Source organism: Rhodamnia argentea, chromosome 10 (genome assembly GCF_020921035.1).
Source record: "Rhodamnia argentea isolate NSW1041297 chromosome 10, ASM2092103v1, whole genome shotgun sequence".
NCBI classification, from domain to species: domain Eukaryota; kingdom Viridiplantae; phylum Streptophyta; class Magnoliopsida; order Myrtales; family Myrtaceae; genus Rhodamnia; species Rhodamnia argentea.
Genome location: NC_063159.1, coordinates 20,623,928 through 20,765,278, shown reverse-complemented (window position 1 = coordinate 20,765,278; position 141,351 = coordinate 20,623,928). Strand labels below are relative to the sequence as shown.

The 141,351-nt window shown below is 40.4% G+C and overlaps 11 protein-coding genes across 16 annotated transcripts; 6 read left to right on the top strand and 5 right to left on the bottom strand.

Annotated features, from left to right (window-relative positions):
- The first annotated feature begins 23,079 nt into the window (after window positions 1-23,079).
- On the top strand, window positions 23,080-26,954 carry LOC115742361 (probable purple acid phosphatase 20). Its single transcript, XM_030676598.2, has 5 exons — window positions 23,080-23,288; window positions 25,215-25,506; window positions 25,687-26,261; window positions 26,350-26,438; window positions 26,678-26,954. The coding sequence occupies exons 1-5, from the start codon at window positions 23,121-23,123 to the stop codon at window positions 26,859-26,861; spliced, it is 1,308 nt and encodes a 435-aa protein (XP_030532458.1). The 5' UTR covers window positions 23,080-23,120; the 3' UTR covers window positions 26,862-26,954.
- A 7,104-nt stretch (window positions 26,955-34,058) lies between these two features.
- On the bottom strand, window positions 34,059-38,809 carry LOC115742346 (CAAX prenyl protease 2). The gene is made up of 9 exons (XM_030676575.1): window positions 38,804-38,809; window positions 38,100-38,492; window positions 37,932-37,991; window positions 37,574-37,777; window positions 36,884-36,995; window positions 36,223-36,294; window positions 35,981-36,043; window positions 35,720-35,797; window positions 34,059-34,846 (listed from the first exon to the last, which is right to left on the bottom strand). The coding sequence occupies exons 2-9, from the start codon at window positions 38,484-38,486 to the stop codon at window positions 34,713-34,715; spliced, it is 1,110 nt and encodes a 369-aa protein (XP_030532435.1). The 5' UTR covers window positions 38,487-38,492; window positions 38,804-38,809; the 3' UTR covers window positions 34,059-34,712.
- Window positions 38,810-40,675: 1,866 nt separating this feature from the next.
- LOC115742336 (protein YIPF5 homolog) lies at window positions 40,676-41,798 on the top strand. The gene has a single exon (XM_030676562.2). The coding sequence runs from the start codon at window positions 40,868-40,870 to the stop codon at window positions 41,615-41,617; it is 750 nt and encodes a 249-aa protein (XP_030532422.1). The 5' UTR covers window positions 40,676-40,867; the 3' UTR covers window positions 41,618-41,798.
- Window positions 41,799-57,296: 15,498 nt separating this feature from the next.
- LOC115742260 (protein TERMINAL FLOWER 1-like) lies at window positions 57,297-70,068 on the bottom strand. 2 transcript variants are annotated; one of them, XM_048271522.1, is made up of 5 exons: window positions 69,948-70,068; window positions 58,351-58,586; window positions 58,194-58,255; window positions 57,998-58,038; window positions 57,297-57,634 (listed from the first exon to the last, which is right to left on the bottom strand). In XM_048271522.1, exons 2-5 carry the CDS (start codon window positions 58,546-58,548, stop codon window positions 57,417-57,419), a joined length of 519 nt encoding a protein of 172 aa, XP_048127479.1. In that variant the 5' UTR covers window positions 58,549-58,586; window positions 69,948-70,068; the 3' UTR covers window positions 57,297-57,416. The 2 variants fall into 2 exon arrangements, with proteins under 2 accessions (XP_048127479.1, XP_030532294.1); XM_030676434.2 differs by lacking the exon at window positions 69,948-70,068 and having other exon boundaries at window positions 58,351-58,658.
- LOC115742259 lies at window positions 70,033-73,509 on the top strand. 3 transcript variants are annotated; one of them, XM_048271521.1, is made up of 5 exons: window positions 70,033-70,156; window positions 71,093-71,331; window positions 71,446-71,657; window positions 71,839-72,106; window positions 72,971-73,509. In XM_048271521.1, the coding sequence occupies exons 1-5, from the start codon at window positions 70,060-70,062 to the stop codon at window positions 73,274-73,276; spliced, it is 1,122 nt and encodes a 373-aa protein (XP_048127478.1). In that variant the 5' UTR covers window positions 70,033-70,059; the 3' UTR covers window positions 73,277-73,509. The 3 variants fall into 3 exon arrangements, with proteins under 3 accessions (XP_048127478.1, XP_030532292.1, XP_030532293.1); XM_030676432.2 differs by having other exon boundaries at window positions 71,069-71,331; window positions 71,839-72,103; window positions 72,968-73,509; XM_030676433.2 differs by having other exon boundaries at window positions 71,069-71,331.
- Window positions 73,510-75,980: 2,471 nt separating this feature from the next.
- On the top strand, window positions 75,981-80,322 carry LOC115742257 (protein ABSCISIC ACID-INSENSITIVE 5). The gene is made up of 6 exons (XM_048271384.1): window positions 75,981-76,212; window positions 77,589-78,669; window positions 79,339-79,410; window positions 79,500-79,529; window positions 79,733-79,843; window positions 79,930-80,322. The coding sequence occupies exons 2-5, from the start codon at window positions 77,620-77,622 to the stop codon at window positions 79,832-79,834; spliced, it is 1,254 nt and encodes a 417-aa protein (XP_048127341.1). The 5' UTR covers window positions 75,981-76,212; window positions 77,589-77,619; the 3' UTR covers window positions 79,835-79,843; window positions 79,930-80,322.
- Window positions 80,323-80,731: 409 nt separating this feature from the next.
- LOC115742258 (F-box/LRR-repeat protein At1g67190-like) lies at window positions 80,732-83,939 on the bottom strand. The gene is made up of 2 exons (XM_030676430.2): window positions 83,470-83,939; window positions 80,732-83,279 (listed from the first exon to the last, which is right to left on the bottom strand). The coding sequence occupies exon 2, from the start codon at window positions 83,002-83,004 to the stop codon at window positions 81,745-81,747; it is 1,260 nt and encodes a 419-aa protein (XP_030532290.1). The 5' UTR covers window positions 83,005-83,279; window positions 83,470-83,939; the 3' UTR covers window positions 80,732-81,744.
- A 6,424-nt stretch (window positions 83,940-90,363) lies between these two features.
- LOC115742362 (bidirectional sugar transporter SWEET3b) lies at window positions 90,364-92,334 on the bottom strand. 2 transcript variants are annotated; one of them, XM_030676599.2, is made up of 6 exons: window positions 92,193-92,334; window positions 92,038-92,074; window positions 91,704-91,926; window positions 91,377-91,538; window positions 90,829-90,948; window positions 90,364-90,665 (listed from the first exon to the last, which is right to left on the bottom strand). In XM_030676599.2, the coding sequence occupies exons 1-6, from the start codon at window positions 92,227-92,229 to the stop codon at window positions 90,480-90,482; spliced, it is 765 nt and encodes a 254-aa protein (XP_030532459.1). In that variant the 5' UTR covers window positions 92,230-92,334; the 3' UTR covers window positions 90,364-90,479. The 2 variants fall into 2 exon arrangements, with proteins under 2 accessions (XP_030532459.1, XP_048127438.1); XM_048271481.1 differs by having other exon boundaries at window positions 92,038-92,331.
- Window positions 92,335-115,885: 23,551 nt separating this feature from the next.
- On the top strand, window positions 115,886-118,490 carry LOC115742191. Its single transcript, XM_030676328.2, has 3 exons — window positions 115,886-116,376; window positions 117,413-117,664; window positions 118,124-118,490. Exons 1-3 carry the CDS (start codon window positions 116,020-116,022, stop codon window positions 118,406-118,408), a joined length of 894 nt encoding a protein of 297 aa, XP_030532188.1. The 5' UTR covers window positions 115,886-116,019; the 3' UTR covers window positions 118,409-118,490.
- Window positions 118,491-123,279: 4,789 nt separating this feature from the next.
- Window positions 123,280-131,707, top strand: LOC115742319 (ATP-dependent zinc metalloprotease FTSH 11, chloroplastic/mitochondrial). Of its 2 annotated transcripts, XR_007196655.1 has the most exons (18): window positions 123,280-124,108; window positions 124,775-124,928; window positions 125,138-125,230; window positions 125,327-125,412; window positions 125,510-125,633; window positions 125,794-125,913; window positions 126,338-126,388; window positions 127,067-127,128; window positions 127,707-127,764; window positions 128,107-128,232; window positions 128,303-128,383; window positions 128,983-129,112; window positions 129,208-129,356; window positions 129,529-129,810; window positions 130,082-130,171; window positions 130,251-130,304; window positions 130,871-131,169; window positions 131,671-131,707. XR_007196655.1 is itself a non-coding variant. In XM_030676544.2 (17 exons), exons 1-17 carry the CDS (start codon window positions 123,405-123,407, stop codon window positions 131,021-131,023), a joined length of 2,517 nt encoding a protein of 838 aa, XP_030532404.1. In that variant the 5' UTR covers window positions 123,280-123,404; the 3' UTR covers window positions 131,024-131,475. The 2 variants fall into 2 exon arrangements, 1 of the variants encoding a protein (XP_030532404.1); XM_030676544.2 differs by lacking the exon at window positions 131,671-131,707 and having other exon boundaries at window positions 130,871-131,475.
- A 509-nt stretch (window positions 131,708-132,216) lies between these two features.
- LOC115742325 (abscisic acid receptor PYL8) lies at window positions 132,217-135,493 on the bottom strand. Its single transcript, XM_030676550.2, has 3 exons — window positions 135,079-135,493; window positions 134,008-134,223; window positions 132,217-132,862 (listed from the first exon to the last, which is right to left on the bottom strand). Exons 1-3 carry the CDS (start codon window positions 135,205-135,207, stop codon window positions 132,638-132,640), a joined length of 570 nt encoding a protein of 189 aa, XP_030532410.1. The 5' UTR covers window positions 135,208-135,493; the 3' UTR covers window positions 132,217-132,637.
- Between the last annotated feature and the right edge of the window lie 5,858 nt (window positions 135,494-141,351).

The window sequence follows — 141,351 nt, the reverse complement described above, 5'->3', positions numbered from 1 at the left end:
TAGGTATTAAGCTTTTTAATTTAATTTGTGACGTGTTCAATCTTCTGACATATAATATAACCGTTGTGCCGTGTTTTCTAAAGTTTGAACTTTTGACAGAATGGCGTGTTCATGATGGTACAAGAGCAGAATTCATCGGGTATGGATCTAAGTTTCTATCTTTATTTTTGTATGGTACTCACGCCTTGGGGTATGCTCTCTTAGTCAAACCTTAAATTTCATGTGCAAAGCTCGATCTATACACGAATTCCGCTTTCTCCCGACTAATTAAATTTTTGAGGGAACCCGTTCAAGATATCGATCAATTGGCGGCCTTCCGGACTCTATGCAAGAGTTCTACTCATATCATTTTTGTGGTGATAGGAAGAGTGTAAGCTAGAAAAAGGATATAAAACATACGTGCACATACATCTCCCGGAAACCGTTTTTTAATATATCTTGAAATAGCTTTCGGCTAAATGTGATTTAGGGATCATTTACAAATGTGACCGGACAATTGCAAACTTTCTTGGCCCACTTAGATTCCCAAAGTGGAAACATGGTTGCTTCCAAAAGATGATTACCAAGTGCTATTCGAACACTTCCTCTCGCCTAAACCCCAAGAATGCGTGAAGACAAGTGGGTCTCGGCACGAAAGGCTGAGAGAGAAATTCCGTGGGGAAAGATCCAAAAAGATGGGAAAGAGATTAGTTGAAAACGATACGAGTGATGTGAGCTTCAGAGGCTTCAAGTGTTTCTTTCCTTTTCACTTTCTTGCTTCTCACCAAATCTCTGTTTCGATCTAAGTCAAATATGGCACGTAAGTGAATTAGTAATTGTTCCAGGGTGTCGTATGATTCGTGGTAAATTATTATATGAAAAAAAAAAAAAGGCCATTAGGATCATGATTACCAAGAGTCAAAGAAAAAGCAAGCCAATGAACCTGGCGTAAACAGAAATTTACTGATGATTTGGCAAAGGATAATTCTAATTTTCAAAAGTATAGAGTCTTTTTGCACATTTGACACATTAAAATTTTCATCCGATTGCGCATTTTACTTGAGATTTAAGGTACGGAGTTGACAAGCTCTAGACTCCCTATAGCTTATGTGTATAACTCAGCTATAAAATAAAAGATATATGGAAGAAATGAAAATTTTCTTTCTAAATCCAAGAGCCGATAATTGTGGTTTGAAGTCTCATTTATGTGCAAAACAAAAGATAGAGCGGTCAAGAAAGCATCATAAATCAATTGGTAACTATTAAAGAAAATGACCGTTGAAGGTTTTATAAAGACAAAATCAAATATTATGAAGACGTTAAATGATTGTTGTTAAACTATTAGAAAACCGTTATATGATCGTTGAAAGTCGTTATATGGCCATTGTAAAACTATTACTTATTGATGACAGACAATAAATGTTGCGAATTGATGACGGTAAAAACCGTTACAATAATAATAACCTTAATATTTCAGAACTTATTGAAATATCCAACCATCCCTCACATATTTCAAAGGTTTTGAAAAGAAAAAAAATAATGATGGGTTGTTGGAGCGTAATGTATCGGAACTGGTGCTGATTAGGCTATGAACCAGCCCTAAAAAGAATGAAATATAATTCATGAAATCATTGATAAAGTTTAAAACTTCTATGAACCAAGAATTCTTTTTTGTGAATTATGATTTTCTCCAATCACATTACACTCCCACAAGGTTTGCTGTTCAACATGGTTTTGCGCTATAGGCCATGTGCATGCTTGGTTTATTCATAAGTACTCTACAGATTTTCACCAAAAATTCTCATAGGAGCGGCCCCACTCCACACTGATATAGGTGATTCTATTAAGGATATTATGTAGTGTAATACACTACTAATAATGGCTATGAAATTCATTAAGAGCTTGGTTCAACCTTTTTTTCCTTCTGGTCTTGCATTATTCTCACCTTAGGATGGACATAAATTTTAATAGTACAAAAATGAAGGTACTTCGACGGAGGATTGTCTATACAATAGGCACGAGTTTCCGGTAATTCGTCAAGTAGAAATGAGCTTAAGAAGGTAAAATTGCCTAACTACCTAGTAGATCGCTACAGAAACTTTTGGGCGATTTTTGGCTTGACTCTAATTCATATGAATAATAACTTGTTATCACCCATATGAACCTAATTCATGGGATCGCTAATCACATAGGTTGGGTTACCATCGCTGTTGATTTTTCTCAACAAGCTTAAGTCCCATTCCCCTTGATGAATAGTCGGAGGATTGGTCAAAAGCACCTATGACTTTACGTAATTAATGGACATAATTCCATTTTCAAGCAATTACTTTACAACATCACGTCTCAATCGGACATGTCTCTTTTTACCAATGATAGTTACATTATTGCCGCTTGGCTATCACAATGCTTAGACACGGAAAGTGTTGGTATCATTCCTTTCATAAGAACTTGAGTTGTTCTCGAATCACCAAGATAAATTGTTTTCTTCTCCTTCCTCTATTAGAGTGTAAGAGGATAAAGTATAATGTTTTCACATATATGCTTGGTAGCACCTAAGTCTACCACACTTTTTTTTTTCACATTGGCCACAATATTGGCTTGGGAAATGACTGTAGGAATTACGTTATCAAAAATCATCTGCTTCAACCAAGTAGACTTGTGGTTTAGTAGGGTTGTCATTTTCTCCATAAATTTGTTTGGCTGAGTTCCAAACTACATTATCTCCACCAAAGGTGAACACATATCAAATAGTGGATTTTGTCTCATTTGAATCTAAGTTCCAGTTGGCATCATAGTATCATTTTGATACAATAGAAAATCCACAACATAAAATTCCTTAATAATATCATAGCAAGGTATCCTAGAGAGTTGTAGTGATATTACCGTCACCATTGTTTCACGCAACATTAACATCGCTTCAAATATTTCGCTGGAAAATCAATTATGGGAATGATGTGTGATGCTTCAGACCGGTCTAATTGGCCAATATCTCTGTGAATAAAAAAAGGGATAATAGGTATAAAGTAGAAATATACACATATAAGGCTACGAAAAATTAAAAGAGCGAAATATTGGACTTAGCTTATCCGTGGGAGAAGATATCCTTTAAATGAGATGAGCACATTCCTACAATCCCTACTTGAGCACCATCAAATTCCATGTAGAGAACATCACTAATTTTTCTCTTAGACAATTCGAAGAATTGAAGTGGCTGCCTCGAACTCCATTCAGTAAGTCTTCAAAAATCTGTCACCCACGTATTGTTGCGCGATAATGTCCCACGACAAATCGTCCACAATATATGATACTTGTCCTTCACTATTTCTGATTCCTCGTTCAATTCCAACAACGGTGGTAGCAATGGCAGTTCCAGTTGAGAATCCATTAGGCAATTATCCTTAAGATTGTTGGAAAAATATTAGAAAATATGAAAAATAACTATAGGAAATATGTTGCAAAAAACAAGAAAAGTAATAATAATTGTCCGAGGGGTGCAAGCACTGTCCTTAAGGATAATTCTGCTCCTCGGAGTATGAAACTCGGTGCGTAAAGCTTCTAGCGGCTATCCTCTCAAGATACAACAGACCTTCTTCTATACTCCGCACCGAATATTAGAATGAACGTGAATAACGTTATGTGTATAACCCAGTTATAAAATAAAAGATATGTGGAGGAAATGAAAATTCTCTTTCTAAATCCAAGAGCCGATAATTGTGGTTTCAAGTCTAATTTATATGCAAAACAAAATATAGAGTGGTCAAGAAAACATCATAAATTAATTGGTAACTATTAAAGAAAATGACCTTAGAGGTTTTATGAAGACAAAATCAAATGTTATGAAGACGTTAAATGACCGTCGTTAAACCGTAAGAAAACCGTTATATGGCCGTTGAAAAGCCATTATATGAATGTTGTAAAACCATTATATATTAATGACAGACAAAAAACATTACGAACTAATGATAGTAGAAACCATTACAATAATAGTAGCCTTTAATATTTCAAAACTTATCAAAATATCCAACAATAGCTGGGCCCAGCATCCCAACAGAGGCCACTATAGAACCCGTGATTTGTAGCCGAAGAAAGAATAGAACAGATAATGCAGCAGATTGCATAAAAGTGAAACGTGTTTATGGAACTGAAAGCAGAGAAGGACGTGTTGGAAGATGGTAATTGTCGCGACCTAAAAAAAAAAAACAGGTTAATTTTCGGGCTAATGGATTATCGGGTTAATTAATTAACTAACCTAACTCGGACTCTCCCAAGTCCATACCAAATCGCAACTTATGGTTCATGTGATTATCTTGCAAAAGATTTTTCATTTTTTGGAGCCGCCACTAATCATTTTTGGTAGGTTGATTAGAAACCTAAATAAAATAGCGGGAGAAAACTATCTTATTTCCGCGAACCGGAGATTTTGAATTCGGGGATTTGGTTACGTCAGATTTCTCTAACGCCCTTTCGGTACCATTTTCATGAAAAATATTTGATTTGGCTATTTTGATGGATTTTGCTTGAAATTCAAAGATGCAATTTTTTTGGTTTTTTCTTCTTTTTTATGGGGATGTAAAACATTGAACTTTGTACGATATACACCATGGGTGATTTAGAAAGAAAGAAAACGCAGGCAATCACGAGTATTTATAAAAATAAATTAACATGTAATAATGCTAAAATTTGGAACACGTGGCATGTCTAAAATAAACAAACAAATGTTCAAACCAAACGATTACATTTTTGTAGATCGAGATGGAAAGGATTACCTTCTATTACACAAAATCTTACTCACATACACGTTATAGTTCCCTTCAAGATCTCGGAGCTGGAAGAACGCGGCTGTCGTCGAAAATGGCAAGCAATGGCGTTGTTGGGTTGCAAGGGGCGAAATATGTGTCGGGACTCGTCGAAGATGATGCTCGACTAAAACTCTTTTCTTCACTCTCGAATTTTCTCTTCTGATTTTTCTCAAGAACTCTCTTTTTCCTCTCTAAAAATTCATTTCAAAAACTTTCTCAAAACTCTCTCAATTCTCTTCCACCTCCTTAAAAAACTCTCTCAATTCTCTTCTACTCTCTCTCTCAATTCTCTTCCACTTCCCCCTTCTAAAACTCTTCTCAAGAGCTCTCTCTTTTATAGGCAAAGTTCTTCATCCTTCATTCTTCACCTTCATTTCTTCACCTTCCATTTTCATCTTCTCTTCTTCATCTTCATTTCTTCACCTTCCATTTTCATCTTCCCTTCTTCATCTTCATTTCTTCACCTTCCATTTTCATCTTCCCTTCATTATCTTCCCTTCATCATCTTCCCTTCTTCATCTTCTTTTCATTATCTTCCCTTCATCATCTTCCCTTCTTCATCTTCTTTTGGTATTTGCAATACAGTCCCCGAAGTTCCAAGTATTTGCAATACAGTCCCTGAAATTTTAAGTATTTGCAATACAGTCCTTGAAGTTTCAAATCTTCTCGGTGTATTTTTCCATCCCGTGCCTAGTCTAGACGCATGCTAAATTAAGTGTTCTGCTTGCTCAATTATATGCCAATGCAATGTACGCTAAAAATAAATATGTGAGATGATTTTTTATAATTTTTATGCAAAAAATAGATTAGTCAAAATTTAGGCGTCAACAGCTGCCCCTCTTTGAGTGGAGGCTCGTAGAGGTTCCGCTCAAAGACAAAATTGAATCCTAAATTTTGACAGTGCAAATTATGGATGAACTTTTTGGCGGGAGTTTTAATCCCATTTTTTATGTAATGAAGTGATGCATGATATGCAAGACTGTAAATAACATGTGCCAAAATTCCTCTTTTCCATGTTAGAGAAACTCGCACATGGATCGCATACAAGAATACCTGTTTTACCAAATTTCTCGTAAGCTAATGGTTCTCTTAATTTCCAAGCTTCTTTTTACGGATGCAAGGATTTTAAGGTATTGGTGCCTTATCTATTACCGGAGGTTTCTTTCAGGTGCGAGACAGCACAAAATATGTGTGTCGTTTGAGATCACAAGAGCTACGTCGTTGTGAGTCGAAAGAAGTGAAATCAAGTTCACAAGAGCTACGTCGTTGTGAGTTGATTAAATGTCGAAATCGCCAGTGCATATGTCTTCACGATTCGATAAAGGGGAACCAAAATCATAAGAGCTACGTCGTTATGATTTGGTTTGGATCAAAACCATGGGTGCTTATGTCTTCATGATTTGATAAAGGAGCTGAAAATCATAAGAGCTATGTCATTATGAGCCGACTAAAGGTCAAGATCACCAGTGCATATGTCTTCGTGATTCGAGACCGAAATCATAAGAGCTACGTCATTATGATTTGATAAGATGTCAAGATCGCCAGTGCATATGTCTTCACGTCCCGAGATTGAAACCATAACAGCTACGTCGTTATGATTTGATAAGATGTCAAGATCGCCGGTGCATATGTCTTCACGTCCCGAGATTGAAACCATAAGAGCTACGTCGTTATGATTTGATAAGATGTCAAGATCGCCGGTGCATATGTCTACACGACTTGACGTAAGAGGCATATTGCCCGAATTGAACAATATTTGATAGGAGCACCATCGAATGGAATCGATAAGTACAAAAGGGGCATATTGCCCGAATTGAATCATAACAACTATCATGAGAAGAGTTGTTAATTTGAAAATGGGTTCAGAAAACTTACCCGGGTTCTCCAAACGATTAATCAAGGAACGAAGCGATTGTCAGTATCGTACCTGGTAGGCATTTGCCAAAGAAACTTGCTCATTCAATAATCCTTGGATGAATTTCGAGACCTTGGGAGGGAACTCGAACATCGGGAATGTATTACCTATCATAGAATGTCATAGGTAACACACACAAACATATTCAACAATGAGTATAATGCAATCACTCATACTATGGTTCATGCATAACCATTCTGTCAAGTTTGCATTACCAATTTTGTCCAGGGAGGTTCTTACATTACGAATACCTCGAATGTGAGCTGAATGAGGGGACTACAGTCCGAAAGGGCTTTCTCTCACTCTCGAGAAAAGCTATTTATCCCGTCTGTAGGATTCAAGAGAAATCACTCAATCTTTCCATCATCGCATTCGATAAGGATCCAAGTAATCTCGCAATTGATACGACCGAGTCGATCCGGAGGTCTTGATTAGGACCGTAATGAGAGCTAGGTCAAAGGTTTACAAAGGGGACTCCAGTTGAGTCAAGGCTGCTGAAATGAATTTCTTCATCATTTGCTCCGGATTTACAAGTCAAGAATCCCGCAAAAATGAGAGAGAAATAATCTTGCTCGAACTTCTTCGAGTGATGCTTAAAATCATTTAACTCTACGTTAACTCAAGTGCCCTAATCGAAGAGACTTTGGAGGGTTATAACGTAGGCTAGGATTGGGGACCGAGGAACGAAAAGGCTCGTTTTGGCTCGGAAATTAAATGAAAAGGGGCTTGACGTTGGTGATCATCGCCGACTAGTCACCGATCTTGGTCTTCTGGAAATGTCTTCAGAAAGAATACCATCATTGAATGAGGGATGGTAGTTTTCTACTGAAAATTGCACTTTACAAACTGATTTCTTGGGGAGTCTTCTTCATAACAAGTGTCTGTCAAGGATTTGCAAGAGACACAATGCAAACATGTACATGGAATTTACAACTTAACATGCAAAAATGTACATTCAAAATTCAGAAGTACTTTACAAATGAATGTGTATTGGCCTTACTTTTGGTAGGCACTTTGCTTTTCCTATGCTTGAAATTTTCATATGAGATCGGCCTTTGCTTTTCTTACTCCCGACTCTCATTTTTCTTTTTTTTTCTTCTTTTTTTCGAGAAGAGATTTCTTTTCCTTTTTCTTTGAGAGCTCTTCGACATCTCTTTATTTTGCTTTTTTTTTTTTTTTTTGTTTTTTTCGAGAGCGGGCCTTTCTCCTTTAAGCTGAGTTTGCCTCTCCTTTTTTTTTTTTTTACAATCCCATGATTTTGAACCAGGAATTACAACAAACATAAACATTTACAAAGAAAAATTATGTTAACATAAAAAATCTAGCATACAAGAAATGAGTCCATTCGGGAATTCTCTGTTGACCCGACCATCTCCAATTCTAATCCTTGGGAAAATGCTATCTTCGTCTTTGGAATGAGCAAATGATCACCAACAGGGGTTTAAGAAATGAATTTGCAGGCTCAAGTGGGCTATGCAAAGAATGAAGTGTGTAGGATAGAGAAGTGAATGCTCTTCATCATCCTAAGGCACTTGAATTAAAATTCGAGTATAAATGCAAAGAAACACCCGAAGATTAATGTTAGTCCGAGCAAGAAAATTTCTAACCATTTGCCTCGTGTTGCTGCTGGAATTAACTCGTCTGGACCCCGATGTGGAGTGGTTCTTGATAGGGGTAAAGAAATGAAACCACCGCTCAAAAGGTGTAATCAATGGATCACCTGTAGTGTTTGGGATAGAGAACTGAATGCCTCTGTCATTTCGGCTATCGTACCTTTTGCGAGAAAACATTTTACCTTGTGAAATGCGAAACTTAGCCACCGTTCAACTCTCCCGAAAAAATGGGACGTGTTTGGGAAATGATTGCCTTTCATCATCATGCCCTGCCCCATTCCATACATTCGATGTATCTTATGTAGTTCATGTTCCTTATTCAGAGTTGGTAAATTAAACATGAGGAACAGTCATGCGCAAACTATGCAATGTATGAGTGTTTTTGAGCATATAAAATGCAGCAACTTTTTATCTTGGTGGACAGAATTCGCAAGCGGATAAGAAACTTCTTAGGGGCGTGGATTGGGAGTTGCCCCCGCTCATGCAAATGAGTTGCAAAACTTCATTATCCGGTTCGAGACATGAGATTGTCAAAGGCTCCAGGAATTTCTTATTTCATTAATTTTTTCAGGGAGAAGGGATACTTCCCTATCCGGAAAGGCAGTGACCCTCGTAAAAATCAAAAGGGAAAGCGTCAATGTACGTTCTCATGTTCTAAACGAGTTGAAACGATACCGCTTTACCCTTGTACGAATTTCTTGTGAACTTTGAATTGAAAAGATCAACTCATCTGGATCGGATTGTATGGCCGGGATGTTATCTCTCCGGTTTTGTAACCATCCGGGCTGAGCTTCAATCGGTCATTGAACTGCGAAGCAAAAAGGTTTTTATTAATCTTTGTACATTGATGCCAAATCCCGGGATCGAACCCGGAACGCCTCGGACCACTGTCATTCCCCCAACCACTAGGCTGTGGTGATGTTGGCGTCCACGGTTGGTTCGCTTTTTGCTATATTGTTCTCAAAACAGTTGGCAATCTCCCGTCGAGAATGAAATAAGCTTAAATCAGAGTTTGAAATGATTGAGAGCCAATTGGGACGATACGGAGTTACCCATCTTTGAGTCCGCGTGGCCTTTTACTCGTATTCTCCCAAGTAAGGCTATTCGGAATCTCTCTTTACGGGCGTTCAGGGGCGTCGTCCACAAATTGATTTTCTACAGGCCTAGCTTAACAAGGAACTCACGCATTTGATAAAGGAGGAGAAAATTCGCCCTTTAACTCTAGGCAAATTCTAGACAGCTAGAAAGTAAAAAAAATATCCCACGCAGGGGAACTATACATGGAATCAAAGAAGTATTCATGCGAGATTGGTTCCACCTCTCTTCTTGGCCATTCCAACGATCAACTGATTCTGTCTTGGACTAAACACCAACAATCGTTGTTTGAAGACCCATAATAACTTGCTTCGGATCACAGCTCTGGAGGTCCTTCATTTCCAAACAGGCTCATCAAGGTAGCAAGCTCATCATCAAAGTAATCTTCTGATTTTTCGAGCAATTGATACTCGAATTGGGCATTGTTACTTGCTAACACCGGTGACAGATTGCTGTGAGCGATCCGACTCCTTAAGCTTGAGCCTCCGTCGTTGCTCGGGAACTTGTAGGGATGATCAACCGGTCCGCTACTAGAACCACCAGCGGAATGTTGGTATAACCTGTATTCTTGATTGGGAAGTGGCCGGGTACCTTTTGCTCGGTAGGTTTTCCCGAATTGATCTTCCAACCAACTCGGTCCGGTCGCCTTGGTCCCAAGCTGCATCGTGCTTCCTCGCCTTATCTCTAACCCTTTGAAGGTGATTTGTGACACTTTGCATGGTGAGTCCGTCTATATTCATCATTTTATGTACAGCCGAGGGTCGTGCTTGAATTGATTCCTAGTCGTCGAACCGCCTCAATGAATATAGAATGAAGCTTGGCGGACCAAAGGGGCCTTTTCTTTTGGACAAAATCGTCGTCGTCGCCTTGGTCGTGGTTTTTTTGTACAAGTAATTGCTTCCTTACAAAGATGCTGCCAAATGTTTTGGAGCACTTGGACGCAGACCGGCTTCTGCAGGACGTCTCGAGCACCATGCGATATGGCCCTCGTTATGAACTGGCGATCATCACTTGCTGATGCTACGATGACCTGTATATTCAACTCAGAATCAATGATCTTTAAGAGATCGAGACCGTCCATGTCGATCCCTACCATGGCTGTGACGACGATGTCAAAATCATATTTGTACCGCCTCGGCACTTGTAAGGCTTCATTGCTTTCGCATAAGCTGAAACCTTGTACATGCACTTTTTCAGCATAGCAATGAGGATTGAGAGGGAAACGGGGTTGCCATCAATGGCCATGACTTGCGGATCCTCGGGATAGGAAGCTTCCCATATTTCCGCCTGGAATGAACGTGTACTTCTTCTAAAACCTTCCATATGTAGACCGAAATTGGTATTTCGACCGTAGACCGAGCTTTAGATGTTCTCGGACTTGCAAAACAATTTGCCCGAAAATCACAAAAGCGATGGTGGCCTTTCGTGACGAGTTATGGAGGTCATTAGGTGCATGGAGACTTCAAGTTTTTTATAAACTTTTTTCTGATCCGTTAGTCTCGCATATAGGTTCTCGCTTTCCCTACGAAAGAGGACAGCTTTTTCTCTCCTTTCCAGTCTTGGTGCCTTGGATCCATTTCGTAATAACTCTTATCTCTCACTCAATCTGTCATCTTTTTTCTTTTCTGATATGGAGGAGCCCTCAAATCTTTTCGCTTTCTCTACGAACGAGGCAGTTATTTCCCTCCTCAAATCTTTTCGCTTCTACCCGTGTGAAAGCTTTTAACGCTTTTCCTTTCGGCGTTCAATCAAATCTGACAAGGAATTCACGCATTTAAGCATGATAACATTCACGAATAGTACTGTTCTTTGCCCCTTGATTAACTCTAGGCGTAAAAAGAAGAATATCTCACATGGGGACTTTGTAACAAACAAGACATTCATTCACGCATGTCTCTACTCTTCTTGAGGATTCGTAAGGGCTGGCTAGTAATGCTCAAAAGAGCGACATTTTGAGAGCCCATAATAAAAAACTCAAGCTTCATGTAGGCTACTGATTCAGAGTTTCATCATCGTTGAATTGGCCGACCGTGATAAGCTCGTCATCAAGTAAACTCCCATCGTAGTGATGCATGTCCCCCCCGTCGAAGGGGTTTGTCTCCGTAAGATCGATTTTTTGGGATGAATCCCCAACAAAATCTGATTGTGCCAGAAATTGCTCTGAGGAGTGAGGTGATAAATGAGCATTTTCAACGCTCAAATGTGGCTCATCGAGGAACATTTCACCAAGGGCGATGGGACCGCTACGGTCAAGGCAAGCAGCGGTGTTAAGAGCATCTCTATACCTCTTGTTCTCTGCTCGAAGTTTTTCATTTTCCTCCTTTAGAAACGCGAGTTCATGACTTTTATGTTGATCCTTCAATTGGGTTTTCAATTGGGCCCGCTTGTTTTGAAACCAAAACTTGACCTTCAAGGGTTCCATTCCTAGCTTCCGGCTCAATTCATTTCTTTGTTTCTTGTCAAGGTAAGGGCACTCCTCGAAGGAAGCTTCGAGCTCTCTTATTTGCCTCTAAGCGTGGTGCTGTTTTCTTTTACGGGGTTGACTACGGCTGCTGTTGCTGTTGTTGTTGCTGTAGAGATCTTGAACTTCATCGCCAAGGGGATTGGGTTTTACGGCTTCAAGACCGGATTCGGCCTCGAAATCTTTAATGCCTCTCGCCAGTTCACTCTCGGAGATGTCTAAGTCGGTCGCCTCCAATAAGTGCTGGTAGCCTCTAAACATGTTGGATTGAAATACCTTTTACTGCCTTTTGTTCACTCTACTCTCCGCCGTATGCTTACTCTCTCCAAATTCTTTTGAGTAAACATGTATGTTCCAGAGCCTCCCTTTTAACGTGGATGAAAACCACTAAGCCGGTGCTTCTCCCAAGATTTCGTGTTTCCCGCTCTGTCTTCTTCATTTCCTTCTGACATGGTGGGACCCTCAAATCTTTTTTGCAGTATGCTTGTCCCTCTTTTAATATGGCAAGACCTTTAAGTCATTTCGCAACTTTTTCGAATTCGTGAGCCTCGAGATGGTAGATCCGTGATTCACGGACGAAACGTCTGTAGTTTTACCCGGATAATTAACTCGGCCCCCACAATAATTATTGCTATGACTTTTTCTGTCCTTTAAATTAGGATTTAACGCCGAGACGATTATCGCTTTCATATCTTCATCTCCAATCTTTTAAGCACTCTTTCGCATCCACTCTTTTTCAGCAACTTCAGCAACAATGGCCTCCCTCCCCGCACGCGTCTTCTCGGCTGAAGTTTTGGCCAAATGGGAGAAACTTTATAATCTCCTAGGCCAGGGCTACTCTTATATAGCCAACCATCCGGAGGTCGAAACCGAAATCCGTCTCATGTTTACAGATATGGACACCGTTTCTATTCAAGGTACCAAGTTAGAAGAGGAATATAGGATCTTCCCTACCCTCTTCACTAACTTCTTGGAGGCTTACAATCATGCTCATCAAGATGTTACTTTGGCCCATCTTGTGAGGGCACGTTATCGGGATCGGTCGGACAACTTGATGTTGGCCGGTCTTGTAGCCGACAATTATAAGAAGGCCCTTGACTACGATAATGATCAAGTCTCACCGCTGATTCGTGAGAGGGGGAACTTGGTGGAACGTTTGGCCATGTCTCGGACCATCTTTGAGCGCGATCCGCTCAATATTGTTTTGAAATTCCAATGCACATGGCTGGAAGAAAGGCTGGACGATCCGACCCTGGATATAGCCCGCGGGAGAATGCTGATCCATGACTTGAAATTTGCTGTCGAGTATCACGAGGACAAGGTAGCCAAGCTTAAAGAGAAATGTGAGCTCCTCCTCTTTAAGCTGGCGGATCTCGATTCTCGTAGCGATCGGTGTAAGCGGAGTATCAATTGTATGGAGAGTCGGTTGAACTCCTTTGTGATGCTCATTAGGGCTCGGTTTGGCTTTACGTTCCCACCCCGATGATCCGTTTGTAAGGTTTCCCGCTGAATGAAATAAATGCAAGTTTTTGCTTATTTGCGTTTTGCTTTCGCATTCTTCCTTCTTCCATATGCTGACAGATTTTATCTTGGTCGTCATATTTTTTTGCAAGATAACCCTTTTACTTTGTGGATATGTAAACTCACGCTCCCGATGGTCAATTCAATTGGGCCAGAGAAACCCCCATTTGAAACAATCTCTCAGCAAACGAATGCCCGAATGTGAACAACTCGTGAATCTGTCTTAATATTATAACTTGATTATGAAAACATGAGAGTAAATCAAGTATAATATTTTTTTACAGCATCAGAACCGATTGAGTTGGTAAGGACACGACCATCCATCTCGGCCATAATCAAAGCACCACCAGGGAGCACCTTCTTTACTATATATGGACCATCATAGTTTGGAGCGAATTTCCCTTCCGGGAGTGGGACTATTGGCAATAATTTTCTCAAGACCAGGTCATTGATCCGAAAATATCGAGGCCGAACTTTTTTGTTGAATGAATTAGCAACCCTCTGCTGATAACACCGGCCATGACATATAACCTTAAGTCTCTTTTCATCGATCAGATTCAATTGGCTCGCCCTCTGCTGGATCCATTCAACTTCCGTCAGCATAGCTTGAGACAAGATACGTAAGGAAGGAATTTCCACTTCAACTGGTAGAACAGCATCCATTCCATATACAAGAGAATACGGGGTTGCCCCCGTAGATGTCCGAATCGAGGTCCGATACGCCATAAGTGCAAATGGCAACCTCTCATGCCAATCGCGATAATTTTCAGCCGTCTTTGCTAAGATTTTCTTAATGTTCTTATTGGCGGCTTCTACTGCTCCATTCATCTGAGGACGATATGGGGAAGAGTTCGGATGTTTGATCTTGAATTCCTTGAACAATTCGTCCATTAGTTTGTTGTTCAAGTTTGAGCCATTGTCGGTGATTATGGCTTCGGGTGAACCATATCGAGCGATGATATCTCGATGGATAAATTTCACGATATTTCGTGCTGTGACCGCTAAATAAGATGCGGCTTCGATCCATTTAGAGAAATAGTCAATTGCTACCATGATGAATCGATGCCCATTGGATGCTTTAGGATTGATAGGGCCGATAACACCAATGCCCCACATAGAAAACGGCCATGGTTCGGATAACCGATGCAACTCGTTCGGAGAGACATTAATCTTGTCACCATGAATCTGACATTTGTGACAACTCCGGACATGCTGAACCGGGTTGGAAGTTCCATCATACTTTTCGAAGTCGGGCATCTTGAACTTTTCCGGCACAATGATCTTTGAAAAGACAGACAGTGTCGACCGGGGTATGTTGTGAGTCCCCTCGACCTCTCGGATCCTCTGTTCCATTTGGGCCAATAGCTTGGCCGTATCACCATTCAATCCGGGGGCCACGGGGCTGGCTTGAGGGATTGGGACTACGGGCGGCGTGCTCGAGCTCACGCCCGTGATGATCACATCCTCTACCGGCATTGTCGGATAGGGAGTAGCTTCCGGGGCTTTACCGAAGTTGTCCGTAGGAGGAACTAGAGCAGGAAGCGGCGGGATGGCGGCGGATGATTGAAGTTTGGCGGTGAAGGCGGCCATAATTTCTTCCATCTTTCGGGACATCATCCCTTCAAAGCGCTCGATCAAGGAGCCAAGTTTCTCGTCTAGGGCAAGACCGACGATAGCGTTGATGTCGGACATCCTCTTTGCGACCGATCGAGTAATGTGTAGAGGATCCGTGACAAATTACCTGTACGCAAGAACAAACCCAAAATGAGTATAGGGAGCAAGAATAGCGAGCCGGCCCATGACATCCCTCTAGACTCAAACGAACAAAGTGATTATGGCCAAAGGATTGAAACATGTAATTTTCAGTTTGTCCGTTTTTACGAAAAAATTCGTATTAATCCGTACGTTGATCAAAACATGTCCAAATTTTACGAGCTTATAGTTGAGAAGGTGATGAACAACTTTTATGTTGGCCAATCAGACTAGAAATGCACGGATCAAATCAGTTTAATGTGTCTCTCCAAAACAATCACGTTCAGAAAACTATTATAACCGCATGTTGTTGAAAAAACGAAGGGCCATCTTAAATTATGAATTTAATTCTGAAATTTTGCAAGATATTAGTTGAAACATAGGTCTACAACTTTCGTGTTTGGCACTTACTCAAAGCTCGATCGTAGAATTTAGTAAAAATCGCACAACAGGAATAAGCCAAATCAAAATTGAGGACAACCGATGAAATTGTAAAAGCTACGGAAGCAAAGTGCGAAATTGAAAATAAGACAATGAAACTTCTAAACAATCAACCTAAACCATGGACCGGCCCAAAATAAAAATGAGATAACAGGGTACAAGAGACAAGAAATTACCTCTCATACGAAGAAAATGCCAATCACAAAGACATGCGCATGAATTGTGAATTTAAATCTTATTCTATCTATCCAAAAGGCTTTTGCAAAGTGAAATGATGAACGAAATGACATGTCGCAGCCTCGCGCGCAATCATCATGACTAGTCGCAACCTCGCGTACAATAGTCATGACTAGTCGTCCCAATCACTTCGGCTTGGTTCGGTCGACAAGGGCAATTCTCATGCATCGTAGCCTCACGTGTATGAGAACGACCCTTGAGCCATTTTTTGGAAAAATTTTCGGGATCCAGGATGGGATAACCTTTAGCGAAACCTTACCGCCAAGGTTAAAGCACCATCTAAATACCATCTTAAAACTATTAGTGTGACCCAGGTCCGGTCACGGGTTGTGTGCAGTGTAGTGCAAATACGATAAATCATGCACAACAATTAAAGGCAAACACCGCTTCCATGATTCAAAAGTTAAATCACAATTCCAATTCACCAAGCCTGCAAAACAAAGGGTTAGCCGATCACTCCTCCCCTTATAACTCCCAATCTGCAAAAACATTTAACACCTAAGAATGAGAATTCAACCAAAGTTTACCAAATCAAGTGATTTCTTTTTCATGAAATTATCTGGCCTAAGTCCTCTTTGAGTCCCCAAATGAGTCGCCAAGCTGTCGCGACCTAAAAAAAATAAACAGGTTAATTTTCGGGCTAATGGATTATCGGGTTAATTAATTAACTAACCTAACTCGGACTCTCCCAAGTCCATACCAAATCGCAACTTATGGTTCATGTGATTATCTTGCAAAAGATTTTTCATTTTTTGGAGCCGCCACTAATCATTTTTGGTAGGTTGATTAGAAACCTAAATAAAATAGCGGGAGAAAACTATCTTATTTCCGCGAACCAGAGATTTTGAATTCGGGGATTTGGTTACGTCAGATTTCTCTAACGCCCTTTCGGTACCATTTTCATGAAAAATATTTGATTTGGCTATTTTGATGGATTTTGCTTGAAATTCAAAGATGCAATTTTTTTGGTTTTTTCTTCTTTTTATGGGGATGTAAAACATTGAACTTTGTACGATATACACCATGGGTGATTTAGAAAGAAAGAAAACGCAGGCAATCACGAGTATTTATAAAAATAAATTAACATGTAATAATGCTAAAATTTGGAACACGTGGCATGTCTAAAATAAACAAACAAATGTTCAAACCAAACGATTACATTTTTGTAGATCGAGATGGAAAGGATTACCTTCTATTACACAAAATCTTACTCACATACACGTTATAGTTCCCTTCAAGATCTCGGAGCTGGAAGAACGCGGCTGTCGTCGAAAATGGCAAGCAATGGCGTTGTTGGGTTGCAAGGGGCGAAATATGTGTCGGGACTCGTCGAAGATGATGCTCGACTAAAACTCTTTTCTTCACTCTCGAATTTTCTCTTCTGATTTTTCTCAAGAACTCTCTTTTTCCTCTCTAAAAATTCATTTCAAAAACTCTCTCAAAACTCTCTCAATTCTCTTCCACCTCCTTAAAAAACTCTCTCAATTCTCTTCTACTCTCTCTCTCAATTCTCTTCCACTTCCCCTTCTAAAACTCTTCTCAAGAGCTCTCTCTTTTATAGGCAAAGTTCTTCATCCTTCATTCTTCACATTCATTTCTTCACCTTCCATTTTCATCTTCTCTTCTTCATCTTCATTTCTTCACCTTCCATTTTCATCTTCCCTTCTTCATCTTCATTTCTTCACCTTCCATTTTCATCTTCCCTTCATTATCTTCCCTTCATCATCTTCCCTTCTTCATCTTCTTTTCATTATCTTCCCTTCATCATCTTCCCTTCTTCATCTTCTTTTGGTATTTGCAATACAGTCCCTGAAGTTCCAAGTATTTGCAATACAGTCCCCGAAATTTTAAGTATTTGCAATACAGTCCTTGAAGTTTCAAATCTTCTCGGTGTATTTTTCCATCCCGTGCCTAGTCTAGACGCATGCTAAATTAAGTGTTCCGCTTGCTCAATTATATGCCAATGCAATGTACGCTAAAAATAAATATGTGAGATGATTTTTTATAATTTTTATGCAAAAAATAGATTAGTCAAAATTTAGGCGTCAACAGTAATGGAGAACTTTACTTGGTAGGTTAGCATGAAGCGAAGATAAAGCTCACTTTTTTTCATTGTTATCTGTACGCATCGGGAGTGACGTGAACTTCCTAATGTCTGTTAGTATATGTCTTGCCACTTAAGATTTTATAAGCCTGAAAATCACCTCGGCTCTATGTATGCATAATAACATAGTCATGGGGGGAACTAAGCCACGTACCGGCCTAAATGTCATTGCCAAGAGGAAAAGTATGAAAAAAAAATCATGAACCTATTGTATTGGTATTAATTCAGCCATAAATAATCAATTTAGTCTTAAAAACATTTTGCATTTATGTCAATTCAGTTTACCCAGCTAATTTTGGCGAAAAACACTAATATGGATGTCAGTCAGCCCACATTGCAAAGCAAACTTTGACGTTGATAAATTTTGCAATTTTTAATATTTTATGAAATTTTTATTTTATTTTATTTTTCATTTTCGCTAGCGAAGGTCGCAGCCCTCGCCTAGGCCATTGCCGGCCACAAACAAGGGTCGCCAAGCCCTTGCCTAAGTGAGTCCTCACCAGATTTGGCAAGGACGATCAGCTACACATCAATCACACTCACATTCGACAGTCCCAAATCCGTTCACTAGGGTTTTAATTCTTCTTCGTCTTCATTCCCAATTTCCGAAAATGGAGGGATGTTGTACCACGAGGTGCAGGAGTTGAAGCGGTGCACGGTGCACTACATCAACACCGTCCTACTGGGCCCTTTCTTTTTTTAATTCAATTTGGTCACCTTCGCCTCCGATTTGCCGTAAGGAGTGCCATAGGATGATTCCAGAGGGCAGTGGTGATTCCCTCTCCTAGGAGTCCTACAACTTCTCTCCGGACGGCCCTTCTTGTATCCAAATTCGCTCTATTTTGCATTTTTCAACCCCACTTGAAATTGAGCTTCTTTGGACCTTTCTAAGAGGGCCCTATTTTGTTGCCAATAGGCATGTGGCGTAGCTGATAAAGAGATTGACGGGGTGGGGACACTAGTATTGAAGGTGAGGGGGAAGCAGAGCAAAAGTCAAATAAAGAAAAGTTAAAGATAGGATAGACCACAAAAAAAAAAAAAAGAGCTTTTAACATGATGTCATTAACTTTGTAAGGAGCTGTTGAGTTGTCTTGTTCATTAGAGCACTTGGCAAAGGCAAGCCACCCTCACCTAAGTGTGGGTTGCCTTCGTCGGGTCTAGTGAAGGCTCGCTTGGGCTGGCTTAGCAGCCCTTGCCACACCCGATAATAACCCGGGTGAGGACCGCCACCTTGCCGGCCCAAAAACAAAAGAAAAAAGAGAAAATAAAAATAAAAAATGTAGAAAAAATGTTAAGAAATTGTAAAATTTACCCATGTTAGCGTCGGTCATGCCACATAGGATGGCCGACATCCATATCGGTAATTTTCGACTAAAATCGGCTGGATAAATCGGCTTGGCACATATACAAAATGTTTTGGACTAAATTGGTTCAATTGAAAGGTTTAAGACTAAATTAGTATCAATACAATAAAATAGATCCAAAACATTTTTTTGTATTTTCCCGCATTGCCAAGATTAGCCCGAAATGAAAGTAGTATTGCCTAGGCCTACCTAACTTGTTCTTCGAGCTTTTGCCGGCTTGAGCAGGCGTAAAAGGCGGCCAAGCTTATGGTCAGGTCCGATGCATAGTACATATAATGATAGAAATAAAACAAAGCGGGAGAATTTCATGAATGAGCCATAGTATAGTGGATATTCTCACAATTGCTCTTTTTCATTACATATATTATATATATATATATATATATATATATATCTTTAATTTGTATTTTTAGTTTATAGGAGTCAATTATGTTCCTTCCACTCTTTTTTGAACTATGGGTTGTTGTCATCTTAGTGAAACTAAAATGAATGGTTGAAGTTAGGCTACTTTTATTTTATTCAACACAATCTATTGTGTTTCTCTTTAATGTAATATGTATTCACAATTTTATGTCATCTCCTTATAATTTCCTCTTTAGAATTATTATTTTTCTCTCACGACTCCCCCTCTCTCATTGTAATAGTCACAAGCAAATCTTACTATGAAAAAAAGAAAATTCACTTTAGTTTTATCTATAAGCTTATCCAACTATGACGGGTTAAAGGAAAATGGTTATTTTAAGCTTGTTGTTTTGAATACATGAAAAAAAAAATTCGTTAGATCGATTGATTTCCCATCATTCAAATACTGGAAAGTTGGAAAATAATATCTCGAAAACGGTTTTCCTTCGGGTAAACGGTCCCCGATTGAATGGTTAGATAGGACCTTTAAACCATATTTTTGCCCTTTTGATGTATGAAATTGCTCTTCACATTTCAGAATACATCAATTCATGCCTTACTCATCTACAAAAGTTTCGATGTCTCACCCAATTTAGGTTCAACTCATCATGATATTAAAATGATCACGAACTTCAAGCTTCGTTTTTTTTTTTTTTTTTTGCATAAAATAAGTGCTTTGAAAATATTTTTTAAGAAATGATACTTTTGTATCGACTTACATAATATAATGAACGAAAATTATATTCATCGTTCATGAAAAATATGAACTTATTACCACGGCCGCGAACAACAGCAACTTCTCGATGGAGATATTAATCACATCAAGCCCTTCGGACACGACTCCAATTTTGCTTGGTGGTCCAGTTAGGACCTGAGGGGAAGAGAGATTGACGGGCTTTGTCAGGGCTTTGTTTAGAAGCTAATAGCTGTTGTTTTTCTAGCTCTGCCACTAAATGAAAATGGTTCGTTTTGACATAAAAACGGCAAAAAGTCACCCTCTTGTATTATTGGCCAGCACCTGTGGGAGCTTAGCTGTCCCCGTTGTCGGAGGCACAACTTACAATAATCGAAATGGTGGGGTGACGCTATTTCGATCGCTTTTGACCGATTGAATAAAGTTGCAAGCGCGAGAACGTGACAAAGCATGGAATTTCACAAAAATAATCGCAATCCCGACAATTATGTGGATCTTGCTATTTTGTGCGAGCTTGTAGGATATACTCCCGTCGGATTCTAGATTCGTATATGGAAAGAGAAAGTCAAGAAGTATGTCATGGTAGGAATTTGATTATAGTGTAAAGACATTGGAGTTCGTAATTATAATTACTTCCGTGATTAGCATGTTTTAAGAACGTTGGCCCGACGAATGACTTGATAATTGGCACGAGTTAAACCTGAGAATAATTACCAAACAAAAGGAATATGAACCTAATATACGGATGTCAACTAATCCTCAACCTTTCAATCTTGCTAATTGAGTACTTAACCTTCTGACGATTGCCAATGTAGTCCTTCGGATCAATTTTGGCTAGAAAATACTGACATGAATAATTGTAAAATTTCTAAGTTTTTTTTTTGTTTTTTCCTTCTTTTTTCGTTTTCTTTCTTTCATTTCCTTTTTTCCTTACTAATGTTGATGATGGCCAGCCGACCCTTTGCCGGGACTCCTGCCGGTTTTAGAAGAAAAAAAGGAAAGAAAGACATAAAAAAATTAAAAATATAAAAAATTATTTAAAATTTTAAAAATTGTCAAGGTTAATGATTTCTAGTTAAAAATAGGTAGAATAACGACATTGGCAAATCGTCAAAAATTTTAGGACTCAATTGAAAAAATCAAAAGTTTTAGGATTGAATTAACATCTATACAGTAAGTTTAGGGCTTATTTGGTAGATTTTCACATTAAACTTGTCCGATCCGATCAAAGACCTAGAAATAGAAAATTGCAAAATCATAACAACCATTGATTGTTCTTTCACCCTCATTAGCTACCATGAATTGAAATTAATTATTTTGCATTGCCTTGCGGGAAGAACTATATACAAGGAGAGGCTAAGGTCATAGAAGAAAACCTAGTTTTTACATTCAAATGCGGTTTCAAATGACAAATGATAATCAATTATGCCAAACTTACCACGGGAGTAAAGTTTAAGTGTGTCCAGTATTTGGATGCCATCAATTTGATCGTGTATTATTTGTTAAAACAAACACCATATGGCCGACGTCATGTCCAAGCCCTCATTGTCCATCTCAAGAGAACGAAAATTAGGTTATGTCATCACTCTCAAGGGTAATTAGGGTTGTTTATTAAGGAAATAAATTCCCGGCTCCATCTACACTTCGAATAACGTAATCAACTTTGTCGGACAACGATTGATGGTAACCAAATCGAAATTGCTTATACACCGAGTATAAGACTATATGTACATACACACTAACTATATTTGAATTACATGTATATACAACTTATGCGAATATCTTGTCTTCATAGACCAGAACTACTAACATTCTTATCCTTAAACTATATTTAGATTAAGGACAATATAGCGAAACCGTGCCCGCAACTCAACGTCAAGGAAAACCAATGAAAGCCCCCAAACCGTGACGATAGCTTCCAACTGCGAAACGCCAAAGGAGCAGCCACCCCAAACAAAACAAGACAAAAATTATGGCAAAATTGGAAAATGAAAAATCCATTATTTAAAGCTCAGAAATTCCCAATAAACCATCCTCTTATGCTTCGGAATATGCCTCCATCGTCGCCCACCTGTCGCACGTGAACCCCAGGACTTTGTCTTAATCGCTTTCGTAAGGACACTACTCTCACACTCACGCCCAAATGGAGTAAATCCCAAAAATCTTGTCAAACATATTTTAAGGATATATACAAATGGGGTCTTTTAATTGCTTTCAACGACGGGAAAACCCATCTTAATGATGTTTAAATTGAAGATACATTCGAAAAATATCCGGGCAACATACTTAAAACCCGATACAATCCAACTAACGATACGAGAAAATGCAATAAATGGGAAATTCCGGTAAGGAGAAAGGAAAGTTGATTACTCCATCATTAGCTCCTGTCATTATCGTGGGCAAAATTTAATAAATTTATTTTTGGGCATTTTCATTTTCAGGGGTTAAGGCGACTAAATTGTCCCGAACGTTATTTCCCATGCCACGACACGATCCGCTAGCGGCTGCATGATTATATAGATGGAATATGAGAATCCACATGAGCACGAGAATAACTCACGAGGAGCCAAAGCCACACAGACAGTCTCTCCAATTTCAAACCTTCCTCGCCCCCACCATCGTCTCCAACCTCTCTTGATTCTTCCTCCCCCCACCCCCGTGCTCTTCCCTCCCTCCTTCTCCTCCTAAAAGGAAGAGCGACACCCAGAAAAAGGAAAAAAAAAAAAAAAAAGCGCACGCTCCGATGAGGCCGCTTCTCGCCCTTCTCGCTCTGATTGCCGCGGCCTTCGCCGGGGCCTGCTTCAACCCCGCGGCAGCAGCGGAGGGCACGTCGTCCTACAATCGACCGGAACCGCGGCCCGCCATGTTCGTCCGCGACTCCGACAACGAGGACTCGGCTTCTCCTCAACAGGTACGTCGAAACGGCTCTCGACTTATAGACGTTTAGAGCGGTCTGTTCGTTTTCATGGTGTTTTCGCCATTTTTGCTCTCTCTCTCTCTCTCTCCTCTCTCTGCAAGTTTGGGCTGCTGATTGTGCATGATTTTCCGGGGGTTAGTGTCGTGTGGAGATTGCAGAGAATGGCCGCTCGCTTTCCATATGCACGGACGCCAAATAGAGAAGATCGAATCGCTAGACGATTTTTTTCTGCTTTTCTTCATTTTCTTCGTTTGGTAATGCTTTGATAAATTTTCGCCGAAAACGGATGTTCTGATGAAGTTTCCTATGTGGGTTTACAAGTGGAACGAGGATGTTCTTCACGTCAATCCCAAAAAAAAACAAAAAAAATGGTGGGGAAACAAATAAACAAAATGAGGATATTTCAACTTTCTACCCACGGCGACCGAAGTACAGGAAGATAAAAACAACCTCGCATTTTCGTTTTTTCGTTCGAGTTATTTTTGCTGTTGTTGGTACTGTAAGAATCAGCGAGAAAAATGGAAGGTTATAATCCATATTCTAGAAAGAGAACTCTTCGTCACCTGCGCCGTCGGATCAGACGGGCCGACCAGTGGCTCATCAGATTTACCGACGCTTGTGAGTCGATCTTACGTGCATGCCGACCGCCCGTCGGATACGCATTTCTGGAAAAACTCGAGACCTTTCGGCCGCGACCTCTTAATTATGGCTACCCTTATCTTTTCCCTCTTTTAACTACCGGAGAGGTCTCCTGGATCTGATCCCATTGGAATTCACATTAACTTCATGGACATTTAAGGCGTGAGCAGAACTTCGGATGGATGGCTCAAACGCGACAAGTAGTTGCCTGACTTGATCCTAACATATGTTGATCGGAGTCGATCTTAATCTTTGGTTGTGTGAGTTATATATAGCTGCATGCGCGGCAGCACCAATTATGAGAAATCCGCCAATATCTAGACACGTACTCTCCGAAGTCCGGGATCGCACTTGATGGTGCGAAAATAATAACATAAATCGTGCATTCAATACATACATATATGTCAAATCGTTAATCATAAATCCCTTCGAATATCTATTAAACAAGTCAATCATATATCGAGAAAATGATGATCTAAAATGCCCCTTTTTTACCCCCACCTTGTTTTGGAAGGTCCAGTGGATTCCGCGGGAATAATTAGGTGAGGAGTATTAGGCGGTGTTTGACTTTGGACAGTGTCATTAGTAGTCCCCACCGATTAAATAGGGCAATTAGATTAATTAGATGAGCTAGACATGTCCATTTCGATCCAGTTTGGTGTGCTCATGTTTGCTGGTGCTGGCAAGAACCAACCACCTCGTTTTCACGTCTTGCGCAAGCAAATGAATGCAAAGTCACAGTCATTGTTAGGTCTATCATCATAATCAGACATTTTTGTGAACTTGTTGGATCAAATGATTTGAGGTTGAAGGCTGTCTCTCTCTCTCTCTCTCTCTCTCTCTAAAATTTCCAGATAAGGGTCTCTCTAAGTTTTAATTTTTTTGTGAGTAACTGGCGGGATTGATCGATGGACAAAGCCATGCGACCAGCTTTCGTTTCGATCATGGAACGATCGGACGCAACCTATGTGAACATTGTGCAGCCACAACACATATATCATTCCGTTTGGGGTTTAAACAATCCTTGAATTTAGTTGATTCGTAGTTCGATAATTGAATCTCGAATCTCATAATCGCGCATGCCATGTGCGAAGCATGATCTCCAACATTTCCATCAACTTCATGCGATGGACTTGATCAGTCCTGATTCAAAAGCTACTTCTTACAATGATTGACAAACTTGTCTTTTACTTGACGTTGAGGCTAAATTCCATGTTAGATGAGCGGGGGAACAGACACATTAGGAAGGTCTGGTAATATCCCACAGCTTTGTTTTCTCAGGTGCATACATCTCTGGTGGGTCAAGATAAAATGAGGATCTCATGGATCACCCAGGACTCGGCTCCTCCGACCGTGGAATACGGCAAGTCGCCGGGCGTATACCAGAATTCAGCAACAGGAAATACTACTTCATACAAGTACGCGCTGTACACGTCCGGGGAAATCCACGATGTAGTCATCGGTCCGCTGGAACCGGATACAGTATATTACTATCGATGTAGCTCAGACTCGACTGGGGAATTCAGTTTCAAGACACCTTCTGCGCAGTTACCAATCAAATTCGCAATAGCAGGTACGTGCAGGCATATATAATCATCAACTGGGATTGTGATTTAGGCGGAACACGATTGTGTAATAGTCAAGAAATCCAGAAGATGAATCACAGCATATAATGAGTTCTATTGGGACAATTTTTGGTTTCGTTTTAGTGTTTGATATGGTCCATTCCAAAGTTTGACATGGCATGATGCAGGCGACCTCGGACAGACAGGATGGACCAAATCAACCCTTCAACACATAGCGCAATCGAACTATGACGTCCTGCTGCTGCCCGGCGACCTGTCTTATGCCGACTTCTACCAGCCTAGGTGGGACTCGTTCGGCCGCCTGGTCGAGCCCCTGGCCAGCCAGAGGCCCTGGATGGTGACCCAAGGCAACCACGAAATTGAGAAGGTGCCGATCATCCATCCTGATCCCTTCACGTCCTACAACGCGAGGTGGCGGATGCCGTTCGAGGAGAGCGGCTCGGACAGCAACCTGTACTACTCGTTCGATGTCGCCGGGGTCCACATCATCATGCTGGGCTCATACACGGACTTCGACCCGAGCTCAGCCCAGTACAAGTGGTTGCAAGCTGACTTGGGGAAGGTGGACCGGACGAGGACCCCTTGGATCGTGGTGCTGATCCATGCTCCGTGGTACAATTCTAACACTGCTCATCAAGGCGAGAAGGAATCGGTCAGTATGAAGGCCTCCATGGAAGGTTTGCTGTATCAAGCACGAGTCGACATGGTTTTCGCGGGGCATGTGCATGCCTACGAGCGCTTCGTAAGCTTCCAATCCTTCTCCCCTCTAATTTTGGTGAGGCCATGCATTCCTCCTAATTTCTCATCTCTAATTCTATTTCTCTCCTTAGACCCGCGTCTACAACGGAAAAGCCGATGCTTGCGGTCCGGTGCACATCACCATTGGCGACGGCGGCAACCGTGAAGGACTTGCCAAAAGGTTTTTTCTCGTGTTCTCCTTTATCAGTCTTCAAAATCTCAGATCATCCCGGATTTAGCTCTGAAATATGATGTGATCCTTTATTACCCGTATGCCTAATGAATACATGTTGCTGGCTTGCACAATGAAACTGAAATCGCCGCAGAGCGGGAAAAAAAGTCGAACTTCGATTGGCATTTTGCTGCAGCCGACTAACCATAAACGGATTTAACTTCAAAAGCCGCTTCTTCCCTTTCCAGGTACATGAATCCGACACCGCTGATATCGGTTTTCCGGGAGGCGAGCTTTGGGCACGGGCAACTGGACGTGGTGAATGCAACTCATGCGCTTTGGACATGGCACAGGAATGACAACGATGAGGCTGTGGAAGCAGATTCGACTTGGTTGGCCAGCCTCTTGTCCGACCCTGCCTGTAAATTGTGAGAACCTCGATACGGAGAGGTATAGAAACACCCGAATGCACGAGTGGATATAGGCAAAGTTGGTTCAGGGATAGAATAAACATATTGTTCTTCAGCACAACCAAATTGTGTACTATGTAAATAGCTGGATCTCAATAGCAAATGGAAACTCTTCCCATACCCAAGGCTTCAAACCATCCATGAAAGCAATGAGAGCTCTTCCCATTCCCAAGGTCGGGGATCTCAGGCCTAAACTCGGTGAACTCCTTGACTTACTCCGAAACTGTTACCATTCGGCTGAGCCGACAAAGCATTCCGTTACGAAATCATCCCGAGTGTTGATGGGTATCGACACTAAGCTTCATCTTGCTGCCCCTACGACGCCACCATAGCATCGTAACAACAACAACAACGATCGAAAACATAGAAGCTATTCTTACCTCGGTGTTCTCGTCTTGCATTATGATGGTGCCAAAGTATTGCTCCATATGCTCTAAATAAATTTGTCCATATCCTTGGCAGAGCGGTTGCTCTTAAACTCCTTTACAATGCTAGCCTTGCACGAGACTAACTCGGTCTTGAGCTATTGGAACTAGCCCTCTTTGCCTCCCACGGTTGTCCTTCTCTTGAGGAAATGACGCAGTGAAAGAGACAACTGGAAATTCTTTCCTAAGAACAAACTCAATTTGATAGAATGATAACGTGTGGATTACATAGGGCGGATGTCCTTTATATAGATAGGACTCCTTTAGGCATTAGAATTACTCAAAAATAACATTAAACGAATCAAATCTAATCTAATCAAACGGAATCCAAATCAAATATTGCGATTATCTATATCGCTAAGTTTCCTAAAATTAAAAACTGCCATAAAACCTATCTAAACGACTTCGAACGTGAAATTACGACGCCAGTCGTTCTACATCAAGAAACCTCGACGAGCTTGACAGCATCGGAGTCGGAAGGCATGGCGAGAGACGATGACTACGTTGCTGTGTTCACTTGTCATGTTTAGATCGGGAACCAGGCGTCACTTAAATCTCAATTCGCCTTATTTTAGGCCTAAGTAACTTTTACTTGCTCTTACTCACGCTCTCACTCTCAATCAAGGAAAGAAATTCTAGAGTGAAACTCTCAAGGATGCTATTTCGCAAGTACTTGGATGGATACAATTGAGGATGAGGTTACGCCTACATTTATACGAGACACTCATTTTGCAACAATTGATTTACAATTCGATCTAACAGCAAGATCAACGGGATGCCTCTAGAATACATAGTGTTAGGGGTGAGCATGGTTCCATGGTAGAACCTAAAACCTAGAGAATTGGACCAATGGAAACCGGTCGGTTCTAAGTTCCAAGGTATGGAGGGTAGGTTTTAAGTTCTAAAAGTTAGGGAACCTATTCTAACGAATAAGTTTCATATTCCAAATAGGTGGAATCTAAACCGGAACCCGAAATCTGAAGCAAGTTTTTATATTTTTTATTGGTATATGTCTTCGCGTCATTTTACGGTATTCCATAGTGTTCGATGATAAGTGTGTAATCGGAAACGACTTTATCATTAAGACTTACTTTGTTAATGTTTTATATATTTTTTTTTTTTGTCTAAATATGAGTTGTGGACAGTAGATTTTAGCAGGAGGTGGTGGTTATTAAATGTGATTATTTATTGCAATCATTTAACTAAGAATACATGTGGAACCTTGGTGGAACTTGAGTGGAACCCGAAACTTGTGACATCTTAGGTTATAGATTCCAAGGCATGCAGATAGATTTCGGGTTCCAAAAAATGAGGAACTTGTATAGACGGGTTGATTCCAAGTTCCAGGTGGAACTTCTACGGAACCTAGAACCGCTCATCCCTACATAGTGCACTTGAAATGAAAATATTCAGCGACGACGTAGTTGTTCAACAATTTAGATTTGCTTCGTACATCCGTCGCTGCGTTAAGAGGAACCATCAACCACTTCGCTCGCGCCCACATTGGTCTCGTCCCTTACTTCAAGCTCAACACAACCTCCTCAGATACGGGCGCTTGCGCAATTAACTCGAAGGGCATCAATAGGCAGATCACCATTGACAGTCTCTAGACTTTTTATCCAACGTTTTAAATTGTTCGAAAACTGCATTATGATTCAATTAGGGACGCCAATTTTACTAAAAACTGTTCAACCTAGTCCTCATGATGCTTAACATCAGCAAACAGTATTAATGCAGGCACATACCACACGTTATATTCTCTTTCTCCATAAAGACACTCCACCTATTGAGTCGAGATTAATTTCGCATTCAAAATGTCTCTTCTAGGGGTGTGCAACCGGACCGGGTTTACCCGCAACCCGGATCGGCCCACCCGAAAAATAGGGTCGGGAATCGATTCCTACTTAAACCGGTCCGGAAATCGGTTCCAATTTTTGGGAACCGATTGAAACCGGTCCGGTTTCCGGTTTTAGATGAAGACCCACCCGAACCGATTTTAAAACCTGTTTTTAGTTTTTTTTTTTTTAAAGAAACTCTAGTGTCTAGTCCATCGTCGTTTGCCCTTTGATTGTCTCATATCGCTCACCTCCTCTCATCACTTTGTTTCTTCCCATCTTGTCATATTATCTATTATATTTTAGACTGTTACTTTTGGTGGATAGTAATTTTTATTGATTTTTTCATCTATTTTGATAAAAAAAAAAAAGAATAACAGGTTTTCGAGTCGACCCTGGTACCGGACCCAAAAATAGGGTCGGTTCCAAAACAAGTTCAAAGACAAACAAGGTTGGTCCTCGGTTCTAAAAACTGGGAACCGATTATAATAGGATCGGTTTCGGGGTCTAGATCCGAACCCGGCCCACTCGGCCCATGCTCACTCCTAGTCTCTTCTACGAGAGTTGAGGGACCAAATTCAGGATTTTCACTAGAAATCGTCTCAAAGATGGGTAGTTCCAAAAAAAGGTTTAAAGGTCCAATTGAACCAAGATAAACTTTAAGAGAAAACATCAATCGCCTACAATTTTTTTGCCTTTTGGTCTTCCATTACTTGAATCTAGGCTTCACCTAGATGTCTTTTGGGCTGCCAAAGTGCAACACTAGGCACGTCCGTGCAAAAGTCATGATTGGCGAACGCAATCCAATCCCCTTAAAAAAAGAAAGCATAGCTCACATTGATATTTAAATCGGAGTTAGCTCCAGCAAATGCCGAATTAAAAGGCGGATAAGTTAGACGAGGCTTAATACAAGTGAGCTAGTGAAGTGCTCTTGCACTGTGCAAAGGGGTGTCCACGGAAACCTGACCGGATTGAACCGTTCAGTTCTAAGCGGTATTCGGTTCCAAATTTTTCAAACCGGGAATATTTAGTCCGGTTTTTAATTCCATGTACGAAACTAAACTAACCGGACCGGCCAAACCAGATTAGTCCAACATGTTTGTGTTGAAATTTCTCATTTTTTTTATAAAAAAAAAAAGGTAAAGAAGAGAAAATGTTCACGACCCTAAATCGGACCGATTCAGCTCGAGATCGAAAACTCAAGAACCGGATTGGTAACCGATCATTCGTAGCTTACGTCTACCTCTACGAAGCCTCCAATTTACAACAAGTTAAAAAGAGACGTTACGGCGAGAAGCGATGATTGCGAACTCTTCCCGACGTCCAAACAACATGATGACCCGAAAATAAGGATGTGGGTAACCGGATACACTACCCACAATTTCTCACATGCAGACAAAAAAAAAGGGTGGGATGGTCATTGATGGGGGAGGGAGAGAAGTCATGATGGTTCGAACTTCGAACCGATCCCATGCCCATCATTGCGTATCTTTTGGGGACGGCCTCAGCCCATTTTCTTTTCTTATCCGAGAGAAAGAGAGACAGAAATAGCAAGAGATTCAGCTTAATCCCTCTCCTTCTTATGCTGTTTTGCTTCTTTATTATTATTTTTTTCTTCCATTTGGGAGCTTCCCTCTTCCGATTCAGTCTAGATCGGAAAGTTTCTCACTCCCGTTTCGGAAAAATTTCTATTCCGATTTAGTCTAGTTTTTGAATTTTTTGTGTGCATGTTTCGGGATTGGGCCTTCCATTTGTTACCCTCTGCTCGGCGATGATATTGGGAACACCAAACATAGGCGCGCACCGCTGAAATGGCAAAGCCGTAACGTCAAATGGAGTTCTCAATATGTGATCATTGCTAAAAAAGAATTCGGTGGTCGGCCGCCGATTTTGATGCGAAAAAGTTACAGGTGCATCCTTTTAAGTATGTGACGTATTTGTTCTGACGATTTCTCTTATTATCTGAAGCTTGTTGTTTGCAAATTCAAGTTGTGCTCTTTGAATTTGAGATATTTCTCCATTGTATTTCAATCAAAGAAGTGAAAGAAATATTATTTCGATAAGAAAGAAATAAACAAAATCGACAAATTCGTAATTTTTAAAGCTCTAAATGAATAGTCTGGCAAATATTTTGTTCGTTGAATCAAGCCACCAATTTGAGCCCAAAAAAAAAAAAAAAAAATTCAAGCCACCAGCACTACAAGAGTCGATCTCGAGTCAAATTAACATGCACGGTTCGTTCTAGGCAGTAGGCACGTAGTTCTCGCCATACGTACCAGCTATGGAACCCGCTGGCCATCCGACATCGTTTTCCTACATCCTAGTTTCTTCCAACCTCGCCTCAAATTGACGGTTCGCGACATTGCGCATCCAGCTCATTTAATTCGATTGAGCCTACATGTGGGCCACATTCATAACTTATAACCGATCAATCAAAATCGATATAGCCCTTTAAAAAAAAACACAAAATCCAATGAGTATTAGCATGGCATTTTTATTAAGATGGAGAGCATAGACACAATCAAAACAGAGAATAAATGCGAATAAAAGAAATTGAGATATAATTTTTATTCCGATTCACCCTTAAATATCTATAGGCCATTCGATCGATAAGAAGCATGAGGAGTATGAACCGGATTTTATCCTCCCACGCACTGCGATGCTACCACCACATGAAAAGGGAGAGGAGGTAGTAAGCAGCGCGAAAAGGACAGCAATAATCTCCTCCCAACATAATGAGAATCACCGATTCCGAAACCACTCATCAAACCCGAGCCGCCATCCATGCTCACATCTCATGATTGCAGTTTCAGACAAGATGGACAAAATCTTGCCATCTTTCTTCGACTTTGTCCCACTATATAACTCGCACCTTCTCTGGTTTTTTTTTAACCCCTCTCACCCTCTGTCCCTCCCTTCTCTTGATGTTCCCCACAGCTTACCTCTTGTGACATTCGCTGCCTCCTGCTTATTTACTCAGGTAACTTCTTCTGCTGCACAAGCTCTGTGGGCTTCTGAACGAGACAGCATGGTTTCGAATCCCCTTTTGCCCCCCCACTTTCGTTCACGACACTTTCGGTCGGTCAATCTCTCTTTAGGAAAACGAGTTTCTTGCATGTTGAATCTACCTGGTAAGGACATTTTGCACACCAGATGTGTCTGGCCTCGTCCGCAAATGACCCGAGTCTTAGTGGTTGTGCAGAGCCACAGAGAGAGAGAGAGAGAGAGAGAGAGAGAGAGAGAGAGGAGAGCTTTATCCCTTTCTTTCATCTAGGGGAAGCCGAAAGGGGAACAAGTCTTGAACAGTGCTGGATTTGGGCAGATGTTCTGTTCTTTTGATATTCCATGTCGTCCTCTGCTTTCGCATTTAGGCCACAAAAGCACCCTCTGTTTGTTTCCTGGCTATTTATGTCTGCCATGGATTCCTAGGAAACGGTATGCGTGCTCTTCAATTCATACCCAACGAGGCCACAAGGGAAAAGAGAACGCCGAAACGCGGTTAAGAGAGACCTTGGTATGGTTTCTGATGAGCTATCTTTGATTCTTTCGCTGGCCTTGATCCTGCTCAGACAGAATACACTCCTTATTTGTCTGGCATGGGCTAATGAGTCGTGCACAACCTCGTGCTATGAAAACTACTCGGCAATGTTTTTTTTTTTTTTTTCGCGGTGCAATGCTCAGGCTTCGTTTGATTTGGTTTCTTGGAATAATAACAGGGCAATCTGCAGAAGCGATACCGGTTGTCGGGAAGAGCGGTTCCTTTGCCACTTCGAAAGTCGCAGAGATGGAGAAGCTGAACTCGGAGCTGTATCTTCAGAACTGCAACATAATGCAAGAGAACGAGAGGCTGAGGAAGAAGGCCCAGCTCCTCAACCAAGAGAACCAGGCACTCCTTTCCCAGCTGAAGCACAGGCTCCCCGATGCCAAGGAAGGTCCTAGTCCTACGTCGAACACCACCGTTCTTGATCTGCGTCTTGGCTCCACAAGTTCGCATCCCGATTATTCCAATGCCGGCACTGGCGCCGATGCCTAATTCAGACATGCCGCAGATGCCCCCGGCGACCTCATTGACGATTAGCTCTCTTCTTTCGGCGTAGTAACCAGTTAGGAAAAAAAAAAAAAAAGTACGTCTTTAGATTCAATGGTTCAGTTTTCTCTTTGTGGACGATCTTTGGGGGGTTGACATCTCAATTTCTGATCTCACAAGCACGTATCGGTCTACCACCAAATGCCAGATGCATCTCTCTCTCTCTCTCTCTCTCTCTGAGTTCATTTTTGCCCATTTTCACATTCAAGCAAATACCTCGTACCAAGTCCGCTAGAAATGAATCTCCCAAGAATGTTGCTCTGCTTCCTCGGAGACGTTCTCCGAATGTGTTCCTTGCACATCATGCATGTTTTTTTTTTGTGCACTGGAGAAACATAACACCAAACAAAAGGAAAAGACAGATCTACAGCACGATTGGACATGGGTATTTCCAATCCAGATTCTATGTTAAGGATCCTGTCCTAGAAGAAACGTCGCGGTGCTTTTGGTGGACAAATCGCCTATCATTCTCAATACTACCTCGTATCATTTGTTAAAATTGGGCACATAAATAAACACCACGAAATAGAGAGTAAAAAAGCTAAAAAGAGAAATCAAAACACAAAAATTATCCTGTAGAGGATTTCACTACAATTAGCAATTTCCACCGTTCTATTACGACTTTTAATCACAGGAGAAATATATTATATATGACAATAACTATTCATGAGTCTAATTTTAAATGCCCTCTCGCGTCCAAGGATCGCCTGTTCGACCATCAAGCAAGTTCCCAGAGTCTCACCCAAGCACGTTTGATTGCATGATAGAATGATTCCCACTTGAAGATGACAATTTCCCCTGAGATGGCCAAAGAAACAGAAATTTTCTATCTTGAAACATTCAGGTATGAGTAAATTCGCATCAAGCAAATCCCCTCATGCCATACCACAGGCTCTACTCAAACTGGATTTAGGTCACATGCTATGAATGATTGCCACTCAAATCATTAGTAAGGCTTTATCTTAGCAAGAACTTTTCCAAAGAAATCCATACAAAAATGCAGTGACAGGAGAGAAATTAACACCCTCTTCGTGAGATGCTTTCGAGGGAACCCAGATTTTTGTGATGGGTAATGTTCGATCGTCATCCCCATAGAAATTCCGCCAGCATCCTCTTCTGATTTCCAGGGGAGAAAAGAACAAGGGCAGTGATGCACACAAATTATACAGGCAGCAGCAGTCCATGAGGAGGGGCATGAAAGACAATCAGCTCAAGTGCTGGGCAGCATCAGATTAAAGGACTTCAGGATAATATCTGCCAGGCTACTGTGTTCGAGCAGATGGACTCTTACATGGAGGAAAACAGAGAAATTCCTTTCTGTCCTCTGACAAATCAGGCGAGAGAGGATTCCGTGAATACATCACCCGACACCCCGTTTTCATCCCTTTTTCTCAGTTCTTCGATATATTCTCCCTAGAAACGACCTCTCACTGAAGACGTATCTCACACTTGCAACTTCACAAAGTTTAGATCCAAGAACAGTATGCATGCCAACATCTACAATTGTTAGTTCGGTCATTATACAAATCCGGCCTTGTCATAGGAAAAAAGAGCCATAGAAACCCCATCATTCCAGCTACAAATGCCGCAGTTGCAATTCCTGTCACAGAAAATACAAGAAGGTGACCATCTGAAGCAAAAAGGCAAAAGTTGAAATGCATCTTTCATAATACTCATTGGCGATTTTAAATAACATCAACCCACCAACCAAAAAAGAACGGAAGAAAAGCAAAAGGTAAATATGGTTCATCTGGGCAGCTCTATAACACGAGCAGAAACTCCAAGCGTACAATGTCAGGTGGCCTACTACAAACATGACTTAGCTAAGTGAAGAGGGCTGCTAACTACAATTCTCCAAATGTTCCGAGGTCAATAATGCTTCCTGCTTCATGGTCATTTCAGATGGCACTTGAACAAATAACTTTCGCAACTTCACACACCAGCACAAGCAAGATCAGGAGGTAACACTGAAAGAAGAATGGTGGAGATAAGACCTCTAAAAGATTCCAAGGCAAGGAGCTTCTGCCGTTAGAAATGATAATTCTACTTGAGTCATTGAGGTATACGCTCGGAACAATAATATAGACCGATGTGAACAATAATATAGACCAAAGTTGAACATCACTAAAACAATGGGAACACATTGCACTAGTAAAAAAAGGCACCGTCAAGATTTTTGCAGGGGAATTCTAGGGATATAGCACTCATTAACATCAAGATTACTACTTTGTTCTTTAGCCACAGGAAAAAAAATATAAAGGAAGCTTTATTTAAAGAGTCATTGAACAAACATTCTGACAGGAAGACAGAAGAGCACCAAGAAAAACAAGGGCTGAGAACTGATAATGAAAGGAGAGCAGGGGGAAAACCAATCTCACAGATAAAGCTGTTATCAACACATCATCTATGAAATACTATACTATAGTCCATTTGGTCAATCATACAGATCTCAAGCCAACTCTTAGTTAAATACCTTTACCGCGTGAAAATAACACAGGCAATCCCATGAAATTGCAAAAGACATGAGCAACTAACGGAGCAAGAAGATGTCCTGCAACACAATAAAAACAAACAACTCAAAAGCAGTAAAAAAAAAAAAGGCTACCGCTTAAATCCAGCATTCTAAGACGGACACAGTTAGATTTCATGGTGATATTGTTAAAGGCATGGAGTTTGTTCCTTCAAAAAGTTTCAGACATCAAATGAACAGCATTGCAAACCCGCTTCAACATACCAGTCCGGATAAACAGAAATGATGCATATGAACCAAAGACAACAGTATATCCAAGCTGGAGGCCTGACAAAACAACAGATCATTATTCTCAGAGAGACAACCTCATTCAGCTATTGAAGATCTCACAAAAAAGAGAGAGAATCACCAGAAAGATGACCATGCGAGAAAAACATTGGTTGAAACTAAGCCTTTGGACCTTAAAAATTGCATCTAATCGTACTAAAATTCCAGATAGAGTTTACCTATGATCATTGAAGCTTTTATCAATTGACGGTTTTGCTGCATATAGATCTCCATGAAATGATTCAAGTGTGCTGCAAATAAGATAACACGTCAATCAGGTCATCACAACTTCAACCTCAACTTAAATAGCAGAAAAGGCAGAAATAAATTTTGAAGCATGTGCCAGAAGTTAAAACCAGCAAACATCTACAGAACTGGAAACCACAGAACTGACGCTTCGCCAAAAATATAAACAACATTGATCACTTCAAATAGCTTTGTAGTCAGATGATGTAATACAGAAGGAACATTAGGAGTATTAAAAAGGGAATGCAAGTTAACTTTTATTACTTGAAAGAATTCTAGATTCTTCCTACTGATATGACACTCATTTCAATGAGCTGAAGCAAAGGACAACCTCGAGATTCTAAAGTGCCAACTCAGACGACAGTTTATAGGATACTTTATTTACAATTGAAGGTTGCAGGAGTTAATAAATACTTCAATAACAAATACAGACAAGAAGGACAGATTCACACGCAGCACCGTCCATGTGTTGCACATGACCAGTATTCAACAAGGTAAGCATTATCAACCAAGACACACTTTTAACTGCAATTTTGTTGCAGGGATGGAATTGCTTAGGACAGGAGAAAATTATTATTTTATCAATCATCTTACCCAAGCTGAACAAAATCGGGCACAGAATAATGACGCTGGACTTTTCGAATCCTCCACAGAGAAGTATGGATATCATACATGCTCTAAAAACCAACTCTTCCGTCAATGGCGCCTATTTAAACAGAGGAGGCAAAAGGTATAAATGAAAAAGTATCAAACACATAGCAGCTTTTTAAAAGTATCCAGCACAAAATTGAGAAACAACTAGATAGTCAATTCTTAATCTACAAAGTTATCAATACGTTATTACCCGTAACACAAAGCGTACAAGTAGAAATATTCAGAAACAGGCTAATTGCAGTTACAAATTATGTCAAGAGATCGTAACTTTACCTTATTCATCAAAAAACAACTTACAATGGGAAAAAACAACAATAATATTGTTAACATGCATAGTCATGTGATTGGGTAAAGCAAAAGAGATGGGTACTTAAACAGTAGAAACTCACCAAAACCTAATTTAGAGAATTAAAATCCTTTCCTAGCCACACTTTCACATTGCTTTAAGTAGTTAACTTTTTATGCATCGTACTTGTTTAAAAACATCTATGATTTACTTGAAGTGGCAGTTTATCTACTTTGCCAGGTCTTTTGACATCACATGTGTTTAGATGTGTGATTAGTCTGATGGAGATTTCAACGCATGATAAAGTCTTAATCCACAATGAGCGCACTGGAAGAAACACTAACCACAACGAAATTACGCCAAGCCAGAATATTCGAAGCCCCGGAGAGAATCCACCTGAATAGAAACTGCAAAGAAGTGTAGATATACTCGAAGGAAAAGCAATTCTGATGTTCCTTCCATGAATCCACCCATAACAACAACTTGAGGGACAAACTCCCACCGTACATAAGAGAGGTCAACGACAGAGGAAGAACCACAGCTTGCCACTGTTTCATGAACATACACAAACTATCTCATTTCAGAATCTGCAGAACGAGAATTAAACGCACAACCACCATGGGCGAAAATTCCTTAGTACCGGGATCACGCGGACTTGCAAATTAAAATTAGAAACACCGCAACTTGACTCGGTTAACTCACCACATGGTCTCCTCTGATGCCGTAAACAGCCAGCAAATCACAAACCTCCCATCTTCTTACCTAGCATAAAGCAGAATACCACATTGAAATTCAAAATTTAAAGCAAATCGTCGTCGCAAATCATTAAAAAAAAATAATCTTCCCGTTCCAAACTGAAATTGGACTCACCGGGAGAACGAGGGCGGTCGCGACGACCGAGACCAGAGACGAGACGGCGGCGCAGGCAAAGCGCCTGATCATGAAGCGCTTGAAGGAGGAGGGGGGAGGGAGACGGAGGACGACGGTGGGCGCGTAGAGAGTGGCGACGTAGAGAAGGGCCAAGGAAAAGCAGGCGACGAGCGCGGCCGGCTTCGACAGGCCTGGGCCTTCCATTGCTGGATCGGCGAGCGCGAGCCCTAGCGGAAGCGGAGGCAGGGGACCGCCGCCGCAGGAGGAGCCGGAGCAGCTCCGGATGGGGCGGTGTTCGCGACTTGGGGAAGTGGGAGGGAGAGTGAAGCTGACAAGCCCGTCGCGATCGTGGTTGTTGACTTGCGGTGAAGTACTTGGAGTCTCCATTTTCCCCTCCGTTCTGGGTTTGTCTACTCAGTTATTTGATAATAATAATAATAATCATATAGACAAAATAACAAATATAATTATAATAATAAATAACACCGACATGTAACACAACACGCCGACACGTCATTTCTCAAAAAATAAAGAATTTCGACATGTGGGGACATGTTGTATATTAAATGTATATTTTCATATATAGTCACGATTATATTTTTTTTCTTATTGACTTTGGGATGGTTGGACACATGATTTAAGCATATATATTTTTGATAAATCTACATTTAACCCTTAATTTATTAAAAATGCTTAAAATTGACCTCGTATGTGTTGAAATGGCATGTTTGGATGCCGAACTCGCATGTCACTAGCATGTCTAGAGCGTTGACCACATGTCAATAGCATGTCGAAAAGTGTTGGACACGACATGACACGAAAGTTCCCGGAGAGTGTCGGTGTTTCTTAGATAATAATAAGAGAAAAGCTACAAAAAATTCTAAATTATACTCATTGTGACACAATTACTTCAATAAATTTTTTGTAACACCAAAAATCTCAAACTTATATCCTTATTACACATTTGCCCAACTTTTTCTTATGACACCAAAAACCTTAAACTTAAATCAGTGTCACACATTTACTTCAAATTATTTTTTATAACGCCAAAAATGAAAACTTGTAGACATGTAGCACATCTATCCCAAATTTTGAGATAAATGTATCACATGGACATAATTTTGGAGTTTTTAGTATCACAAAAAAAAATTAAGATAAATGTATTACAACGATATAAGTTTGTGATACATATTTCACATGGGTACATCATTCAAAGACGACTTGATCATGTGCACCAAAAAACTGACCAGAACGCAAAAACTTCCATGAAGATAGGAGTGATTAGAAATCTTAAAAGGTGTTAGAAGGCTGATCACGTACTTAGAAGGGTATTTGTTGGGCATAATTTAGGGTTTTCAGAAAACAATTGTGAATTTATAATTATTCTTTATATTTTAATTATCTTTTTAAATTTTTCCTTTTTCTGCACGTCGCCGACCACAAATGCTCAGCCAATCATCCTCGGGCGAGCTCGAGCCTCGCCAAATCTACCAAGGTGGAGCCTCAAAAAATAACTGCGGTCGGCGATCGAAAGGGAGAGAAAAAAAAAGTCGAAAAATAAAAAATATATAATTAAAAATTTTAGTCAAAAAAATAATTAGAAAATTTGAACTTTTTTTTGGTAATTTTCCTAGGAAAACAAATTCTTCGCCAAACGATGGAAATTATTTTTCAGTTTATTTTTAAACCTCAACTAAATACCCAAAAATATCTTCTTCTTCTTTATAAAATGACTTTTCGAAAAAAAAAAATCCGTTAACATTTCATTTTTTGCGAAAACACTCCTTTTATTTTTCAGGAAAATGAATGATTTAAAAAATAATGTTCTGTAAATAATCGCTTATAGAAACGAACTAACGAATAATATTTTCACTAAATCACAAAAAGTATAATGGAAATACATGTTATGGAGTAATTATTTTGTACGGCACAAATAATCATTCTTAAAAAAATATGATGAATTTTTTGGACCTTTCGATTTAAATAACCTATTATTCAGCCCAAAAAATCCCACATTGGCAAGTTGAAACTTTTTTTTGGTCGGAAAGTTTCAACTTTTGAATCTGAGTAAAGTCCTTAAACTGTTTCGTCTGGATTTTAAGACGTAAAATTCGAGGTATTCATTAAAATGAAGGGAAGAAAAATATTTTTTTCTCAATTTAGAAGGGTGATGATTGGGAAGGTAAGCTCCACGTCATTCGAAGATGGTTATCGTCAAGTAGGGTCGTATAATAGCGTCCAACGTCTATAATAAATCATTGAAACTTCGGCTTTTGCATAGTCGATCTATGCTTTATATAGTATTTTTAAACCGATTTATCGGCTACGCACGCTAATTCAAAGACGCTCTGAAGTCAGCGAAAAGCGAGAAAAGCCTTCCTGCCCAAGGCAAAAAAACAAAAACCCTCTCCCTAGTTCCCATCAACAGCGAAATGGGGTCCACGGCCTACAAAGGTAATTTAACACCACGGAGTGCATCAGCGGGCCAATAGATTCGCGACACGTAGCAGAACGATCGATCTCAAACCCAAATATGCCCTCGTGCTGCCTCAACCTAATTGCTCTTCCAGATCGGGCGATACCTCTCGTCTTCTTCACAGAATCTCTCTCTCTCTCTCGCCCCCACTTTCCGTCCCCGATTTCTCCACTCCGATCTAGCATCGCTTCTTTCGATTTTGTTCTCTGCATATTGATCCTCAAACCCTAATCCTCGCCTGAGTCGGCGCGTGCGTCCCACATCTCTCTTCCTCTCCCTCTCTTTCTTTGCCATGACGAGGGAATTCGCCGTCCCGCCGGTGGTCTTCCCCTCCGGCGGAAACCCCGCCACCGGGAACCTCCAGCAGCGCCGCGTCCCCACGGCGCCGTTCCAGCCCCCGCGACCTTCGAGCTCGAGCATCCCCTTCATGTCGTTCGACATCGGCCCCGCCACCTCCACCTCCACCCTCTACGGCGGTCCCATCGGGACCGGCGGGGGCCCCTCCGGCTCGGCGAACTTCGATGACGAGGAGCCTCTCCTCGACGAGCTCGGCATCCATCCCGAACAGATCTGGAAGAAGACCAAATCGATCCTCAACCCTTTCCGCGTGAACCCGGCCGTTCACAAGGACTCCGATCTGTCTGGCCCGATCATCTTGTACCTCTCGCTCTGCCTGTTCCAGTTGCTCGCCGGAAAGATCCAATTCGGTGTGATCCTAGGGTGGATCGTGGTCTCTTCAATGTTTCTTTACGTGGTGTTCAACATGCTCGCTGGGCGTAACGGCAAACTGAATCTGCACGCGTGTACGAGCGTCGTTGGGTACTGTATGCTGCCTGTGGTGATCTTGTCGGCGGCGATGCTGTTCTTGCCTCAAGCGAGTGTGGTCCGGTTCGTGATCGCTGGGGTCTTTGTGTTGTGGGCGACGAGGGCGTCCACGGCCCTGATGGTGGCGCTTGCCGAAGGCGAGGAGGAGCATCGTGGTCTTGTTGCGTACGCGTGCTTTTTGATTTACACTCTATTTTCTTTGCTCGTCATATTTTAGGAGAAATGGCAAGAGATGTGGTTTTCCAGTGATTTGTGCTGAGTTTTTGGGGCGATATGAAAGATAGTGAAGCCATAGTTCAGTTCACGAGGAATGGATGTAGTTATGATGTAATGAAATTGGATGATTCGTTGTAATTTGGTTGAGAAGTGTTATGTAGAGATCACAAAACTTTAGATTCTGTCTTTGCTGCTTGTCAGATTTTAGTGGCAATGGCTGACAACATTTTTTGGGAGATTCGTGTGGAATTACTCCTCAAGATTAAACACAATGAAGATGTCTTTCTATTTTTATAAATACTGAAATGCATGAACTAATGTCTGTTTTGATCGAAATATTAACTTTAACTTCAGGGGCAGGAAATGCATATACATTGTGCAACCTATGAATGGTTGACGTCATTGATTTGGATGAGTTTTATCCTACTTGGGTAAACCTCCGCTTTGTTAATTGACTGAATATTTTGGGCATTGAATGATTGCCTCTTACTTCCCAGAATAGTTAGGTTAGCCTAGAAACCTTTCTCTTGTTCCAATGTTTCACAGAGGAATCGCTTGCTTCAATTGGCAGCAGGCAGCTGTATAACCGATAACACTATTCCTTCCTGATGGAAATGGAGTGCGTGCTTCTCAGTCAGAATGTTTTCACAATTTAGATGATTCATACAAGGTTTGTGACCCAACTTACATGCAATTAGGACTGTCTCTTTCTCTATATGCAAAAGACAGGCTAGTTATTACAATTCCTCCAGGCTTGTTTGAACTATAATGGTTCTTGTTGTCTCTCGGACATGTTGACCTTATCCTATGCAGAACTGGTTTCTGTTTTTTTCTGTTCAGAGAAGGTTATGTTTGCTTATGATAAAGGGCGGATGAAATAGCGTTTAGTAGATGGACATACATATACTTTTGCTTCTTGATGAATAGATTTGGGTCAACCTCCACAGAATTTTCTTTTTGTGGAAAAATAGGCCGGTTGTTACAATGGACCAGGCCTTTTGCAGAACTTAAAAGATTCTTGTTGTCTCTGGGACGTGTTGACCTTACATGTTGAAACCTTTTGCTGTTCAGGAAGTTAATGTTTTCTTGTGATAAGAAGGGAAGATGGAGCATTTGTTATACGAAAACATGCACTTACATTTTTGCTACTTGATGAATGGACTTGGCTTCATCTGGCAGGTTTGGAGGGAACATTGCCATTTAAGTACTTGGAAGATCAAGCAAGATAGAATAAGGATTTGAAATTGAAATGCTTTGATACTTGCTTTGCTGTTTGTTGAATGTGAACTTTAGCAACGTGTACAAGTTAGAAGTTTCAGCTGCAACATAAGTGTGAGATTTTGTGGAACCATTTGCCAAGTGTTCTAAAAGCTTAAGCTATTAGATGAAGGCATGGTTTAGTATTTATACATTCTAACACACCCCCTCATGCTTAGTCCGATCTTTTTGTCTAGTATTAAGCGTGGAAATATTTAATTGGGGAGACAAATAGAGGCCTGAAAAGATTTGAATTCAGGACCTCCTGTTACGATATCATATGAGAATTTATGGGATCACTTGTCAACTGTTCCGAAAGCCTAAGCTAGTACAAGCAGGCGCGATTTAATATTTATACATTCTAACAATAAGTCTGCTGCCTTTGTGGATAGCTGAGTTTGGTTTACCTTCTTGGATTGCTTAATCAATGAAACTGGGAGGTAATGGGACATAAGTTTTACCAGAAAAATATGGTTTTAAATTTGTTCTGCTGTTTGAAATGCCAAGGTACAAGGTACCTGCTGGAATTCTGTTTGTGATCCCTTGGTTGGACTGAAACTCTGTGATTAGTGCCTATGTCTATGGAGACAATCGGAACTTAAAAATAGATCATTTCATGTGGTATTCTTCTTAGTGTGTTTTTATGATTTACTATGAAGCAAACTCCCTGATGTGATTTGGTGATACTATGAGTGTAGAATGTAAGGATGACAATCCAACTTCTATTGGGGAGGACCTAGCCAAAATTCTAATGAGCCTGAGGTGCACCAGTTTGATGATAAGACTGCACTGCTTGTGCACTCTTTCAGTACACGTTGTGTGTACTTATTGGTTGGACGGTATGTGTATTTTAATAACTTGTGCTGCAAGCCCTCTTAGAATAGAACAGTTCAAAATTATTCTAACAGTTGATAGGTAGAAGATGTTTTCCAGCGGAGACAGTAGTTTCAGTATATTAAGGATATTGAAGTTGCTGTTTTATTTGAGATCAAATAATAAAAGCGGGATCTGAAATCGTGAAATTGTGTTGACGATGAAAATTCATATTTTTACACATGGTATGCTTTTTGGATGATGCCGTTCAACGCAATTTCATATATCTACCTGTTGTATAAGATCTATTGCATGTGGGCTCATATTTTAATGTTGTTCCCCAATTTTCTGGATGTTTATGAAATGATGAAGATATGGACAAATGTTTGATCTGGTAACATGTGGGGCAAAACTCGTGGCCTCAAGAAATCAAAGTTAGGGAGAAGTCAAGTGGGGTGGAAGGTACAGGGTCAAAGTGCTTCTGAGCCTTTAATATTTTAAACTTCTCACACTATCGATAGTGGGTTTTTGGCATTTTCATGACTTGGACTGTGTTTCTCAAGCCGAATGCTAATTGTAGTTTAACACGGGATTTCTTTGTATAATTTTTAGAATCATTGAAAGATTGCGATTCCAACAATTTCAACAAGCTGAAACGTTAATTCACCATGATTTTGCTAACTTGCATGTTAAAGTACAATTCAAGGAGCTCATCAACTTTTGACTTGGAAGAGCCAGGATCTTACAATTTGGGATGCAATTCAATATATGCTAACTCATTGGAGTTCTTTATCATCTTTGCTTGAATCTGTGGCACTGATTTGTGGTATCTCTACAATGCTTCTTATTTAATGCTTGTAATTCAAACCTAGTTTAAGCCTGAAAACTGCTAAGGTTTGCACCTGAAACTATTAAGGCATGCTCCAGGAGACCATATTTATCTTTTCTATACTGGAATTGGTCTCGTGAAGAAAAGATATGTGGAAGAACTAGAGGACAAATTGTACTGGAGTGGTTTGTACAGGGAGAAACTAACGATGTTACGTGTGATTTTTTTTTTTTAAACTTTTTGTTGGAACGTGGAGTTTGTTCCAAATTTCCGGAAGTTGTAGAATCACCAGAGAAAAACTAAATGGATGCATCTTATTTCCGTGCCATCATGTCAAAAACTTAGTTTAAGCATGCCACCGAGAATGTACTGGGAAAGCAAGGTTTTGTCCTTGGTATTTGTATTGAAGAAACAAGTAACTAGTCTGATGAGGTATTTCATTCTATTTATCTCCATGAACTGGTGGCTACACTTTATCAGTGTGCTCAATTAATATGCAGCGGAAACTGGAAGTGCAAAGTGTGCGTCTACACGGTGATGCTTGCCGTATATTAACTTTTATTGCTGCCGGCTGATTCCTCCAGATACATGTTTTGTTCTTGGCTGTTTTGCTTAGTTGGTGGATCTACTACTCTCTACTGGTCTGTGAGATCCGAAAGTTATAGAGTAGGTTTTGTCAGGTTGATCGATACAGGCCATGGGGGAGGTATTTTTGTTCCTTATTTTTCCATCCGCAGCATTTTTTTAATGAAGCTAAGAATTTCATATCTGGTTGCAATCTAAGACTGGTTCGAAAAGAAGGAAATATTGAAGTTTTACAAAGGGGCTGTTACTTGGAAATACTAGGACAAGTCAACTCCATGAATCCATCTGCTAAGACAGCCCATGTGATTAGAGCCATTAAGAATGTGTCTAGTTAAAAGGATAGAGAGACACTCGCGGGAACTTGCGCCGATTTTTATGGCCAGAAAGTGCTGGGACACAGGGAGAAGCTCAACTAACATCGCGGCGGCGACTCGGGTGGTTATGATCAAATAGACTCTTTTCTGAGGATTGTTGCTTTCGCTTATGATCTTAACATACGACAGAAATCAGCCTTGTAGATGGGGCTCATCGGAGATGTTTCCGATGGACTAATCCTCGTTACACTGGAAGCGATTTGAGATCTATATAAAATGAAATTCTCAGTGAGTTGTTTAAAGGTTCATGTGCAGTTTGCCATAATTTAGGATGCTTTAGGAAAAGTTCCTGAAAGGTTGCTTTGGGCTTCCGAGCATGTTGAGTGCAAGTGTTGGTTTTGCTTTTTGTCCAAGCACTTTGGGACCAAAATTGCCCATTTCCGTTGGGCTTTGCTTTTGCCTTTCAACAGTTTGGGAAGCCGGCAGAGGGGATCAATGAAAGCTCGACTCGATCATCACTCTAGAGCAGCTCGCCTAATGTCGAGTTAGAGCTCGAGCTCGAGCATCTTTCTTTGTATGTTTGAGTATGAGCTCGAGCTTGCCAATACTAAGCTTGCGGGCTCATGAGCCTAATCGAGTTTTTATTTCTTTAAAAAGTGTCCTATTACTACAAAGAGACAGAGAGCGCACTCACGTGTAAGTTTTATCTTGTAATTTACTTTTAATAATCACTTTAGCTAATCTCTAATACTATAGTATTTGCATCTCTAATTCTTATGCATATTTTGGCACTAAATCTCTAACCTATGCAACTCTCTAATTTTGGGTCTTCAATTTTTAGGCATATGTTGTTGGAAATAATTCTTTAATCGGTGTACTTGCCGAGTAAATATTGATGGTCGCTTTAAAAAAATTCCAATTCTCTAATCCTAACTGACTTTGACGTTTGTAGTTCTTGTGCATATTTTGGCTATTAATCCCTAATCAAGAAAAATGCCAAGAAAGTCATAACCATATTACATTGATACCAATCCGGTCATAAAACCTTTTAATTAGACTAATTTAGTACTAAACCTTCTTGCATGGGTACCAATTCTGTCAATTCGGCCAATTTATGAAGGAAATCACTAATGCGGACCTCAATCATCCTATGTGGCACGGCCGGTAATGATATGAATATTTTTTTAATATTTTTTTTATTCCTTCCCCTTTTCTTTTTGGTTGGGGTCGGTCGGTGGCCACCAGTCACTTGCCATAGGCCATGGCCAACATGGGCTAGCGTTGCTTGCGGAGGGTCACCCTTGCCCACCACAGGCAAGGGTTTGCCTCATTGAGCCTTGCCTGAGTGTCGGTGAGGTTGCAATGGCCTTGCCAGCACTTGCCCTCGACAACCCAGCCTCACCGGCGCTCACTCTCAACGGCCCGGCTTGTGGCCAGCGAGGCCAACTCTTACCTATCGTGGCCTATGGCCGGTGGCCCGTGATCGGCCACCAAAGAAAAGAAAAGGAGAAGGAAAAAAAAGAAAAAAAGAAAGAAAAAATGTAAAAATTATAAAAGCTGCCAATGCCGGCGTTGACCATGTCACATAGGATGGCTAGTGCCCATAGCGATTTTTAGCCTAAATTGACGAAACGACTAAATTGGCATCAATGCAAAATGGTTTAGCATTAAATTGATTTAATTAAAATATTCGGGACTGAATTGGCACCAATAAAATAGATTTAGGATTTTTTTTTATACATTTTCCATCTCTAATAAAAAAAAAATTGTAATATTTTTCTTATTTAATCCTTATGCATATTTATGTGATATATCTCATTGATGTACATAAAATTATATAATATGCAATGATTAGGTTTCTAAGCTATTATACCATTTCTCATATTTCATCAATGTATAATTAGTTAGAACTCATGATTAGATGCATAGTTATAGATAACTCAATTGTGATAGCTTTTCCGGCCAAAAAAAAATGGTGATAGATTTTACTAATCATATTTGTAAATTACAAGTCAACAAGCATGTTGTTGCGCATTTAAAATCCTTCGACTAAGCCCAAGCGAGTTCCTAGGCTTTGGCCCAAATAAGGTTGAGGCCCAAAAGGATTATCCACGCGGGAATCTTTTATCGAACTTAATCCGTTCGTTTTCCAATAAAAAGTTCCGGGTCAGTTTTGGACATAGAACGTCAAATGCGAAGTATATTTATATTGAGAAGAGAGTCGTGATACAAACTTTTGGCAATCCATCGGCCCACTCGTTCGACAATAAGACCAACTTTGACGCACCGGGGTTCAAGGTATGACTCCGGAATTTAATCGACGAGATCGAACCAAATTACGGGACACAATGCCGGAATCTAATCGACGACACTGGAAAGTGGATGTAGGACACAATACCGGAATTTAATCGACGGTATTGGACGGGATAAGTGATGAGTACAACACCGGAATTGAATCGATGATGCTGGACTTAATGAGTAGACGCCGGAATTTAATCAACGACACCTAACTCTGAGTATGACCCTCACCGGAATTGAATCAACGATGGGAATTTGAAAGCTACAATTAGACTAGAAACTAGGTAAAATCTAGGTAAAAGAGTTGAGACTTGTTTGTTGAGTTGTTCCAGCTCTTTCCTATTGAATGATTCGCGATATTTATAGAGAGCTTCTTGGTAACTGCATCTCGCTCTCCACTCCCGCACGTTCTCCCATTCTTCGACGGTTTTCAACGACGGTTCTTGGATTCGCGCGCCACTTCCTTTTCCACCTTTTGGGATTATCGCCTTTTTTGCATAACCGCTCTGGTCGTGGTTCCTTCGCGCGTCTTTTCCCTCTGCTTTTAGGAACCGCCGCTTCTGACGCGTGGTGTCCTCTTGATCCATCAGAGCCCGATTCTAGTACGCCTAGCCGTAGGTAATCATACCTTCCTCACGCACTTGTCACGTGACGCCCTAGGGGATTTTAGGTGTCAACACATGTAAAACAAAATTTTCTGTAAGTTTAACTTTTTGAATTTGTTCAAATATAATTAAAGTATTATCAAAGATAATTTTTGTCACTTTACAATTGATGACGATATTCGCTATCGCCTTATATTGGTGAGAATAAACTTTGAATTATGGATTACAATAAGTTTTTGAACAAGTTTAAGTATTATATGAATTTTCGATAGGTGTTGACGAAATTCTCATGGTATAGTATACTTTATTTTGAATGTATTGTACAAAAGAACGTATATAAAATGATAAATATCAATGAAAAATCAACAACAAAGAGTTACTTGTGATTTCAAAAAAGCTATAAAATAGTATACCAAGAAAGATGAGATAAATTGATATTATATGGAAGCTACAATCGGTATTGATACCTAATATTTTGACGTTGTTTCTCTAAGAAATATTGGATAAATATGAATGTGTTTGGACTCCTTCAAGGATAAGTGCATCAATTTCGGTAAACTCTACAAAGCGGTCAAAACAATACCAGTTAATATTTAGTGCATTCGAGTACAATTCGTTGGCATAATAAAAATAAGGGTCAATACGATGAAAATTTTAAACTTGTATAGTTATGATAAATTTACCTTAAACTAATTTTTTGACCACCAAAAACTTCAAACTGATAGATAAGTGACAAATCTACCTTTTGTTAATTTTGGTTAAATATTATCAATAAATTATTGAGTTAAATGACATGTAATAATTGATAAGTATATCTATTTAGGGTTTTTATCCTTCGTGTTTATAGCACATGCGCTAGGGTTCATCGTGGATTCAAGCGCAATAAAGGTAAAAATGATTCTCGCTCAAGCGCACAGCAGATGTCGACAGGACAGGAGGCCTCCACACTCCCCAGCCCTTCCAAGATGGACTCTTGATTCTGATGAACGTCGTGGTCCCGACTCTCCTGTGAAATCATCATTGCCTTGGTGGAAAAATCTTTCTTCCTCAGCTTTTCTTGATTTCCATGGTCGGCTAGTTCTGTTCTGACCATTTCTGTTCGACACATTGGCGAACCTCTGACTAAGCTTCGCGGTCCTTTGTCACCTGTTGATGTCTGCCTTTGCATCCGGCTCTGCTAAAGCATGACACCTTTCGAACGATGGTAGGCTTCTTTTTGTGAAGGTATGTCCCTCCCACTTTTCTGAAGATATATTTCCAAATTAAGGTTTTCGGTTTATAGGATTTTACCCATGTTTTACCCATGTTGTAAATTTAGACGAAATCGCCCCGGCCCCAGCCATCGGAACAAGCTGGCTGGCCAGTTCTGACCGTTTATTTGATACTAACTTGACCAATTTTAGGCCTTCATCTGAGATAAGGTGTGCCTTGAGACCCTCGTTTTAGGAAACAGCTACACCGTAGATCCTTTCTTGAAACTATCCCCGTTTTTGTGAACTAACATTACTATCCAAGAGCAAATTTTTACGGCAATAATAAGTTCAATGTATATCCCGCATCACAATATAAAATAGATTCGAAGTAGTATCTAATGCTCCATTTAATGTAAAATCAATTATTTCATAGGGACGTTGAAGTCTGCGGCCGCTCACTATTGGGATATTCTATGCATGTTTTGGTATAAAAAAACAAAATCTCCAATCGATTTTTGTGGATACCTCTATGATAAATCTCTAAGCTGCATTTGGTCTTCTGAATTTATAGTCTTGATAGGATTGGATATGATACGATAATAAATCCAATGACATTTTTCATATCCTATTTGCTGTTTGGTAAACTACGGATATAAAGTCGGATAAGTAGTGACAAGGCGCGGCTAAGATTGACTCCGTTTTACTGAAATATTAGAGCACTTTAGAAATTATTTAGGGATGAGTTTTGATGAGTAATTTGTTGTTGAGTAGAGATTTGTACCATCCAAATCGGGACACGACATCGATCGTGCATACCTAGTAGAACTAGGGGTCTTGATTCGGAGTCAAATTATTTAAGAATGACCCGCTGGCCTTGCTTGCTATCCGGTCAAGTGAGTAAACAAGTGCCGAATATTGAAATTATTTAACATCTTTTCACAAATTAAAGATGCACTCATGCGGTCATCCAAGAGATTAACCTCGAAAGTTGATGATTAACCTTGAGTTTTTACCCCTTTCGAATGTTGGAAAAACTCAATCGATTAAAGGACGAGTGAGATGATATCATATCACGTCAAATTATTGATTGAAGAACGAGGTTGTGGAGATATTTGGCTTTGTTGCTAGAGACCCCAGCCCGGCGCCATTGGATAATTGGCCACACTTTACGGTCACCATCGCCGAAGAAGTGGGCCCCCGCAGGAGAGGCGATCCGGAGCGGAGGAGACATAGTGGTTGTGGAAAAAATCTAGTTCTCCTCAAATTTGCTATTTTAAGAAATCCTATCCAAGTCCATCCCACTCACTCTTTTAGGATATTTTTATCCCGGTTACATCTCCTATATCCTCTTTTATCCTATCTCGGACATCTACCATCCTATCCTGAATGTCTACCAAATACAAGATAGGATATCTTATCCTAATTTTTATTTTGATGACTAAACGCAACTTAATAGACGGACAAGAGGTAGAACAATTATGCATATTCTGGCAACAAAAAAAAATTCAAAATGTATATGCAAACTGACAATTAATCTAGAGAGAGTACTTGCAAATTACATGAAAATTACTCTAAATTGATTTTCTGGGTAGTGAGTGTGAAATGCCCTTCAATTTTTTGTCAAGTTAGAGCCACACGAAATTTTTCGCAACGGGAACCCTTGGATGGCAAGTTTGGCTTGATTAAAAGCTTTTTTATGTTAGGTACTTAACAGAGTAGAATAAAAAAGTTAAGAGACTCAATTGACCGACAGCCAAAACATTCAAACTCGATTATCTTTTCACAACACGATCCCGAAAAGAAATAGCCAAGCGAAAGGGGGGAGAACATGTGAGAGAAACGGAGATTCGAGCTCTAAAGATATTTGCCGCTGCTCATGTTCAATAAGAGATGCTTACTCATAAATCAGGTTGTATTAGAGGTCATCAAGGAATAGCACCCATTTCCTTTTAATCTTTTCAAATGTTAAAGTCATAGCTTTGTGAAACATGGATACTAGACCTATCGATTGGATGGATCTGGCCATAAATGGTCCATTCCAAATAGACTTATTTAACTTGTTTATGATCCATTTATTGCAATGCAAATCTAGTTACTCATATTCAATTGACGCATATTCCTAAAACACTTCCATATTTGATCATATCTAAAAAGACTCAAACCTAAATTGAGGTGAGAGTGCAGAGCAAGCGAGCGAGCGAGCAAGATCCAGTGAGGGCGAGACACAATGAAGAAAGAGTCATATAAATAGGTGAGGTATAAGTAAATTGTAAACTCATTTATGATTCATTTATATCCCATTTAGGACTCATTTCATAGCTATATTATGTTTAATCTCATTTATGACCCATTTATTGAGTATAACTAACATACATAACAACTCAACCCATTATATATGAGCTAAAAATTGGGTGTATGCCCATTTGACAGGTTTAGATGTAATAGTGAGTGGGCTTTTGTGGAAATGAATTGTAAATAGGTTCACAAGATAATTCATTTACAATCCATTTATTTTGGCCCTTTTACGTAGAATCCATTTATCGCTGGCCTGTGAAATTTTTTATGACCCCATGTTTAACATATTTAAATGCATATGGGTTAAGGGCTCAGTATTACCGATACTCTCCGAAGGCCTACATGTTATGTTTGATACTCTCCGATATACTACGGACACATGGCCGGTGTTCCGGACAGGCCAAGAACTCGCGAGTTCGGCATCTCGACACGCCATTTCAACATGCACGGGGTCAATTTTAAGTATTTTCAATAAAGTAGGTGTCAAAATATAAACTTATTGAAAATATATACGTAAGTCATATACCCAGCCACCACAAAGTTAATATACTCAGCCAATAAAAAAAAAATATAATCACGAATCCCTAATAAAAGAAGAAAAAAAAACTCATTACTAATATTTTTATATATACATGATAATTTCTCATGTATATATAACAATATACATTTAACATACAACGCATCCTAACGTGTCGAAATTTCTTATTTTTTGAGAAATTACGAGTCGGCTTGTGGTATCGTGTCGTGTCTCGTGTTATGTACGTGTCGGTGCTACATAGGTTAAGGATCATGCACACTATGACAATATAAAGGTGGAATGCTAGAAATAAGATCATATGTGAATTCCGCCATGATTGTTAAATATTTTTTACCATTTACAAAATTTACAATTGAAATTACACCGTTATATTATTACTTCTCAAATTTCATATGATTTTTATGGTTAATAAATGGGTTTTGGATCTATCTTGACATGTTCAGAGGACAATCAAGCGGGCGTGGGGACATTTTCTGGGTTGGCGATCACAAATGTCCTGTTTGGAACGTAGTTCTCTTCTGTTCCTTATACAGTACGCTAAGCTATGATGACGCAGATGGCACCGACAGCATGACGTCAACTGGAGAACAGTTCCGGCTTCGAAAACGACCGAACATCACTTGTTGTGGATGTTTTGGGGAGGGGGATTAGGTCCTCAAACAGGAACAGTTGGTTGTGAATTTGGCTGCTGTTGGGTCAAAGGGCAATCATGTTTTGTTGAGGTCGTTAGTCTACTTCTGCTGGCTCTCGTCTTGATGGTTTAGGTCAATGGTAGATGGCGATCAGCCACAGTCCTATTTGAAAACTGCGGGTGTTTGGGCTTTGTTTAGTAGTAGTTATTTCTCTCCCTCGATCATTTTTTTCTGCTGATGCAACAAATGAAAGCCTATAGTCGGTGGCATTTACTATTCTAACTCGGATATTTCTAACGATCCTTTGAAAAATGGATCCAGACCTCTTAATTAAGAATCGAAAAATCACTTTTTGAATCATGTTCAAACACCCCGGGATGAAGGATCGAACAAATCACTTTTTGAATCATGTTCAAACACCCTACGATGAAGGATCGAACAAATCACTTTCTGAACCAAATTTTTTACTCGTGTCTTAGTATCTTTGGCTGTATTCAATACAATTCATGGCTGTTTTAACAATTTCCATCGTTCGAAAACTGAAAGAACTTGAGATTTCTCGAGGCCAAATCGCAAAAATCTCTAGTCGTTTTACCACTCAGGACCCGACCTTGGTCGATGTTAGGTGATGTTTTCCCCCTCCAATGAAACCTCGGAACTCCAAAAGTAAAACACGAGCGTGTTCACAAGTCAGCAAACACGCTGGATCGCATCTAACAATAGCAACCAACCAGAATACATCAGTTGCAGATTTGTTGTAGGCGTTATACTTACCCACTCTCCCCTGCCGCCTCCCTCCACCGCTCGAAACTCATCCTATAAATACTCAGAAGCCTCTCTCGTCATTCTCCATTACAGAACATCCCTAAAACCTTCCTCTCCAATGGCTTTGGCCGTCGGCAAGAACCAACCCAACCACCTCGCCTCGGCCACGGAGCTAGAAGGCGAGGAGGACGACGACCTCTTCGAGATCAACTTAGAGGCGGTCGACAAAACCCCTCCGCCGGACTATTTCTGGGACTACATCTCCTCTTGCTTTGCCGCGACCGCTGCCCGCGCAACCAGCGGCGGCGGAACCACGCGGTTCGCCAACTGCCTTTTGCCCGCCGAGGAAGTCTCCGTCGCCGTCCCGGCGCCGTCGTTCGACGAGGTGCCCGGGAGCAGCGGGAGGTGGTCGTTCACGGAGAGGTCGAGGTTTCTGGCGACGGGCGCTGGTCAGCCATTGACCCTAGGGAAGCTTCTCGAGCTCCCATTGTCAAGGGCCCTTATGTACGATCATATGACCAGAGGAATTTGATTTGGCTTATGACCCTTGTAGCTTAAGAAAAAACCCAGGAACAGTGGTTGCATATGTAGTTGAAAATTAAAAATATGTCGGATTGATGATGGGTTTCTGATTATGCACTAACTGAACAGTTGGAAGATAGAACTCGTCCTGCTCTTGACTTATGAGCCGCAGCAGGACTTCGATGATCAGTGCCGTTCTTTGAAAACCAGATCACCGTCCGGTAAACTCTAGTAAGGTTAAAATTCGCGCCGTTCTTTAGAAACCCGGTTACCGGGCAGTGATCGCTAGTAAGGTTAAGATTTTAGGAACGTACCGGCTCGAAAAGGGGTTAAGCAAGAGGCAGCTCTGGCTTTTGACGATAAAAAAAGGAAATGCCCTCAGATATGATCAGATTATCTTCAAGATATCTATTCGAGAATAAGTCACTAGAACAAGTCATGCGCACGCCACTCACTGCCATGTGACGGAAACAATACAACTAAGGGCTATATGGTGAAATTGTTACGGATGCTAATCAACACAAAAATTACAATCTCCGTTCTCGGGAAAAGTTGTCCAAAAAATCCTAAACCTTTTAATTTTTTCAATTCATTCTTAAACTTTTTAATTTTTCCAAATCAATCGTACACATTTTCACTTGTTATCAATCGAATCATATTAGCTAAAAATCAGTGATGTGGATGTCGACCGTCCTATGCGGCACGGCCGGTGTAGGACGATTGGTGCTGATATGGACAAAATATTTTTTTCAGATTTTTTATTAATTTTTTTGTTTTTATATTTTGTTTTTTTTTTTATGTTCTCACAGCCGACAAGGGTTGTCGGGCCCTTGCAGGCTTTACTTTGTCCTTACTTTATTCGGACATGAAGCCGCAGGTCGTAAAATTATTTCAATAAACTAAATAGAAAATTTATGGATAGGGAGCTATACAAGCGACCTACCTAATTTTATTTTAGAAATTTTCGGGATCAATGATTGGACTATGCAAACTAAAAACACCTTTTCTTGGATAAAGAAAGAGATTATATGAACTATTTATGTATCATTGATGACATATACCATAACTCGGACATCCAATTCAAATGCATATCCCATTTTCGCAAAACAGGGTTACGAAAATCCATGAAAAGTGATCGGATGTATTGTATGTGCCAATTGCCATTTAGCTAATAATCCCATGGATATTGAAGTCTCGCAAGCGGTGCTTCCCGATATGTATTTGAAGCAGTTGTTTGAATTCCTTATGATATTTTCGAGAATCATTTTTCTCTCAATCCATCGCCAGGGCAAAGTGAGATTTGGGGGAGACTGGGCAAGGGTTGCGACCCTCACCAATGGATTGTGAGCCATAGGCACTCGCCCTAAAAGGAAAAAAAAAAAGGGGAGAAAAAATTAATCAAAAATTCGAAAAAAAATTTAGAATATTATTAAAAAAATTTAACGTCAACGCCGGCTGTGCCATGTAGGACGGTTGGTGTCTATGTCAATAATTTTTAGCCAATAACTCAATTGACAATTCAAGAAAATGTTTTGGATTAAACTGTCAAAGTACAATAATTTTAGGATTTTGTGGACAATTTTTCCTCTATTTTCACCATGGACATAACCGGCAAAGAACACAATTATTCCGGAGATGTAATACGAACAGTATTAACATAGGTAAGGACAACACAGATGGAAGGTATCATCGATGCAAGAAATACCAAACAATCATCACGGATAATTATTACAGCTACCACCGTGTCTGTAAACCCGATGGGCGGGAATCACAGACGATAAGTACGACCTTAGTTTAAGGTCGGGTAAGGAAAAATAAATAGTTTGTAAACGAAAAGCCGAAATTTGATTACCATAGAAAAGAGTGAGTAATTTCTTAATAGCGTCCGTAGATTACAAACAAGTTTTTTAAAAATCAGGTGATCGGTAATTTTTTTTTTTTTTACCAATAGTGTTTTTTCACTCTCATCAATCCTTTGAGAAATCTACAAGCAAAAAAAAAGGAGTCAATTTCTTTTTAACCCAACGGTAGTATGTTCTCCACTTCATATATGTAAGGTAGTTCACATGTCATGTCGCTTGCAATGAAAAATAAAATTGCATGTTATATCATTTTTTTTTCTTGTTTTTGTCACTGAAGTGTTGTTTATGTAATATATGTCATTTGATACTGTTTGTTTTTAACTAGAAAATATAAATAGGGATAAAAACTCTGAAAAAGCGATAATAACAAATAAAAATGACCAAGATATTCTTTACAAATAAAAATGCTGAATTACAACTCAGATACATACTTGCTTAATTGTAATAAAATTAACAAGAGGTGATATACATTAAAGTTTGAGGTACTTCAATGTACATCATCCTGCGTACACGTAAATCATTCCAAGGTACCTGATATCGATATGTTTAGTGTGGCGGACTTCTAAGTTTGGAAAAGTATTTGCTGCATATGGTTGGTAAAAGGGCACTTGCTAGTTTGGACGTAGATGCCAAGATGCTGTGAAAACTGGAAAAGAAACGTGTCTCTGATGTAACTTCGCAATCTGACAGTCAATAAGGCAGATGGGAAATTGATGTTCCCTGATGTGATGCCAATGCTCCAACTTTATTCTTCAAGTTTGAGCTGGAACACAGGGCACTCTGGCCCAAAAGAAGACGCCTAACTTGGGATTTAGCATTAGCATAGCATCAAAAGCAAACATGCAGGTTCACATCTCTCGTGCCATCTCATGATTTTCCTTTTGAATATAACAAGAAGAGGTGATGAGAGACTATTAGAGAGAGAGAGAGAGAGAGAGAGAGAGAGTTCTCATGGTTATTTGTGTTACAACAAGAGCCATGGACGGACTTTGAAGTGCAAATGAGAGAGAGAGAGAGAGAGAGAGAGAGAGAGAGAGCAGTCTTGACATGCTCAAATCTGGAAATAACTAGTCACAAACCCGTTGTCTTTTGATAGAAAGACAACCATGACAGATTTTTACATGAGAGAGAGAGAGAGAGAGAGAGAGAGAGAGAGAGAGAGAGAGAGAGAGAGAAAGTTCAGTTCTCATGGTTATTTGTGTTACAACAAGAGCCATGGACGGACTTTGAAGTGCAAATGCGAGAGGGAGAGAGAGAGAGAGAGAGAGAGAGAGAGAGAGAGGGTGTTCAGATCAGCGTCTTCTCGCGGCGGTTTCCCTCTGGGCGTTGAAGTAAACAGCTGCGACCGGAAGGTCAAAGTCATTCTCGGCGGCGAAGTTGCGGGTGCTAAAACAGTCTCTTGAAGAAGGTTGGCTAATTTGCTGTCGCCGTTTTTGTCTGAAGAGGATGAAGACGAACCGGTGGATCCCTATGTTCGGCCTCGGGATCTCGTAGCTCACCACTTCCCTTCCTGTCATAATTTGCAAAGAAAGCCTCAAACCAAGTAAATCCTATGTCGGATGTCCACCCTCATGGATGCATTTTATATTGAATGATTCTTGTATGGGCATAAAGTTCGTTCATAAGTCCGTCTGAATCATCAGACTTGTAAGTCACCGCTTCCAAAGTTATGCTAGTCCATAAAATGCAATTTTCCAATGCGATCACCTTGGCTAGGCTAGGGATAACGCGATTTCCTGATGATTTTATTATTATACGGTTTAAGATTTTAGATAGAATGATTTTTTGGATGTCGTGAAATCAATCAAGACATAAGTCGTCGCCATAAAGAGAAATTAGATGATAAATGAAGTCATATGAAAGACAGACATACCGAATGTGGCATCCGTAGTTCCAGGAATATCAGTAACAATCCTGTCGAATGATCATGCACAAAATTAATAGTTCGAGGGAGTTCTCAATCAAAAAGGACATCTCATTAGGATCGGACCGAGTTACCGAAACAATCTACTGTAATTAAGACCCAAGCTCAGGCATAGATTATATGATTTCTTGTAAGATGCACTTACCAGTGAAGGTGCTCTCTCAAGTAAGGATCACTCGGACCCGGAACATCTGGATCTGTCATGACCTGCCCGGCAAGAGGAAAAGAACAATATCACTCGTTAGTGATCCTCCTTGATGCAGAAACGAAAGCCCTGAGAGAAGAGAAAGTTTGTGTGATACCAGAGTGAAGAAGGACCTCATATCACCCCCATGAATCTCAACCCTGGGTCTGGCGGCAACGGAGGAAGGGTAGAGCTCATGCCCATTATTCACTTGCTTCCCACTGAATCTCACACTCATTCTTATGCTTGGGGTGAACGGGTCAATCACATCCCCAATCACTCTCCCAACTGTCAGAGGCTCCAAAGCCCTTGCCATCTCTCTCTCTCTCTCTCCCTCTCTCTCTCTCTCTCTCTACTGAAGCAGAGAAACTTCTAGGGTTGTGCGGAGAAATGACCAAAACAGGCACTGAAGTGAGTTTCTTGAACTCGGAGACCCGTATATTTATAGTGTTGCAGACTAACAGCAAGTGTGGGCGCACATGACTTGAGAGAGAGAGAGAGAGAGAGAGTAAGAATGCGAAACCGAAGGTAACTAGATTCTACCAGTTCTGGTTTAGCTTGCACTCTCGAGTCTCGACCCTTTTGTGTGGTGGAAGTGGAAATCCTTTACAGAAACTCTGGTTTTTGTTTCTCATTGATTAGACGGATTGATATTATATGTCAGCGTGAGAATCTATGAATATTAAATCTGGTCTTCTTTTAATAGTTTTAAACTTTTAAAATAGTTAATAGTACATGAATCACACATAGTATCAGAGTAGGAGATCTCAAGTTCAAATCTTTTCAGCCTCTAATTTGCCTTTCCAATTAAATATTTTCATGTATAGTGCTAGACTAGACTAAGCGTGAGTAGGAAGTTTTAGAGTATATGAATATTAAACCGTACCTAGACAGTGATTTCACAAAATCACACTGTAAGCTTTGTGGGATTTTTCATTTTATTGCAATTGATGATTGAGGTGATTCTCCGTGCCATGCCTGTTGGATCCCCAAGAATCAGTTCTTGATTGGCTCCAACCCCTTTCTTACAAAGTGTGTTCACTCAATTGGAGGGCGGCGAGTGTTTTTATGCTTCAGGTCAGAAAACTAATCATAAACACTTTTTCAATTGGTGGGTCCTAAATGAAAAAGGACAGAAGTCAATTATAAACCGAAACATTTGTTAATTACCTAAGTGAAAAAAACTAACTTAAATTGTCGATCGGTTTCGCGAGACTGAAACTATCCTATTCTAAAGTCCTCTTTCTTTGTCCAAGCGCACATGTTTGTGTCCGTGAAAATAGAGTAGACCGGTACAGTGATCTGACCACCATGAATCATTTGTGTAAAGGAAGTTGTCGCCTTGGGTGAACTCTAATTTGGTTTTGCGACTTTGGCCTAAAGCTAGGGATATATATAAGTTGTTGATGTGTCCATTTTAGCCCTGGGGTATTCTTATTCTTGAGAAAATTATCAAAAAAGTCCTAAACCAATTGTAATTGTGCTAATTCAGGTCTAAACTTTATTTTTCTACCAATTAAGTTTTAAATATTTTGTATTTGTGCTAATTCAGTCCAATTAACCGGCCAGTGCTGAGGTGGACAATTTTTTTTATAACATTTTGATATTTTGTTTATTTTTTCTTTTCTTTCTCTTTCTTTTTTTTCTTCCCATTATGGCTGGTGAGGGAAGTCGAAGCCGGCCCGCCACTGGGAAGACTATTGTGGCCGCCCGTGAGGTCGCCTTCATGATGGTCTCGCCTGCGGTTGGTGAGGCCATGGCTACCTTCGCCCGCGTCTACATCTCGCTATGGTCTAGGTTCGCGGGGCACGGCAGGCAAGGCTGCCCTCGCCCAATGAGCTCGACTCTCACTGGCCACAATGGGAAGGAAAAAAAAAAAAAAAGAGAAAGAAAATAAAAAAATATTAAGTTATTATTAAAAATTGTCTACATTAGTGTCAATCGGCCAAATGGATTGAATTGGCACAAATATGAAATGTTTATGACTAAAAAAAGATTTATGATTGAATTGACATAATTGTAATAGGTTTATGACTTTTTTGGTAATTTTTCCTCTTATTCTCTTGTGTCAATCACATACAGGGAACAAATTGATAATGTAAACTCTCCTGCTGAATAAAGAGCATCATCTTTATCCCTTCTTGTTATGCAGCATACAATGGACGCTTTTGTAAGTTATAAATTTCCAAATTAAGCAGACATGAATCCTCACAATTGCTTTAGACCACTCATTAATGACAAAATATAAAATGAGAGAGGAAGAGACATCAGTGGGATTATTCCTGCTGTCTAGACATCAACCGACTTTGGTTAAAGAAGCATCTTTAGCATTTAAGGTAATAAAAAGGAGAGACCACGAATTGAGTTTCTTAGAACCTTGCCTTAAAAACACCCATAGATGGATGGAGAGGGAATCTACTGTTTCCAAAGACATTCTTCGGCTTGGCGCATAAAGGAGCCACGAATTGCTCATCCATCCACTGTGAGCGCCATGAGTCACTTCAAGATAGAGGAGGGTTCCACTATAGGTAAGATGAAGAAGGTGGTCTTTTCCGATAAATGGAAAGTGGAGCTGCGTTTTTCTCTGTATGTCATGAGCTTGGATGTCGTGAAGCGACTGCTCGGTTCTTGTTTGATGTGCCAATGCAGAGACTCATTACGTATTCTTTTTGTGTCCTCCTTTTCACCTTCTAGACTCCAGCAACCTTCATGTTCGCTTTATTTGTGGCTTTATGGAAGCACCTCTGCCCATATGCTTTGCCCTAGAGTTTCTCTTGGTAGCTGTGGGATCTATGTGCATATTGCTTTGTTATGAAGCCACTCATAATGGTTCTATTCAGTTCGATTATGGAGAGAACAATCGAATTGATCTGGTTCATTCGATTTGGTTTAATCTTGCTTATCTTGTCTCCCGTTTGAAACGACTGAGTGTATTAATTGTCAATTTATTCAAGTCGTGGGTGAGTAATTTCATGTGCCTAAATAGTTTTTTCCGATGTAAGCTCGATATTAGTTAGTTTAAATTTCTTACTTGTAGAGGTGACAAAATGGGTCTAAAACATTTATATTGATCCATATTTAATAGTGTGGATCATAAATGAGTTGCCTTTAGTATTAAAAATAAGCTTAAGTAGGTCGTAAATGAATTATTTAAAACTTGATGGATCTTAAATGGATATTAAATGGGTCATAAATGGGTTACCTAACTATTTTACGTGAGCCACAAATTTTCTTATTTATTTTGTAATTTTGATTTTTTCTTTATGTTTTTGTTCAACGAAATCCGGTGAGGGTGCTCGAGGGTGAGGGCCGCAAATTTTGGAAAAGATTTGAATTTTTTGATATTATTTATGTTAATTTTTTTCTCTTTTCTTTCTCTTGTTCCTTATTTCTCCGCCACGATGGCCGGCGACAGCCACATGCAAGCCTCGAGCTTGCCCGGATCTAGTCGGTTGTCAATCGTCAATCGTTAGCGGGAGGAAGAAGGAAATGCGACAACCCTAAAAAAGAAAGAAAGAAAAAAAATAAAAAAATATACATTTATAACATATATTTAAAAAAAATTAAATATGAAAATATTTAAGCAATATGGATTATGTATGGATTGGGTTGGGTTAAGTTGGGTATGTAATGGATTGCTAAATTTGTATTGCATGAAAACAAATCAAAACATGTTAAATGTGTCAATGTGAATCGAAACATTTTCGATCCGATCCAAAACGATCCAAGTCACTGTTTGACGAGTCTATAAACGATCAACGAGAAGGTAAGAGTGTGTTCAATGGCCAAGGTTTGAGAGCTTGAGTGTGTAATCTCCGTGGAACTACTTCTGGCGGATTTCCCTAATCTCTCTCATGGACAAGGTCCTATGAACAAGTTAGCATGTCTATGCTGCTTGGCAGCGTTCGATTTGGGAATGACGGTTTTCAACATGGCCCCTCTACACGGCATGTCGTAAATTGTGTCCGCATTGAACTCAATCGTATTCACGTCACAAACAAGTCAATCCATTTAGACACAAATTAAAAATATGTCCGTTCACGAATTAGTCCTTTCAGCCCGTTTATGACACGTACTTTTTAATTGAACCGGTTCACATGTAACCCTTATTGACACAATATTTTTAGAGTACATTTACACACGTTGACATGTGTTCAGACACATATTATACATTTTCATAGAAGCGTGCCTCATAATCGTGCTAAGTTATACTACTACGTAATCCCACTCGATAAACGCATTGTGTTTTGGTTTCAAAGATATGAACCCTTGGCCTTTTGATTGGACCTAAGTTTGTCCTCAGGTCATTAGAAGTTTGTGACACGAACTTTCTAAATATCATATAAAAATATTATTCTTGGACCACATTAAGAATATTTATTTAAGTCTACATTTGTGCCATCTATGGCACTCAATTTCAATTTCCACCATAAACACATGATTGCAGAACGTGTCACTTCGAATTCTACCCTCCATGCATTGACAGATCGGCTTGTTTTTAGAGTTTTCTTTTAGCAATTTCTTTTCAAAATAACTATCTCAAGTGGATTTATTTTCTCGAAAAAAATCTCAAAATAGATCTCGTTACAAATAAAAGTACGAAGTGAGCAATTTTGCTCATCATCATGCCCTAGTTAACTCTATCTTTCCTAGTAAGTAATAAAAAATTAACATAAATTAAGTTTTTACTATGAATCAGTGTATTAAGGACTATGGGTACAGCCACAGCCAACTCCGTTAGATAAGTGACATATGTGTTTGGAGTTAAATTTGTAATTGAATTCTTCCACATATAAACTACATAATAGTGATGTGTATTTTCGTTTTGCACCGGCAATGGACCAAAATAAGAATCCATTGAATAATCAAATAAGCCGCAGTTTATTTAATTCGTTTTTATTATATGGTCAAATATATATAAGTATTCCTTACAAACTTTTTACTTATGTTATTACAACCTTGCCTCCCTTGTTATGCTTTACTTCACTTATCCCTAATAAAAGAGTTAACCTAAAACAAATGTTATCATAATCTATTCAGAAATAAAATCACTTGACTTTGAATTTACCCACTAATTGCCCTAAGTAAAGTACGAAATCCATTAAAAGTATACAATTCCAGGAATAAAGCAACTAATTTTATGCTAAGGATGCTACTGTTTGGGTATCCAAACGAAGCATCTCTAATCAGTCATCTCGTTTGCCCTATCTTTTGGTTGGATGGCAGTTACATGTAGATTTCACCATCGCTTAAGATTGATTCGTTATAGCTATAGGATGGATCGACGATCTTCGTTCTGGGTTGATGTTAACTGGGCTTCCACCATTGAAATTTCTCCCTTGGAGATTGGGATGTCGGCCATCTAGGAAGAACTTGAGATGTTCGGTCTGCCTTTTTTTTAACTTATACATCAGCTCACCGGAAAATCAATTGCTGTAGTGTTCTCTCCTCCTTTTATCTCGGTCTTCCTTTCTCCTCGCCTGGAGCTCTTCCGAAACCCCGCATCCAAGGTTCCTTTCATCCGCACGACATTGCGGATGGATGCACGTTCGCGTTCATGCTTGGCTGGGTGCAGATTGATGGAGATGGTCGACCTTAGTGATCCCCACTTTGAAAATCACCAGAACGCTGATCTAAGGTCGAGAGACGGTTGCAACGGAGGGCAGGCATGGAATTGGTGGTGGCCGGAGGAGTTGACTCGCCATCGTTGTTAGTTGATAGCACATAGACAGTGGCTTCGTAGTGGCTCTACGGCAACAAAATGCACAATGAACTTGGGATCCGGATTAGGGTTTTTGATTGGAGAATTGAAAGAGGTTCGAGATGCGAAATTAGGGTTTCCGGTTACGAGATACATCCAAGCTATTGATTATTAGGTTGGCTTATGACTCACGTACGTGACAAATGCGGAGGATCCCTGTCATTTTTCGATTTTCCTAGGATGAACTAGAGATCTGTCAATTGCTACCTAAAGGCAGCTTTGCAAAATGGAGGTGACACGCGATACTCAAGACGGCTCCCATTGAAAATGGAAATTACCTTTGATTGATGCAGGACGACATTTGCCCAGGAATGAATTTCTTTCCTAGACCCTCTAAAGACTTTGTGGTTGTTTTCATAACTACCAAATTGGTAAATATATCTATATATATAGCCCCAAGAAATCCCTTTCTCCCTTTCGGTGTCTAACAAAGAAGGAGAGCTAACTGACTAAGTAGTTGATCGAGCGGTCCAAGACTTAATTTGCAAGCCGAAGATTACATATTCGATTCCCCAGTCTATGCTCGGTCTCAAGATACCTTGGTTAGCCGGCATAAGACTGGCCTAAAACTTAGATATATGGCTGGCCTTGGGCTTCCTTGCTAGTACCTGGAGGGGCTGCGGTGATGGGCTTGTCCAGCGGACATTATTGTTGTCGTCTTAAACCGAACATTCTAGTAGAGGATGAGAGAAAATCCAACCCCGTCAAAATCCTTTCTCCGATTTGCAAGAATAAGGAGTGCCAAAACCATGTTCCCACTAAAAGGAAGTTGTATGGAGATTCACTCGAGAAGTCTAAAAAGCCTTTCGCTAGATTTGGCTTACATAATAAGAGGACCAAAAGGTTGAAAAATTAGAGCAGTAACTCTTCCATTAATTCTCTCTCTCTCTCTCTCTGTCTCTCTCAATACTAATCAAGATTATAAATACGTGAATTTTAACCATTCCTCCAAGGCATTACCAAGTTGAATCATGATGGAAAAAAACACAGCACTGTTGTCCTTTTTTAAAAAAAAATAATTTGTCTTTTGGGTTGTCTTATGTTAAAGTAATTGGGTTTGCAATCAAGATTTGACACTTAGTTCCTTTAACATTACAATGTTGGCCATCCCTGCATATATCCAACGAACACAGACTGCTAGGGACATCATGCGAGAGATTGCAAGACATGTGAGGTCACATTATTGCATTGGAAGTGAACAATCAGCAAGAAAAGTGGATAGATCAGTTAGCAATCCCTCGGGAGTTGGTAACTGGGGTGGCCATCGGGCCAGGCCTCGGCCTGCACATTTTTTTGTCGGGTCGGGCCCATGCTTGGCCCGACAAGTTTTAAACAAATCAATTTGGTTTTTTTTTTGTTGTTGTTGAAATCAAATTAGTTTACTGAAGAAAAATTCGCAAGATTTAAATTTAATTTTTCGTTTTCAACAAATAATACTGATGAAAAATTCATTTGAATAAACTTCATAAGTAACACTCCATTCAAATTTTAACAAGAAAAAATAACGCATATAAGTGCCCAAATAACGATTAGGTACGAATTACACCCTGAAAAATGTCTAACAAGTTTGGCATCGTTCGCACCGTGTCCTTCACCATGATTCGGATGACAAAGTGTCATTGTCGTCCTCTTAATCACGCAAGGCACGTTCGGCTGAAGTCAATTCTTGCAACAACTAATCATACCCGATGACAACAACAATTTCTACAGTTTTTCGGGGTCTATAGCTTTATTTATTGTCTTCTATGATCAGTTGGCTAGTAATGAATTCGACTCAAATGGTATGAATAAGTCACGATTGTTTCAAAACATATAAGTGAAGATAATTATTCATGATAGGTCAAGAACATCACTGAGTCATCGAGCAAACCACCCCTTGACTAGATAGGTTCAAAAAATATTTGATCTCTCGACAGAATTAATCATTATATTCACTCATGATTAATACAAAAATCATGATAGTCTAATTATATCTAAAAGCAAAAATTGTTTTATTAACGACATTATGACATTTGCTATTTCCTTTCTCTTTTTCTTTTCTTTTTCTCTTTTTCTTTAGAAAACAAACTTGAATGAACCAAATCCCATTTGTTGAAATTCCTCTAAACGCTCCTAAAATGCTAAGTATGCAATGTTCAACAACTAAACTATTTCTTTACAAGGAAAACATATCTCAATTTTTTAGGAAAAAAGTATCAAAAAAGTCATAAAACTATAACCTTTCATTGAACTAATTCAGTCATAAACATTGTCTCGTTTTGCCAATTGAGTCCATCCGGCCAATTTTAATTGAAAATTACTAACATGGAGCCTATCGTCCTATGTGGCACACTAGCGCGGACGTAGACATTTCTAAGTATTTTTTATTTATTGAAAAAGTTAATTCTTTTTTCTAGTTTTTTCCTTTTATTCTCCTTTTCTTATCTCTCTCTCTCTCTCTCTCCTTTTTTTTTTTTTTGTTGTGATTGATGAGGATCAACGGAGCTCGGTGGCCACCGAACGAGGCGCAACCAATCGCGAATGAGGCTGCCTCCCCCAAATGCGGGCAAGGCCGGTCTCGCCGTCGTCACCTACGCCTCACCCTAACCATTGTCGTGTAGCCGGGGGCAAAGGAGGCCATGGCCTCACCAGTCACGAGTGAGGCTGCCTTCTCCCATGGCCATTGCATAGTGGCCCGCGAGCTCCAGCAACTCTCACTGGCCACAATGAAAAGAAAAAGGAAGCAAAAAGGAAGAAAAAAAGAAAAAAGAAATAAAAATAAAAGTATTCAGGAAAATAAGGTTTTTTTTTTTTTTAAATATGAACGTTAGCTGCAGTCGTGTCATGTAGAACGGCGTCATGTTAGAAATTTTAGGCTTAAATTGGCCGGATTGACTCAAATAGCAAAACGTGAAAATGTTCAGAACTAAGTTGGTTCATTTAAAAGGTTTAGTATTGAATTGATACAAATGCAATAGATTAAGGACTTTTGTGGTACTTTTTCCTAGTTTTTTTTTTTTGTTATAATATGTGGCGATGACCTTTGGACAACAAATTAAGTGTCAACAAATGTAGGCCAAAAACTTCTTGAACAATAGAGACGAAACGAACATGAAAGATCCATTGTGTGAAAGATTAAGGAAGCGACGATGCGAAAGCTGTAAAGTACAGCAGGAAAGCATTTGAGGAGTGCATGAGATCAGATTCCAGCCCCTAATGATTTGGCGGTTGTCGCAACCTGAATTTAAGTTTCTAGGCTAATGGATTGCTAAGTTAATTGACCTAACTCGAGCTCTTCCAAGGCCATATCAAATCGCAATTTAGGATAAATATTTAACATGTAAATGATTAACTCAGAGTCGTCACTAATCAATTTACTGTAAGCTGATTAGACACCTAAATAGAGTGTTGAAAGAAATACTTCATTTCTACGAACCAGTGATTAATGAGTTCAAGGACTTGGTTATGTTAATATTTTGTTGGGTACAGGTAAGCATGTTGGTCCCGCTCTATGTTGAGCGAGTTGGATTAGGAGGAGCCGGCCCAACGGAGATCTCAAGAGAGCAGTGCCCTGTCGGTGTATAGACCCAATGTTCTAAATAGCAGACGTGCTATTGGAAGAAGTCCCTGTGATCTTTCAAAGCATCGATCCAACTCAGTTCCGAGCGGGTTACGGGAAGCTAGAACCGGCTTAGAAATAGGCGGGGTTTTTTTTTTTTGGGTCAAAAACTAGGAGGGTTCACTGGTTCTTGGGTATGAGTCGATTTCTAAGCCTCCTATTGAAAAGAGAACATAAGACTGCTGCACTCACCAAAATTGGAACCATGATCTTCAACATATGAACAAACACCAACATTTATGGTCGAAGAGTAAATTTTTGGAAGGACAACGTGTAACTTTCATATCTAACCATAAATAAGGCCGATTTCCGGGTAGGAGCAGGAAGGGAACCGGCTCGGAACCGGCTCGCAATCTGTTGGTTGGTGATAGACAGAATCAATTCCCAGCTTTGATTTTTCAGATCGGGGATAGCCAGAATCGATTCCCAATGTGTTGTACTCAAAAGAAAAGATCGAATATAGGAGCAGGCGAACAAGTGTAGCATTGGGAGCCAACTCTCTTCTTGTGCGGTCAATGGATGGTCAGCTATCTATAATTTGGATGGGCAACCCTCGCTCTTGGCCCGATCGATCCCTAAAACCAAATCAAAGGAAAAAAAAAAAAAGAATGAAGAAAAGAAATAAAGAAATAAAAAAAAAACGAAAATATCTTTGATTAATTATCTTTTTGAAATAAAGAGGTACTTTACGTTCTTACTTAAAATTTTTTCACATTTTTTCAATTAAATTTATCTTATTAGCTTTTTGGCGGGGAATTATTAACGTAAACGTCGACCTTCTTACGTAGTACGGCCGGCACCTAACATGAACAATTTTGTTAAGTTCTTAATATATTTAAAAAAAATTATTATTTTTATATTTTTCTTTTTCTTTTTTCTTTTCTTCTCTTTTCCTTCTTTTCTTTTCTTTTTCCCATTTCATTTGTTAGGTTTAATGTGATCCGTGAACTTTACCTCTATATACAATACAATCCTTGAACTTTTAGTATGTTCAATATGATCTCTAAACTTTAGGTACATATTTAGTTTAGTCATTGGATTATATAAAAATATTCAATGATGTCAATGATATAGAATTAATGGCAATATTGAACATGCACCAAAAGTTCATGAACCACATTGAACAAATTATAAGTACAGAAATTACATTGCACAGTAGATCAAAATTTAGAGATCATAAGCGTCATCATTTCCATAATTATCAAAAAGGGCTAAAGATTGGAAAGAGAGAGAGAGCATGAGTTAGGTGTTTCTAACACGAAAATGGAATATTCCACTTCCTATGCGATGTCGACATCATTCTTCAGGTTTAGTAAAATATAAAATAAGGTCGCATGACAGCACCACGTGCATGGAAACCATACAAAATTTCCAGCGAAAATAATAATAAAATTACACCAGACACGACCTTGGGGTCCACAGATTCTCATTAACGGCGTCAAATGTTTCCCGACATTAAATTATTTACAGCTATGAATCCCACCACAATTATTGAAGAAGGCTGACCCCTTTGCACCGATCTCTGTTAACTCTGCTAAGCAGACAAAATTTGACCTTCTGTAAAATCATTCAATAAAGTATTGTCAAAAGACATCACACGTTTGCTCATATGCTCTTGACTGCTTTGACATACGATTGGAATTAGCCAATTCGGTGTTGTCTTAAGTCAAATTCCAACCGCGTGCTTCGTGAGAAATCGGCAATTTAAAGATACGTTTTTATAAAAAAATTAATCTTTTTAATATCGGTCATGCAGAGGAAAAATATTATCATCATCAACGCACTACATGGCCACTATACAAAAACAATTACTATATTGAAAACTTATCTTAAGAGATGCATAAACAATCGTCTTAAGGTACCAGTCAACTTCTGCTTGATAAAGAAATGTTCCAACTTTCAATCGCCTAATCGTGCGTGAGACAAAAAGGCACTTGTGTTGAAAATTACAAGCGATTTTCACTTGAGTATTTACCGAATGATGAGAAGAAATTCATTATCGAATTTCATGGGATATGTTTGTTTGGATTTCAGCGAAGCAGAAAATAACATTTTTTTTCTCCTTCGAAAATTTAACATATTATTCGTCATTTTGAAAATCATGAGAGAAAGAGCGAAAAATGAAACGGGGAATCAGTGGCATCCATTACTCGACAAGGAAGTGAAAACGAAAATCCAGGATGTTATGAAAAAGTCTCGTCTCTTTTCCATTTGATCGAGTTAAAGAAGGAAAAATTCGAAAAAGTAATTCTTTCTTGGTGCGAAATCCAACTGAGAGAAAAAAAAAAAGTTATTAAGAAGCCTCCGTACTCCACTGATTAGAACTTGCCACGCTTCGGTCCTTGACACTGTTGTCCTCTCTCTCTCTCTCTCTCTCTCGTGCGTGTGCCTTTTGGGCTTCTCTTTCGCTGTAATCTGCAAAGATATTTTGTGGGTCTTGGGTGTTTCGCCGTTCCGAAGCAAGAGAAATGGCGGGAGGTGTGAACAGGAAGATATCAGCTGCATCGGCTAGGTCTCACACTAGAAGAGCTAATAGGCAGAGCTCTCCTCTTACACTGCATTCAGGTAAGATCGCCCTTTTGATTTTTTTCTTCCTTTTCTTCGTGGATTGTTTGGGATTTGATTTCTCTTGTTCTTCGCTGCGCATTGGAATCATCGCCTAGAATGGGCTCGCAGTTTGTGCTCTGCTGGTTTCAATTTTTCTTTTTCGTGCTTTCTTTCGTTAAGGTTTGTTCATGTTTCTTTCTTTTATTTTTCCTCCTTGTTCTGACATTTGAAAGAGAATAGGAAATATGTTGGATGGGATTTTTCGATTGTGTTGCTTGGTTGTGGCTGGAGATAAGAGAGTTGTTTGGCTTGTGACAGAACTGGCTTGGAAGAAGAAGCACCATAAAAGTCATGGCAAGCATTTGTTCTGGGCTAAATTTGGGCAGGCTTTTGAGGGATTTTGAGGACAGTGAACAATTAGTCATGTCTTTAGTCTGATTAAATCTCCGTGCAGACGCTTCTCTTTGTGGCCAGACCGTCTCTGCTTTTGTTCACGGCTTACCTGGCATGTAATGTCGGGTCGAAACTCCAAAGTTTCATGCTTTTTGGAAGAAATCACAACATGTCGAACAGTTCTTTTTACTTGGTTCAGCTTGTCTTATGTTGTCTGGTACCATCATTTTTGTTCTCATACAATAATTAGCTCTGTGAGTGCACTTTGTCACATGCTCTTCGTATTTGCACCGCTGAGAAAAAAGCGAAAAAGCTTGAGTTCAACCGACCAGAATTGTTTGGTACTTTGGACATGTGACCCTTGAAATGGTATTGAGATTCTCTGACCAAAAGATCCCAATTGTTCTGTGATCTGTTTTTCTTGCACTACTTAGCTCTGGCATTTTTCCTTTCTGAAAGCGAAGAACATCCACAGCTCTAATTTTCCTATTTCACGCCTGTGTTGTTAAATTGCTATCTCATGGGAGTTAATTTCAGGGATTTTCACCAAATTGTTGGTGGTTTTATTTGTTGGGATTCTTGCATTGGTGTATCAAGCAATCCAACCCACTGCACCGAAGATACCGGGAACTCCAGATGGTCCCCCTGTTACATCACCAAGGATAAAGCTTAGAGATGGAAGACATTTGGCATACAAAGAACACGGCAAGCCAAAGGACATAGCAAAGTATAAAATTGTGTTCGTCCATGGATTTGATTCTTGTCGGCATGATGCTGTTGTGGCCAACACTTTATCTCAGGTGCTTGAGATATTTTATTTCCTGTTCTGCTTCCAGTGTAGAATTGTACATGCTAAGGCTCTGAGAATGCTATTTTTATGTCCTTATCATTTCGTATTCACTTGGTTCTTCCAGGAAATTATCGATGACTTGGGTATATACATTGTGTCCTTTGATCGACCTGGTTATGGGGAGAGTGATCCTGACCCAAAACGAACACCGAAGAGCATTGCATTAGACATAGAAGAGCTTGCTGATAAATTGGGTCTAGGGTCAAGATTTTATGTGATCGGATATTCCATGGGAGGGCAGGTGGTCTGGGGCTGCCTCAAATACATCCCTCACAGGTATCGATCACTTAGTGTAACAAATAGTCTTACCGTGTATGAAACTACATTGCTCATGCTGACTTTTTTATTTTTTTATTTTTGGGTCTGGGCTCACGCTGACTCAAGTTTAAATAAAATAGGACAAAGTTACAAGCGGGTGCATTTGCTATTTACTCTAATTGTTTTAAATGATCTGCAGACTAGCAGGAGCAGTCCTTCTGACTCCGGTCATCAACTACTGGTGGCCTGGTTTTCCAGCAAACCTGTCGACTGAAGCATACTACCAACAATTTCGGCAAGATCAATGGACTCTCCGGGTCATTCATTACACTCCCTGGCTTACCTATTGGTGGAACACTCAAAAATGGTTTCCTGCTTCTAGTGTTGTGGCTTTTCATCCTGATATTCTTTCTCCTCCTGACAAGGCACTCATTTCCAAGCTTGCACCGAGAGGACCATATGTAGTATGTTACCTCCCTCTAATAAGTCCTATGGATATGCTCTCTGTTGTTTAACTAAGTAATTAGTTTGAATTGAGAAGAATGAAGTTATGTACAGCTAGTTTCTTTGTGCATATATGCCATCTCATGAAAAGAAATCTTAATATTGCATGGCTTTGATTTGAGGTCCTGTAGCATTTCCATGTTTTCCCTCCGCTTCAGGGATCTGTTCATGGTCCACATTCTTTGGCTGCTGTAGGAAGCTTTTCTAGAACTTTTCAAGTATCATCACAATAATATACACAACTCTTGCTGTATGATATTGAGAATCTTAAATTTGCTCTCTGATTATTTTCTTCAAGGGAACATCTCGTATTTACTGTTGAAAGGTTTCGCATATTACGCTGCTACTCTGAGTATCTTTTGTTCGTTATATTTTCACTTTAACATGCTGAAGATTTTGAGAAAGCGGAAAGCTTGATTTGTTTTGGCGGAGAGAACTTTTTAGTTCCTCTATTCATGCTTGGAGTCACATTTTGTTTTCTTAGGATAACCTCCTTATCCTGCATCCAGTGCACTGAGAGATCTATGGCAATAGATTTGCTTCTTCTATATCAGAGGGAAATGGATTTTTTCAGTGCAATGGTGGTGATAGATATACTGAGTAAACATGAATAGTTCTTTTCACAAGATCTTGTCTCCCCATCTGTTTAACTAACCATTCGTGTAATGCTACTAAAATCATGGACCACGTATTCCTTTCTCAATTTCGCTATTATCTACAATTCCTGTTGCTCAGAACAGCATGACGGGCCTTTTGTTCTCCTTGATGCAATCTGTGGTAATACTTGCTTTATATCAGATTGAGTTGTATTCTGTAATGATCAGCCGCAGGTAAGACAGCAGGGAGAATACGAGAGTATCCACCGAGACCTGATGATCGGGTTCGGTACCTGGGAGTTCGACCCAATGGATTTGGAAAACCCATTTCCCAACGGCAGAGGATCCGTGCATTTATGGCAGGGCGACAATGATTTGTTCGTGCCTGTCACGCTGCAGCGTTTCATCGCCCACCGGCTTCCCTGGATTAAGTATCACGAGCTACCCCAGACTGGCCACTTCTTTGCCCATGCCGCCGGCATGTGCGATGCCATAGTGAAGACACTTCTAGTTGGGGAAACCGCAGCATCCGCATAACTCTAGGTACAGAATTTGGATTCCTAATGTCATATTGATGCATCTGTCATATCAAGCGGTGTGTAGACCCTTTGTCTTGGTAGTGGAGATGCTGTTCTTCTGGTTCTATGTTTTCTGATTTTTTTTCCACCAAATCTCCATGGTATGTGGAGACGAGGTCTTGCTAGTGGTTGCACTTCTTTGTCAGCTAGTTGAACAACTCCTTCGAATACTTGAAACGACCATTTCAACTACCTCTTCTTGGCTTTTGGAAGAAGTTTCTTTCATCTTTCAACGCATGGCTCAGGGTTGAGCCACTTGTTGTGGCCTTGTGTTGACAAATTTTGCTGTGCTCTGTCGAAGTAAATGCTTTGGGGAGCAGAAAATGGAATGAGAGGGGAATAGCATGTTCAGTTGTTTTTTAACTTGGATGAGGCACTGACTACCTATGTAGCACGGACACGATATAAGACACGGGGATACGACACGACAAGCCGACACGCGCTTTCTCAAAAAATAAAGAATTCCGACACGTTAGGACACATTGTATATTAAATGAATATTTTTTTTATATACATAATAAATTATTAGTTTTATAATTCGATAAATGAAAATGATTATTTTTTACATGGAGATTGGTCATAAGATGTTACCCACAATGATTGTTTTGATTTTTTTTTTATCGGATTATTTTGATGTTAAAGTTGCACGTTTGATAAGAGAAAATCTTCAATAATTATCTCCTTTTTGCTAAAATAAAAATTTAAGTTTTTCCCTTCTTTTTCTCTCACTTTTCATTTTAACCCACGCCTCTCTCTCTTCCCCGATTTTCTTCATTCTCAGTCTCAGCTGCTTCTTCTCCCCTCCCCCCTCTTTCTCTCTCCATCAAGCGACAGTGCTACACCTTTCTCTATCTCTCTCTTTCTCTCACTCTGTGCGTGCAGTTTCCATTTCCATGATCGAACAACGAAAGGCAGCGCCTTTCCCCCACGACGAATGCCTCGCATGAACTCTAAGAAGGCCCCCGTCAAAGACCCACCTCCTTTTTCCCTCACTTTCCCGCCGGTTTCCCGGGAGAATCCGCGAGGCATCCAGGAGAGGCGAGTCTCCACAGAGCCAAGAGCAACGACATGAGAGAGAGAGAGAGAGAGAGAGAGAGAGAGAGAGAGAGTCGCAACAGAGCCGAGAGAGCAAGAGGTAGAGAACGCGAGAGATGGAGATTAGGTCATACAAATTTAGGTTTTTTTCAATTTTGACTCTCCTTATCCAGGACACACGAGTCCGTTCAGTTGACCAAGTGTCAGAGCTCGGACATGCGTTCCAAGCATGTCCGGCCGTGTCCGGATGTGTCCAGCGCCGACACGTGAAAATTTCGAGAGGAAGCGTGTCCGTGCAACATAGCCGGCCACAACTGATGGAATTCAGTCCCGAGCTGCTTTCGAATTGGCTTACAATTGGTTCGGTTCAGCGGTCTCGGGAACCAATCCGGCAAGCCCGGTTCACCTGCTCTTGGGTTGAATTGATTTCTGATGCTCTTCGGAAAAAAAAGATAACAAGACTTTCGCACTCACCAAAATTTTGAACCATGATCTTCAAGCTATATACGAGTACCTAAATTGTCACTTGATGAAGAGTAATTTTTTCACTCACCAAAAATTTGAACCATGATCTTCAAGCTATACACAGGTAACTAAATTATCACTTGATGAAGAGTAATTTTTGCTATGACAACGCGCGATTTTCATATTTTATCATGCAGACGGCTAGTTCTCGGGAAAAAGTACCAAAAAAACCCCAAACCTATTACATTGGCAACCAATTCAATATTAAACCTTTCACCTGGACTACTTTGGTCCTAAACCTTGAAGAAGGTTTTTGTGATGAAAAGGCGCTGACTTTCCTATTTTATCATAATAAACAAGGCCGGTTCTTGAGCAGGAGGAGGAATTAGCATGGAGCCGGTGGTATCGAGATACAGTCGGCTCATATACCCATTGGTATTCTAATTTTGGGTGCTGGTTCTCTGATCTAAGTCATTTGATCTACAACGAAGACGTCTTGTGTTGGGTTTGTCAAATAAATATATCTTGAGCTCTACAAAGAAGCAGAGTAAAAGTCAGAGAGGAGGAGATTGAAAGATAAGACAGAGCCAAAAACAAAGAAAAGAAAAGAGAGAGGCTGGACTCTGGTGAGGTTTCCCAAACAAAATCCGATGTTTGATATAACTTGTCAGTAGCATATTCTGTATATATTCCAAGAAATATGATGAAAGTTTGGTATATGGATCTCCCTCAACATTAGGGTACTGCAAAAAAAAAAAAATTCTGTTCTTTTCGGCAACAGCAGAAGACCAACGTATGATTTGGGAAGGAGTACACGTGGAGGCATGGGGGGATCGGCCGGAGCCAGCAAAACGGGCTAATTCAGCGACACCTGGCGCGGACGTGTCAAGAGCTCGAAGGCCCTTCCTCCATCTCCTTACCATAAACAGAAAGTGAAGAGTAGGGACTGTCGACTGACTTGACATGGCACTCTCCTGCGTGGGGACCCACTTTATGAACCCCGCGCGGGTCGACAGATTGTCTGAAAATTGCAAGATCTTCTTTTGGCAGCAAAAACATAGCAACGGAAAGGGAGGAAAAAAAATAAAAAAACAGAAATCCCATGAACCGGAAATGAGAGTTCCGGCCCTCTGCTCTGCTCCTGCTTCAGGGGAAGATTACAAGAGCTCGATGTTTTTTTCCTCCTCCTTTTCTTGGACCAGTGGAAAGGAACTTGATTGAGTTCACGTTCTTGAGTGTGGAGGAGTGAAGATTAGCTGGTTTTGATTGAGCCCAAAAGGGCATGGGCTGCGTCCGACCGAGTGTCGAACATCTTTAGCCCCGCTTGAGAGCTTTCTCATCATCATCATCCTCTGTTTCTTGCTTTGCTCTGCCGCACCCTCTGATCTGAATCAGGTAAAGCCTCTGTTTTTCTTTACCCCATTTTGGTTATTGCTTGATCTTCATCTGTTGTGTACTTAGGATGTATCATTTGTTAACTAATATAGCTTCCCGGGAAGGTAGAACCTAGGACTAGGAGTTGATAGCAGCTCCTTGTAGAACTCTCTCTCTCTCTCTCTCTCTCTCAATCACTTGGTTTCGTCGGTTTGATTTGCAAATAATTAGGGGACTATTAAATTTGTTTAAAGGAGGAAAGTATCTTCTTGTTTTTACTGACAAGTGCCTATAATGTCTCGTTTTGGAAGCGATGAACTAGTTATTTAATGATTAACATGAGACTAGATTTTCGATGTCAATTCTCGAACAGTTAAGATTATATGTGGAGCACCTTTTGTCTCTCTATCCATCGCTTTCATGGAGGAAACCCTTCTATATAATCTACGTGTTTCTTTTCTTCCCCCCTCTTTTTATATTTTTATATGTGGTGTAATTGAGTTAGCAAGTCATATGCAAATCTGTAATAGCCAAAGGAGAAAAGGAATAGTAATTTTCAAGTTGTGTAAGTACACCAGGTTAAACTTTGTACGACGAAGTCATAGTAGCTGAGTTTATCCGTCATAGCTTAAAAGTCAATGCTGCTGATAATGTCTGATCTGAATGTTTGTGCGCGTGTGATTTATAGAAGAGCGAAATTTCTCAAGCACAGCACCAAAATATTTGGCCCAACGCACCGACAAAGACTCAATGGGTCACTGTTTTGCTTATGGAAGTCCTTGCGCCAGAGATGTAAGCCATTTTCTGGGTCAGGTTGTCTGAAAATGTTGAGATCATGAGACCGCTTTTCGTCCCTTTCGAATGTTAGGATACAGTGAGGATTACTAGGGCCCAGTCGACGCAAATGTCGGTCATTCGTGCAGCTAGTAATTTTCTGTGATAGTACGAAGTGAAGGCTTGTTCCGTGAATTGGCTTGGAAATGTGAACTCAAGAAAGTGTGAAAGTGTCATAACAGGTGATTTCTTTTAATCCAACATGGATCCTGACTGTTTCAACTGGGTCTGGAAATGTGAATAGTTTGGTCTAATACGATGTATCCAGTTACTAACGTTTTTATGCTTCTGTTCGTGGTAGAAGCGAGCTCAAATTTATCGGATAATGATCTGTCTCTTTGCTGGGTTAATTGGTGGAGTTAAACTACCCGACAGACCTCGAAAGATCTCTAAATTACCCGAGAAACCTCGAAAGATCTCGGTTATTCTGGAATCACGTCTCTTTTCTCAGCAACACTTGCCTCTTAAGACAAACTCTTGTCTGTTATCATTTATCATTCATAATCCATCAATAAATTTAAGAATCTTCCTTTTTTTTCAGTATGCTTTTTCTTTCTGATGCAGTATAGAAGGAAATCCAATTCAGATTTTGAGATGGTGGTTTCAGAGTCCGAGATTGCTCCCCCGGAAGAGGTGGAGTCCCAATTACAAACCGATCAACAGCCCAAGAGCCACCCATTCTCATCCCTCGGGAGGCAATCCTCAATTTACTCGTTGACCCTCGACGAGTTCCAGCACGCGCTCTGTGAGAGTGGAAAGAATTTCGGCTCCATGAACATGGATGAATTCCTCACCAGCATCTGGAATGCTGAAGAAAACCAAGCCATAAACACCTCCGGCAACAATAACACCACAAACAACAGCTTTGAGAGCGCGGATCAACATGTGTCCCTGGGCGACACATCCACCGGCCAAGGCATAGCCAAGCAGCCCAGCCTACCCCACCAAGGCTCACTCACTTTACCCGCTCCGCTGAGCCAGAAGACAGTGGACGAGGTGTGGTCCGAGATCCACAAGGGTCAGCAGAGCCAGCAGCAAAGCAATAATGTGCAGAATCCTGAGGACACCCCTCGCCAGCCGACTTTCGGGGAGATGACGTTGGAGGATTTCCTGATAAAGGCAGGGGTCGTCAGGGAACAGCACATGCCGCATCTGCCGCCGACTCAGCAGCAGCAGTACGGGATGTACCAGAACAACCTGTCGATTGGGATTGGGTCCGGTTTCGTCCCCAGGCCCATTATAGGAATGGGTGGAGTGGCTGCTAATGCAGCGCCATACCAGCCGATGGCTGCTGCAATCAGAGAGCCATTGGTGTATCCGGAAAATGGGAAGAGGAACGATGGATATGCTCTGGCACCAATGCCGGTAAGTTATGGTCAGAGCGTGGGGAACGGAAGTGGTGGCGGTGCATACGGGCCAGGTCAAACAATGGGGATGGGAGCGCCGGTGAGTCCAGTGTCTTCGGATGGGTTGTGTGGCACACCGGTTGAGAATTCTGGAGGGCAATTTGGAATGGAGATGGGGGGAGCAAGAGGAGGAAGGAAGAGGATAATTGACGGTCCAGTGGATAAAGTGGTGGAGAGGAGACAGAGGAGGATGATAAAGAATAGAGAATCAGCTGCTAGATCTAGAGCCAGAAAACAGGTACAACTGCTGTATCAGTTTGAAGTGTCCAGTTCATTGTGCTGTTTCCTGTCCTTCATTCATAACATCTCCCTAACAGTTTTGGTACTGCCTAAAAAAAAAAAAAAGAAGAGAAGAAGAAGAAGTGAATGCATCAGCTCAATGATTTAGGTTCTAAACTTCCTATAGTACACAGAGGAATGACACATACATAGCAATGATTATCATTGACTAGCTCTAAATTGTATGCATTTGATGATCGTGATGCTTGTATCAGGATTCGAAGTTGGGAAATAGACGAGCACTTGCTTCATTAGTATTTCAGAAAATTTTGTGTTGTGAAGTGTTTGGTTAGATACCTAAATAAGGAGTCATGAAAGGTTGTCGGGGGCGAGAATGGTTTTCTCATTTGTTCGTCCATTGACGTGCATGTTATTGGACTTTGGCTGGTATCAATTCATTAATCAAGGAGCGAAAATCGATCTAAATCATCTCCATTTTGGCAAAGGAATGGCAGGCCAGGAGGTCGTTTATTGCCTGTGCTCAATGCAGAGTTGTGTGTTGAGTGTGCTGACTCTGGTTGTTGATTGCTTTGCTACTGCATCACAAGGCATATATTCACACACCAGTGCCTGGCGATTGTCAAGATCTGACTTTGTACTCCCTGGCACTTGCTTATTGCTTGTGCAGGCTTATACAGTTGAACTAGAGGCCGAGTTAAACCAGTTGAAAGAAGAAAACGCACATCTCAAACAGGCACTGGTAATGCTGGCATCTATGGGACTTGCTTCTTTTTGGACTTCATCTATGTTGAGCTAATTCCGGTTCATTCTTTCATGTGCTTTAAACAGGCGGAGCTTGAGAGGAAAAGGAAGCAGCAGGTACTTGATGTTGAGATTTTAATTTGCTGCAGAACACACAATTTTCTGTATGACAATGGTATCGGTCTTTTCGCATGTGAAGAATGGCCTCGAGGAGCCAAACAATACAGGGACTGCTTGTATACAATTCAGTTCGAGCATGATCATCTTGTTCCGTGTCTTTTGAATGTTTGTTCACTTATGTTGGTAGGATTGTTTCGCAGTATCTCGAAGAGCAGAGGTTGAAAGCTCAAAGTCAAACAAGGGCATACAGAGCGAAGGAGAAACTGAGAACGCTCAGGAGGACCATGAGTTCACCATTGTAAAGTGAATTGGTATTTCATTCATATTCAATCTCCGCTCATTCCTTTAGCCAATTCAGTTACTGGAAAGGCTTAATCTTTAACTTGTTGCTGAACAGGACAGCTCTGGAAGAGTTGATGAGGATCGCAACCGGGATAGTCAGCTGATGCCCTAGAGGATAAGTAGGAAACTCAAAGTTCACCCATGGTCTGTGGAGATGCTCGGCCGTAAGTCAACCTAAGGATGTATCAGTCGAAGATGTCGATGAAATGTTTTTCTTATTTTGCTCTTCCCTTTTTTCCTTCTTTTGACCATAGTTAGTGAACTGAGAGTATGCATGCTTTTCTAATTGATGTTGCTGTAGCAGTAGTAGTCAGTAAAATAGGATGCAGCTAAAAAGGTTCTGGATTTGAAAGTGCAATTTCGAAACGCTGACCAAGGAGGAAATGAGGATTTTGCACCTTGGGTCGTTAGTAGTCATATCGAGCCGATTCTTTGTTTCATTCAATTCTGAAAGGAACCCAACGACCCAACGACGTCGGTGCCGATGGCTGTCTTGGGTGGTTATATTGTTTCCACTGAAGGGTGTGGAGGTGCTTTGCATTGCATTTTCGGATTTTAAAATGGTTGATATAAAAAGCCTCGTGCAAGAATGTGAGAACAGCTCGAGAGACATTCAACGACTTTTAGCTTTTGTTTGAACTTTCAACCAACAAAAAGCTCCAGCTTTACGCAGAGGAGCTACCCACAGGTATTCTGAAACTCTTAAAGAGAGCAAGCTGTGTAGAGTAGCGGGATAGATTTGTTCTTTACCTTCTTCGCCAGCACTTGGGCTTCTGTCTGGTTGCAAGCTTTACATGGTTATGGCATTGACTGGTTTGAACTCGAAGAGCATCCAACATTGCCTTTGCTCTGAGCTCTTTCTCGTGCATTGATACGCCATAGCTTCGTTGGACTCCTGTCATTCATTCGAGTGGCAAATCGCAGGCCCGTGCACATTGCAGTCTTGGGAACCCGACGATGTCAACTCCAATGGAGAGCCCACGTCCCAACGTCTAAGAGAATAGGTCAAGGTCCTCATCCTACAGAACTCGGTCACCTTCAGGTTCGATGTCAAGTTTGCAGCATCAGCCAAGAGCTGCTCAAAGGCAGTTCGTAATTGTAATCCCAACCATCATATCCACCGGTACTATCATGTTGCTCCACATTGTGCTGACGAATTCGCGTAACTGCTCGGCAATCGTCCATGCTCCAATCAGCTGAACCTGACATTGCATAATCACGGCCATTTGCAGGCCCTAGTACATTAGAAACACCGGTGTCAAAAGCCTCTGATCATTCGCTGAGATCTTACCAATGCAAGCACTTGATCATCTCTCCAGTCTTTTGGTGAAGGATGACGGTCTGATATGTTTCCAACCAGACGCTCAATTCCAGAAACTGTCCGGGACCGTTGCTGTTGCTGCAATTGGTATGCTGCTGGCAACAACTAGGACAGAATAGTCGTTTTGAAGAATCCATCTCCAGGTCACGGGGTTTAAAGCAGAGAATGGTGGGAATGTCCAGCTACTCGTCGAGCTGCTAACGGTGGTCCACAATTGAACTCCGGCGAATGGTCTCTTCTACGATAGCATGGTCTAAGCAAAGTTGTCAACACAGAGAAGAGTGTCCTTGAAACTTCAAATCTCACAAGAATAGCACATAGCCAATGAAAAGAGCGCTTCTCTGGGGGCTGGGCAAGAGGATGAGTGGCGAACACAACGAATTACTATGATCCTATATTGCTCAGCATGTGTACGTCAAAAGAAAAAGCAACTTTGTTCACTTTTTTTTAAGGACTGAAGAAACAAAAAGATTGCAAGATTTCTGAGGTCCTGTACCAACCAGTGACTAACCGAGACCTGAAAAGTCAAAACTGGTCTTAACATAACATCTATTCAAACTCGAATTGGACCTCTACCTCCATATATTTTCTCATAAGAGGAACCATCGACGTGGTGAAACTGCCCAGCATACCATACTCGTCCTCTGTTTTGACCTCTGATACACGCACGAAAATTATCAATTTCTTCAATCTGGGGCATCTCTCGAGAAGTCCTGCCACCCACGCTGAGAAGCGGTTGCTAATTATGGTCCATCCAAGTTCAAGCACAACCACATTCTCCAAGTTAGATGAGCCCTGCAAACAGTGGTTTAAAACACCATCCCCCAGATCGTAACTCAAAGCTAGGTGGCTTAACCGAGGGAAGCAATCAGAGATCGTCTCCAAGTCCATAGCTTCAACTTCTTCATCCTGAACAACACCCCATAGACGAAGCGTCCTCAACTTCGAAGATTTGGAGATCATATGGTAAAATTTCGGCCACATGACTGTGAAGTTGGCGAAATCCACAACCTCGAGATTTTCCATGCTTTCACTAATATCGAGATGCATAATACTAACATCGTCCATCTTAAGTACTCTTAATGCCTCTTTCCCAATCAGCTCAAAAACCTCAAGATTACAATCTCGTAGGTGCAAGTTCTGAAGGTTATCAGCTTCCAATAGAAACTTATCCAAACTTATCGTTTTCACATGGATTTCTTTCAATGAGTGACTTGTCAACTCCATAGTCGCCTGCGGATCTGACATGGTAATATCTGGATTAATAAGAGCCAGCGACTCGATCCTTGGACAGATAGAAAGGAGGAGGCTCAAATCCAAGGCTGAGACACTAACGAAGCTCAAAGAGAGCGATGTCAAGTGAGGAAACTTCTGATAACTCGGCTCAACACCCATGATAGAAGTATGAGCCAACTTCAATACTTCGAGCTTCTGCCTTCCGCATCGCTCAAGAATATTGATGTTCGGATGCGTCCTCACATTATAACATAGCTCACGCAAGGTGTCCCTGGTGTACATGAGCCAAGCGATCACGGGGGCGGCCGAAAACTCATCCGCATCCTCCATCGAGATGGACAAACACCGAAGGCCTCGAGTCTGGAATATGGTCTGCGTAATGAGGATCTCCAGGCTGCTCGTGCTTATATCATGCTGCCTGTGCCAATCATTTGAATCAAAGGAGAGTGATCGAAGGTGCTTCTTCCAAGCCTCTCTCCATTTCCGGCAAGTCATGGAAGCAACCACGACATCTCTTGCAGCTTTGAGCTGTGACAGTATGTTCCCAATCACTTCAACAGGGAGATCATCCATATATGCAGGGAGGAAGAGCGATTTTCCGGCTGTGAAATAGAAAAAAACCAGAACAATTCAAGATTGCACCGTGTTAAAGGGTTGTTCTCGTTGCAGTTTTTTCACCAAATATGATATCCTCTCTGCCCAATTTCCGCCACAAGTCACGACATTTCGAGCTCAGTCATACGTTTAATAAGACTATATCGGAACTTTTCAACAGAGCGACCAAAAGCCCAAACCAATTCAGAGGCTAGGAATGCTATAACGTGTATTTCCCCAAGATGATGGATCATCTGAATCAAAAAAACCGCGAACAGGAATGGAATCATGAAACCGAACAAGATCCCCCAAAAGCAATCAGACAAAGAGGAAAAAGAAGCAAAACCCAGAAGGGATTTCGCAGTAACCCGAAGATGCAAAAGGAATTCGATTCAAAACGAGACGCGGAAACGAGAGAAACCCAAAGCGTCGACAGTCGCTTACCGGGAGATGAACGACGCCCGCCGATCGTCGACCCAAAACAGGATGGGGAGCAAGTGGGAATCCGGATTGTCGCAAGCAAAGCAAGTATCTGAGCGATGGCCGGAATCAGGCATTCCAATGGGCCGAGGGAAGCGATCGGGGCTCCCTCAGGATCCTTTCTCGGATCGATGAGTTCAATCAACTCGACAGGAATTTGCTCGGAGCTTACGCACGTGTGGCAGATTTTTCCGTGCGGAAGGGTAGTCTTCGCCAATGACCGTGCCAACGATGGACCAAGCTCGTATTTTTATACTGTATACATAAGGAGGTGTATAAACATCGTGGAGCAGACAAGAGAGATCATGAGGGCTCTTTGCTTCTATTGCCAAACAACACAGTTATTTCCAATTGACGATAATCAGCGTGAAAAGGTTGTAGTGTTCTCTGTTCTGGATGTGCTCCTTTGTTCACCGGAAGGAGATCCTTCTTATCTGCTTCAAGTGATGCTCGAGATGAAGAGGAATGCAATGAAGCTAAGAGTGGGGGGAGCCAATGCTGCGTCCACCGACTCTTTTGTGCTCACGAATCGGCAAACCGGGGACAAGAGTGGTATAAAATTGAACGACGATAAAATTTTCCTGGTTTAAATGTGCTGGACTTGTGTCTCAAGTTTGAACCCATTGGAGAAAATCCTGATTTGAGTGTGGATGTACAGAAGCCCGATCAGGTCGAACTGAGTAACCCGGATGCATGTGAATTGATCTTTGAAGGGTCTGTTTATTTCGTGGAAAACGAATAAATCAAGCTTTAATGCGTTCGAATATGCAATGTCAAGTGATGAAAGAGATTTTACTGAGAAGGGGTTTTCGTCGACGGGCCTTAGAGGTCCAGTCGGCTACCTAGTTCGCTTCTCTCTTGCAGTGGGCTATACGGATGCTGTTATAATGGGCCAACAAGTTTTTCCCTCTAGAGATAAGAGGGCCTAGTACAACACCCCCCCCCAATTTTAGATGCAATTTCAATTGTTTCATGAAAAACTATTTATTGTTTCAGGAAAAATCTCGAACGTTTACTTTTATCCCATATCTACCAACATAGACAAATACTCTACAAAATGACATCTTTTTGGATAAGCAATTAGGGTTTGGCCTTTCAACTGCTCTCACTCTTCTTCGTATAGTCTCGTCTCCCTTCCATCTCACTCGGATCTTCCACGGCGCTCACTCCTCCATCTCTTTGCTCTTGGACATCTCTCACTTGTCAAAGAGAAATTTTGAATTTTCGTTGGTCAAAGGATAAGACAATGGTTCTTGCATAAATTGTTCTTACTCTATATTGCCTTTTGTGTAGATGCACTCAATCTGTTGACGATTTACCTTTGTGACGTTCGTGTCAATTTGTCCGTGCTATTATTCAAATTTGGTGACACTCTTCCACGATCTGGATGACTTCGTTTGATTCGTTGATCGTTTGAGATGCTTCCTGGTTTACTCTTTCTTGAGACCAAGAATTAGTTGAGGTTTATGAACAAAGAATTGAATGTCGGTTTCAATCCACGACATTGGCATGTGCATGACTTGATAAGAGGCCGTTGAGCAATGATTTATTGGTGCCTCATTGAATCTGCGGTTAAATATAGATGTAGATCAAAATGACCCAATGTTTAGAAAGAGGAGGAATTAGGTGTCTCTTAAATTAAAATTTGCCTCATTGCTAACAATATAACATGAAAAACCCAAACAAGAAATGAAGTAAAGAGAAGAAAAAATACAACAGTTGGCAAGTTCAATACACCAGGCATGGCTTGCCAAGCTGTGCGTCAACCCGCATTCTCCTCCACGCTATAACCCTCGGCCAAGAACATGGTCAGCAACATACTTGCTTGCTTGAACACGCTGGACCCCAGGAAACATGCTTTGCACCGCCCTTCTAAAGGCTTACAACCTCTATCACTAAGTTTTGCAAAAATCAAAAACAAGCCAGGATACAAAAGTGGAAGCTTACTCTTAAGAAAAACCACTTATAATGGTCAATTCATTCATATGGTACGCAAAACAGCAAACAAAAGAAGTTCAATCTTGTGCATGACTCAACACAGTACATTATCAAAATATCCCGTATACAAAACTACTTTGCCAAATCCCCAAACACATAGTACGTAGCCAAATCCACACACAAACGCCACAAAAACTGCCATTTCAACACTAGCATTTTTCGGTCCTCAACTTCGCAGTCCTCTAATTTCAAATTCTTGAGTGCATACAGGTTTTGAGGTGTAAATTGAAGATTGGCTTGGTGAAACCTGAACATTTCTTGCTATTATTTGTCCATTAGAGATTCATGGACCTCCAATGTGAATAACTTTGTTACTACCAAGCGTCTGAAGTGGAAAAAAAAATTAACACGTAAACTTGCATTTCTTTTCAATGTACATATAAAGCATTAGACATAGAGAGTACCCTTAAACATGAATTTCTAGAGGCTTTAGACATGAAAAGTCCATAACGTTTTATGCCTGAATATTCAAAATTAGCATAAAAATGTTAATCAAAATATACATATGTTGTCAAAATAATCATGTGCCATCTCTTTCCTAATGATAGCAGAGTCTCTATTAGATTGTACACTGGCATGTGCACTGGTTTGTGCACCAACAAACTTCTTTGGTCTTCCTCTTTTTGCCTATATATGACAAAACACAAGAAACTAATGTTATCGATTATGATAACCCAACAAAAAATTATTATTGACAATTACACAAGTTTTGAATAAGAATTACTTTGGGTGGCCTTGATGCTGTAGGATTCTTGCATGTCTTCTTGTAATGCCCATATTGAAGGCAGTTTGTACATTGTATTTAGACTCTAACTTTCATCAATTTCTCACAATTGCTACTTCTCATCCTTGTCCTTGATTTTGTTTTTCTTCTCTCTCCCCCTTTTTCTTCTGTAAGGTAGGTGCTTGATTGGCTCACCACTAACTTTGAGCCATATTTTTTTTCCCATTCATGGCTGTGAAGGGATATTGCTAGCATCTTCCATAAGCATTTTTCTTGAAACGATTATCAACATAGTCATTGATATCTAACTTCATAATAGTAATACAAAATATGGCATGTTTACATGTGATTCTAGAGATATTCCATTGCCTACAAGCACAAGTCTTCCCATCCAGGTCAACCACAAATTTATCATCACACACTTCAACCTGAAATTTACTCCCCATTATTACTCTTGCAAGACAATGCATGGACTCTAGTTTAGTCTTCTCCGACTTTATTCTAATTCTTGGGCAAGTAGCATCGGTTCGATCAACCATCAACTGACTTCTTTTTGCTACCCTCTCCATCAACGTCCTTCTTAATTCTTCAAGCATCTCATGTATTGGCATTTATCTTGGTATGCAAATGTATCCATTGAAGGTCTCACTTAAGTTATTATTAATCGCATCACAATTGGTTCTTGTCTTGATGAAAGCCCTACAAAAGTGCTTATAGCCTTGCCCCATGAAATCTTCACAATCTTTAGGGCACTCCATCTTCAAATCTGCCATTGCTAGGTTAAAGCTAGCTTAAAATGAAAAGATGCTTGGGATCCCCTTTGTGCACTCCATCTTCGATGCTCTACTTGTGGAGATAGCCATGAAGCTGCATTCATTAGTCCTTGCAACCAAAATTAGCCAATAAAAAACAAACAAGTGACATTAATGACTGAACTAGTGTTGTGTAACAATCAATAAAGACAAAAGGTGAAGTATTATCTTTTGTTGATCACCGATGAAAGTTCAACCCTTCATGCTGCCCATCATTAGGTCAGTGAATTAATAGGGTGAGAAATCAAGTTCAAGATGTTTAAGACTCAACTTTGACAATTGCCCAAGCTATTCGAAACATTTAATTGTTTCCATCTTGTCAAACAGCACACAACAACATACATTTCAATCCAGTCTTAAGAAAGCATCCATCCAAACCCATGACATGTCTACATCTCGTTAAAAACCCGTGTTTCAACTCTACAAACCCATCGTCCAAAAAAAAAAAAAAAACTCTACAAACCTCACATAGAACTTCTCAAATACTTTGGTTAGTAGATTAACTTCCATCTCAAATATTCCATCCTTGTTAACTCTCTTGAGCTTTGCTAAACAAGATCTCAGCATATCATATTGCTCTTCTATTGGGCCCCTTACAAGATTAGTAGTTTTTGATACGGCTCTGTGACATTTTTTTCTATCCAGTGTCAAAGCAAACATTTCTCTGGCATTTACCTGCATTTCCGCGGCTGAGGAAGTGAGCATGTCCCTAATCTTAGGCATGTACTAATGAGCAAGCCATGAAGCAGTTGCTTGCTTATTAGTTACTTTGTGATCACAATTATATGGGTCTCCAACTCTCTTGATGATAAAAGTTTTCTCATTCTGAATCCAACCATCATACAATCTCCAATACATCCTTCCACACACTTCACTATCATTCTTTTTTCTTCACTATTTTGCCAAGAGATGTCAGAATCCATTAATAACTACATTTTTTCATAGTGTTCTTGAACTATTCATGAGATTCAAATCCCATGCCTAGATTAAACATTTTCCCATCATGGTCATATAGGTACATACAATTAGCCATTTGTCCGGTCATGAAACTGGTTTCTTGAAAATTATCATCATCGGGGCCGCCTAGAGGTTTAGTATCAAAACCCAAGTCTTCATTTAATATTCTTTGTTCTTCATCACTCCATTATGATGAACTATCATCATTGTCTCTTTCATTTTGTTAAAAAAACACAGTGATGAGCTGAAAACTAAAAACAATATTTGAACGTAGTGTTAGAAATTGAGTAAAATCACCATTTCTTTTAATTCAACCTAGCAATACTTCAATTTTCAACGAGCAAACTACAAATAAAACTACAGTCGACTTTCAAACGTAAATTAATTAAAAAAATCATGAAAACTAAAAATTCAATAGAGAAAGAAAAGGCAATCACATGTAATTAGACCTAACCTTCAAGCGCGAGATTGAAGAATACCCATATGCTAAATGTCCTAGCATCTCAAGCCAAGGAGCGCAAGAGATGGAGGACTCCGAGCGCAAGAGATGGAGGAGTGAGTGCCATGGAAGATCCTAGCAAGAAGAAAGGGAGACGAGACGATATTAAGAAGAGTGAGAGCAATTAAAAAGCTGCACCCTAATTGCTCATCCGAGAATACGTCGTTTTGTAAAGGATTTGTCCATGTTAGCTTTGCTAAGGTAAATTTCATTAATGACGTACATATGCCACGTAGGTTTACTAGCGGACATTTTGAATAGAAGTTGTGGATTTTTATGAAACAAAAAAAAAAAAATGGTGAGAACTGAGACCGAACTTAAAGTTGGGGATTTTTTGGGTATTGGGCCGAGATAAGAGGTTGGAAGTTCCAAGTTGGCCGATCTTAATCTGATGACACACTTCCTTCGAAAACCCAATACAAAGCCGCCGATGCTTCATGTTCTCTATCCATCCATAAACGTTGACGTTGATATCTAGAGTGCCTTTCTCGAGGGGGATTCTACTTTGTATGTGAGACTCTACCATCTTTCTTTCCACTTTTCCTTTTCCTGGGTTCCATCTCTCATAATTAAATGCATGAAATCCCATCCCTTCACAATATTTTCTTCTTTTCAGCACATCCCCTTTCTCCCCGATGAAGTCCCCGTTCTAGTTTCACCGTTTTTCCACCAAGAAGTTGCGATTTTTCTTTTCAATCGCTCGACACATAAGAGACTGGTATTCTGATGATTGTCATTGCGTATTTTATAAGAGTTTCTTTCCTTCCTTGCTTTTGACATCAACTTCTATTTACACCTTTCAAGCTTCATGTTTACCATTGTCAACATCCACGCATCTTTTTAGTTTGGCTCCATTCTGAGGGGACTCCCAGATACTTTTTTTTTACCATTTTCTCTAGCTGAGGCACTCTTAATTCGTGCGCCATATTCTTTCTTAGACTCCGTGGGCAGCCTCTACTTTTTTGGTGATAATGTATTTCGTTAAAATAAGCCATACAAATCGAAGGAAGGTGGGTGCTCATTTCAATTGTTTTCAACTCTTCGCACAAAATCAATCTTTTTTGGAACACATTTGGAGCGTGGACGAAAGTAATTCTCATGGCTTCGTGATTTCCAGTTTCTGTACATCTCACTGCTACTTCATCCGACAAAGCGATTTTCCCCTCCGACAACAAACGCCATAACCCTCTGCACAGGGCAGCCGTGCGCTTATCTGGGTCATTCCCTTCTTCCATGTTAACTGTCGGACTCAAGAGGAAGGAGAGATCCGGGAAGAGCTTCGACAAAACGTATTCGGAAGCAGAAGTAGAGAGAGAGATGACCGACAGAAACTAGTCACCAAAGAAGTAGAGGGGGACTTGGCGAAAATTTTCACGGAGGTAGGTTAGGGTTTGAGTTAGGGTTTGAAATGCAAGGCATTGCTACCCAAATGGCAGACAGCAGACGAGAGAGAAAGAGACCCTGTGAAACAATTCGAAGCTTCTTCGTGGGATTTCACTGGATGATTTGGGCAAGTACGTCCAATTGAGATCGCTAGTCAAGAGAAAAAATACTAGAGTGAGCTAGACACTTGTACCGAATCGCATAAAACTCTCATGCTTTGTTTGGGTGTATTGGATTTTGATGGCAAGATCCATTAACCTCCGCGTTGATTCACAGCAAATTGGATTTTGTGAATTGATTCTCCACTTATAAGTTCTATTTGCAGAATACCGTGGAATTGATACTACCTCACGGTAGATTCAAGGGAATTGGATTCTTTGTCCGGACAAAAAGGGAAACTTCATGTAAACTTAGACAATAATGGGATGTTTCAACTGCAGGCTTCAAGACAGTTCTTCAACTCTCTCTCTCTCTCTCTCTCTCTTTGGGATGACCAGTAATGCAAAGCTCAGTTTTTTTTTTTCAACCCAGGTTGTGACAAGTTGAGTTGAAAAATATCAGCATGAACCGCATGGGAACTTCATCTAGATCACTAGAGGGATCAAGATCGACATTTGGGATCGGCAATATGGTCATTCACCGCTAACTGCGACTGTTTAGACTTGTCCTGATCACCATTGTTTTCCAAATCCCACTTGCTTGGTTCGTCCATGACTCCTCTTTTCCTGTACTTGCAGTAGAGGATCAGTTGCAGCGCCCCCAGAGGACTCCCCACCAGATTAGGTGACTGTCAAATACAGTTTGAGAAAATGTCAATCACATTATAGAATTCGGTCGAGACCTCCCTTGAGGTTTAGTATGAATGATTCTATCCTCCGTGCTATTCGTTGAATGAGTCTATATGAGTATGCTTAAGATAACATGAACAGACTGATAATAGTTGTACGAACCGCGAGGAAGAGATCGCAACCCAGCAGTCCGTAGGCCATCCAAAGGGAACTAGCGAGGAATGAGAACAATGACAAGTAGAACGGCATGAATTCCACGCTTTTCGTCATTATCACTTGTTTCTGCAATGCCCAAGCGGATAAGAACCATGACAAGATGCTAGTCACGTACTTGATATTAGTAATACACAGATAAGCTGCATGGACAATGCGAATTAGTGTGTTGACCACCGGTGCATGATTAAAGATACCGAGAGGCAAAGATGAATGCATGTCGCACCCGATCGAATGAGCCTATGGTAGATGAGAGAAATTCCAGGACTTTGTTAACGAGTAATACAACTACGAAATGACCTGTGTGATTGGGGATGAAATTGTCAACACCAAAAGTCGTGTTGTTTATCAACTTACCCAAATTTCAGATCAGTCGTTGACAAATATTGATAGAAGAAAAACATGTTGGTCACTTTAATTACTCAGCTTTCCCATCTTTGTATTGGTCTATTGCTATTTATAACATATGCATGAAGACATGGAAGAAGTGGACTTACAACAACCACCAATGGAGATCCATACATCGCGATTGAGGCCACGAGTCCTATACTTCCTACAAGTACTTTGCGGTGATGGTGATCGTGAAATATAAAAGTTGATACGACAGCAATGATAGTGAAAATTGCGAGCACTCCCAGCGCCATCGCACCCACCTTTATCTGTAGATATACGTGTCAAAGATCAGAAAAATTTAATCCCCTGTTGCATTGACACACCAGGACCATAAGCTAAAATACCGAGTTCATGCATGGGGCAAAAAAGATTTCCGTCGTCGATATAATTTGAATGAGCGGACAGCAACAAACTAAATGGACTCATCTTGCCTTCGTTTTCGTGGGAGAGAACCAAAGGTACATGGCAATGAAAGAGCACTCGAGAAGAATCCCCAAGCCGTTGATCGTGACGACCGGAAAGTTTTCCCATTGGTAGCTCACGATGGGAAGCCCGTACCAAGTGTAGAGGAGGCAGTTCGAGAGCGCGAGGATGTATGGAATGCAAGAGAACTCCTCAGTGCTCTTCCTTCTTATGACCCTCGCAAAAGTCAATCTGCAACGCACGATACAATTATTAAGGAAATTGCGCTCTGATTACTACATGGGAGCGGCATTTAATAACAATGAAGCAGCGATAGAGCGTGGAGTTGATTGGGAACATTACATGGGAGCTGCATATAATAACAAGGAAGCGGCATTTCCTGCAAGAATACAAACAACCATGCGCAAACTCGATAAATACGTATAAACCAGAGATGATTTCAGACAATTTATGTGCTGATTTTGAATCATAGGAGGGAAAGATGTATGGTAATGTACCCATCACTCCAATGGCAAGACGCAATCTATCTCCCATGCTTCTGCTCTGTCGGAAACGGACCGACAAACCCTCGGACGAACGATGTGGTGTCTACAGACAAGAAAAGACTCTTCAACTGTGCACTCGTTATGAGCTTTTACGGAGTGCTTTGCGTGGACTGTTGCTTCCCACCTCAGGCTATTTATATACTGGAGGACACCAGAAGAAGGAATAGTAATATTCTTTCCAGTGAATTATAGAGGCGTAAGTGCTGTCTACGTCTTCCATGCAGATCGTGGAGGGTTCTTGAACTTGTGGATGGAAATTTATCAGCTCACAAAAGATAAAAGGGGGAATTTTTAATTTGCTCAAATGCTAAGTGCAAATTGCTGTCGTGTTCCGACAACGCGAAAAGGGATCGTATTTGCTGGTTTTGGTTCTGGTTCTATGCCATGAGAGCCACCTATTGCAGACAACTTCAATTTCCTTTGCATTGCCATAAGTCCAAAAGATGCCGAGGAGCGGTTTATTTCGACGGGATCGTTCCGGGCACTCTCGGGTGCGCCCCCGTCTTGCAGTCATGTGATGTGTTGAGTCAGTTTTTGCTCGTCGAGCCAAATCTAATCTTCCCAATTCAACTATTGGGCGTCGCCATTTGAGTATGAAGATCAGGAAATCTGGTGAGAGATCACTTCTGTTTGGCGCGACGAGGGAGAATAAGAAAAACACGAGAGCCGCCATCTTTCCGAGGCGCCAATTCTCGGCCAACTAAATCGACCGATTGCCGTGGATTGTAAGTGCATCCACATTGGACGCCATTTTATGGAAATGCATGTTCATTCAAGGATCATCGTCTCTACTCGTCTAGTTCCCCTTTGCTTGCGTCTTGGCCCTTACGTGCCTTGTAATATCAATGGAAACCGTAGACATCCACATCAAATTGGAGAATATGGCTCCATTTGCACATTTTCCTTTGAGTAGTTTGAAATTTTGAATATCCCCTCGAATTAAAACTTTTCTTTATACTTAAGAAAACGTAATTCATAGTTTAAGGATCCATTCATTTCGTGGAAAATGAGCAATTTGGAAATCATTTTCTAAAAAATGATTGCTTATATCAGTTAGGAAAATTAGTCAACGAAAATGTTTTCATCATCAATAACAATTTATGCCTAACTATTTTTCACGGGCGATAAGGAAAATTTCCGTTCATTTGTCTTTGTAAGCGATATAAGCGATTAGCTTTCAATTTTTTTTTTTTCAAATCACTCATTTTTTGCGTAACGAATACAATTTGAAATTTATGGTTCAGTTTGCTAGTTGCGATTTGCCCCCTTACAGCTACTCACTAGGAGAAACATTTTAATTTCACGTATTTTAACTGGAGTAGAAAAGTGAACATGAACCAGGGAAAAAGACACGCCACATGGTTTTGTTTGCCATTGGAATTAGCATGCTGTCTTAAAAAGGCCCATGCTGATGGCAACACATGAGCGCCTTTAGTTAGAAGACAATCCATCGATTATAATGTGCAAAAATTACGTGGAAACTTAATAAATTTCCCCGTCGATAAGAGGAACCCTATTAGTAACGAGCCGAATTGAAATTGTTCTCTCACTTTCTAGATGAGTTTTAGGATTCCATTGTAGGATTCGAAAGTCTCGAGATTCGGTACCACTCTCTCATCATAAATTTCTGATCTCTAGTACACTTATCCCTCGTGTCCGTCTTCCTTCGGTAAATCCGACGGGAAGGTGCTGCCTTTACCTAATTCTTAATTAATCAACTAAGATCGTGCGGGTCGTGGTGGCTCTATCAATTCAAATTGGATCCTTCCTGGCGACGCTGATCTCAGCATATCCTTTCCGCTGTCTTCCATTTAGTTCTTCTTGCATTATCATCTTCAAATCGCAATTTGTGGGGTTTCGGATGCTCCATTTTCGGACATTGTTCCTCCACATGCATGTTCTCCAGTTTTGGGAATCACTCGTTTAATGTTCAATGGCTGTTGTCGCCTCTTTTGTTTTGGTGGTTGCCCTTGCCCCCTCCATTGCTTCCCTATCCCACCTTGCAAGCCTCCACTCTCATCTCTTGCATTTCTTTTATTCTCCGCATGAACTTTCCTTTTCCTCTCTTGAATTTCTATCGAGCCACGCTTGGATCATGTTTATTTTCAGCCACATATTTTCTCAATGCATGTTGCCCGTGTATTCAGGTTCCGTTTGTTTTGCGAAACAAGAATGATTTGGATTAAACAACCGGTCCAACTTGTGCCTTCAATGTCGATTATCGGATGAGGAAAGTGCAGGAATTTTTCTGATGTTGGCTAAATTAATTGAAATTGATATTTATCGTTTAACGGGGTCGGTCTATTAAGGTATTATACATAGATCCTTAATTAGTTTAATATGGGCTAGCTAGTGTGGGCTGAGTTGTAGGGGTGAGTGGTTCCCGGTCCGGTCCGGTTTTCATAAAAAACCGGGAACCGGATCGGTGGTCCAGGTTCCCACTTTTCGGAACCGCGGACCGGACCGGCCACCCTCGAAAACAGGAACCGGACCGGACCGTTGGTCCGGTCCGGTTCCCGAGCGATTCTAAGGGTTTCCGGTCCGCGGTTCCGAAAAGTGGATACACACTTTGATAGAAGACGTGATCGAGCTCGAGGTCGAGGAAACAAGGGTCGATGTACCACAAATTCGGCGGAGTCAAGGCCTCTTCAATTGGTAGCTCTAGACCGAACCCTAAATGACCTAAACCTAAACAAAAAGTAAACGTTAGGTTTGTTTTTTAAAAAAAATTAAAAAGAAAAGGACCGGTCCGGTCCGGTCCGGTTCCAGGCCCTAGAACCGGGAACTAGACCGCCCGGTCACCGGTTCCAATTTTAGGAACCGGGAACTAGACCGGATCCTCCTAAAACCGGGAACCGGACCATCGGTCTCGGTCCGGTCCGGACGGTCCTTTTTGCTCACCCCTCTTGAGTTGGGCCCAGCCCGTGAGTGTCTGCGATCGAAAACTCTATAAATAAGGCTCAAGTTCTATCATCTAATATTCTGACGCACACATGATCTCACATAAGGAAGAGCGCATTGTTCGTGAGCGGTTTCTCATTTGGTCAGGTGCTCGGAGAGGGAAAGAGAAGATAAGCATTTTGAGTTCAGAATCGCCGTCATTCCGTATTAGTTTCAATGGATTCCAAACCAAGTGTGTGCCAATCCATTTTCCTCTATCATGTAGTGTCTTCAATTTCTGGTTATGGTGTTCCTGGGTGTGCCGTTTTCATGGTCTTACGGAAAGTCCCCCTCGACTCTTTGACATAGGCGGCGGTTCCGCAGTAAGGGACCCGTGGATTTGAACATTTGGATAATGAGTGAAATGAGTAACTATTCTCGAATGAAAAATATCGTAACAAGTATGACATGTACCTCTATGAGAACGCTCAAATTGAGTGGCTACACCTTAAATGTAGTCAAATCAGAGTCAGGAGCTTAATTAAGCTGGAAATTATATTGAAACTAGCATTGTTTGACCCATTTTAATAAGTGTGAGTTTCATAAATGTGGTCAAATGAGAGACATTAACTTAATTAGGCTGGAAATCAAGTTGGAACAAGCATTGTTTGACCTAAACTCTCAGTGCCAATAATAAGCTCACCACTCATTCAAGTGGACTGCTAATTTGACTATTGTGGTTGAAATACAAGAGTGGATGAATGGCTGAAGTCCCATCAGAGACGTTGACCTTGACTTCGTTCTTTTTTTTCCTTCTATTCGCACTCGAGGGTTCGTTTGCAAAACGATAAGCGAGCATGGAGAACATATTCTAAAAGAACACAGGAAATTCCCTTTGTTGGTGATGATGCCGAATGCATCTAATGTAACCTGATGCGGACAGATGACATTGGGCGGTCACTTGGGATTGAAATAAAGCTAGCACGACACTCGAAAAGGGAGTAAATCCAATAGGGTAATAGCTAGAAATTACCTTAATAAGTCCCACATTAAACGTATATCAATTATTTAAGTTGCTTAGGTTACGTTTGATAGTCTGAACTAAACTCATAACGGAAAACAATTGTCATATTCAGAGTTTAGTGCCCGCTCAGGACGAGATAGCGTTATGGTGCGATGGGCCTACATCAACAAATCTTGCGTGTTTCCATAGCTGCCCTCCTGCTCGGCATGGGCGAAGTGTTCTTTCGTGGATACTCTATACATTGGGTTTTTTTTTATATTTATTTAATATGTATGCAAATTTCTTATATCTAACCCCTGAATTTGGCTTCTATGCATTCACCGTTGGATATATCCCAAAAAAAAAAAAAAACAAAACCTTTTAACTTTTCGACATCCTCAAACTGTACCATTCTACCAATCCTTAGGAACAAGCAATGAGTGAGCGTGGCGAAGCGTCCAGATGTGAAAAGCAGTCGTAGCACACAGCACACCAAAAAGTTAAAGTTCCTTTTCTTTTTCTACCGTGCTTTAAGACAACGAACATGCATACTAGTCGATATGTTTATTTAGTCTTAAAATAAATAATTATTGGAGGGTATTTATCTAAAAATGATTACTTACGTCGCTTAAAATAATCAATTAATGAAGAATATAATCATTAACGTTAACAGTTTATGTATAATTATTTTTTTGGACGATGGTAGAGGTGTCAACGGGTAGGTCGGATAGGGTTTGGGTCGGGCCAAGTATAGTCCAACCCATATTGACTCACTTAGCGTCGGATCGGGTTTGGGTCGGGCCGAGTATGATCCGACCCATATTAACTCACTTAACCATTTTTTACCCATTTTCATGCAGTACAAATTTAACGACACATACCATACCCAACCCGTATTTCCTAAATATTTTTATATTTAACCAAATCGTACAATACTTATTTCTTATAATCTGATTAAAAAATGATATTGCTAAAACATTTTTATGCAATACAAATTTTATGATTTTTTAAAATTTTCTTTTTTTATTTTCTTTTCTCTTTTTCCTTTTTCCTTCTTCCTCCTTCCTCCATCTGCCGATTGCATGGATACGGCGATGGTCGGCAGCCCGACAATCGGTTACGTCCGGGCGACCTAGAGCTTGCTAGATGTTGGGAAGCCTTGACCTCACCGAAGGCCGTCGCGGCGGATGTAGACAGAGGTACGAGGAAAAGGAGGAAAAAAGAAGAAAGAAAAATAGAAAATAAAATATAATAAAATATAAAATATAAAATAGAATAATATATTATTAAAAATTTTGATTTTTTTTAATATTCATAAAAATTATTTGGCCCTCTTTGGTTCAGCATTTGGCCAAGGGACTTTGAGAAAATGCAAATACCTTTGCGTTAAAGACTTTTTTCAAAATGCAAATAGTGTTTGGTAAAATGTATTTTAAAAACACATTTGAAAAGCAACTTTGATATAAATGTTGTTTGGTGAAAAATGAACTTTGTAAAGTATATATATATATATATATATATATATATATATATATATATATATTTTTTTTTTTTTTAAAACCGCAGCTATGGCGGACGGCGAGTGGTGGCGGTCTGCGGGCGACGGGGGCAGCCGCGGCGGTGTAACGGCGGCGTCCAGCCGGCAAGCAGGCGGCAATGGGCGGTGGCCGGGTGGCAAACGGCAGGTGGCGGCGTGTTGTGGCTAGGTGGCGGCTGCGACAGGCGACGGCGGCGAGCGGCGGCGGAGGGTAAGCGAACCGGCGACGGTGAGCGGGCAACGAGCGAGCCAGCGACAATGAGCGGGCAGCGAGCAGGGCGTCGACGGTGAGCGGGCGGCGGCCGGCGAGCGGGCTAGCCACAGCGAGCGAACGACGGTCGACTGCGGGAGGGAGGGTGGCGGCGATCGACGGCAACGGCCAGCGGTCGGGTGGCGGCAAGCAAAGGTGACAAAGTTAAAATTGAAAAAAAAATTAATTACATTTCACAAAAGTCCTTTAGCCCAAAGTACCTTGGAGAGTATTTGAGATGCAATTATATCTCCCCAAAGTGAGTAAAAAAATGAACCAAATACCATTTACATTTGGCTAAGGGACTTTAGAGGCCCAATGTTCATTTCCAATACTGAATCAAACGGGGCCTTTATGTCTCACTTAAAAGAGTTATTATAACTGATCCATTTATGACCTATTTAAAATCCATTTAGGACCCATTGAGTTTCTCTGTAACCCATTTAGGACCTGTTTTCAAAACCGAAGCAACACATTCATGACCCACCACCATTAAATATGGACTAAATATGGGTTTTATATCCATTTTGCCACCTATAGACAATGGAAGTATTATGGATTCATTATCGACTTTAATTTTTCTTGTGGATGATGAAAATATATTCCGTTTGTCAACGATGCAAGATCATTTTTAGAAAAATATTTTTCAAATTATCCTTTTTCCTATAAACAAAAGGAGCATCGATTAAACGCAACTGTAAAATGCGTACGTAGAAGTCGATTCTAGCAAATTGCCCCAACTAAATTCTTGGCTTTATTTCGTTTGATTATCTACTCTAAACCCACATATTTTTTTTTTGGTCTAATTCAACGTCATTATTTTCTGTGGTTTAATGGACTAGGTAACTATTCTCCATGACAACATCTTTGTTGAGTTAACAATGCAACTAAGAGAGGAAAAAAAATTGACAACCAATATTAGAAAATCAGCTGAAAGAGATAATATCAAGTGAACATGGTGCTGTCGGTTAAACATACATGACAATGAACATGTACAAATAACACCCTTGCCGATGACACTTAAATTTTGGCTACCTTTTTAATCTTTAGTTGCATTTTAAAATCAAGAACTAATCTTAGTCTCTGCCAAAAATAATAAATTAGTTTTATATAATATTAATATGATATAGTTTAATTTTAGCATTTATCTCATTGCATTTGCATTTAAATCGGACCGGTGACAAATGGACTTAAGTAAAGGGTTATGAACTTAAGTGCCAAATTGGACTTTGCCCATGGGAGCATTTGATTTTGATCAAGCCCATTGAAAATCTATGTAGCTGAAATCTAGCCTTTTGGAGAGAATTAAACCTAGTTTATTCACTATAAATACACATTGGGGGTCACACATTGAAATATGCCTAAGTGAGAGGCGAATTGAGAATTTCAAAGCACATATTGAGAGATACACGAGAGGGAGAGGGTCTTCGGCCGCACCCCTCCTTCGCGGCCAAGAGCGACACCGCCCTCTGATTGCTGCCCGCGTGCAACATGCGAGCTGCAGGTCCTTTCGCCTTGCCTTGACGAACCAGCCACTGTGCTGCCCTCCCAGGTCATCTTGAGCACGACCATCCATTGACGAACGCTTGCACTGATGCCTTCCCCGTCTCGGTCCTGCATTGAGAGGCCACGGCGAGGAAGCCGCTGCACCGACGACCATGGTCGCTCTCTGCAATTGGTGTCGTCAAGACCACGAGCAATTACACCTGCAGTCTCCGTCTCCGCAATAAGAGATCATGGCTGAACCGAGAGAGCAAAGTCCTCTGTAGTTCTTGGTGGATATCAAGAGCAGAGGGCTGCTACCGACCAAGTTACTGCTTTTGTTTCGATTTTTATTCTTGGTGCAGGTCATATTGGCAAACCTTCCCATGATCGAAGCTTCGTCGTGCGACTTTCTCCAGTTGCTGTTCACTAGGACCACGACAAATAAGCCAGCACCGTGAGCCGTTGTCGACCATGCAGCTCTTGCCCTGCCGTGTCCGTGAGTCCGCCGCAAGCCAGTCCCGGTCCAATCCCCATTTGCCGGTTCAAACGGGAGATGTGTCCACGGGAGTATTCAAATTAGGTAAGATCATTATCTTAATTCGAAAGGTGATGTTGTTTCCTAGTTTAATTTATTCGAAGCTCATGTATATTTCCTAGTTTAGAAAATCGATTCAAATTGGGGGTTATTTCCTATGACGTCGTGCAAATTCGGACTAATCTCGACCATGATATTCGTCTCTATAGCACGGAAATCGGGAAATCTAATCTACAACCACACGTAGATGTGGTTCCTCATTTCAAACTTGGTAAAGAAAAATATTTTCAAAATCATGCATATCTCTAATTACATATTCATCAGATAAATTTCCCTATTTGGGGAAATTTTAAAAGATTTAGAAAGATAAGGTTTATTAAAAATGTTATCTAGAAAATATCTTATCTCATATTGTTGACACCTAATTTTGCCAGTCCCGTATTTTATTTTCTTTGTAAAATAGAATATGTCAAATTTGTTAAATATACATCTTTTGTTATTTTATTGCAAAATAAAAAATAACAAAAATATATAATGAAAATAACAATAAAGGGGATCGGGTCGGGTTGAACCCAGCTTGCGCTTCGCCCACCTCTTTTCTCTTTTCAGCCAAGCTAGGCCCAAACTTCTTTTTCTCTATTTTTTTATGAGCCCACCCACGAGCGGCCCAGTTGGGCAATTCTCCTTTTTCAGCCCACTTCTACTCATCAGCCCATCTCACGACCTCCCTCCATCACTCACGTCACTCCTTCCTACACACACTCATGTTGGATTGGGATCCCCTGCCATAGAGGCTTAATGTCAAGGATAACATAGAACGAAATCCGGCCGTCCATTTGAATCTGAAGGCCGAGATTCCGCCACGTCATCCGAAGGGAGGGGAGCTCAAATTTTGGGTGGGAAATCCATATCTCCTAAATAAAAAAAAACCCAATTTTCTCTCTCCACAATAATTGAACGAAATTTCCTTTCTCTCAAATGTCATCCCTCCTCATCCTTTCGCTTCGTCTTCGGTGACGGACTCCTTTGACGCCAGCCTCCGCGGAACCGCCGTCAACCTTCCCGACACCAACCCCGGGATCTAAACGCGTGTTGGCTTCGAGCCCGAGCAGATATTCGTCTCTCTCTCCTCCCGAACGATTTCTCGCGCCACAGCAAGGGGAGCGACTCGGCAAGCTATAGAGGACAAGGTGAGTTGTTCTCTCTAACGCATCTACTAATTTTTCCAATGTTTGTTGGGTACGTGTGTGAGATGCTTCGGATTTCCTGGTGGGGTTCTTCGATTGAGGCGATTCAGAGTTTGATTGTTTTATTTGGCGAGTGAATCGATGTTGGCAAAAGGTTGGGGCTTACGAATCTGTGAAGCTTAGAGTTCTTGTAGTTGACTTGAGATTAAAACAATGGAGCGAGCGGCTTTGCTTTTCTTTGGTTGGTTTTGGCGTCTCATTTTTTGCCCAGAGCCTACGGTAATGCTGAAGGGAGGAGCGTCGATTCTCCTTTCTTGTCTTGGATTTGTATAGTAGCGGACATCGGGTTGTGTTTTTCCTGAATTGGGTGGTCTTCTAAGAACTTTCATTTTGGGAACCAATTAGTTCATATCTTGATGTTCCAATAAAAATAGTGATTGCTTCTGGACAATATCTTGTTTGAAGATTGGGCTCATACAACTACTTGGTTTGCTTTCAATTATCACTCGCGAAGTCTCATCATTTTTGCTCCAGTGTGGACTATGAGTAATAGGCATCTTTACTCTAAGTTAATAGTATCTCCTTTTTGTTCCACTACTTATGCTTCAACAAGTTGATGGCAACTTTACAGCTAGACCTAGACTTACCCAACAGATGATGCGAGGTTTGATTTGTTGTTTGGTTAGATAGGGTCTCACTAGGACAATTGCCCGTCTCACGTTCTTCATGGATGTTGGATATTTGAGGTTTGTGAGCTGTTGGGCCGATGTACCATTTGAGTTTTTCCAATAGCCTTCATATAATCAATAGTGTTTCTTATCTTCTTGAGCTATGGTTCTTTGCATTAATCAATTAGACAAAATGTGCTCATGTCCTCGGTTATCGATAATGTTGCCTTGCATTAAAAATTCTGAACGAGTAAACAAAGCGGCGGTTCTGTTTGGGGCAGAAAGATCTTACCCATATGTTGTATTGAACTTGGTTGAGTGAGGACTTCCCGGAGCTGGATAGCTTACTCGTGAACATGATTGGACTAAATGCTTTGATTTATGAAAAATTTTGAACTTGTTTATGAAAATAGTTGACACTAGTCGGATAACATCTTGACTCGGCCTTAGTGGAGGAGGGCCTCATCCATATATATTCTCTCTGTTGCATTTTGATACTTTTAGGAATGCAAATGCTCTGATTTATAAGTTCAAAGCTTGGCTGATTGCCAATCATTAGAAAATTTGTTGCTTCATCTATTGTTTGCCGCATTTTTTTGGTTCCGTAACTTTTCATATGCTTCAAGGAACTTGCTAATCTCACTTGATTTTGTTCGGTGGATAATTTTTTAGGTTTCTCATCAAGGTGGTTACTTTGATCTTCACAAGAATGCTTTGTAAATTGAATGTTAATGCCCCTTGGTGTTGTATGTCACTTTTCTATGCTATTTTAGGTTTGTTGAAATGCCGAAGGAATACTATGTTGTTTTCAATGGCCGTAATATCGGCATATACGATAGTTGGCCTCAAATTGAAGTTCAAGTAAGTGGTTTTAGTAATGCTAATTACAAAGGATATAACTATTGGGAAGCCGCAAAACAGGCGTACTTGAAATTTTTCAATATGAAGGAGTTGCCAACGACAATTCATTTGCATACACGATTTCGTCCCACTAATGAACGTGTAAAGCAGGTATGTTAGTTCCTTACTCTTGTAATAAGACACTTTAATTTTTCAATGGTTTAGGGATGTAACAATTATATGGTTTTTTGTTATGTCTAATCGGGACGATGATTGTCCCAGTGGTTGTAGCCGTATAATTAGAGATCTGGAAATGGAGTTGGAACAAACCCGATTTGGGCTAGAACAAACCCGAAGGGAGTTGGAACATAGCCAATGTTTGCATCGATTGACTATACAAGAATTCAAACATACCCAAGGTTCGCTTTGATTGACTATACGGGAGCTACAGAATGCGAGGGAGGTGAATAATAACTTCCGAGATATGATTAGTGGCTTCGGGAATGTCAACATCAATTAGAAATGCTTCTTGCATTATTGTTTTGTGGAAGATTTGGCTTGAACTTATAGGATGTGAAAAAAGATCTTAGTATCTGCATTTATGCGTTTGTAATCACTCAAAAGTACATGCTACCTTGTTTCTAGAGATTTAGAGCTTCTTAATGAATGTTACTAAGTAAATGTGATTACCTTTTATAGTCGGTCCTCTCTCTATTAAAGATTCTTTGCATACGTCTTATATGCTCATACGGAAGGATGACTGGTAATGTCATCAATTGAATAATTGTGCAATAAAGAACACTATTAAACGTAGCCGGGTATCTGCTGTATACTATGATCCTATATCGTTCCAATCTTGAAACTCTGATTTTGCGGGGCACCTAATGACTTAGTGTTTTTTTTTTTCTTAATACAACCTACCCCTGTTGAAGTTTTTCCCTCTAAGTCGCAGACAGGTTTTCATGTTTTTGCTTCTGAGAATTGTTTGCATACGCCTTATACCCTCTTAATGCTTTTTTTTGTGCTTTAGAACAATCGGGGTTGGTTAATAAAGGTTGTGTGAGGAACACAAAAACCTCCTGCTATGAGAGATATTCAGACTAATGAGTAATGACATCTTGAAAGGAGAACAGGCATGAGGAATCTCATTTTCCTTTCCTTTCCTTTCCTTTCCTCCACTCTGTCCTGGACATTACTTCGTCACCCAACCAACATTTCTTTCTTTGAAACGTATGTATGCAAATCTTCTTTCCTAATTGATCAAAATGAATTTTTCTTTGGTAGTGAATGGAAAACAAAGAACGCAGCCATTTATCAAGTCCTCTTTTTTGTGCGGTGTATATCGTCGTCTTCATTGAAACACTTAACTTTTTGCAACTGGCGTGAAGAAAAGTTCCACATGCTGCAACTCAACTGTCGCAAACACCGGTGTCGCGACCTATCCTTTCCCCTCCCGAGGATCGTTTAGGTTTAGAGGCATTACCTATTTGTTTAGGCGCAATTTTAGCGAGACGCTGAACATTAAGTAAAAGAAGAAAGAAAGGAAAAAAAAAAAGACTATTCATTAACGAAAAAGTAAACACGCGGATCAATCTAAATGAAATGAAAATTCGAATAATCGGACACGTAACTTGGTGCGGTATATAGCGAACTAGACTGGAATGGACATCGGTCAACCTTCATTGCAAAATAATAACAAAAGAAACTAATTCAGCAGAAACGCAAAAGCGAAGATTGTTTGGTTCTTCCAATTTTTTTCTTTCCGAAATATTTTTACTTTTCTTTTATATAAAAAAAATGTTTCTGATTCTACACTAAAAAAAGGCTTCGCATTAGAAAAGTGCGAAACATGAATGAAAAACCATGGTCAAGTACAAATTATAAAAACGACGTGAGTTTGCACAAAGCGGATTACCTTTTTTTTTTTACTTTTCTTTTTCATGTCCCCTTTCAAATATTTTTTTTTTACTTTTCTTTTATGAAAAAAAAAGTTTCCAATTCTACGCTAAAAGGGGCTTCATATTAGAAAAGTGAGATGCCGAACGTTAAGTAAAAGAAGAAAGAAAGAAAGAAAAATGACTATTCTTTAACGAAAAAGTAAACACGCGGATCAATTTAAATGAAATGAAAATTCAAATAATCGGACACGCAACATGGTCGGGTATATAGTGAACTAGATTGGAATGGACATCGGTCAACCTTCATTGCAAAATAATGACAAAAGAAACTAATTCGGCGGAAACGCAAAAGCGAAGATTGTTTGGTTCTTCCAATTTTTTGTTCTTTCCAAAATATTTTTACGTTTCTTTTATATAAAAAAATGTTTCCGATTCTACACTAAAAAAAGGCTTCGCATTAGAAAAGTACGAAACATGAATGAAAAACCAAGGTTAGGTACAAATTATAAAAACGACGTGAGTTTGCACAAAGCGGATTACCCTTTTTTTTACTTTTCTTTTTCATGTCCCCTTTCGAATTTTTTTTTTTTACTTTTCTTTTATGAAAAAAAAATTTTGATTCTACGCTAAAAAGGGCTTTGTATTAAAAAAAAGTTCCCGATTCAATCGGTTTGGGAAAGAATTGGACAGACTCACGGAGAAAGCATTGCGAAGCCGACTATGCGAGAGACCTCTACATCGGGCCATATAACTATTGATTTGAATATTTGCAGCAGCAAAAATCACACGCAACAACAAAAAACAGAACATTACCAAGAGAAAATGAAGCAATGCATAGTCACAGCACATCATGAACAAATTCCACCTTACAAGAACTATGGTATCAGCTTGAGTACGAGTTCGTCGGACCGAGAAAAACAGGGATCTCGGCCCGGCGAAACTGAGTAATAAAAAAAACAAAAAGACCCAACAGCGAGTATACTACATGTTGAAAATCGGAACAACCGCAAACGATGGCGAACTCGACGTCGGGAATCATAGGGACCTTCCCTATGTTCTCATCCCTTTGAGAATCCAACTCTCCTGCCCTGCAAGTGGCAAAACCCATCCAAATCCCTTGCTCTTATGTCCTTTCAACTGAAAAAATCCTGCAGCTCATTCTTTGCAGTTTTTTCTGAAACAATTGCCTCAATCTGGCTCCAAAAGCCATCCACATCAGCTCGACATCATCTCAAATTTGCTACTTGCGTTGAATCATCACTCTCTCTTGCTGAAAGTGTTCTACATTAGTCTTTAGCCGAAATTTTTTGCCGTTTGCCTCTTTGTTGGCCAATCGGTAGACCCTCGACTTCTTCGGAACAAGCTGAACTTATTGCAACTTGGTTCTTGCAACTTGCTTCTTATCCAATGCTGTAAATATTTCTGCAGTAGAGATTATTTCATGTTGCAACCAAGCTTCTTTGCTGCAGAGATATTAAACCTTTTAATAGGAAGTAGCAGCACACAACTTAATCTACTTGGCTAGCAGTACACAACTTAAACGAAACATTAAGTAACAACAAAACATTGAGTATTTTGTCTAGCATAAAACATTAGGAAGTAACAGTACACAACTTAAAACATTAGAAGAGTTGAAAAGCTTCGAATCAACAGAGTTGAAAAGAGTTGAAAAGCTCAATCTAGCTTCGGGAGGAGCTGCAGCAAATGATCCACCAACCTCCGAAGCAATAAAATTGATTTGATTCTCATTCCCAAATTTCATAACCTGCATAATCAGAGAAACAAGATGATGAACAACTAATGCACGGTAAAAGAAAATGAAAGAGAACTAAATAAAATTAACATAACTTAGTGCAAATAGAATAGTGCATTACTCGTCACCAAGCGGTGCTATCATGGAAGACATTCCCTCTAAGTCTTGTGGTGCTTCAACCCTACTGAGTAGATTACTGTAAAAATCCGAAGGGTTATTGTAACTTCCAAAAACTTAAAGTGCGGAAGAAGCTTGTGAAGAAGTTTGAGGTGCGTCTCCTTGCTTCTTTCTTTTTGTTTTATTCTTCTCTAGACAGCTCTTATGTCGCTTTCCTCCTTTGTGACCATCTTTCTTCTTGAGGCCCTTTGCAATGAGACTCGTATCTTCACTTAAACCTACCAAATTTCTCTAAGACTCACCTCCAAGTGACATTTCATCGAGAGATTTATTTATGGTCAAGATCATCTTCTTGATAAATTCATATCTCCGAATAGTTTGTGAGCCTTTGACTACTATCTTCACAAACTTGGGACACACCTCTTTATATCTATCAGTAGCATCTATGTCACCATTCCCCTGAATGAATATATAGAAATTATTAGAAGTTACCAATAAATTAGAACACTAAATTGAGTAAAAAAGAGTATAACGACAATTTATACCTGAGTATCTAAACCATGCTTCTCTAGTATTCCATCTCTTGCTTCACATGTCTATCTCTTCAAAATGTAAGCACTAGGAATTAACTTTATGTCCAAGTTATCAAGCACCTTCGACGCATGGCAACATAAGATCCCAACAATCTCAAAATGATTACAAGCACAATTAACCACTTCATTACTTGGGCCACCCGTGACCTTGTACTCTGGTTCATTTGTACCAAATGAACCAACAACATATTCACGCAAGACATCCATCTCATTACGTTCCTTGATAACTAGGGATAAAGTTTTCATCCATTTTATCTGAAAATTTTCAAACATCGCAGGTGTATAGACCTTACTTGCTTGCTGCAACATAGGTGATATCTAACACAAAATCGTTTGCAATTTCTCTCTAGCATTAAACTCAGCCTGTAACTCTTTGTACCATTTATCATTCACCACCTTATTAAATCTCTTGAAAAATCCATTTACATTTATATTACATGTAAGACAATCCTTCAAATCTCCATTCAAACTCTCACTCAACTGTGTATTACGTATCCCCAAGGTCACTATAGATTTCATATAACATATGGGCCACTTCTCTTTCAACATATACAGATTTTGGAGTCAAGAATTATCACTAGCTTCATATGTTGAAAGTAATGAATCCCAAGCATCTTCAAATTTTTTCACTTCTACATATTCATACACAAGCTTCTTCAAATCAGTCCAAAAGTTAGATCCATTTTTCATGAAATGACCAACATTTTTTATGGCATTTTGTATTAGATGCCATTTACACAATCCATGCATTGTCTCGGGAATCACCTCTTGTAACGTCTTCGACATTGCTGCATCTTGATCAGTAAAAATTATTGCAGGCCTCCTATATTTGTGTTCTCCCAAGAATGTTTCGAAAAGCCAAGTAAAGGAATTTACGATTTCATCATATAAAAGTGCAGCCCGAAAAATTACAAGCTCTCTATGATAATTGAATCCAATAAATACACCGAGTGGCATGTAGTCTTTGTTAGTGGAAAATGTTGTGTCAAAGGTCACAACATCACCAAAAAGGGCATAATCAATAACCATCCTAGAATTTGCCCAAAATATGTTTGTTATTTGCTCATTACTATTAAGTTGAATAGCATAGAAGAAAGATATGTCGAAGATCTGTCATTTTTTTAAGTATCTCAATAAACATCCTGCGTCTCCAAACTCCATGTCTCTCCCTCGTTTAGTGCGAAGATAGTTTTTTACATCAACCCTCATGTAACCAATATTTTCTCTTCCCCCAACCCGTACACTAGACAAGTCACGCTGCTATCTCTCGTGAGAGTCTGCATTGTCGACCAACACAATTTGCTGAGCTTGGATATCGCTTATTTGCCTATGTGACCGTATTAAGTGAGTACACTCTGCAAAGTGGAGTGGATGGGAATGCCTTGGCTCAAAATCATACACACGATATTTTCCGCTCCCTCGAACTAATCTGATTCCCATTCGGACATGGCGGTCCATCCTTGTTTTCGGCCTAGGATTTTTTACTAATTCCAGCCGTTTATCTTTTTGTTGATGTCCCCCTTTTGCACAACAAAAACGTGTAGAAGTTATGGAATCATCCTTCCCTTTGTTAGTAACTCTCCTACGTCCACCAAAACCAATTTTCAATGCACACATCTTCCAAAACTCCCATGCCTCATTTACATCATTAAATTCCATACCCATTTGTGGAGTCCAATCACTACTGCTGATGAAATCATTCAAAAAATAGTGGACAAAGCGGCGTCATTAGACAATAAACTTGACCAACAAACAATAAACAGAAGAAAAATTAACATAGTTTCATGAAGACATTAATTACCTTGTGTCATCATCATCCATTTGAGAGGGAGTCCCCATTTGAGGGATAATTTCACTGCTAGTACTAAGCATGGCAATTAGTGCTGGCCTATCTCTCCCAATATTTATGAAACCGTGCAACCGTTGTCGGTTAACAATTGATTAGCTTGATATTCCTGTTGTGGCTTTGATCACTCTCGGCAAGTTTATCTTGAAACTAAGAAAAGCATCACTTCTCATTAGAAATCGATTTATGAAAGATGCTGGAATGAGAGAGAAAAGCACGAGAGACAAATTCTCAACTATAGAGTCACAATGTGATAAAAGCTATGGCAACATTATAGCCTTCAATAGAGAGATTTAGTATGACATTTATATCACAGACCTTGATCTAAGATGAGCTAAGTACAGGTTACACAAGGAATGTTTGAATGGTGGACCAAATCACTTGATTTGCCGTCAAAATTATATCAACCTAGTGATTAAGATGTATGCAGATCACATTTGACAGCATAATTTATAGTCAAAATGCATTGACTGACTTAATAACGTAATTTTAGACAAGGCCGTGTGCGGAGGAACATTTTCCCAAGTGATGTCTACATGCAGAGGATATTATACATGGATATTAGAGTCTAGTACCTTACACGTAGGCCTGCCTCACTAACACACACACACATACAAAGGTCTAGGATTAATAAGCAAAGATAGACATGTGAAGGCCATCGCTTATCCACAAGAATACCTGGAGAGAAGTTCTATTGAATAGATAATAATTCATTGGCCCTAAAGGGAATAAGAAGTTAAAGTTGAACATACATTTCAAGTAGCATCAATTTTTTGACCAAAAAAAAAAGTAGCATTAATTTATTATATTAGACTCTATATGCAATGAAAAGAAAGAATGAGCAGAAAAACCGTACCTAGAATATGAATGTGATGGATGATTCATGAACTATAGTTCCGGAGGCCTTCAAAAGGGTAAAGCTGATTATAAACTATAGAACTTGCCCTGGCCTCATCACTCAATAGCTGTTTCTTAATCCCATAGTAAACAATGCGGGCAACGACTTTCGGATCTAGCGGAACAATATTATTGCCAATTTGGTAGTTCCCTGCAAAACCGCTATAAAATTACACCTCTTGCCAACAAAGAAGTTGGGTTTTAAATAGGTTTATTCATATATATTGACCTAACTATAAAAACACTGCACTTCAAGAAGATCCAAAAAGTTACATTGCACTTTCTTTATCACCGGCAATTTTACCAAAATTACCAAATTGTGGTATCACAATTGGTCCTCTCCTCTACCTTAACATGAGAGAGCTATAGAGAAACGATTAAGAATGCGACTTCTTCACTACGATAGCCCTTATTATTGCTCTAGCAATGTCGGTAATGTTACTTGAAACCTATAGCAATGATCCAGGTTATGGAACAAAAGATAATGGTAACTGAATAGCATTTCATTTACTTTTGGAAACTTCAGTTTCCACATTCAAATTCAATATCAGCGAAAGGATATTGCACAAGTAGCAAGTATATCCTCCCCCTAGATCATGTGAACTTGCTTACGCGACAAAGCCGCGTGCGGAGGAACATTTTCCAAAGTGATGTCTACATGCAGAGGATATTATTCATGGATACTCGAGTCTAGTACCTTACATCAATGCACTTAGATGCAAAGCAAAGTCTCGGACTCGCCAACATCAATGCATCAATGCATCTACACTCCTCCCTTCAGCATTACCACGGGCTCAGGGCAAAAAATGAGACGCCAAAATCAACCAAAGAAAAGCAAAGCCGCTCGCTCCATTATTTTAATCTCAAGTCAACTACAAGAACTCTAAGCTTCACAGATTCGTAAGCCTCAATCTTTTGCCAACATCGATTCACTTGCCAAATAAAACAATCATACTCTGAATCGCCTCAATCAAAGGACCCCACCAGGAAATCCGAAGCATCTCACACACGTACCCAGCATACATTGGAAAAATTAGTAGATGCGTTAGAGAGAACAACTCGCATTGTCCTCTGTAGCTTGCCGAGTTGCTCCCCTTGCTGCGGCGCGAGAAATCATTCAAGAAGAGAGAGACGGATATCCGCTCGAGCTCGAAGCTACCGACGCGCATTTAGACCCCAGGGTTGGTGTCGGGAAGGTTGATGGCGGTTCCACGGAGGCTGGCATCGAAGGGGACCATCACTGGAGACGGAGCGAAAGGAGGAGGAGGGACGACATTTGAGAAAAAGGAAATTTCGTTCGATTATTATGGAGAGAGAAAATTGGGTTTTCTTTTTTTTTTTATTTAGGAAATCTGGATTTCTTGCCCAAAATTTGAGCTCCCCTCTTTCAAATGACGTGGTGGAATCTCGGCCTTCAGATTCAAATGGACGGTCAGATTTCGTTCTATGTTATCCCCGACATTAAGCCTCCATGGGAGGGGATCCGAATCCTGTCACTCACTACTCCTCTCGCACTCTTCTGCGGCCACAAGTCGCCCAAAGCTCACATCTCTTCTTGTCCACAAAACCAAACTTGGACAAGAAGGCAACGAGGAGGCTATAAGAAGGGAAGGTTTCGACCGGAAAGTAGGAGGGAGGAGCGAGCTGGTAGAGCTCCTTGGAGCCGGGCTCCCCGAGAGCGAAGCAAAAGAGCAGGCAGCTCGTATGGGAGTACATCCGGTAGACCCGAGAGTCTTGGGGAGGAAGCAGAGAAGAGAGCTCAAGCGAGCCGTGTCGCGGCAGTGGTCGTCGTGGCCCGAGGAGCCGACGATGGCGATCCAGCCTTCATGAGAGTGGAAGAGGCTAATTTGACAGGCTGAGTCATGGCGACGGGAAGGTCGTTTGCTGACGGTCATAGCCGGGCAAGAGTCGGGAACGGACAATGGCGATGCGGCGGTGGTTGCAGACCAGCACCACTAGAGGTGGCGGCAGTGCAAAGCCAATGTCCGGCCGGCGACAACGCGTGTCTACTCCATGTCCGGACAACAACTCTGAGAGGCCGGACCAATAGCCCCGTCCCGAGCCGGAGATGGCGTGATGGCCAATGATGAGATGAACTATACCGATTACGGCGAACGTCCACTGGGAGCAAAGAGCGTGCTTGGAGGTGCATAGGTGGTACATGAGCTCGGATCGGTGGCGACGCGAGCGCGGAGGCGGCGCACAAGCTCGGACCACAAGCATTAGTAAAAGCAACGCGAGCTTGTATCGGTGGCGACGATGGTGTGGCCGGAGGAGATGCAAGCAGAACTCAACTTCATGCCTCGCGCCGACGGCGTGGTGGTGCGGCAACGACGTCGCAAAGCAACAATTGGAGCCCTAAGTCGATGCCTCAACAAAGGGAGATCAAACCCGGCGTTTTACGTCGAGCCGAACCCGGTGGCAGAGTGGCGAATGGATCCCGACGACGCAACAGAAAGACGAGCGGGGTCCGGTGGCCGATAGGACCATTTGTCGAACCAACGTCCGGGTAGCGAGTTGAGGGCGTCGGTATCGTCGGATCCGATCAAGACGTTTGCGGTGGGCAGACCGGCGGCTTCTCGTGGTCCGTCCGGCAAACTTCACAGAGATGACGTCGCATGAGGTCTTGCGAAGAAGATGGTGAATAGTAGCAGTAGGGCCATCCCCCGTTTATTGCTTGGTTGTATTGGGGTGGTCGGATGGGCTGTCATAAAAAAGAAAAGGGGAAAGCTTGGTTGGGCTTCTTTGTTGTTTAATCTGCATGGTGGGCTAGTCCAAGAAGAATGAAGAGCAGAGGTTGGGCGTTGGGTGATGGGCCGGAAGGGATTTAGACCCGGTTCGGTTAAGGAAAAGTGGGCCTGAGTTTAGGTTGTGTAAACCAGGCCCGGATCTAGTCCTCTGTCCCGGGCCGAATCAGGTCATTGGACCTGATCGAGGCCCGGGTCCGAGAACTCGACCCGGACCTAGTTACCTTTAATTGATAAATAATAATAATAATAATAGAAAATTTCCAAAATCCTAAATCCCAGAAATTGTAACAAATAGGAAATAGGTAGAAATTGCCTCCATTTGCCTATGTTGTCTGATAAGGCTTTTATGCACTTAATTATTGATTGTTTTTCATGTTTAATTTGCATGACATAGTTTAGCTTAGCATGTGAATGTCTGAATAATTTGTTTTGTAATGCACATCTCAATAGATAAATTAGCACGGCAATTAGAATTTAATTCGCAATGCTCGTTTTATCCTTTAATTGACCGAACTTTGCTAATCATCTGCTTTAAGTGAGTGCATGTTTCAAATGCTTGATGCATCAAGTTGGTATTCCAATGTGGCAATCGATAGTGATGCCCATGAAGATGGTAGCCCATTGAGGCTTGGTGATTGAGGATCAACATCTAATTCGGTTTGATTTCATGTGTATCCAATCCTTGTATTGGAGTTATTTTTTAAAAATATCGTCATTATAGATTTGGCTTACATGTGTTCATTCCAGTCTTTATTTGGCATATTTACATGATTAAGTGTTTATCATAACACTATCTTTTGAAAAATTGCATGTTAATTACTTTTCCTAGATGCTAGGTTAAAGATAAATAGGTAATTGCACGAAATGACAGAAAAATATTATGCATTATTATTTAGTATTGGTTAGATGTCCGGTAAGCTTAAAATGATATACAAATGTGTTGTCACCTTAGGAAATATTGACTTATTTAGTTAGTGAAAACCAATCCCCGAACCTAAAGGCTATGGTTGCATAGGAATCAAGATAATACTCTCGTGTCTCAATTGATTTCTAGTCGACCCTAATAGGCTAGCAGAGACTCTTAGTAGCATTTTAGCTAATCAATAAAAAGAAATCCAACGTCACGAGAGGTAGGACTTGGGAGAGTTCACGCAATTGACCTATGGCAATACCTCTAAACCCGTCGGACCCTCGGTCAAGGCGGGTCGAGACACATATGATAGGCATTCATTTATTAGAAATCATATCTAATAGGTTAGATGCATTTTTAAACATCCTCATTTTGATTAGAATTACATCTTCATTTAGATAGATAGTGGTATCTTAAAACATTTAGAATTAGGATCAAAGATTTCTTAGATAATTTCAGGATTTAATTTAAATTATTTCCTAAACATGTAGGATAATCTTCATTTAAGATAGATTTTTTCATTAATAAATAATTTCGAAATTCATCCTAAAATACCAAAAATATCTCAATCATATGCATTTCTTATAGTTTAAGATATTTCATGTCATGCATATAGATTCGACATTTATTTCATGTGCATGTCATATAGGTTATACTACATATCTTGCCATGTCATTAGTCATATTCACATGTCATCTAATTTGCAGTCTAGGTTCGTTCATATAATTTGCATGTCTAGGAAAATGGGCCGACGGAAAATATTTTCCAACCAAAGCTTGAATTTAGGAAAATGATTTCCTTTGGCTCCGTTTGTTTTTTGGAAAAAATTTCATATCTGTTAAGAAGTCGTTTTTTAGAAAAATGACAGTATTTTTGGGTATTTGGCTGAAGTCCGAAAATGAAATAAAAAATATTTTTTGCCATTTGATATGCAAAGTACAATTTGATTTTCCTCTGTGCACTCCTTTTATTAATTTTTTATTTTATTTTTTCATTTTAAATTTTTAAATAACTCAAATGAATAATTTTTTTTCTCTTTCTTTTTATTTTTCCTTCTTCTTCACCGGGTGACAGTAGTCCATCGGCTCTAGGCGAGGTCGAACCTTGCCAAGTTCTAGCCAGCCGACCTCGAGCAAGGCCGCACCTAGTCTCGGGCTAGTCGCCGACCATAGTCATCGGCGGCGATCGGCCAAAAAAGAAGAAAAAAGAAAAAAGAAAAAATTATTAACAATTCTATTTTTTTTTCAAATAAAAGAAAATAAGAAATAATTAAAAGGAGTGCACCAAGGAAAATGTGCTTGATCCGGTGAAAGAAAGAGACACTTTTGAGGGTGTTTTTTCCATTGTCTAAAAATATTTCCTTAACCGGATTATTTTACGTGAACCAAATGCTAGAAAATTTTGAAAACTTTTTCCTGCAAGTTATTTTTCTTGAAACAAACGGATACTAAAAATTCAAAAATCATTTTTTAATATATGATTAGGTATCATCACTTGGATCAGAAACTATGCGCTTGAGCATGAGTACCACGACGCTCATTCCTAGGCCCTGGTCCATTGAGGTTGGCTTGAGAGGCCTCGTCCCAAGTCCATTTAGGCCTTCTCGAGACCTTGACCGCCACACCCATATCTATTAAGGCCGGACCTAGGACATGGGTGCCCGTGCTTAGGAGACTTGTGCCCATGCCCGGGACTCTAGGCCCGGCAAAATGCCAGGCTCAAGTCCTTCACGCCCATGCCGGTGTCAATCTAGGCTGGGCCCCGGACCCTTGCGCCCATGCCCGAGTCCCCGACTTTCAATCCTGGGTCCAAGACTCTCGTGCTCATGCATGGGTCCCCTATCCCTACGCCCAAGTCCATTGATACTAAGTCCGAGCCGAAGCGCCGGGTATCGTGTTGGGCTTGGTGGAGACCCCGGTCCGAGCACATGGGACTAGGTCTAGGGCATTAGGTTCAAGGCCCGACCTCAATGGAATCGGGGGCAAGCACGGGTGCCGGAGTCCTGGAAACATCCAAATTGAAATCAAATCGAAAGAGAGCAGTTTCTTTTGCTAAATTGAAATCATAAGGCCCTTGGACACCAATTAAATGAGGATTATGCATAATATGGTGTGAATACGAGTATTATATGAAACGGACAAGATTTCGATGATAGGTCAAAATCTAACAAAAACGAATTAATGAAATGAAGACAGTTATATGGAGTAGTCGGCCTGACAGTTTGACAATATTATTAGCTATTTATGATTACACGATTTCCTAATCATTGAATGTTTTATACAAAATGCATCACGGTGTGTGAATCTATGGTTAAGATACTGATGCATGTTCGTAGTCACATGTTAAGAAGTCCTGGGAAACTGCCACGTGTCGCCATCCCGCTTGAGGGATTTCCCCATGCACGATGCCGCTCTCATGTGATCCATGCAGGACGCCACGTAACCCACTTTCCAAAAGGCCCCCCCAGGGCCCCCACCATCCATCTCTCCCTGACTCTCACTCTCTTCTTCCTCTCTCTCTCTCTCTCTCGCTTGTCGATTCTGATTCTCCTGCAAAAACTGGAACCAAAACCTTGACGGACGACCCAAACTCGCACTCGGATCCGAATTCGACTCGAGTTCGGCGCGGAAATGGTGAAGCTAGCGTCGGCCCGAGAGATCCGGACGTACGGGCCGCGGCTTGCCCGGAACAGATCCGAGTACGTGAACGCGGGGCTCTACCTGTTCGCCACCATCGTGCTGTTGGGCGGGTTCCTGGCGGAGCTGTCCCAGGAGCCGAAATCGGGCCTCGTGATCCTACTCATTGCGGTCGGGATCATCGCCCTGGTGAACGTCCACGACCTCGCGGCGCACCTCGCTGGGATCGAGTGCCGGCTCTCGCTCGTGGCGTGCGACGGACAGCTCGGGCTGGTGGAGCTCGCGGTCCCCATAGTCCAGGCGTTGGGCTCGCTGCTCGTGTTCTTGGGGATTCTGTTTCTGTTCCTCCAGGTGCATTAATCAATCAGCTTCTCATTTCAATAAATTGGATTGCGAATTCAATGTGGTTGATCAGCTCTGCTATGATTTGCTAGCTCGTATCGGTTTCCGCTCGTGTGTAGACTACTCTAGTAGTTTAGATTGGTGAGATTGTGTGCATCCGATCCTTGAGCGTGCAAATGTGTATGCCAATGCTGGGCCTGTCGATGAGGTAAAATGTAATTCCAGTATGAATTGAGGGGGATCCGCTTCTGTTATGGCTAGATGTTCAGAATGTTCGGCAGTTCTCTCGCGCCTTGACTCGGTTTGAGTGAAGGAAATGGAGATCACAAACGAAGAATTCCCTTGTTTTTAACCTAGAAGACCTCCCTTATGCTTAAGTCAATAGTTATAATGTGGCCATAATCCATGTATTCCATGCTTATAGAGATTGCAGGTTCACCATCAGGCTTATGATCTTGGCCCTTAGCCGGCCGATTGAGGTCTTGTCACTACGCGATGCTCTGGCCTTTCCCAGCAATAGAGACCCAATTGCTTCTTAGTGGCTCTACCTGGTTTCGACTGTTCCATAATGCCATACTCAATTCTCCCTCTATTAGTTTGCCATCGCAAAAATCACTTTAATCCTCTCTGGTCTATGTTGGAATTGGGTGATACCGAAGAAGGAAGTGTTTTTTTTTTTTTTTTTTTGGTAAGGAATGAAGAAGGAAGTGTTTGGAGTGTCTAAATTGGAATAGTTCGAGTGTTTGGACCTCACACGATGGAATAGTAGTTCTTAGCTCGTATTTTGGAGAAAAAACAAATGTCTGTGAGGACTGAAATTGATTTAAGCCTTCGAATGTAGTGCCACCCCATCGAGACCTGCTCACGAAAAATATAATTCTCTGTTTCCCTGGGGGCAGAGAAAGGATGCTTAAGATTTGATGAACTGTTAAATTTGAGCCTAGTCACTGAGTGTTTTTCCAAGAAAGGAAAAATACAAGCAGCTATCCAGAAAATTCAGTGTATATGTCTGAGATGTGGCCATGATTTGTACATGATTTTACAGGCCGAAAAAGGATATGGTTATTACAAGCTGGAAAAGCATGCCCTGAACTTGCTTATCGCCGGCCCGGTTTTCTGGCTGCTTGGATCGATTCTTAACTCTTGCCAAATTTACGAGAGAGCCGATGGACATGTCCAGATATTGCAACACAGCATCCACATCCCATTTCTAGCTGGAAGTTTGCTCTTCCTGGTTGGTGCAATCATGAATAGCCAAGAGCAGGCTGGGACTCTCCACCACGGCACCGAGCTGCTGGTCAGTTCCTCTGCTCCTATTTCTCATCCGTTTGGAAATAATTCATTGGATTCACTTTCTAGATTCAGCTCAGATAAGATCATTGTTGGGAGTGAGATCTTAGGGCTGTTAATAGAGTCAACTAATCGTATGAATCCAGCAAATAGAACTAGTACGTGATGAACAACTTGAATCATAGAGAAAAGCATGCGATGTAATTAGCAGTAGAGCAAAGATAGATTCCTATTCTTTCAGAATGCGGCTTGTGAATTAAAATTGATTTCAAGTAAATCGCTGAAACATGGTCATTTGTTTGCCTCCTTTAACAAACTTCAAAACCATGTTAGAGTTTTTGAGGCATGTGGATCCTAGGCTTCCTAGCAGAAGACGGTCACCACACAGATGTTTCAGCAAGTAGGTATGTGCCTAAATTCAATCAAATGCCAAAACTTTGATGACATTGAGATTTTATGAATGCAGGGAGGTAGTTGGATATGGTTGAGCATTTTCGGGAGCCTCTTGTTCATAATCGGGGGATTGGCAAACGTGGTGAAGGTCTTCAAGATGCAGCAAATGGACGGGCTTCGGCTCGAGAAGCTGCGAGGAGGAGCGCATGAGCAGTTGATCCGACCGAGAGAAGGCCACATGCCGCTCCTCTCCGAGGATCTCGAGCGGCATAGGAGGAGGAAGCCAGCAGAAGAAGTGCAACCGCCAGCCCCCATGCGGCCTACACCTTACAAGGATGTCCTTGTTGGGCAGGCCTGACACAGATTGCCATGGATGTCATGAATTTCTTGTCCCTTTCTACTCAGATTGGATTTGAGTGACGTTGTAGCCATTTATCCAATTTGCCTGCCTCTTTTTCTTCATTGGATTCGTAGGTACTGTTTCTGCTTTTGGCCGATGAAATTGTGTGAATCTGAAACCCTTCTTCAGAGGCTTTTTGTCATGTCAGGAAGGGCAAAATGTCAGTGTATGATGATGTGGTAAGCACCAGAGGATGGTTTCTCATTACAGGAGAAATACTTTCTCTTATATGTTTGGCGATGAAATTTACTTGACTAACCATTTTACCTAGGCTGGAAGTACATCTCATGAAGGTTTTAGGCGAGAGAATCGCATGTTTGAAGATGTAACCATCTTAGAGCTGAATACGATGATAAGCTCAGATTTGGGCTCTTGGATAAAAGAATTGGTTGAACGATTTAATGGTTAATTGTTAGCTTACTCATAATATGTATTGATTCATGATGAATATCTCTCAAGAAAAGAATCTCGAATTCTCTAATCGAGGCGGGCGGATGGTATTCTCGACTTCTTGTTGAACTTATCTGGGGCAAAGGCAATTGAGCCAGAGTCTGAACGGCAAATCTTGCCGACACCAACATCTGTCAAACTTGGCTGAGCCGAGGCGGAGATTGGAATCAACATGATATTGGCACGAAAGAATAGCTGAATTTAAAGCAGGGGTCTCACTTGTACATGAGAGAGATTTGCTGAGGTGCACATTAAAGGCATCAGGCAAAGAAGTCAGCATTATGCGGCGGGTGTCGAATTGTCATAGCGATCCCCTAGACAAAGATTTCTGCTGCACGAAGCAACATATTTTAAGATAGATTTAGAAGGGATTGATCTAAAACGTCTTGCCATGGTAAAGTTGATCAGTTACGGAAAAGTCATGAGAAAAGAACAATTTAATTAGGTACAAGCGTTGCAATTTCGGCTGGGGTTCCAAATTACTATATATACAGCATCTAAACACATCTTTTCACAACCTGTCTGCCTTGCAAAGCGCAGATGAGAAAACGGTGAATTCATTGAAAGATAATTGGAAGAGAGAGAAGGGGAAGGACAGAAGAGGGAAGACATGGTTATTTCTTCTTGGAAAAATTACAACTAAAGATATGAAGTGTCCTTATTTTACGAAGGCTCGAGTGGACCTTTTTTTAAATAAGAGCATAAAGTGGCATTGCTTTGTCTAAAAAAGGCCTAATCTCACCAGCTGATCGAGGGCATTTTTGTTCTTTGCTTTTTTAATTTTTTTCTTTTTTCCATTTTTCCTTTCTTTTTTTTTTCCTTTTCACTGTGGCCGGTCTCAAATGGTGGCCAACCACCGGCGATGCTCGAACAGTCGCCTAGGTAAGGCCGGTCCTCGCCAAATCGGGGTGAGGGTCACCTTGCCCGCAATTGATGAGGGCTTGTAGGGCCTTGCCCAGGACTTGATTTCGTATAAAAATCGAGTCATTCCGCTAACTCCGTCCAATTTGGATAACGGAAAATGCCGACGTGATTTTTTTTATATTTTATCTCTCCTACGTGGTGTTAAGATTAACTAAGGCACTAAAACGACGGCATTTTAATACGACTCCTAATTTTTACACAAAAACTTAATTAAATTAGTTTTAAAAAAGCCAAAAAAAATTCCATTAAAAAGAAAAACTCAAAAAAGAAAAAAAAAAGGATAAAAGTGAAAAAGACACTAAAAAAAAAAAACAAGCCCTCCCCCTTGGCAGCCGCCACATCGCCGATGCATCGGTGAGGGTCGCCGATCCTCGTCTAGACCAAGGCAAGGCAAGTAGATACAAGGGCCTCTGCTTGTATTTTTATTCTTTTTAAAGAATATTAACTTTTTTATTTTATTTTTTTTTTGTCGAGAACTTTTTGAACTTTTAATCTAATTTGACGAAAGTTTAGGTTAAAATTTTCTTCGGACGAAAATACTCTTGACAGGCCAAAATATTTAAGCTCTTATTTGAAATAAAATTCACTTCACGTCCTTATTTGAGAAAATGATGGTATTTCGGACCCTAATTAGAAATTTTTCCTTATTTTTTGAGCTTGTATTATTGCATGCCAAGGGCATTTTGGGAAAGGCGCTAAAAAAGCTGTTGATCCAGCCATAATTAATGGGTTTGGGAATAGTCTCACCGGAACTTTTTCTCCAAAAATTTAATATAGAAAGTATTATCTGAACTTCAAAAAATAGAACAAGATCATGAAATTGTTATCAATAATGAAAGTATTTTTCTTTGACTAATTATTTCAAGCGATATAATCGATCATGCTTAGAAAAAATATTTTTCATATCATTCATTTTTCATAAAATAAATAAAGCTTGTAAAAGAACTGAAAATTGAAGATGTAAGTATTGCAAGTAAGTTAATATCGCCTCGCTTGCAATGCTTCCATGTATTTTGACGTATTTTTCTCCGTTGCAGTAGCCTTTACAGGCACTCTTGCATTCCATCGTACAATTACATCTTCATAATTTCACTTTCGTGGGGTGTGTTCATTTATAGAACAATGTATTGCCGAAAAATATTTGCTTCATTTTAATGTTTGGAACGTTTAGGAAAAATAGTAGACGGAATTACTTTATAATGAACGGAAAATTTATACTTACATTTTAAAACATATTTTTTTCTTGTAAATGATAAATCTTTTCTCACAATACGATTGAACTTCGACACTTGGACTTGTGGCCCTAACTGCGGGCCTTGGTCCCTCAAGGCTGGACCCTACACCTCATAGCCATGCTCGAGTCCTCAGCGCCCATGCTCTGGACCCTTGAGGCTAGGGTTAGGACCTCGGTGGACAAGCTCGGGTCTTTAGCAATCAAGCCAAGCGCCTCGGCTCTTGGGCTAGGATCTCGAGAGGTCAGACGCGGGATCTCTACTAATGGGCATGCGACAACAATGCCCGAGCTCAAGACTTGGGATTGTGCTTGAAACTTTTTAATAAAATGTGCGTTACCATTGAAAATAAGTTCTCTTTGAAAAAAGGGATAATAGCATAAATGATCAATTAACTTTAATCAAATATGCAATATGATTCATAAACTTTTAATTTGATTAATATGGTCCTTGAACTTTTACTCAATGTGCAATATGATCTCTAGATTTTTAATTTGACTAATATGGTCCATGAACTTTTGGAACAAATTCAACTTAGTTCATGAACTGTAGGAAGATGTTTAATGTAGTCCTTACATGATTCAAGTTTAGGGACGATAATGAATATTTTCTTATAGTTTAGGGACTAAGTTGAACATGTTTCAAAATTTCGGGGATCACAATAAACAAATTGAGAGTTCATGGATCATATTATACATTAGGTTAAAGTTCAAGAACAATATTGGTCAAATTAAAATTTTAGGGATCACATTGCACATTAAACCTATCCCAAATATTTTCAAGGAAAAATGACACCTAAACCTCAGTAATTAAAAAAAAATATAGATAGAAAAAGGAATTTGTTTCTTTTTTTGTGAAGTGGATAAAAAAAAAGTTGACGTAAAGGAAGATTTAGTCTCTTTTTCTTTCATTTCATACTAAAACAGAAAATGATAAAAATAAAAAAAAAGAATTCCCTCTATCGGATAGACTCACACGTTAAAATAAGAAATTGAAAGATTTCTTTGAAATTATTGGTTTGGAAATTTCCTGTAAAGATAATCATAGGTTCTTCTCTCCATGGACAAGAACGTCGAAGGGAACCGGAGTTTCATGTCTCCAAGGATTGGGATAAGTGTAGTGGAAGCCCTAAAACTTATCTTGAAAATGTAATTGAGTCCTAAAATTTGAAAAAAAAAAAGAAATCCTAAAATTTATCAAATTGGTACAATCGAGTTCTTCCATTAACTCTGTCTAATTTGACTGACAGAAAATACCGACGTGACTTTTTTTAATTATTTTTCTATCTTACGTGGCAATGACATGGTTAAATGATGTTATTTTGATCAAAATCTTACTTTTATTTAAATTAATTAAAAATAAGCTAAATATAAAAATAAAAAAAAAGGAGGGGTTGGAAAGCAGGCACCAAGCACTATCATCAAGAAGGGCAAGGGATGGTGATGGAATGGTTGGTAGGGGTCGTCGAGCCTCCAGTAGCGACGGCCGGCGACCCTCCCCACGATTTGGTTGAGGGCCTACAAATGCTCGCCTACGGTCGGCGAGGGTTGTCAATCGCTAGTTGGGGCCTAAGAACCATTGTCCCCACCGTTGCTAACCCTTTTCCGATGATGATAGGGCAGCAAGGGCGAGGGCATGCAACCCTCACTGCCTGCTTTCCAACTTCTTGCCTTTTTTTTTTAAACTTATTTTTGAATTTAATTTAAATATCATTTGTATAAAATTTAGATTCGGACAAAAAAAGATGTCGTTATCGCCACCTAAGATAGATAAGATATTTTAAAAAGTCACATTAGCATTTTCCGTCGGTCAAGATGAACGGAGTTAACGGAACGACTCGATTACACCAACTTAACAAGCGACAAGACTTTATTGTAGTTTTTGCAAGTTTTAGGACTTAATTATACTTTCGTGATATATATTAGGACTTTCAATGCACATTTCTCAATAATTCAGTGGCCTAAAACTCATATTTCACGAAAGAAAAGGACTCCAGATCACGTTGCTATTGCCGAATTTTCATGCAAGCAGGGAAAATTGTAATAGTATGTATGTATGTATGTATGTATGTATGTATGTATGTATGTACACATGTGTATATGTATATAGCATGCTGTAATTGGTGAGATGGAAAATGAGAACCAATAAGCAACCAAAATCACAAGCCACAAAGCCGGCGCCAATTTCAATCGAGATAAGGTCCTCAGCAACTCTTCGCTTCTTAGCGCCCCTCCTCCCCCCAATCTTGTGGCTCTCTCTCCTCCGTCGTCGCGACGAAGAAGACGGGAGAGCACTTCCGCCATTAAAACCGCCGAGCAAGCTACTAAAGCAAGCCGCGGCGACCGAACATGACTCTGCTCCAAGCTTCTCTTCTCTGCAAGACCTCTCTCCCTCTCTCTCCTCCTTGCCCTTCTTCTTCCTCCGGACAGCGTCTCCACTGTCGCTCCCGCCTCCACTGCCCCCACCGGGTGAACTTCGATCCTCTCCCCGCTTCCGTCCGATTGAAATTCGCGCCTCGGGATCGTCGATCTCGCGGCGACCGCTCGTTGATTCGCTGCGCATTACGGCCCGGCGGCGTAGAGGCGGACGCCGAGTGGGCTTCTTCCGGCGACGGTCCCCCTTCCTTCTCCGGCGAGGCGAGGGTCGACGAATTCGTCGGGGAGAGCTCGAGCGTCGTGGCGGATGGTTCGAGAGCGGAGGAATTCGGCGGCGAGAGCTCGGTGATTAAGGCGAGGAGGGAGTTCGGGGGAGTGAGCTGGGAGGGTGGTGAGGCGGTTGGCGAGCGCAATTCGGAGGGTAATGAGGGGGAGAAAGATGGTTACTTGATGGGAAAGGACGGCGTGAAGAGTAAAATCCCGGTGATGGTGCTTCTGACGGGGGTGTGGGCCATGCTGAAAAGAGGGTACGAGAGGGTTTTGGCGGCAGATTGGCTGAGCTGGTTGCCATTCTGGAGGCAAGAGAAGAAATTGGAGCGTCTGATTGCGGATGCCGATGCCTACCCCTTGGACGCGGCCAAACAGAGCGCTCTTTTGGCTGAGCTCAACAAGCACAGGTATTGGAACTAGTAAGCTTTGTTATACTTCATACCGAACATGTCCGGAGCAGTGAAATGAAGTTCCCGGACATAATGTATGACTTTTTAGTGGCGTTTGCAATGTCTGTTTCTGTTGTTGGTTTTCAATTCGCATTTGAAGCATCACCTTACCGTTAATTGGTGCGTGAATCTAGGTTTACATGCTGGCTTCCTCCAAACTTACTGTATTGTAGTTAGAATGGCGTCTTGGCTCTCGCCTCCTCATTTTAGTCTGAACATGCACTCGAATTAGTGGTTCTATCACTTTGGTTGGTGCTTGTTGTGTTGCCATCAATCGAGTCATCTGTGTTCGTTTCATTAATGAACAAAGCCTTATGATCTTACTGATTTATTAAGCTCGATGGATCAAATTTTTGGCATAAGCTTTACCTAGATTTAGGTCATCGATCCTTCTCTAACTGTTCTGTTCATAAGTACAATGATGTTTGCTGTAATTTTCATTCTTTTCAAGGGACAAAATGTTCCATTATGTTGCTAAATTCCATACGGTTTATAGTAAAGTTTGTGGCGACAGAAGAATTTCATGTATGGGTGTTGCTGTACCTTTTCCGTTCGATGATGTCATTGTTTTTTCAGTAAAAGTAGCTATGTATGACTTGGCTCCTTTTTTGTTTGTTTCCACAGTCCCGAAACTGTCATCAAGCGTTTCGAACAAAGAGACCATGCTGTTGACAGTAGAGGAGTTGCAGAATATCTAAGAGCTCTTGTTGTTACCAATGCAATTGCTGAGTATCTTCCAGATGAGCAATCTGGAAAGCCTTCTAGCCTTCCGACGCTGGTATCTGGGTCTCCCGCACTGTATTTGTCATTGTCATGTAGTTACATGCATTTCTGCTCTGGAGAGTTCACCAGACCAAAGTGAAATTTTTGAAGTCAATCGAATGAGAAAGTCTTTACTTAACTGGCCATTTAAAAGGTTTTCCTTCACTATTCCATTCTTTAATTTGAAAACTACGTGCTTATTCCATCGGTAAATCTCATATGTAGTTGCAAGAATTGAAGCAGCGTGCATCAGGAAACATGGATGAGCCTTTTCTAAGTCCTGGGGTATCTGAGAAGCAGCCATTGCATGTTGTTATGGTGAGGATAACCCACCTTGTGGTACCTTTGAATGAGGGCAGTTCTTTTTCTTTTTTGCTTCCTGTTTAAATGCCATAAGATGTTATCTCTCGCTAGGTTGACCCCAAAGTTTCAAACAAATCACGATTTGCTCAAGAGCTTATCTCAACTATCTTGTTTACGGTTGCTGTGGGGTTAGTATGGTATGTGCTTTTGCTCTGCCATTATTCTCTTCTTTTTACATTTATTTCTAGTCGACACATAGTATGTTTGTGCTTCTAGTGACTAAGCTGGTTACAGGGTGATGGGTGCTGCTGCACTTCAAAAGTATATAGGAAGCTTGGGTGGTATCGGTGCTTCAGGTGTGGGCTCGAGCTCTTCCTATGCCCCTAAGGAGTTAAATAAGGAAGTTACACCTGAGAAGGTATCTGTGAGCAGTCTTGTGAGATTGCTGATTTTTTCTTTATTCCATCAAACTCTGTCTTATGTGCACATTTACATGTCCTCTGAAGTCATATATACGTCTAGAAACCACTTCGTACACTCAAAAAGTATGCCTGCACTAAAAATTGTTTTTCCTGTAGAATGTTAAGACATTTAAGGATGTCAAAGGCTGCGATGATGCAAAACAAGAGCTAGAGGAAGTGGTGGAGTATCTCAAGAACCCGACAAAATTTACTCGCCTCGGAGGAAAGTTGCCTAAGGTTTGTTTATGTCTTCGTCAGGACATCTTTCTTTCATTTATCGATGGCTGCAAGTGCTACAGACATGTATTCAACATTTTCCTTCTATTGCAGGACACCTGTATGTATGTTTCCTTCATGAATTGTTATGATAACCAGATTAAATCCATCTTAAAAAGCTGAAATTTTTTCACCTCTTGTGTAATGATATGATATTATACTGTGTAAACGCGCAGACATATTGCTCAAACATCAGTTAGCATGATATGAGTTATTTCATTGCTAATGCTTTTGCTGCTGAGGTCAGCTTGAATTGCTGCTTGCTCTTAGATAAGGAGATGTCACATTGATTGGCATTTCTTCAATTGCATATTACAATGCAATGGCAATCCTTTACATACCCTGATCTGTGTACTTATATAAGCTCCTTATTTGCCTGCTGCAGGGAATTCTTTTGACAGGAGCCCCTGGAACAGGGAAAACTCTCCTTGCAAAGGTATATGCTCCTTGTCTGCTGCTCGCTAGTTGAAATGGAATGCACTGCCATTCACTAATTTTACATTTGTCCTTGACTTTTTTTTGGAATGAGGACATTTGAGATTGTTTGTCTGCTGCTTATTTCAGTTTTTAATCACGGCTCTTGCTGGTTTGAGATTTCTGTGGCATCTTGCACTGAACTTTGACCTCCCCCTTTTCTCTCTAAAAGCCTCAGTTGATTGCGTTGTAAACATAAGACAATAATTTGGATTAAGTTTTAACAACTCTAAACAAGTTCCATGGGGCTTTCATCATGGCTATACATGTTTCAATTTATTAGGCTATAAACTATTTGTCGATAAGGATACGACACTCGTAAAAAGTGATCCATTTTTGGGATACTAGCATTTCCTCATGGTCGGTGACCTCTGCGTTTCATTGGTTTTCTGCAGCAAATTTCATATTAATACATCCTGAACTTTACCTTTTACTAGTTGATAAGAGGAATGCACTTGACAATTGTCGCTTTTCTCCTAGGTTTGTCTGATATAGGGTCAACTTGCTTAATGATTTTGTACTTGATGATTTGTTTGAAGTTTCTTAGCTATTGAAGTTACTAAATGTATTTCTGGCCAAAAAAAAAAAATATATATGTATATAGTTACTAAGTGTATACCAATTAATTTGCACCTTGAAGGCTATTGCTGGAGAAGCTGGGGTGCCTTTCTTCTACAGAGCGGGGTCCGAATTTGAGGAAATGTAAGCCATTTTTCCTTGATATGCTATAGATTTCAACTTTAGCACGTTTCTCTGTTCTTCATCTAGTTTCGAAATTATGGCATCCTTGTTTCCTAATTGCTCATGACAATAGTGTCTTCCAGTAAGCTCAGTCAATTATTTAATGATAAAATAGCTAGAATGACAATTCATTTTTTTGAGCAATTGCTCGTATGAATGATGTCACATTAAGTATTTTGCATTACCTAGTCTATACTGATGGAAAGGTCTGAAGAACTATTTTAGTTTATTGAACAAAAAGTTTATGCATCAAGTGACTTGCTGTTGAAGCAACGATGGGATAATAATGGGCACTGAATGGTCTATACTAATTTATTAACATCGTGCTTTTCTCTTGTAGTATATGGCTAAGATTAGTCTATCATCCTTCATACAGATTGATCTAAGTTATGACTCTCTTGGTTCTGTCGATTATTCAGATTCCTGTGTTTGCTTGTGGTCTTGATCTATGAATTCTTTGCATTTGAGCCTTGCAACTATTTTTTCTATTTTTATTTAGTCAAATCTAAAAAATGAGCTGCTTCCAACTTGTATGACAGGTTTGTTGGGGTTGGGGCTCGGCGTGTGAGATCCTTATTTCAAGCAGCCAAGAAAAAGGTAAGCTGTCTTCTGGCAGTCTTACTGGCCCACGATTTTGTATTGTTAGCTTGTTAAGAGGAGGGGTACCCAATAGAGGACAAAAACAATGAGTAAGAAATGTCTCTGGTGAGGATTCAAAATGCCTTAGACGGAGATTCAACTTGAGTGAAGCACTTGAATATGAGTAAATTGAGATTCACAGATTTATTGTCCATCTTTGACACAGAGACACAGACACAGAGTGGATGGCCTCTGTGTCTGTGTTTTTCATTCTTGTTATGTTGACAGTTTTCAGGTGGTTGCATGAATTCTGTACTTGTTGGTATCTATGTCTTATTTTCTTCGCGTTACATTTAATAGGCTCCCTGCATCATATTCATTGATGAAATAGATGCGGTTGGTTCCACAAGAAAACAGTGGGAAGGCCATACGAAGAAGACATTGCATCAACTTCTTGTTGAAATGGATGGTTTTGAGCAAAATGAGGTATAAATGGAGTAACTTTATTCGCCTGATGGGCTTTTCTGTATCCTAAACTCATGAATTTAAACTGCAGGGAATCATATTGATGGCTGCAACAAACTTCCCCGACATTCTTGACCCTGCCTTGACGAGGCCTGGCAGATTCGACAGGCATGTAAGTTCTTTGATCCTCTGTAAGCATCTGGTATACTTTTTATACATGTCTAAATATAACTTCTTTGCTGTTATCTTGAGTTCAAATATCAAATGTCTTCCGAGTTCAATAATCTAATTAGATGCTAAAGGAAAACCATCAACATCAACATCAACATCACCTTTATCCCAAACGAGTTGGGGTAAAGGTGATGCTAAAGGAAAACCAAAACTGGAAAAAAAGTTTAAATTTCTTGGACAGTGATCAATCAATCTGGCAGCTGTATAATAAATTGTCTTAACTATCTTTTCCATATTCTTTTAGAGGTTCGATTTCACATCATTTGGTCATTAACCTTGAAAATAGTGGTCTCCACTCATAATATCTTCGGTAAATATGAGATTATAAACTCTTGAGGGTCCTTTCTGCTGCACCTGACATTATATTTGAGCTTTCTCTCCTTTTCGCCCTTCTCATGTTATGTGTGCTTGCTTTTGTGGACCCCAATAAGAAGTTACCTTAATTATTGGTCATAGATGGAAACTTTGTTGTTTTGAATATGTGTAATGAACTGTTTATGGAATTGATGGGACCTTAAAACTCATGAACTTTCATTTTAGATTGTCGTGCCAAATCCAGATGTCAAGGGTCGACAAGAGATATTAGAGCTTTATTTACAGGATAAACCTTTGGCGGAGGACATAGATGTCAAAGCGATTGCTCGTGGCACTCCTGGCTTTAATGGGGCAGGTAACATCTTTTTCTTGCTATCTAAATGGTGTCTCTTACATCAGGAAGATGTTTTGGTGTAGCTTGACTGCTCTGTTCACTGCTAATTGCAATAGATCTCTCAAATTTGGTGAATATTGCTGCCATCAAAGCTGCTGTTGAAGGGGCAGACAAGTTAACTTCTGCGCAGTTGGAATTTGCTAAAGATAGGATAATAATGGGCACTGAACGGAAAACGATGTTCATATCTGAAGAGTCAAAGAAGGTATTCTGCAACATTTTCTCCTCCAAGTATGTTGACAGATCAAAATGTATTGGGACAGTTTGATGTTACATTCATAGCTGGCCAATTGGACCCGCCATTTCTTGAATCAAGTCAAAGGACATCTTTGCCCTAGTATGTTTGGTACTTCTGACTTTGTCCTCCATTTTCTCAGCTCACTGCATATCATGAGAGTGGCCATGCAATAGTTGCCTTTAACACTGATGGAGCACATCCAATTCATAAGGCGACAATCATGCCTCGTGGATCTGCTCTGGGAATGGTCACTCAGCTCCCGTCAAGTGATGAGACATCTATTAGCAAGAAGCAGTTATTAGCCCGTCTTGATGTTTGTATGGGAGGAAGAGTTGCCGAAGAGCTCATTTTTGGACAAGATCATATTACCACTGGTGCAAGCAGTGATCTTCAATCGGCTACTGATCTAGCACACTATATGGTAATTTCCAACTGCCATTGTATCTTGTATATGTAAGGAGCTGCAGGTGCTTGTTAATCTTTTATGCTTAGAAGAGGATTGATAGTCAACAAATATCGTCATTATGAAATTATTCTTTTGAGCAGCAGTCAAATTTCAGTTTGGCTGTGTTTGTTTATCTTTGATTTTCCAGTTAATTTGTCAGCATCAGGTTCTGCACAATGCACTTTTAGTTTAAAACTTTTCATCATTTCATTTTGATTTCTGAATCTGGGAATTCTTTTGGTTTAAGGTGTCAAACTGTGGAATGAGCAATACAGTTGGTCCGATTCATTTTAAAGAGCGACCAAGCGCAGAGATGCAATCTCGCATTGATGCAGAAGTATGATTCTTGTCATATTCATGGATGCAAGTTTTTTTGTGAGCTATTTGTGCTAAGTTTTCTATGGATGGTCGTGCAGGTGCTCAAGCTTCTGAGAGAGGCATATGATCGCGTGAAGGCCCTGTTGAAAAAGGTTTGTCCAAGAGATTTATCTTGTGTCAGTGGTCTTCTTGCACAGGAACCTAGGTTTAGTTTAGCTATGTGGTCTTCTGCTCAGTACATACAAAATTCTGGTTAGTGCATAATAAATATCATGTGCGTGCATTGAATTGTGTTCATATCATTAATCTGTGTCTTGCTATCACTATACTCTCCATTATGGTGGTCAGCTGTTACTGCTGAATTGCTGGATTATGGTACACAGCTGTGAAGCTCTTTAACCGTCAAATAAGCATTCTAGCTTTTATCTTGCCTCCTTGCTCTTCTTTCCGACAACCCACACCACACCATTCCACCAGACCCCATAAAACCCTCTGCTTTAATATTTGTTTAGGTTCATGTTTCATCTAACTATGATTGATTTGGCCCTTGCCAATTCTGCAGTTACCTTGCATATTGTGTCACCTGCTTTGGGGCCATTGGCCCATAATCAGCATCGGTGCATCGTGGATTCAAATGAACGCCTACCTACTGAAAAATATGTAGAAATTCTTCATATTGCAAATTTTACTGATTTCAATCTTTTTGACATTATTTCAGCATGAGAAGGCTCTACATGCATTGGCAAATGCGCTTCTGGAGTACGAAACCCTTAATGCAGAAGATGTAAAGCGTGTACTACTTCCTTATCGAGAAGGAAGTCTGTCTGAGCAGCAAGAACAAGTAGAAGAGGGCGAACTTGTATTGGCATGATTGGAGTCTCATGTAGTAGAAACCTGAAGGACAGTATCCAAGCAACAGAGAAACATGGGAAAATGGAGCAAAATGTGTCGAGTTCTCTTGCTCCAGTGTAACAAACTGTAGGGCCGGGTTGCACAGCTTATTTAAAAGCGTAAGAGGTAATTGTTTATACTGTATTCTCCGTTTTTTCCCCTACATGATTCTGTTGGCAGGAAAAGGAAAAAGAGAAGGTAAAGATTATATTGCCTTACATGTAGCATCTCCAAAGAAACAGTGCTCTTAGAAACCTTGAGCAGACGGTTGTCATAAATCATCAGAAAAAATGGTGTATAACTGTTAGACCCACCCATTCTGGGTGAAATTTTGGATAGTATTTGACAAAATGTATTCTGTCTCATTATTTTTGGAGTATTCATACGAAAAAAGAAGGAAGAGAAGAAGAATAAGAGATGGCAATTTTTACGTGTCTTTTCTCCTTGTTTAATTGTAACTGGAAATGCAAATGCAGCTCCCTGCAGGAAATACTGGAAAATTCATCAAAGATCTGCTGCAAACTACAATTCTGGATAACAGAAGTTATGACCATTACATATTGAGCTAAATGGAAGTTTCTTTTCTAGCTGCTAGTTGAAGAGACTCTATGAGATTTCCTTTTTCAGGTAGAATTTGTTTCATTAGGTTGGACGCAAGACACGGGGTGTGCAGTCCTTTCTGAGCACCCGATCCCCATCGACTTATTACTCGGAGAGCTCCTAGGGGAATCGCTCCAGTGTCCATGCAGATAGTTTGCTTGCTTTTATTCCATGCAACTGATTTAATTCGGCTTTGTCTTGGGAAAATTTTGTTTGGAATGCCCTCTTAAGCCTCCTGCTAGGAACCCGTTGAGCATCCCAGGCCCCATTTACCAGATCATTTTGAGAAAACCTGATTAATATCGGAAACGGTCAGGTACTCCATTGAGGCACTAATAAAGGACTACTGTGTCGTCTGTATGCAAAAGTCCAGTCTGGAGTAACTTCGATGCCTGCCCATCTTCAAACCGCCTGGCGATTGGACGAATGCAGCTGATGATATCCTAAATGCAGGGCCTTCCGTGGACCAACGAGAGAGCCCGTCTCAAACGATCAGCAAAGGTTATGAAACAACAGTAGAACATCGTGGCGTCGCGCCTCTTATGGCTATAACTAATAAGAGGAGACAGGGACTTCCCAAATTGCAACACAGACTAGAAACCCGTGAAGAAGTACTAGTAGTCCTCAGTACTAGTACTCATACTGAATACAACTCTCACTACCCAATGAAACAAAATGTACACGACTTCATCCAGCACATACACAGGCACGAAACAAACTCCTCTCGGAGAATCATGACCCTTTTCTTCTCATCCTTTTACTGTCATGAAACGGGATCGGTAAATCTCTAATTCTTGCACCACCAAACACGGAATTGAGCAAAAAATTTCTAAGTGGAGATGAACAACTGCAGCAGCGCCCCCAAAGAGAGAGAGAGAGAGTATGAGAAGATTAGAGAAACGAGCTAGTGCCAGTCTGTCTCCAAAGCCTCTTCAAGTGGAAAGCTTCAGAAGCTTCATCCTCGGCAACCTACAATACCAACACATCTCGCCACCTATTTTAACATCATGTCAATGGGCTCAGTCCGGTCCTGCACTGCTAGCCGCTCTGAGACATCGGCAAGAGATTTAAGATTGCACTTGATCAAGGCTTCTACGAAGTAGCAAGTCTCATCCTTGGTATTCCCCTCGGGAACATCCACCACAAATGATTCAATCACCAAAGTCCCCGGCCTTCCTTCAATGATTTCTGGATGAAGAGAAATGATTGAAGAGTAGTTCTGAAATACAAGAAATGGAAAACCAGAAGTTATAGAAATTTGACCCGGAACAAGACTCCACTATGGCACTAATAATATGCATAGCGTTCAGCATCATCTCTGTCAGATTACAGTAGACATTGTAAATAATGATGTTAGAAGTTTCATCCCATTCTAGAAAAGGTATAGGAAAATCAGATGATAGGATGCCCTGTGCAAAACAAATTCAAACACCAAAAAGCCGCTTCCCAGAATATTAAGAACCTGAATTCTAAAATTAACACAGCACTGAGCATGGGCTTCGATGCAGCATGAGAACTCTTTCCTCCCATTTCGAGGATTCACAGAAACCCCTCGGATGGTTTCACAATTTGTTTAGCATACAACGATGTGTTTTATTACTTTGACAAACCTGCATAAGATATGTAACATCTAATGTTCGTACAGCAGTATCCACCCCTCGGATGGTTTCACAATTTGTTTAGCATACAACGATGTGTTTTATTACTTTGACAAACCTGCATAAGATATGTAACATCTAATGTTCGTACAGCAGTATCCACAACTCTTTTGCAGGCTCCACAGCAAGAAATTATATATTCTGTTAAAAGACAGTCCTTCAGGTAAATTTCTTTGAATTGGAAAACCAATCTTTTGTCCTTAAGGATCTAACATTCATCCTCTCATACCTACTAATTAGTGTACTTGAGATGCATTTCCTCTTGCTTCCGGAAACGATATTAAATGGACTGGATTAAAGGCATCTATCATCCTAAAATTAGGATTCATTTCACAAGATATAGCAAAAGAACTCAATGCAGAAGATTATTTTTTCTTTTTTTGTCAAGTGAGGTATCAAGATACTGTGTACAAATAACAATACATTGCAAAAATTGATATGTTGAATGTGAACAAGTAACTCAGTTGATATGTCAAACGTGAACAATGATTGTGTACACAGAGTGGCATGCACAGATCCAGCAGCTAAATTCTGGTTTCTCCATCAACTTTTGAAACAATGAGTTCTCTTACACGGGCTTCAAAGAGAAAGCTACTGCTTTTCAGAAAACTCTTGGAAAGAATGATCACATTGGATGCTAAAGAATGAGGTGACACAGTAAGAGGAAAGGTAAATGAGAGATCAAACATTTGGCAGACAAACATACCCTAAGCCTGTGATCCCCACCGACGATCCTAATGCTCAAGATATGCTCATCATCATCAAGAAGCTCCAATCTCTCTGTACTTGTAGTGGCAGGAAGTCCAGACTTAACATCAACTTCCCTCAGACTACCAATTTCGAGATTTCCACGCACGACGCACCTGCTGACAAAAGGCTTATACTTTTGGGGCTGATCAAACCTTCTCACCAAAGACCAGACCTAGTTGAAAGGACACATGAAGGATCAAGCATTTTGTCAGGAAAAATCCCAAATCTTTACGAACAAAAGTCATCAGTTGACATTTCCAGAAAATAGCAGAGACATTTTCAAGGAATTAAGATAACAAGGCTCAAAGAGTCCAATGCAAAAAAATACATATCAATTAGTCTAGGAAATGGAAAATCATCTCAGAACTTCAACACGAATTTTCCCAAGTGGACTGCATGCCAGGAAGCGGAAACTTTCCATTTGCCATTTATAACGTCACTTCCCCCACTAATTAGCCCGACATCTCCCATCGACCTCATTCAATCAATGAACTCATAGAAGCGTGGATTCCTGTTTCCTCTGATTCCCAAGAAACTTCCAAGAACAGAAACTGGTGAACTACCAAAGAGAACACATTCTAACGTTATCGAAAATCAGAACAACACCCCCAGATCAAGACCAAGACCAATTCCATCCAAAAGGATTTTGGTCAAACGTCGTTCTTCAGCTTCTTTTGTTTTTATTTCCTCAAATAAACAGGGGAAAAGAGTACGAAGCTCAACACGGATCACATGCAATCATATCAAACTAACTCTTCAACCCACGAAAAACAATCGAACACTAGTGAATCTAGAGAGAGACACGGACACTTCGCTGAGCATTCCAGCTCGAGAAAAACATCGCTCGCCCCCCATAGATGACCACTCTATCAGCCCACCAATCAACGCAAAACGGATCAAGTAACGAAACTTATCCAAAAAAATCCTTCTTATCGATGCAAACACTTGCTCCGATCTACATCCACAGAACCACAGAGAAAAAAAAAAAAAAAAAGGCGTCCATTTCGAGCGCGTCGAGAGAAATTACGAGGGGAACGGGAGCCCTGATGTGCTTGACCAGAGCGGAGCTGCACTGATTCTCTGCGACCTCATGCTTGTGGTGCCTCCTCATGTACTCCCTCTCCATGCTCCCGATTTCACATACGTTAGCATTCATTTTCCTCCGATTGCGAAACCCTAGAGAAGCACGGACTCAGCTCGCTCGCTCGCTCTCAGAGCCCCTAAACATCGGAAACGGAAGGGACCAAGAAGGAGGAGGAGGAGTACAAGCAACACGGCCGGAGCCGACAGCGCTCGCCGGACGGAGAGTCTGCGGCCGATAGATCCCTTCCGATGGCGATCCTCTTGGGGTTTTATACTACAAACACAGAGCGTATGTCGCACACCGCCATTGTCGAAGCAGCTGAAGCTCTTATCGCTTCCTCCATGTTCATTCAACCGAAAATATATATATATATATATATATATATATATTTATACAAAAAAAGAAAGGAAAAAAAAAAGAAAAAAGAAAAACCTCTATCATTTTTGCCCTTTTTATTTACTTTTTTCGTCCTCGGAATTTGTGATTCTATTCCCAATTTGCCACAAGCGCACTTTCACGTGCAATTCCCATTTCATCTCACGCTTTCCCCCGCACGATGGAAATGCACCCCCGGACTCAGGGCCTAATTACGATCGTGCCACTCGATTCGCCCGGTTCTGTTTTTGGCGTTTTACGCGTCGTTTGACGGAAATGGACATGGAGCGGGCGGAGGCAGTTGATCATTTCCCTTTGTCGCCATGGTGAGAGGAAATTAGAGAATTTTAATTATATTTATTTAAATATGTGGCTTCTTTTTTTTTTTTGGGGGCCTTTTTAATGCCCCGAATTAGTTGCTAGGGTTTCGGTAAAGCGACACTTCATTATCAACGTCAAAACAAAACAAAAACAAAAACAAAAAATAGTGGGAATATTTTCTGTCGGCTGCATAAATTATGTCGGCCATGCAGCTGGACATTTCATGTATAATTTAATGATGAGTTAGATTGGTAAAAAAAAGTTAAAAAAAAAAAAGAACTTTCTCATGGTAAAAATTGTTGGAAGAGTATTCGGAAAATACTAAGACGATAATCTTGTTAGAAATTTTTTTTTATCGAGTCGATTTTCACACACCCCTTTCAAAACAAAAAGAAGAAAAACTATGCCTAGGTTGCTGGATAGTCGGATTTATAGTTTATCGGAGGATATTAACCTCACGTTGTAGATAGGAATTTTACCTACATAATCTATAGATCGTGATGAATTTCTTGAAATTTGAAGCTCCCAGAGCACATTCCTTCTAGCATTATGTGACCTTCATCATGATCGCTAATTTGATTTTTCGCGAAGTAAATGGTGATTCAAGGATAAATATGAAAAAAAAGAAAAGAAAAAGCGGTCATTTGATGATAAATATTTTTGGATTTCTAGGTTTCTTTCGCTCTTTTTTTTTTTTTTCTCCCTTGACAGTCAACCGAACTCGCACTATATCGGTCGACCCAAGGGCTGGGAAGCACGGACAATTTTTAGGGCCTCCGTGCCGTATTCAATACTCTTCGACGCTCCGACACTCTCTGACATGCGACCGATACGTGGTCGGCTTTCCGGACACGCCAATGATACGTGAGTCCAGCATCCCGATACGTCATTTCGAAATGCACGGGATCAATTTTAAGTATTTTTAATAATTGGGGGTCAAAGTATAAATTTATCAAAAATATTTATATTTAAGTCATATATTCAGCCGCCTCAAAATTTATATACCCAATTAACCAAAAAAAAACTAATCGTAAATTCCTAAATAAAAGAAGAAAAAGAAACTCACCATTGATTTTTTTATGTATACATGATAATTTATCATTTTTGTATAAAAATAAAAAAATTTATATACAACGTATCTCAACATGTCGAAATTCTCTATTTTTTTAGAAATGATGTATCTGCATGTCGTATCGCGTCTTGTTGGTGTCGGTGCTATTTGGCCTACGAACAGACACGAGGAGACATAACTCATAAGCCGCCGTCCCCACATATTCAAAGTCTATTTCTTCTTCCTCGGTCAAACCTTGAACTTTCTCCGTCCAATCCCATAATAATCAATCATAAAAGGGTTAGAAAAACACAACACAAAATTAAATGTCATCCTCTTCCGTTGTAAAGCGAGGAAGAATTTATCGTCAATCAGTGAAACTTTAGCTTTGTCTCCGAGTCAATATCGTGAGAGTTTGAGCTCGAGGAAGGAAGACTTGCCGGACGCCGCGTCGGAACTCCACCTCGCCGTGCCTTAGAATCCCGCCGGGATACTAGTGATTCCGTCCGAGCTCGGATCAATCATAGTCGCATCACACATAATATGCAATTCTTCATGTGCTTCGTCGCTCTTCGGAGTTTAGATCAAGCGAGACATCGCTGGTAAGACGAAATTGAGAGAAATAGCTCGGGAAGAACATTAGAACACATTCCTTACCTTCTTCCTATATAGCTCTGTCCAAGGCAAGAACTGGCTTGGTCAATGAAACCTTTGAGGTGATTATTTTGACATGGTAGATTACTATCTCCAGGGATAATTGCCCAAAAAATCCTAAACATATTGTACGACAATTAATTTAATCATAAACCTTTTGATTGTGTCAATTTAGCCATAAACTCTTTGACGATTTATCAATTTAGTCATAAACCTTTCGATTGTGTCAATTTAGTCATAAACCTTTTAAAATTACATCAATTTAACCCTAAACTTGTTATTTAAATAATTGATAGAAAAAACTACATTGGCAAATTGTCAAAAGGTTTAGGACTAAATTAACAAATCGTCGAAAGATTTATGACTAAACTGGCACAATTAAAAAGTTTAGAATTCAATTGATGAATTGTCAAAAGATTTAAGATTAAATTGACATAATTGAAATATTTATGATTGAATTGGCCGTCATATAATACGGTTATGACTTTTTTTTTTTACATTTTTTCCCTTCCTTCATGGCGACGAGTTCTTGGTACATGGTCTGTGACTTTCCTCATGCATAACCCCAAAGATCATTCTCATTTATTGTACCTTTTTTTCACATGGAAAGTGACTGAAGGTCATAAGCTATAATAGAGGGAAAGTTACCGACAAAGTTATAACCACATTGCATTTGCGCCAATTCGATCGTAAATCTTTTAATTGTGCCAATTGAGTCCTAAACATTTTCTTGTTTTGCCAATTGAGTACATCTGATCAATTTTGGCAAGGAATTGATGACGTAGGCGTTGACCGTCATACGTGACATGATTGGAGCTAATGCGGGCATTTTTCTAATCATATTTGACTAGTTCTTTTTAGATTTTTTGGTTACTTTTCTTTTCTTTCCTTTTTTTAATAGAGTGAGGCGAGGGTCAGCCTCTCCCAGCCCTCTGACCATCACCGATGGTTGGCCATTGCTTGATTTCGGCCACTGGCAAAGACGAAAGAAAAAAATCATAAAAAAATTAGAATTTTTCTTAAAAGTTGTCCACATCGTACATAGGATGCCTAAAGCTGATGGACCGCCACAGCAGCGTCTTCATGGACCGCCACAGCAGCATCTTCATGGACTTAATGGGAAAATTTGAAAGTATTTGGGACTCAATTGGCATAATTAAAAAGTTTAGGATTGAATTGACATAAGTACAATAGGTTTATGACTTTTTTGATAATTTTCTCCTAAAATTATCAAAGGTCCTTCTCTCATCAAGCATCAAATGAGGGCAAATCAAGGAGAATTACCAAAAATGTTCTAAACTTATTATAACTTATTGCAAGCATGTCAATTCAGTCCTAAACTCCTCCTCTCCCTTTTTTTTTGCCAATTCAATCCTAAACCTTTTACATTTATGCCAATTTAATCCATCCAATCAATTTTGATCAATCGACACCGACATGATATCGCTAGCACTAATGTGGACTTTTTCTTTAACTTTTGTATATTTTTTGAAATTTTGTATAATTTTTTTCTTTTTTTTATTTCTTTCTTTAGCTTCCCCCTCCGACCCCCCACCCTCCACACTTAGGGCCAGCGACCCTTGCCAACCCTAAGTTCAGGAAGAAAAAGAAAAACTAAAGAAATAAAAAAAATTCAAAATACAATTTTAAAAAATTCAGGTCGGCGTCGGCAGTGTCACATCGGTGCCAGTCATTCAAAATTGATCGGATGGACTGAATTGACACAAATACAAAATGTTTCTGATTGTATTGGTAAAAAAAAAAAAGATTTATTACTGAAATGAAATTATTGTAATAAATTTAGAGCTCTTTTTTTTGTTATGCTTCCGGGCAAATCACAAGCACAAAGATGGATAAGGTCTCAAAGTTTCAGTTTCATGCCCATATCAAAGCTCCAAAATTCCAACTTAACCCATCATCATCTAGAACCATTGGACTCTCAGCCCCATTACACGAACCAGCAGCCTTTCCCCATCCGTCAGCAATATCGACATGGCGGAAGCCATCAAAAACTCTTTGACAAAACTGGGAAACGATACATGGCACAGGGCGTTGACTTTTGGGCAGCCAATCCAAACCCTCCACCTGAACCCTAATCTTGAACAGCTCGGTCGGTGATTGCGACCCCCGCGGAGGAAGTGGATGCGGGGCAGAGCCATATTGATTAGGTCGGCAGTTGAAGGAAGGCCTCGAAAGTCGAGCCGGACGGACGAGGAACGAGAAAGCTGCCATAAGAGCAAGGCTTTGTCTCTTTCTGGAGAACGCTGTGGTTTTGGCTCAAACGAGTAAAAAGCATTATCCGGTTGTTTTTTCAGACCGAAACGGGGCGTTCTGAGAGGGAGATCCCCGATGCCATCGTTGTCATTATTCGATCGCTCGCCTACTCATCTTGGAGCTAATCATGTTCATGATCCCCCCACCGGCCACCACTGGGTGAGCTTGGGACCAGAGGGCCATCCGTGAAGAGTTAAAAATGACAAAAGAGTCGTGTCGGGTTGTGATTGGATTGGTGGGTAAAGCTCATAATGCTATGTAATGTGGCCGACGATCTGGTTTTGGATGCACATGTGACTCGTGCTGAAAAGAGTCTTGACTAATGCATGTTATGCCGGTTTCGAAAACCGGCCTTATCAATTTTAATAACGGCGGCATCCAATATGATGAATTGCGGTGAATTTTGCTAGAAAAGTGATGGGACAAAAAGATTAGAGGAGAATGATGACCTTCATGTAAGTAAAGGGGCCAAGGGTGGCACGGAGACGTACGAAGTCTTATTTTCCGGGTGGTGCGAAAATTCCTCACGTTATCATTTCTCGTAGAATGTGGGTACATTTGGGTGATAAATTTATGCCCAGGTATTTACTTACCGTAGCGACAGAGGCTCTCGCCGAGGATGTCAATTTTTCGACCCGTACTAAAAACGAACTATCGATTGAGACAAACCGTGTCGACAGCGGAATTGAATGTTCGAACCCAACCGCAACCACATCGAAGTAGTAGTAGAACTCTATCAAGTGAAAGAGCAAAGCGGTGAATAGGCGAACCTAGACCGGACCGGACCAGCGAGACTAAAAAGAGCGAAAACCGTGCCCAAGTCATTTCCTTTCCATTAACCCAATTGATGATATTGTTAAGATTATGTGCACAACGAAATAGAGAGTAAATGCGAGAAAGAAAAATAGAGATATAAGATTTATTTTGATTCATCTTTAAATTAGGGTTACGTCCAGCATATAAGCACCTTTCTACTACAACTCTTAATTATAAGAAAAGTATATTTTATATAACAGTAGCTATCCATAGGCCCAGGCTTAAACCAATAATAAAAAACAAGCTCAAACTATAAAAGTCTTGAAAGTTGCCCCCTTAAGTGGGTGACTCTTCTTATCGACATGGAGAATGAGCCACGTGAAACCGGCCTCAAAGAAAGTTAACTCATGATCAACCAACATCAACCGACCCTTTGACCAAAAACAGAACATCCACTGACCCAATCTGCTCCTGTGTCTACTTGAAAGCAATTCGCGCAAGAACTGATCGCTGCCAACAGGAGAAACCAGGTCGGCCTGTCCCAAGCAGTACCCCCTTTTGCTTGAAACGACAGCAAGCAAGTCCTTTTGCTGCTGCAACCAAGCACAGACCAGACATACAATGGTGGGATTCTCCAAAGCAAAACCAAAAAAAACTGAAAAATGGGGAAGACAACAAGAATATCGTTTTTTTTTTTTTTTGGCCCACCTTGTGTCTTTGAGCTTTGCACAGCAAGCGTGGACATCAATGCATGGCATGAAAAATGCGACACGTGTCCGTCCTAG

Excerpts from the sequence above, each read along its gene's own strand:
- LOC115742259 (XM_030676432.2), top strand. The coding sequence starts at position 70,060 with ATGGCGGGAGGTGTGAACAGGAAGATATCAGCTGCATCGGCTAGGTCT. Across the intron at positions 71,332-71,445 it reads TGGCCAACACTTTATCTCAG|GAAATTATCGATGACTTGGG; the intron begins GTGCTTGAGATA and ends TGGTTCTTCCAG. Across the intron at positions 71,658-71,838 it reads CTCAAATACATCCCTCACAG|ACTAGCAGGAGCAGTCCTTC; the intron begins GTATCGATCACT and ends AATGATCTGCAG.
- LOC115742325 (XM_030676550.2), bottom strand. The coding sequence starts at position 135,207 with ATGAATGCTAACGTATGTGAAATCGGGAGCATGGAGAGGGAGTACATG. Across the intron at positions 134,224-135,078 it reads TCAGGGCTCCCGTTCCCCTC|GTCTGGTCTTTGGTGAGAAG; the intron begins GTAATTTCTCTC and ends CCTTTCAACTAG. Across the intron at positions 132,863-134,007 it reads GTGGGGATCACAGGCTTAGG|AACTACTCTTCAATCATTTC; the intron begins GTATGTTTGTCT and ends CTTGTATTTCAG.
- LOC115742361 (XM_030676598.2), top strand. The coding sequence starts at position 23,121 with ATGAGGCCGCTTCTCGCCCTTCTCGCTCTGATTGCCGCGGCCTTCGCC. Across the intron at positions 23,289-25,214 it reads ACTCGGCTTCTCCTCAACAG|GTGCATACATCTCTGGTGGG; the intron begins GTACGTCGAAAC and ends TTGTTTTCTCAG. Across the intron at positions 26,439-26,677 it reads CGTGAAGGACTTGCCAAAAG|GTACATGAATCCGACACCGC; the intron begins GTTTTTTCTCGT and ends TTCCCTTTCCAG.
- LOC115742336 (XM_030676562.2), top strand. The coding sequence starts at position 40,868 with ATGACGAGGGAATTCGCCGTCCCGCCGGTGGTCTTCCCCTCCGGCGGA.
- LOC115742257 (XM_048271384.1), top strand. The coding sequence starts at position 77,620 with ATGGTGGTTTCAGAGTCCGAGATTGCTCCCCCGGAAGAGGTGGAGTCC. Across the intron at positions 79,411-79,499 it reads CACATCTCAAACAGGCACTG|GCGGAGCTTGAGAGGAAAAG; the intron begins GTAATGCTGGCA and ends TGCTTTAAACAG. Across the intron at positions 79,530-79,732 it reads AGAGGAAAAGGAAGCAGCAG|TATCTCGAAGAGCAGAGGTT; the intron begins GTACTTGATGTT and ends ATTGTTTCGCAG.
- LOC115742346 (XM_030676575.1), bottom strand. The coding sequence starts at position 38,486 with ATGGAGACTCCAAGTACTTCACCGCAAGTCAACAACCACGATCGCGAC. Across the intron at positions 36,996-37,573 it reads CTTGGCGTAATTTCGTTGTG|GCGCCATTGACGGAAGAGTT; the intron begins GTTAGTGTTTCT and ends CTGTTTAAATAG. Across the intron at positions 35,798-35,980 it reads ATTTCTGTTTATCCGGACTG|GACATCTTCTTGCTCCGTTA; the intron begins GTATGTTGAAGC and ends ATTGTGTTGCAG.
- LOC115742260 (XM_048271522.1), bottom strand. The coding sequence starts at position 58,548 with ATGGCAAGGGCTTTGGAGCCTCTGACAGTTGGGAGAGTGATTGGGGAT. Across the intron at positions 58,256-58,350 it reads TGAGGTCCTTCTTCACTCTG|GTCATGACAGATCCAGATGT; the intron begins GTATCACACAAA and ends CTTGCCGGGCAG. Across the intron at positions 58,039-58,193 it reads TTGAGAGAGCACCTTCACTG|GATTGTTACTGATATTCCTG; the intron begins GTAAGTGCATCT and ends ATCATTCGACAG.
- LOC115742362 (XM_048271481.1), bottom strand. The coding sequence starts at position 92,165 with ATGATTCAAAATCAGCACATAAATTGTCTGAAATCATCTCTGGTTTAT. Across the intron at positions 91,539-91,703 it reads TCTCTCCCACGAAAACGAAG|ATAAAGGTGGGTGCGATGGC; the intron begins GCAAGATGAGTC and ends GTATATCTACAG. Across the intron at positions 90,666-90,828 it reads GTTGCGATCTCTTCCTCGCG|TCACCTAATCTGGTGGGGAG; the intron begins GTTCGTACAACT and ends TGTATTTGACAG.
- LOC115742191 (XM_030676328.2), top strand. The coding sequence starts at position 116,020 with ATGGTGAAGCTAGCGTCGGCCCGAGAGATCCGGACGTACGGGCCGCGG. Across the intron at positions 116,377-117,412 it reads TTCTGTTTCTGTTCCTCCAG|GCCGAAAAAGGATATGGTTA; the intron begins GTGCATTAATCA and ends ATGATTTTACAG. Across the intron at positions 117,665-118,123 it reads ACCACGGCACCGAGCTGCTG|GGAGGTAGTTGGATATGGTT; the intron begins GTCAGTTCCTCT and ends TTATGAATGCAG.
- LOC115742258 (XM_030676430.2), bottom strand. The coding sequence starts at position 83,004 with ATGGATGATCTCCCTGTTGAAGTGATTGGGAACATACTGTCACAGCTC.
- LOC115742319 (XM_030676544.2), top strand. The coding sequence starts at position 123,405 with ATGACTCTGCTCCAAGCTTCTCTTCTCTGCAAGACCTCTCTCCCTCTC. Across the intron at positions 126,389-127,066 it reads GGAAAACTCTCCTTGCAAAG|GCTATTGCTGGAGAAGCTGG; the intron begins GTATATGCTCCT and ends TGCACCTTGAAG. Across the intron at positions 130,305-130,870 it reads TGAAGGCCCTGTTGAAAAAG|CATGAGAAGGCTCTACATGC; the intron begins GTTTGTCCAAGA and ends ACATTATTTCAG.